The sequence below is a fragment of the Melospiza melodia genome, chromosome 4 (genome assembly GCF_035770615.1).
Source record: "Melospiza melodia melodia isolate bMelMel2 chromosome 4, bMelMel2.pri, whole genome shotgun sequence".
Classification (NCBI taxonomy): domain Eukaryota; kingdom Metazoa; phylum Chordata; class Aves; order Passeriformes; family Passerellidae; genus Melospiza; species Melospiza melodia.
Window position 1 is genome coordinate 71,853,371 of NC_086197.1, and position 138,258 is coordinate 71,991,628.

The following is a 138,258-nucleotide window of genomic DNA, read 5'->3' on the forward strand; positions in this document are numbered from 1 at the left end:
AGGTATTTTGACATAAATTCTATTAACAAGAAACATTTGTTTCCATCATGTAAACTGTGTTTTCTCTTAAAACTATTCAGGTTTGACAATTATATCCCATACAACTTTGGTCACAGAAATGTGCAAGGTCTTGAAGGCTCTTTAGTATTTACCATACTTTGAAACAGAAAGCTTTTAAAAAGGACCATAAACTGGAGACTTATGGGAGCAAGCTGTATAAAGAACTGCCTGGAGAACATTATTAGTGCAGGGTAAGCCTGACCAGTTCGTCACACCTTCAGCTTGAAGCTTCTACAGCTTTTACACCTATTCACATGTACCAATCAGTGTTCACTGAGCGAGGAAAGTGCAAAGCAAACAGATGTAATACCATTTCTTATGCATGACAATTTTTTAATATCTACAAAAGACTTGAAGAAATAAAATCCTAAAGGTAAGCTCTGAAATCCATAGAAAGGCACCGGTCTTTTTTTTTTTTTTCCACATTTGGCCTTTGTGCTTTCACATCACAGATTAAAAATGTGAATACAGGTGAAACATTATTGAAATCAAAATTCATTAAATAAGAGTTTAAATGCTAGATCACAAACTTTAAAAACAATACCATTAAAAGTGGTTTGCTTCAATTGTGTATTATGTTAAAATGAAACAAATTCACATTTATTTAATGACAAATTTTACTGCATTTCTAACTGAGTATCTATCTTCAAAAATACACTTCTTCATGGTTTTTATCAGACACAGTTTATAATTAAAAGATTAGAACAATTTTTTGGGGTTGAAAAGACACTTAAAATTATTGAGCAAAATATCACAGCCAAGTATTTTAGGTATTTGAAATTGCCTTTTCTGGGTCATGATTCAAAGACTGATACTTGCCAAGAAGGTCAAACAAAGCTAACAACCCTCAAATATGTTTGTTTTATTTTTAAAGCAAGGCTGCAACTGCAAAAATGGATAGAGTTAAGTAGAACAAAAATCTTGAAACAAATTTATTATGAAGTGAGGTATGGTAGTGTTGAAGTGCTACAGTGGATTTGTGCATATTCAAACTTATTTCAGGTCAACTACTCTGAAATTTGAGATCAGCAGACTGTGACTGCTTGTTTCAATCTTTTGTTATATGACCCTTTGCAGATGTCCAATGGCCACAAAGAAGATACATTCAATTAAGCAAAAACTAACATGATCAGATATGAATGAGCATATCTGGCAATTTAGAAGGCAAACTGTAAGTAAAAATGCAAGCATACAACTTATTCATAATAAATACATTTTCAAGCATTTGACATTATCAATATTTTTAAAAGAATTTAAATAATAAATGCAACTATTTTATACATAACTGTACCATTTATTATACACACAAGTATATCAGTTCCCTTTGTTTACAAAGGCTGGTTACAGATATATGGAATGTTACAGTACCATCTTGCATAAAATTTTAGTACAATTCGTACTTCAAAAAAGGGTGCAAAACACCAGCCTAATAAATCTGACTGAATTGAAATATTTTTAATTACATCATTAACACATACACAACAAGCTGTACATAAGCCCACTTTTCAATCACCACTTCAAGATACTGTAGCAAGTACATTAGATTATAAATGATTCCAACTAGTCAATTAAATTTATTAAAGGTTTGCACTGCTACTCACTCTGGAACCTTTGAGATAAAGCCTGTATTCACGACTTACTGAGCTCTTGTTAGTACAGTTAAGAGGCAGTCAGCACTGGTTGCCAAAGTACTAGTCACAAGAGATTTCCTCAGAGAAACTTCACCCAGGAGCAAACATTTTTGGATATTCCCTTCAAGAATAAAAAAGAAGTTTTATGGGGTCAAGACTCTCCATTCTGTACCTTGGCTGCTGGTGGATGCATGAAGTCCTTAAAGGGAACCAGTGCCTCCTTCAAAGCAGAGCACACTTCTGAGGATGAGCAGGTGATACATTCTACTAAAGTCGGGTACAAGGCAATAACTTGTGCCCATGTGCTAGAATCAACTGCAGGGAAGAAAGAACAGATTGAGTCACTTACCACTGTCCAAATACTGACAACAGATTTTTTCCAATACCTTCTAGGAAATGGCAGATTCACAGCGTGTCTAAACATAGGTACTTAATGCTGTACTATGGCATCCACGCAGGGCACTCGGACATGGACCAGGATTTCTGCAGGAAAATGTTTGTTTTTTCAGCTGCAGCCAGAGGCCATATGGGATAATAGTAGTAGTGCTACACATCTGTGTTTCTACATATGAGTCCTTCAGTGTGTCTTTGGGATGAAGAACTGACAAATTTAAGATAATACTTCAATCTGTAATACACGTGTTTTCTGCCTGCTTTTCTCAGCTATTGACAGAAAATTGAACTGGATGCAGATTTCACTTTTGGAAAATTGTCAGCAGTGAGACTTTCTATTGACTTCAGATAATTTCAGAATACAAGAGCTATAGAAAGCAAAAGTAAAAAACACTGGACAAAGACAAAAAATATCCATGGTAAAGTTTTGTTCGTCCAACAAGTAAAATTAAACATTGTAGCGTGATTCTTATTATAATGTCACTTCCTTGGTTATTTCTGTTTTAGGTCTGCTTTCAAAAGAGAACAAACCCCAATTCAGACATTAATAATTACCTTAAATAAATAAAATTATTAAAAGATAGATGTGAGAGTGAAGTGATTCTGAAATTTGTCCAGCAGTTCTCTTTCTAAGAAAGTGTGGGAGGTTTGGCAAGCACTACTGCATATGGACAAGGGGAAGAATGTCTCTCATTGCAGGAAGAGAGATGTGGGGAACAGTCCAGCTGATTCAGCTTCTCTGCTTCTCTAAGAGGAAGACCCACCAGAGCAGCACTTCAGTGCTTCAGGGTTAGCCAAAAGGCTTTCTGCATCCTGGCACAGTTCTACCTGCACACTTTGGCCATGAAACCTTGGAAACCACATCATCATAACTCAGTGATTATCCAAATGAGGCACTGACTCTTTCTAGAAACCCACCTGCCTGTGTTTTTCTGGAAAGGCTGGTTTGTTTGTTTGTTTGTTTGTTTGGGAATTATAAAGGTTGGTTTTTTTCTGTTCCTCCTAATATCAAAAGCAGGGAGGTAGAGGGAAATGTTGTATACACAATTCTGACAGAATCTGAGAGTCCAATACGATGGACTTAACCAAGACTCATGATTAAGTTTCCTTCCAAGAACTCTACACAAATACCTGCAGCTTACAGGAGGAACAGGATAGCTAATTATAAATGAACTCCTTCATTAGATTCAGCCCTTTAAATAAATCTCTGAAACATTTACTCAGGCATCCATGACCTAAGCTCAGTCCAGGGGACAGAAAATAATAGTGCAGGAAGAGAGGGAAAAGCAAGACCATGAGTGTAAGTATCTACCAGCCTGTCCATGCATTTAACTTGTATACCCCTTTAACTGCAGAGTGCACCCATGTGTACATGATCCATAACAACCTAAAAAGGTATCATGAGAAGGAAAAAAGGATCTATCCAGGCTTCATATTTTTAAGAATTCCATTAATATTTTATGGAACAAGGTTTTTTCTTTGTTTTCAGAAGACACTGAACTTTATCTAATAAAGGACACCATAAATTGACATTTTCTCTTTTATTGAACACATACTTTTATATCCTTATACTTTTAGTCATACTGGAAAAACTTTGTGGGGTTTCTTGCCATCTACCGGTCACCTACATATACAAAGAATTACAGAATACTGACTCTTACAGAGTATACTTTTTGTTCAAATTTCTGTGAACACTACTAAAAGAAATAATAAATCCATCTTTGGGGCAGATATAATGTTACCTTGTTTGGAACAATGTTATTTAACAATAACTTACCATTTTCAGGTTGAGTCTTTTTAAGTGAATCTATGAGAGTACTGACAGCTTTTAAAACAAATATGATTTCTGTTACTTGCTGCCTACAAATGAAAAAAATGCAAACAGTCAACTACTCATTTTTGTTTCAAGAATGTACATTTTATAGAAAAAGTTTCCCATTATCATTGCTGTTGTCTCATCTAGGACAGCTTTAACTTTGATACTGGAAACAGTAACACCATACAAATCTCAATCTGAAAATACTTGTTGGAATCCTGGATGCTGAGAATTTTAAACTTTCTGTGCTTAAAGGCACAGACCCACAAGAGAACACTGCATTTGACCTCAGGCTGTGAAGAAGGCTTCCAGAATTGATTGATAGTACTGGGATTACGGGTATATAGTTGATAAGAAGCATGTAATACCACAGGGTAGAAAATTTAAGAGTTTGGTATTTTAGAATATAGAAATAATATGAAGCAAGATGGAGGTTTTAGGGTGGAGGCAGGTTGTTCTTCTTTACCTTCTTCTTCTTCATGGGTTTGGGTGTAATTGGACAGAAAAGTCTGCATTGTGGGCTTCCAGGGATCAGTTATTGGGTTAAAAGGGAAAATAATCTAGGTGTCAGTTCTTAACTGGATAGTTTAGCTTTAAAAGACCTTGTAACAAGAGATAGTTAGCCATTTTGTGCCTTGCTAATGAAACACTGCTGAACTCATGGTTGTGAGAGTGTTTCACTGACAAGAAATAATAAACACTTGAGTCTGAATGTGAACTACTGTCTCAAGTGCCTTCAATCCAGACCCAGAGAAATCAATACACTCCTATCAAAATACATGATAAGGCTAACAAAGATAATCAATTTCCACACTCATGATCAAAACCTTCAGAAGTGAAGTGAATTTCAAGTAAATTCCCATTTTAAAGAATTTCCTAGTTTTCTGATCTAATTGTTCTATTTCAAGAACAATTACTTGAGTAATGATTCTCAATATTGCTGTCTGGATATTTCATTTTGGCGGAGATTCTACTCACCTTTTAATTCAGAAACTACATATAGCTCTAATGGGAATAAAAGGAAATCAGATTTCAGAAACATAATGCTAGAGATATCAGAAATATTGTTTCAGTGACTGAAACCCGTTTAACAGCACAGAATATGGCCATTGTTACTTGGAGTTTTTTTAAAAAAAACAGGGTACCAGCATTTTTTTTGAGATATCTTCCCCTAAACATTTCCCTGCCTTTTAAATTTCATTCTCTCCTAGCCCCCTCATTTTTTTCATGACTAAGTGATATGTGAATGCAAACTTCTCCTCATAAAGTCCTGGTAATACCTTTATTTTCTAAAGACAATGCCCATACCGTGGAAGAGGACATTTCCCACTCAATCTCTCATCTTCTATGTAGCGATGCAATACATCTTGTGACCTTTTCAAGAGCACAGAAAGTGCCATTCTAGAGATGTAGCCTTCTTGAGGAGTTGTGACTTTATTACTGAATGAAAACTGGAGCAGTGTTTCAAAACACACCTTAGAAAACTCTTCTCTCATTCGAATATCTATTTCGGCTTCTGTCAAAGTAAAATGATGCATTTCAGTTGTGCATTGTGCATGATGCTGCATTTCAATCTGCTTATTACATGCTGAGAAAAGGTTATCACTCTAGTATTAAAAATATTAACAGTGATAAGAACAAATATTAAGAATATATTCTAAGAAAAAAAGACTGTGCAAAAATCACAATAGTTCTGAAGATAAGAGATGAATTATGACACATTCTCAGTAACATATCACATACCTGACATTAATTAAAAATACATTAAATAATTTTAAAACAGCAAACATTCCTACATCATAAATACTCATATTTGGAACGGTACAATTCAAGTATTTTTCTATGTAATGGCTTATGTTCACTTTTTTCATCTTTCCAAAAACCCCTACAAATGTTTTTTCTTAAAGACAGAGAAGGTATCTGGCTAGGTACACCATATAGTTACACTAGGGTCATTTAGGTTTTAAGAACAGGATGTCCGTCTTACAATTGTCTGAAATTATTATTAGAACTGGCACAAAGGAAAATAAACTATGTAGAAAGTAACACAAGTTCAATATGATACTGTCCAAGCTGTAATGAAGCAATTTTTTAAAAATTGCAAGGAAAGCTTGGCAACTTCCACAAAATATAATTTATTTAAGAAGTTGAATATCAAACAGTCTGTACTGAATACATGCCAGGGAACTTCAAGCCTTTATCATAAGCACACTGAACATTTTAATTATTTTCTAGTAGATTTAAACACTGTAATTTTTGTCATTGAGGTACCATACCTGTAAAGGAGGATGACTGAGAATGTATTGAGCCTTTATTGAGCATAGTCATTATCTGACCAACAAATTCCTTAGGAATAAAATTAGCATATGGCAGTATCTCTGTGCTGATAAGCTGCACCACCTAAAATAAATTACATATATTTATACAGGTTTTCTAAATACTGTAAATCTAGTATGAAGAAACAGTTAACAGGAGAGAAAGGCCTAATTAGACTTCACAAAATCTTCTATTGCTAGCATTGAAAATTTGCAGATATGTCCTAAAGTGGGGTCTTGCATGGGACATTAAACTTGAAATAAAAACCTTTCCCCTGCCACTTTGGCCAAAGTTTCTGATCAGATTTCAAATGACATTTGAAGTACATTCTTCAAGTCAAATGCATGGTTTTGAAAAGAGAAGATTTAACATTAGGAATCTCTCTCCATCCACCCCACTTCAATATCCTCTCTCTGACATTAACACACATACCCATCCCTGATAATGTGATATCTGCAAAGCAGAACAAGTGTGTTAATTATCTAAACCAGCTTAAGGCAGTACAATTGAACAGAAATGCTCTCTATCCTTGTCTTGGTGCTCCCATTCATGAACAAAATAGGTTTAGATCTCCATAAATTAATGCATTAGATTTGGGGGTTCTGCTCACTGCAAGCAGAACCACTCTCATTTTCATCCATATAAATTTGTGTTCCAGACACCCCTCTGGAAAGATGATGGGTGATGAAACCACAGATACTGCCGTGTCTTCTCTTCTTTTGCTTTGTATCCCTAATCTCTGTTATGCCACATTTTTTGTCCTGGAGTGAAAGGAGAGAAGTCCCTCCTTATTTCAGGTATCATCTTCTCCTAATTTTCTTCAGCCTTATACAACCAAACATACAGCAATCTCTGTGCTGTACAAACTACACATAGCTTCTTCATTTATGCCAAAGCTTCTTTTTGCTGACCACGCCCTCAACACAGAAAGCATTCATTTCAGGTTTAATTCTCAGCTTTCTCTGCGGTCTACAATTACCAGCGTAAATGCTCAGCAATAACATTAATAAATAAGGATACATAATAAGCTAGAGTCAGAAATGCATTTTGGTTTAGCCAGTCTATCCTGTTTTGAAGTTGAGATGACAAGAAATACTTTTTGGCATCCCACTTCCTACTTTTTGCATCACCCTGAAGCAGCTGAATTCTGGACCTATGAATTTCCTGTCTTGTTTTCAAAAATGAAAACAGTATCACAGAAAAAGTAATGAAACAGTAACTTTTCAAGAAATTATTTCAGAACAAAATGCACCTTGTGAATGTCACAAATTTGTTAATCTTAACAGCATTATTTGTTTTAGCCTCCTTACCTCAACATCAATACTCTCATTCTTCTGAAATTCTTGAATTGAGAGATTATCAGGAGGTGTACTAAAAATAAACACACTACGTTACACTTTAAATTTACAACATAAGGAGATAAGTATGGGAAAGTGCATTACATTTACAGTTATTACATGCATCAAGTTGGTACTACTGTATGGTAATGATTAATGATCACAAGGTCAGGTTGGATGGGGGCTTTAAGCAACCTAGTCTTTTCTCTCACGATGACAAAAATACTTTTGAGTTCCAATGGTACATCTTTATTTTTTTTAATTTTACATTTTCTTCTATATTAATGAAACATTTTTCATTAATGGGGTATTACCATGTCCTTTTCCCCTGCTAACAGAAATGATGCATTTGTTCTCATTAAAATGAATTTTATAAAAAGAAAAAGCCATTTTATAAACAATGGTTTTGAAGAAATTTAGAACTTTTCTGACTTCTTCCATTATATATATATATATATATATATGAATTTGTTTTCAGATGAAATGTCCAGAAGTGATTCAACAGACCCTGTGCTGGGTAGTTCAGAGCTAAGCAGAGGCTCACAGGCAAGGCAGCTGCCCAGGATAGGACTGTGGACCTGTGCCAATCTGTCCTCATAAGAGTACTCATCCGGGCCTGTTTCCTCTGTCCCACTGCCAATTTTAATGAAAGTTTAAGAACATTGAAGGTTTTGAAATCTCAAAAATTCAAATCTGATTAGTTTAGCTGACAGACATTTTGTTTTTTTTCTTCCAGTGCCCCTGTATGTTGCTGACAAAGAAGATTTTTCTAAGATAGGCTTTTTCCCCATCTTCTGAATACTCTGCATAACATACTGAAGATCAGTCTTCACATCTACAGCTAAATTTCAGTTTTGACAACTAGGAATGTTTTATGTATGCACCAATGTTTCTGCTTAAAAAATAAATATATCTCTGCTCTTCAAAGAGACTTTATGCAGATAAAGTCTAGATCACTTTATCTATGAAACAGACATGTGTTACATGTATGAATAAAAGAATAAAATATTAAATTATTGTATTTATTACTGGGTTGTGTATTAGGGAGTCAGGAAGTTTGGAATTTTATGTTGAAAACATAGAATAGAATAAAATATTAAGTAGCTGTTCAATCAGTACCTTTTCTAACACACAAAGCTGTTAAGTATGCAAAACCTTTTGATAATAATTTAAGTTATTATAATGCATAGAAATGCAGGTCATGTTGAAATACATGGGAAGATTTCAGACTGACACTTTCCAATTTATGACTCACTCTCTGAGCTGAGGTTTACTTAAAGAGGTATTCAGGCTTTTCTGCCCAGTCATCCATACCTGATCTACCTTACCTACTAAAGATTATGGTACATATTTGTTCATGTAGCAAATTATTCCCAAGTAAATAGATTTTTGTCTGTGTAGATACACCTATTTGGGGGCCAAATGCTTTGCTGTTCTGGCACAACATATCCAAACCATACTGGAGGGTCAGGAGCCAGAAAAGATATGAGTGTGATGCAGCAACTTCCCTCAGAGAGGAAAGAGCTCCCAGCCCCTGCCCACTGAACAGGGAGGGCTTCAGAGCCAAGAGCAAAGACCTAACAAGCCCCCAGAGCCCTGCTGTGCACAGCACTGTGCTCAGAAGCATCTTTTGGGAAAGTATTGATTTAATTCCCTCATGTGAGCATAGACTTCTGCTCTAATAAATTATATATATACACACACACATATTTGGTGAATTTTATTGTATATAATGGCATGACATGCCTCTATGAAAGCCTCTGGGAAAGAAGAACATTATGAAGTAATAAACATACCAGCCTCTTACTGGAAGACAATTTTGTGTAAATTATGTTATATGAAATGTATTAATTTTAAATGTCGTCTTGATTTATGACAAAAATCAAGATTATTGAGTCACCTCAACTGTAGTTTGCTCTAATTTTTTTTTTTTTAAGCTGAAACTTCTGGCTTAGAAAGCACTAATGCTGTGACAGTAACATTTTCCTTTTTCATTTACCTGGGCTCTCCTGGCTATATTTGAAATTTCTTGTTGTACAAAGCTGCAGAGTGAATTTCTGCTGTGCTTTGTACTTTTTAAACATCATTGAGTATCACCTCTCATTTAAGCTCCATAGCTGGCTTGAACTTCTGTTCCTATCCAAAAGACAGAGGTGGGACACTATTTTAAATACAGCTACTCACAGAGCTTTAGGGGTTTAAGGGTTCAAACTACAGTGGCCTCTTGTCTAATCAATGCCAACTCAGTTTCAATGCCAGAAGCAATATTAGACTATCTACATTTATGATTCCTAGGACCACGGTGACTAGAAGAGTTACGAGTTAGATCAGAAAAATGTTTCAAATATTGGTTAAAAATTTAGAACATCAGTGAAATAATCTCATTTTCCTCCCCAATGCTCAGCCAGGTAGAAACTTGGAGAACATACATACAAAAATAAGGCAATGTGCACTGGCATATTTTAATGTAAACTAAAGGAAAAAAACCTAATCAAATCTGTTATGCAGTGTTGCTAGGAAGACTGACTGCATTAAGGCTTTTGTGAGTCTTACAGAGATGTAGATGTTTCATATTTAGAACCATCCTAGCAGTCCTAAATCAGGCTTGGAGAATAAAGATTTGAAGACGAGATACAAAAGGAAGCCATTTACCTAGCTTTGCATATAGCCTGGACAGACAACAGCACAGAACATCTAGAACATTTAATAGTGGAAAATGTGGAGTATGAAAATATATCAAGACTGAAGGAAGAAAAGGAAGGGGCATTTTGTGACATAACATTCCAGTTTCATTGAAACAAAGAGCCTAGGAAAAATTACAGAATGCCAGCATATGAAAGTGGATTTTCAGTTCTAACCATATTCAGGTCTAACTGCATATATCTAACTATTCCTGTCACAAGGGGTGACATGTTAGAGGATGCTAAAAATCCAGATAATGCAGTAATGGGGTTACTCTGTCTCGCTGTCAGCCTCTTGGGGGGTCAACTGAACTTCATTTCCCCAATTCTTTGTGCTTTGAAACCTTTTCAATCCATGCTGGTCTTAGTGAGATTTGTACACTCCTGCACCTAACTTAATAACCTTTCTGTCCTGTGTGACACATTTGCAAGTTGGAAAGCCACCAGAGATGACCTGACTCACAGCTGCAGTAAAGCCATTTGACAGGTTCAGCAGGGTTACTAAAGCCAATTCAAATTTACAAGTCACAAATCTAACTAAAACCACTCTCCTCTTCTCAGCTGTGGCTTGGTTAATTGATTTGGTGTTATGGACAAAAATAAAAGCAGTTCCATAATTTTAAAAAACACAAGTCATTGTTAATATAAATAAATAGGAAACACAACAAAACCAGTTCTATACCACGTAGCTGTCCTTAAATAAAGGATTAATATGGATTGTTGGAAAGTACATTCTCACTGCCTTCCCTTGCAACCTGAAGGATGACATGCATGTCAACTCAGCAATAAATTTTAGCTGTTATTTTCAAAACAGTGAATAGATTCTCTCAAATTACCCGGGAATAAGGCCCCACTATGACTAGTGTATGTTTTCTATTAGAATTACAAAAAAAAAAAAAAAAAAGAAAGCACGCACTAAATTTGAAAATTCTGAATTCAACTTCCTTACAAGTGGAACAACCACAAATTTAAGAGACTAAGTAAAGTAAACTGCATTTATAAACCACTAGAAGACACAATTTAGCAAATTTCAAACCAAAAAGGACAGGTTGCTTTACTTGCCAAGGGTAGTCTCATAGCATCTTGCACAGAGTGCAGAAAGATTTTAGCAGAGGAAATCAGAAGAGAATTACCTCAATGGGGGGAACTTTCACAGCTATCTCTAGAGCCCTCCTTGCATCACAGCGAGAGAGATATGCCTCAGTAGCAATATGGGGAGGAGGAGGAGAACGAGGAGGACGAAGAAAAGGAAAAGTGACTGCTATTACTAATTGCCCTGACTAGTGGCATGAGGAAGATGTATTCCCTTTTCAGCTTTAATGTTTTTTAGGAGCACAAGGCTCAGGCTGATAGAAAGAACAGAAAATCAATCTATCTATCTATCTATCTATCTATCTATCTATCTATCTATCTATCTATCTATCTATCTACCTACCTACCTACCTACCTACCTACCTACCTACCTACCTACCCTAAAGATACCAAGGGACAAGGCCCTAACTGTATGCAGGACAACCATACACTTGGAAGGTAAACTGCTGTTTAGAAAAAGATGAGCATTAGGGAGGTAAAAAAAAAAACAACCCCAGACATTCTGTAGCCACACAAAATACAACTACATAAGCAAAATTAATCTACTCAAAAGAAGCCTGGAAAGCATGATAGTGGCCATTAATTACGCTAACAGGTCAAATTATCTTGCTGTAGCCATGTGGTTCTACAATATACCAGCCTATTTTTAGTACTTTAAATTAATTTAAACTTTAAAGTTTTAAGTGAAAAAAAAGTTTCCTACACTTTCCTAAAGACATCTTTAGTTAGGATGAAAAAATTTTCTCTAAAACACATTTTGTATTTTAAATTATTGTATACACTCTGGTTGCTAAAGAGGCAAAACCAGACTTAAGTCAAGACAGACATCATAAGGCATCATAAATATTAACACAAGTACTATTTTTTCTTCTAACTCCAGACAGTATTTGTCCATACATGATAAATGACAAAAGGTATTAGAATTAACATAAAGAGTAATAGTTTCTAGCAAGCAACACATTAAGATGAAATTTCTACATTTGAAATAATATTCAAGTAAAGTATAAATCGCTCACTGTAAATTAAACATATTTGTTATAGACAAACAGATTTGGCCAAAAAGTCATGTAGATGATCATGGATTATCCTGAATTACACTAAAGAGCTGGAATAATTTTGCTTCCCTGAATTTATGACCAATTAATACCAGGAAGCTGTAGCAGTACTAGTCTTGTTCAGCTAAGAATATGCAAAACAGAAATGTTTAATTTGCTTTGCAAATATCTAGGAAAAATTAAATTACAATAAATAGTAATATGTATTTCCAAAGCAACTTTTAAGTGAACATATGCTCTTCTACAATAACGTGAAAAACCTTCATCTGAATTCTGATCACCCAACAGTGATATAGATTATAGAGTGTTAACTGACGTGGACTGCCTGTCTCAGAATGGAAGCAAGAATACTAACTCCTAACTCACACTGAAAAGAAAACCAAGCAAGATACTGCAAGGATTATTTTACATTAAAGAGGTAGTGAAGCATAAAATAAAAACTTGGATGACTGAAGTGCCTTTTATGCCATCATGGATGACCTTTTCTATTTTAAGGTCCTCCTACTTCATAGAATTTTTTTCAAGGAAATGCAAAAACAATAGGAAGGTTTTTCACCTGATTGCCTTCCTATTGATGGGAATACTATTGATGATATTCCAAACCCATTCATTATTATGCATTTCCACTAGCGACACGTGTGTATCTAAAGTAAATTTTCTTTTTTTTTTTTTTTGTTTGCTTGTTTGTTTTGGGCAAGCTGGTATTTATCCATCATTAGTAAATACAGCTGTGTTTGGTTGCTGACTTTTGTGTGTTTCAAAATTAAACACACAGCATATTAGTGTAAGGCACTGAAGAACCATACTGTTTTCTGTTCAAAAGAAAGATTTATTTGTAACTGAAAATATTTTTCATGTTCCACCTTGTTTTTTATTCTAAAACACCATCAGATATATTTAAACTACTCCTAAAAGATGCTTGTCCACAGATGTTTACAGAAGATGGAAATTCCATACCACTCCTAAGCAATTATCTAAAATATCTAACCTTCCTTAGAGTAAAAGATTCTCTTAGTGTCTAACCTAGAAAATCTTTGCTGTACTGAAACAAGTTTTTACCCATTGCCAAGGGACAAAAAAATTCTTCTCTGAAGCAAGCTTTTATTATATTCTGAAAATTTACAATGTTTTGCTAATGTTGTAGTCTTTTATTTGAACAAATAGATCAAAGGCTGGGCTGGATGGGGATCTGAGCAACCTGGTCTAGTAGAGGGTGTCCTGCCCATGGCAGGCTGTCTGGAACTAGATGATCTTTAAGAGCCTTTCCAACTCAAACCATTCTATGATTCTGTGATTAAACTGTCTGTCTCTGATCATCACTATTTTTCACTTCTGGACTTTCTCAGCCTGCCCATTGTAGACTGAGACTGTGTTTCATTCTTGAGAGGAATCTGCCCATCTTTATAGTCTTAAATATGACTATTTAACTACACTTTTAAAAGAGTATCTTCAATAAAGTGTGGTTAATTATTAAGGTGCAGTCAATTTATGTTAGGTAGAAATAAATATAACTATGAGCTTCTAAGTGAACAGCAGTGTACTAAATAATTTTCAAAAATTCACACTAAGTGGAGTATTTCAAGATGGAACTCAGGACAAATACATATAGTTAATGCTGTTAATTAGAAAAAATACCATTGCAATTTTGTTCAAAGTGAAGAAAGGAACAAATTGTGTACATATCAGCAACTCTATCAAATCTAGAACAAACATCCTTGGAGTTCGTACAGAGCTCCCTGTCCTGTTCAGAAAGACTATGCCATATATTGAGAGTTCAGCTGAGCTCTTTCTTGCTCTTACACTTCACCTTTTGATTGAAGCTTTTTGTATTACTTTCTAAAAATAGAGCTTTTTGAAGTAGGAAGATTGGTTACCTCTTCTCCATCATTCATTAAAATAATTTTCATATATCAAATAGCTCTACTGTCATGTATAGTGAACAAATTACTCATGAATATTTTCCTTTAAAAATAAAAAAAGAAAGTTGTGTTTACCTTTTTGTAAATAAAAAGTCTTCAAAAGTATTTGCTAGCTCTGGCCACATACTGTCAAATTTTCCAGAAGATGCATGCTGCCTTGCAACAGGCAGTCCAATGGAGAGAACTTTGAGAAGAGAGGACACAGCTAGCTTCCACGTGCTTTCAGAAGGACATGAGTACTTCAGACTAAGAGGCATTCTAAGGGTCTGCAAAATGAAAGTCAAAACGAAATTTATAGTTGCTCAGACAAATCTAAGATGACAGCAAGTTTCTGCACAAGATCTTGGAGAACACTGTCATAGATGGCAATACACAATCCCTACCTTTTCTGCTAGTATATGAGATGGCCTTTTACAAATGCAATTCTGAAGATAATTTATCGTATTTATCATATATATGCTGGCTAAAGCACAGGTCTGTAGTCAAGTACAAGGTTAGAAGTCAGAATTGATCCATTATCATTTACACTACAAAATCACATACTAATTTTCTTTTTCTGTATTGCCATCCACCATTTCTGCTAGTCTGCCAAATGGGCTTTCCTAACACATAAGAGACTGCAGGCAGTCTGTTATCACAAATGTATTCTGGAGAATTCAGTCCCTACAAAGCCATCCCAAGTGCTTCCACAGTAAAGAAAAGGAGCCTCATTGCATTTAAATTTTTCCTAGTAAAGTTGAACTTTAAACAGTGGAACATAAACACTGGAAGAAATCTGGTCATTATTGACTGTTAAACCACATGAATTTTGAACGTAAGAACAGTTAGTGAAATTCTAAGATAAAGGCTACAATACAACTCAAATTTAAAGCAGATGAAAGTACAGCAAATTTTAAGTCTTTTAGATAGAAAGTCATTTTCAGTATCTATAAAACAAAGTCATTAATAAATTTTTTTAATTAGGCATATGAACTATTTACACGTATATGCATTCTTTTTAGTATTGTTAGTCAAACTTTAGAACCTGATAGTAAGTTTTTGGTTTTCTTGGAAAACCAATTATTTACTTGACATTTCAAATACATAGTGACTAAATTCAGGTACTGTATGTGAGCCTCCCATGCCTTTAGTGCAGTCTCCGAGCTGAGGAAAGCTAAAGGAGGAAAGACTCACTCTGACTCTCACAAGGGAGTCTATTATAATTAACTCTCTATGGCAAAAAATCATGACAGCTAGACTCTAACCCTAGAAATAAACAAAACTTTTTTTTCTGCTGCTTTTGGTCATATGTGTCCAATCTAATTCCAAAATCAACATGGGCTTTAGAAACATGAAAAATAAATTTAAAAGCATTTTCATATATCACAATAGATCCTATTGTTATCAACTGCAAATGTTATAAAAAAGTGATATTTCTATCAGTTCCACCAACCCCATTAAAACAGAAGTGGAAAACAACTATTTAACTTTGAAACACAAATATTTCATTCAAAACAGATTTCAAATAATATCACCTGGTTTAAACACATTCAGGTTTCTAAATTTTTATACAGGAAAATCCTGATGTCAGCCAAGTCATTGCAAACAAGCCACGTCAGACACATTCTTATTTTCCAGACTTCTGGAAAATATTACTTCCATTATTTACTAAAATTTTTTGCTGAAATTGAATGGTCAAAAAAAAGTGAAGCGTTTGACAATTTCACTTTAAAGGTATATTAGCTACATTTATCATGTATTGTAAGGTGTATATAGGTATATGTAAGGTACATGTATTATTAGGTAACATTTCAGAGATGCATTGACACATGAAGTCACTCAAAGCTAATCAAAAGTAACAGAGCATACATCCCCAAAGTTTTTATGCCAGTCTACAGAAACTGGGCTTTGGTCTTCAATGCCATATTTACTAAGGCACCTACTTACCACACTCAGGTGCATAACACTTTCAAAGATGAACATTTTGGGGCCTAACACGTTTGTTAATTTTTATCATAACATTGAAATACTGATGCTGACATTAACCAGCTAAGAACAGTACAAATAGACTAATAAATAGCCTTTCAGCTTCCAAATAAATTATTCCCTGCTGCTCATCTTCATAAAATACCAATCTGTTTACTACAGCTTGAAGCTTCCCAGGAAGTGTTTGTTGACACTAGCTGAAAATAAAACTTGTGATTTTCAGTATAAGCTCATTAAACTCAGAGCACATGCAGGTCAAACTTTTACCTTAATAATGTTCTGAAGAACCTTCTCTGTTACCACAGCTTTGTGGCAAGCTGTCTTTTGGTATAAGTCCACCACAACTTCCAATGATCTCTCTGCAAATGGTACGTAATTCAATGCCACCCACTCCGCCTAGGAAAAGGAATTAGTAAATTATGTGTGAAAACATATTAATTAAGGAACAGAAAGTGTATGTTTTGCACTGAACTCTCCGTTTAATGCATGCAAGGTTTGCTAAGAATATGGTCCAAGCCACAAAACTGCAAATACAACATAGTCTGGCTATGAAAATGTACTCTACATTGAAGTAAAGTACATTTAAATAGGAGAAATGTTGCAGTCTAAGCAAGACAACTACATTAGAACAATCTTTAAGGAAATTTAACTCACCGGTGCAAATAGTTGTATCTAGTGTGATTCCATTGTGTTGCAGGACAAACAGAATAAGAAGAATTAATACATACATAATAGTTACCTCTTTGATTACACTGAATCAGATGCTCATGCTTAGTGAACAGCAGTGAACACAGATAATAAGAATTACTGAACACGTTCCATTTCTTTACAGCACGTGCAATTCAAAAATCTGAAGCTTGAGGGAATTTTCTCCATTCAAAATTATCATGCCTCTGTGTTTAATTTAGTATCTCTTGTAGGACAAATTATTTTAGATTAATTCATGTACAAATTCAGACACATTTGTCTGGTGTCCAAGCCAGACCTTTCCTACATGAAGGAATATGAAGTACAAAAGCAAAGAAAAATGCAAAGGGAGTAAAAGAAGATAACAAAAGCATTTATGAAAAACTTATTACACAACATGCAGTTAAATTTTTTCAGTTTGAACAAATGCATCTTGCTGGACAACCTATATCTGAAGCTGAATTAGATTAACCAGCCAAGTGAAACGAGTGAGATTTCTAATTAATTACCTGATTATACTTTGCATTTGCAATGTGCTTTGTTTCCAACTGTCCATACTGTGGAGGCTTGCAGGAAAATTCTACAAAGGCCAGTAGTTGGTCAAAGATTGCAGGATACATTATCTGCATACCTTCTGAGCCCACACATATAGCCTTTATCAAAATAAAATAAAAGAAGTTTAATATATATTTTTTGAGTTTTTGCTCTAACACTTTGTGCATCAGTACAAAGAACTCCTACAGAAAACTCCCCATATAAGACTATGCAAGAGTCTTGCTGTATGAAAGATTGTGTGTAGTTCCAATTGTTTAAGGAAATTAAATTTTGTTACTTTACTGAAATAAATAAAGTTGCAAGACACCTGGGCATATATAGTTCAGTAAATACAGCTATCTCATCCAATAAAAGATAACTTTTCTTCACTCTGCTTTGACTTGTCAGTGAAATAAAGCCTTATATAAGTCTTGTATCAGCCACATCTTCTTTAAGTTCTACTTCAACAAACATTTAAATCTCAGAAGTAAATGATAGAAGGCTTCAAAAAGTAGTTGAAAAAGTGTCTTATAGAGAGGAATAGAAACAAAATGAGAATTATATGGTTTGGCATAGCTAAAACTCATAATCTTGCTTTAAAATGGAAAACATTTCAAGAACAGTGTACTTACGCTACCAAAAAACCTCAAACCCCCCTATACTACAGCAGTAAAAGACTAGAAGACAAGTTCTAATGAGAAATAAAAAGAACAAACCAAAGGGTGTAAAATGGGCTCAGCATATGGAAGCCCGAAAAGAGATGCAAAGCTCCCTTCCATTCCCATGTTCTTGAGTTGCAATAGTGTCCTGTCCTTTGTTAGTGGAATAACATTATAAAATATATTTATTAAACTAGTCAGGGTTCAGTCTGAAAAATGTTAGGTTTTTTTCATGCTATTCAAACTGCAAAGTTGTTCCACAACTTCAGGGAAAATCAGAAGTGACCCAAGTTTTTCTGTATCAGCAAAGAACCTGATCTTACACACAAATACAGAGAAAAGTTTTGTTTCAAAGATTGCAAATATTTACTTCTTTAATGCTTTCTGTGTGTACTCCTGAGAGTATCAATTGATTTCAAGAGAGGAAGAAGATACTGTGACCTAAAGCAAAACCATCTGACTCACGGCCTTTGCTTCACATCAGCACTGGCTGGCTGCCCTGCCATGTGAACTGTACTGTGTTTATACAGCCAAGAGGAGCAATCACACAACTTCACAGAACTTACTGATATCCAAAAACACATTAATGTTTTTAGGAACTTCAGTGCTGTTGTGTTAGTAACATAACTACAGGTGGGATAGGAGGTTTGAGGTACCATCTTATGGAAGTCTGTATTTGCAAAGGCTTGTTGTAACTGCCATGATAACCCATGGAAACTGGCAGTGGGGAAGGGGAGATGTCTCACTTTCTCATGTAGAGTTATGGCTTTGGTTACTGTTTAGAAACCTTCAGCTAAAACATCTTGACAAGAACAAGAGTATAATAATGTGCAGTTTTTTCCCATGTTAAAAACTTTGGTAACCCCTTCTTTGAAAAGCCCTAATGCCTGCAGCCTTTGGAAACTAAGATCATCTGGATATGAAGACCAAAAACCAGAAAAATCTGAAATAAATAAATGGACTGATCAAATGGGAAAAACTGGATTTGGGATAGACTGACTTGCTGGAAAAGGGAGGGTAAAGGGGACTGACTGGAAAAGGCTGAAAATGTAGACATGACTGGTTTTAAAACTTCACGTTATTTACACACCCACATACAAAACTGAGATTCAATACCAACTTCTATCCAAGCAAACTGAATTGAAATTTAAACAAAATAATTCACTCCATAGCATTTTCATGGCAGGGGTGGTTGGAACTAGATGATCTTTAAGGTTCCTTCCAAGCCAAGCCTTTTCATGATGCTATTCTTATACCTCTGTTTTCAAAATACATGAATGAATATCTGTTAAAACCATCAGCTAAAGGGATGGCTGCAAGGTAATTTGTCTACCTTGCTTGCATATGTTTGAGATTAATCACCTCACACTAAGCAAAAGAGAAAACAAGACACTGAATTGCTGCTCATTTGTCAGCCACCATGTGTTTCATGAGCTAAATGGGGCAGGATTCTGACAGCAGCCAGGGGGATACATGGCCACATAGTTAAGCAAAGTAACATGAAATCCCAAAGGGAATGAAGTCAGGTCATGTGGACATTTTAATTCTGGCACTTTCCAAGTAAGTTTGTGGGGGCTCTTTTTTTTGGGGGGGGGGGCAGGTTTAAAGTAGTGCTTAATACAAATGCATTATTTAATTCATTATCGACTCTGCTTCTTTTGAATAAATAAGTTTTGTGAATGAGCACTGAATTTTGCAAGGAGATATGCTACAACTGCAAAAAAAAAAAGAAACAAGCAGCATTATTTCATTATTTTCTTTTTTTTGGCTTTCAGAGAAAGAGCACTCTCATTTGTTGTTTATAGATTTACTTGCATGAAGGGTGCTCTTTGAGCATGAGTTCTATAGTAAGAATTTCTTAAGCAGAGATGCAGCATTTTCCTTAAATATCTGATTATTAAGAGTCCAGAACGTAGGTAATCTGCCAGAGAACCTTCTATATTTTATGCTTTGTGTAAACTGTACATTCTCATAATTGCTCTTCTTTCTAGACTGTTCATGGCAGCACCTGGACATCATGTGGGACACTGTTTGTGGGACTGCTCCTCCATCTCCATGTACAGACCTTCAGTATCAACAGTACTTCAATGTTAGATGGCCACATAAATGTCTACAAATACAGCACAACACTTAAGGTACTTCTGCAATCAAGCAAAAGCACATTTCATAAAGATTACACCATTCCTTTCAATGCAGAGCATCTATCTATTTCTATTCTGCAGCAAGAATGGAGATCTGATTGTTGAAATACAACACACTGTGCAATTACAAATAATTTTTAAATCATGTTTAAATCACCCCACTATAGTTCTATAGAGTAGAAGTAGCACACACTGTAGTTTACCTTTCACACACTAGAAGTTGCATCATTACCTTTTGTAAAACATCTAAAGCTGTAAGCACTGCTTCCTGTAAACTTGTCAGAACTGCTTCAGTGTAAGATGGAAGGATGAAAGGGGAAGCATCTGAACTGATTGGAACTGAAACAGCGCCGTGCAAAATGACACCGAGCTTTTGGAGATCATCCATGCTGAAACCAGTTTTGATGTGTTGGTAAAGAGCTGGGAATATTTGAATTAAAGCTGTAAGAAAAGGCTGGCTGGGAATGAAAGTCAATTTATCACAAGTAATTGGAGGCCTTGTACTTTCTGATCCAATCCTATACCAGCTGTTCCAGGCTGCCCACCAAAGATTCAAATCTTCAATCTCATCTGTTATTACAGGAGGTTCAGATCCATTATATCTTCCTATTCTTTCTCCTATGGAGTCAGTTCTCATGAATGATCTGCCAAGACTAGTGGCAGTAGTTGTCCCTACCACCAAAGGTACAGAAACATTGATGGCAGGTGGTGTGTCAGGCTTCTCAGAGTCTCGAACAGGAGAAACAATTTGCAGGATTTCCTGGAAGCTTTTCAGAGCAGCCAAGGAAACTTCATTATTTTTGCTAAGTGCTGCTGACTGGATGTGATCAAGAAGAACATCCCAGGCTTGGGAAAAGTCTCCTATTTAAAAAAAGAGGACAGAAAAAATCAATTTGGAACTTGCTTCCTATTCCCATTCCCACCCACCCTGCCTCTCTAAAAGGCTGCTCATGTACATGTTAGTCCAATACACAGAAATTTCAAGAGATTAGGTGGCCACTTGAATGACTTTTATACCAGTTCAACCATAAGCTGAAAGAATGAATGTGACAGAGAAACATATAAATATGAAGAAGGAAACAATATACCTATGTTCTTGCTAAATTTGCTAGCAAAAACATCACATACCACATCCCATACCAGTAAAATACAATTTATTCATTCAGTATAGTAAGCCAGATTTATTCTTAAATATACCAGATGCCTGTTGATTTCAAGAAGGGTTAAACCCACACAAGGAATTAAGGGTCAAATTAATGCAATTACTCATGCAATGCATTTATAAAAAATTGATTTTAAAATGCTCAAATAATTGTACTGTGGAAAGATTTCATTAGACGCATTTGAGTTTTTCATTAAATTTAGCCTTAACCTTCAATTTTCTATATTACTAATTACAGGGTTTGAATAATTAAAGTAGTTCTAATTTTTTTATTCAGTTTTAACTCAAGTTTAATATAGCCTAAATTCTACCACATTTCTGCAAATGACTGATACACTTACTAGCTATTAATATGTTGATACCTGTATCACAAATGACCAAAATGAAATACAACTTCTATCCAGTTAAAATACATTAACTGCATACTGTAGGATGCTGAAGGTAAAATAATCTAATGAGAACTTTTCTTTATAAGCTATACAGTCTCTATTCCTTTTGCACTTTTTCCTTGTAGAAATTACCAAGCTATTGTAAAATATTACTACATACAGCTGAACAATGAAAATGTTCAATACTCCACTGACTTTACAGGTAAATTCTCTTTGTGTTCTCAAAGTACAGTTAAATTTGACACACTGATACCACAGAAGAGATCCATGCAAGTGTTGCATTCCCTTAGACAGATAAAAGGAAAAGCATGTTCTGACAAGAACAAAGGAAAGACAAAGTATTACTGTTATCAGTCTACTATAATTTAAAGCTATTTAGCACCCAGAATTGGGACTGAATTGTGACTACTGAGATTTAATCTCAAATACCATGATACAGAAGAGGAAATCTGTAGTGACAATTTTTGGCTCTATGAAGCATGAATTAATAACTCCATAATTTTCATAACTTTTGAGGTGACACAACAAAAACCATTTTTGAGCTAAGATTGAGCTAAGCATCTTGCCCAGTACATTAAGTGAAAAGATCATACAAAAGAAGAAAGTTTATCATTGTGTCTTTTAATATCTATAAATTTTACCTAGAGGCTGCAGTAAGTATCTCCTAGTGTTAAATATCCTTGCAACTCCAGCCAGTGTTAATACCCATGTCTCAGCCCACTGTTTCTCAGCTGTATCCCTTGAATGATGAATGAGAATGTTGCCTCCTCCTGATTCAATCTTCTCTTTGTCAGCTGTTGTAGAAGATTCTCGAACCCTATCCAACAGGTGAAATAAAACCTGTAACAGCCAGAAAAAAAAGAGGAAAAATGCAACTTTTCAAATAGCATGGCTGCATTCACAGTAAACCAACAAATTCTTTCATTATCCTTTCTGTCACTATGTCACCCTGAAAATTCCCTTGTTCTAAATAGTCGCCAGAGCAGTCAAGATTAACAATCAGTCAACTGACTTGAGAAAGGCTGGAAATAAGATACTCAAACCTACCAAGAACAGTGTCAGCACCAGGAGAATGCTAAAACCAGTGGATCTCAGATGATTCACAGGTACAACAGGCAGGTTCAAATATAGCCCAAAGTTTCCATAAAGCACAACAAACATGACCATGACTTAGAACACAGCATTCTGATAGATCCAAACCAGAATGCAAAGCAAGGCTCTAGCTAATACCAGATCAGCCCTGTCACATGACCCTCAAATGTCTCCATTTTCACACAAAAGATAAGTCATTCTTGTAGGAAGGACACCATCTTTTTATCAAACTCCTGAGTAAAAAATAAATTATTAGGATATTAAAATTGTATTTTAGAAGAGGCTTTAAAGGCCAGAGAAAGTATAAAAAACATTCCCAAAACCCAAGAGATTAGATTTCTGCCATCTTATGTAATCTTTTAAAAGTCTTAATAAATTATCTAAATGATGTGCTTATTAAATGGTAAATAGTTATTGGTTAATAAAACGTAAATGCTCTTTACAAAACCTTCAGAGGAAGCTTACACATCATACCTTCCATATTACTGTGTGCCACGTGGAATGTTGCAGCAAAGTTCCATGAGCACCAATAGTAGAAAACAACGTCTGCCCAGCGCTCTTTCTAACTGCAGGTCGGGGATCCACACACAGCTCTCCAAGTTTGGCATACAGGCATAACCAAAGACAGTCAAATGGTGATGCAGGATGGAAAGGTCTGTTCAGCAACACCCCCTTTTCTTCTGCCTGTTTCTGCAACACTGCTTCTTCTTTGTTTAGCTCCTTTTCAATTATTTCACCTCTTTGGAAAAAATAATCTGAAATATTCCACTACAAAATAAATAAGACATATGGTGTTGTACAATAAAAAATAGGGTAATGCTTTAATGTTCATGAAAGAAATTGTCTCTTATTTTCACAAAGTATTTTGCAAAGTACATCGAGATATTAATTTCCCTACACTAGTGAAATAAGATCAGCACATAAACTTTGCAAGGTCCAAAAATTACTCTTCTTTCTCAGCTTTTAGGTTCCTGTTATGATGAATGAACTCATCATTTTAATATATTTTTTGTAAAAAATGTATTAAAAATGAGATAATGATGAACATGCTTACAATTGCAATGTTATTTCTTTTAGTAAGGCAGGAATCATGGAGATTAAAGGTAAGACGTGCTCACTCAATTTACCTACAATTCCAAATGACAGCATGGGAGTTCAGTAAGAACCCAAAAAGCTACTTTATGGTTTTCATTTGTATAACTGGCTACAGAAAAGTTTTCATTAAAAAAGAAAAGCAAAAATGAAAGCCTGAAGCAGCATCACTGTAGGTTAATAAAAAACTCACCAGCAAACCAATTGAAGTTAAGCTAATATTTAGCTCTTGATTGTGAAGTCCAAAGCTTCCTGCAACTTCAACAACTATCTGCAGACAAGTACATGGCATGGTAGGAAGGAAGTCGGTCACAACCAGCTGAAGACACTGGAATGCAGTCCGTATTAAGGACTCTCTTAAAAAAACAAAATGAAAACAAAGCACACACACATACTCATTTCACATTTCTTCCACAGCATGGAAATATGTTGAATACAGTACCTCAGGAGACAGCATTATTAAATACAAAAAGAAAAAAATGAAATTAATGTTTTTGAGAAGAATTTGCACCACTTTAAATGGGGTTTTTGAGATATAATTTTAAGTTGAAGCTTAAAACTCTGACGAAGTAGTTTAGTCCATGTTAACTACCTAGGGAGTTGGAAGTTTAGACTTTTAGACTTTCCAGTGGTCCTTAGCTAACTTTACATAGTGAAGTCCACTTCTCTGTTTTAGAGTTCTAAGTCTTGTTAGTTCAAATGTTTTCAAACATTAGAAAAAAGCCACAATGGAAAAATCAAAAAATCCCAAGCTTAATTTAGCCATGATAATCTTCCAAAGAGCAAGCTGTTCTGAAGAGTTTCTCATATCAGCAGTTACAAATTACTTCAAGTATACCAAACAGGTGGGCAAAATTTGTTTTTATTTACTAGGAAAGATGCACACTAATATAATCGTAGTTTTACTTGCTTCAATATATCAGACAAAAACTTTTCAAAGTATATACCCTTAAATAGATCCTTAATAATTACTTTGCCTTCAGAATTTGATTCTGAATACAAACATAAAAATATAGTACAGAAAAGGTTTGCAAGAAGGAGTTCTCAGAAGAGCAAGGCCATTTGCAACTAAAATATTGTTCAGTGAGAGACAAAATGAAGGCATCAAAAGGAGTGGTGCAGTGTAGGTAACACAAATAGGGAAGCTGCATTTAAATTTCACTGCAGGGTTTTTTCAATGTTTAATGTACAACAGAAATAACTTCAAAGCTTTGTAATACAGAAACTTGGTGTCCTTCAGGATATACATCCTGGGAAAAAATTTCAGACTACAGACATGTCAGTTACCTATTCCAAAATCACAAATTAATTTTTTTTATTAATCCTAAATCAAAATCAGATGTGGGTCATTTCCACTGTATTGTAACAGCCAACATGATATAGAAACCAGAGGAATATACAAGAAACTTCACATGGACAGTAATGGTTTAACAAATAGTTCTCTAATATGATGAATACTGCAGAGAAACATCCATCCTACCATGTAAGATCAAAGTATTTACTATTCCTATACTGATGGAAAATAGACTCACACAATACTTTCCCCCATACTCATTAGAGGAGTCTTTAAAGTGAAACAGACCCAAAACTGCTGCAGTTCCCCCTCCAGTACACAGTTTCAGAGGTATGTGACCCTCAAGGACTCTAAGAGAAAAGAGAAGGAGGCAGGAAATCAAAGTATAGTTCCACTACTCATTCTGAAGTACTGAGCTAATGCGAAAGTAACCTGTCTTTCTAAACTTCAAATGCAAGGCTACAAGAACAAATTCAGAACAGTTTTTCCAAATTAAGGTCCCACACTGCTATGTGCTTGAAGAAAGGTTTTCAAGTCTCTCATGCAGGTAGTAACAGTGATACAACTCTTCAAATTGTGGAACTGTCCTTGGTGTTACAGGTGACCACAAAAAGATAACTATAAATAGAAGAAACTTAAGCTCAGTGAGAAATCTTAAGATTGTGTAGGGCTTTATCTATGCTTAAAATAAACAGAGGCTTTCCACTGAAAAAGACTTCACAGACAGGCTTCCTTTTGTTTGGCAGGATATTACTGTACAATCCAGAAGTGACCAAAACATGGTTTTTGGTTATCAAAACAGAATTTTCTGTTTTTATAAAAGCCTGAAAAGCAGTTCTCCAGGAAGGTAAATGGACTCTGTCCTGGAATCCAGGATACTCACTGATCAGAGGGAAGACAGTTGTGAATAAAGTCTTGTGGTCAGTAAGTTAATATTTAAAGTACAATAATAGCATCTGCATCTAGTACTCACAGCTGTAACTTAGGTAAGAAATTAAGTTTTTTTCTCAAGGAAAAGGAGGCATGCTTTTTTTTTTCCCTACTCTACTTAATATGATGGGGACAAACAGTGCTATGTAGGTGAAGTAGATTATTCCATATACTTTGTGGAGGAGACTAAGATATAACACAAGATGTTAGTAACATCTTGAGATATCAGCCAGTGAGATATGGGTTTGAGATTTAATGGGATCTGAAGACTGTCTTGAAAAGGAATTTGTGGTGGTTCTCGTCCATCACTAAAACAGTGAAAATCAAAAGGCATGCAGGAACAGGTTGCACCAAGTGTGGAAACAACAACTACCAAATGAAGCTTAATTACAAAAAAGAGGATGCTCACAACGAAGAATGCCAAAATCCTTGGGAATTTTGGTAGGTACTACTGACAATGCAAACAATACTGGTCCAAGAGCAAAATCCTTCAAGCATTTGAAGGGGCTTTAAGCTTTTATATGACCAGAAGACTAAAGCTAAGGTGAGACAAAAGGAGAGCTATGCCAAGGAGAACTCTACTGACACTAGAATTATGTGATGACCTATCCTGCTGCTAGTCTTGACTAGCACCTAAAAAACCAAGGTGGATTGAGTGTGTGGGTATAATTCTTGGTGCTTACAGTCACAAAGGCAGATGTTCAATTCATTGCTCATTTCAAAAATACTCATTGCAACTTCATCTCTCACTTTGCCTTGTGAGCAGAGAACCAAGTCCACCTCTGCTGGCAACAGAGTCAATTGTCTAAGTCAAGGGATTCGCCCACAGCCAGTAAATAATCTTCCATCCTTCTGCTACCAGCAACCATTTAGGTAGGAAGGCTTCAAGAAAAAGAGAGAGCTATCAGAAGAAAACACACACTAGAGACTACTAGAAGATTTAAGAAGAAAAAGAAACAATAGATTAACTGAGCGAGAGCTGATTCACACAGAAGTATCGGCAAGCATCAGAGAGATGTGTCCACCAGATGGTCAAGATCAAATGAAATGGCACACTGAGTGTATACTGCATGCTGACTACAGGAGAATGTAGAGTGGAATAATATTCTGGTCATTTGGAAGATTAATTCAGTAAAATAAACAGTGCTTCAAGAAGAATTAAAAAGTGTACTTTTGCAGAGTAAATTTTTTCAGAAGCCGAAAATCACATTGAAACTATGATTATTGAAGCAGCTATTAAAGTACAAAAATACAAGCAGAATTTTTTCTACTGTTCTTATCTTACATGAGTTTAAAATTTTATTTCCACCACTTACCCCTGATCACTTTGGATTGCCCCCATGACTCCAAGCACCAATGGCCAGCCAGGTCCTAGGCTGTCACCCTGACTCTGTAAAATCTGTAGCACACACTCCAACTGCTTGATCCTGATATCAGGATGACTAATGTTTGACAGCTCCTTTAGTGGATTCAATAAAAGCAACTGCAGTCTCTAAAAGTAAACAGTAAAGCATATTAAGGATGCTAACATTTAACTGATTCTTAAGTATTTTTATGTATGAGTGAAAACCTCCAGTACAAATTAAAGATTCATTGAATTAACTCAGTAGCTCACTCACTAAATGCTCAAATTCAGACCATAAAGGGTCTTTGCAGAAAATCTACCTTCCTGACTCCTGTTCTCCAGGTTCCTCAGGAAGCAGCTACAGATGCTACTACAGTTGCATAAAAAGTGTCATGCAACTTTATGTTTACTCAGCAGGGCTACACTCAGCTTCCTCAAGAGACCATGGAAAAATATCCAATGACTATCAGTAAAAATATTAGAATATTTTATTAATCATGGATTGAACTGCTATAATTGAGAAGGTTAGGCAAAACACATTTTCTACCTGCCACAGAATCAATCACATATATACTACTAAACATTTTGTAATTGCTTTGCACTCATGGAGGTGACACATAATTTGTACCAAGAAATGGACATAATATGCAAGCATCACTCTTAGTTAGGTATTTGAAAAATGGAAGAGGATAGTTTATTAGAATGCTTGTGGTGGTCCACAATAGTTACATCTGAGTGTTACAGTCAATGACTTTATATACTCAATAGCAAAGCTGCTTTAAGAATGAAGAATGCTTTTAAACCTACTTTACCTGGTTTTGAGATAATGGAGGATCATGTCTGAAAGTCAGTCCTGCTTTAATGAGAGAAGTTAAAGCTTCTGCTCCCCATTCTCTCATTCTGGAGTTGGGATGCTGACAGACCTGAAAACACACCAATGTTTTGTTTAAAGACACTTTTATTTAACCAACATATATAATACATTAAAAACTGGTATTTTAATTATATTACAACGTACATACAATAGTATAAGAATAATACAATAGATCTCTAAATGGTAAAATTTGGCTTGAGAGTAAAAAAAGAAATTTATCTTTTGGATAGACGTACCTTCTGAATAAGGAAGCAATAGGAAGCAGTGAAAGACACAGAAGGAAACATAATGAAAATTATATATATAATTCAAGTAAATAAATTTTCCAAAACGAATAAACTAACTGCTAATTCTGATAATGATTGCTTAAAAAGCACCAAACAACCCTTCAACAAATGCCTACGAGTCTCAGGTTTAACTTAACCTAAAGCTACAAAATTGGAATTTTCACACACTGCTTAACATAATCAAGTGAGGAGCACAACAGCAGCCAACAAAGAGTCTTCTATATTCCCAAATACAAAAAGTAACTACATATTGAAGACAAAATAAACCTCACACTCTCTTTATTTTAAAAACTTGACAAAGCAATAGTGAGCATCTTTAAACTTGAGCTTCAAATGCGTATCTTCATTTCTCTTTTTCTCTAAGTTCTCTAAACCTAACAACTTTTCTAATTGCTTTTTTAGAATATAAAAATTACAAACACTGTCCATATTCATTTCTTAGATAGCTTGTATGAACTGTGCTGTATCTAATACATTACCCTCACACTAATATGGGAAGTGTACAGTTTCACTGACCACTCCATAATCATTCCCATCCCCCTTCCAGCCCTAGCTCTGATGGTGTGAGAACCCAGAGTCAAGTCCAAGGCAGTCTCATAAAGAAGGCTGATGCCTTTTATTGGTGGACCATTCTCCTCTCAACCACTAGCCAAACTGAAAAGGTGAACAATGTAAAAGAGATAGCTTAACATTTAAAAATGTGGACAAGAAATAACCACTCTACCGATTAAATTACATTTAAAAAATTTTATATAAAATAAAAAGAGTAAATTAGAAGTACTTCATGCTCTGATTCTGTCCAGATGACCAGTTCCAGAACCAGGGAACAAGCTATTCCCTCAGGTTGTGTTTAATTTTATCATAGCTGATGTTTCCTCCTTCCTTATTGTACCTCAACAACTTAGGTTTAAAAGGAAATAAAGCAGTACACTATGAAAGAAAATGGAAGACTCTGTATTTCCTACAAAACAGTGGCAGATTATCTGCACTGCATAGGTAACAGACTGAAACAGACTGCTCCCTAGATGAAAACAGTCTCAAGATGTGGATGGTGAACCTTATTGTTTTGCAGGGCAAAAAATAAACAAGAGAAAGAGATGCCTGTGCTTTAAGTCTTTAAATCCAGAAGTATCTATTTTTTTTCTTCTAGATAAAGCAAAATGTGGCTTCCATAAAAAGATATGGCCAATCCTTGATACTGGTTGAAACAATGCACTGGTGCTAAGGAAGTATCTGATACATTCTGAATTATGAGGAAGAAAAGCCTTCTCCTTTACCTACTCTAAAACACACATTTATTACATTTTATTCTCCTATATATTTGTGTGGAGAATTAAAACTACAGTTACATTCAATCATCTGTTTTGGGTTTTCAATTCAAAATGTAAAGTTTTTTCCTTCATAAAGTATATTTTTCATGTTGAAGTTAAAATACTGAAAAAATTGAAACAGGATTGTGACATTTTTATACTTGAACAGTATTCTCTTAAAGAAAGTAATCAGAAGTTAGCTTAAATATTAAGAAAAACAAACAAATAAACAACCCTTTCTTAATAAATCTCCTGGCTTCAATTCTAGGAAGATTCTATCTCAGAATCATCCTAAATATTTGTACTGTGTGAAATAGTAAATTTGTGCTAAATAGTAAATTTGCGCTACCTTAATTAGAACAAATATGTGAAGTATAATTATTTGATCTTTTTAGACACTGCTGTATCAAAAACATATAAAGAGTGACAGCACCATAAAGAAAAAGTTACCAAGACATATTAAAATATTGTAATTTAAATATAATAAATTCACTTTTAAATCCAAACCATAATGCATTCAAGTTGCAACAATAAAGTGCCTGAAGTAAAATATATAATTATAATTCAGATTTTTTTTAATTACACATTAACAACATATTTCCACGAGATTTTCATTAATACAAACTAAATTCCAGTACAAGTGATAAAAGCCATTAGTTACCTCCAGAAGATGACCGGTCAGAGGTCTCCAAAGAATCTCAATCCTGCGCATGTTAACCAGTCCCGTTTCCAGTAATTTCGCAACAGCAAAAAGTGACGGTTCCTTAAAGAAAGGGAATTGGAGCAGGTGACTCTGAGGCAGCTGCCGGAAGGCGTTTGGGGGGGTCGTTTCTAAGGCGCGGTGCCGCAGGGCGGCCACACGGGGGCAGCAGGCTGACGAATCCAGCACGGACGGGCCCTGCGAGCTCGCCCCGCACAGCCCCTCCCTCCCACCGGCCTTGTGACGCGACTGCCCAGCGCAACAGCCTCGCCCCACGCAACTCCTCAAACTACATATATGTGAAAAAATCTGGAATGTTTCATTGCATAATGCCCTAATGATTTATCTTCCATTTGATCTATAAATTCTTTGCAGGAGTATGATAAATTTCCCATTCATTAAACCTATCCGCAAATATTTGTCATAAGCTTCATTCAATTTTACTTTTTTTTAAGATCAACATATAGTCAAAATGACTGTTGCACTGAAATCATTATCTCTTCCCATTTCTGCTGATTTTTTACTCCAATTTTCAACTCCTTTTAAACACAAACTTTGCTTATTAAATTAATTCTTTGTTGCTGTAATAGCAAAATATTATAAAACATGTTCTCTGCCTTAATTATCTCCAGTGTAACAGATTAAGGACAAGCTTAAGCCAACATGATTACTAACTATGGTTTCCCAAGCAAATATGACTTACCAGGTTTTTAAATACCTAACTGTCAGGCTCTCTCTGAAGTACATTGTAAGAGAAAATTGAAATGAAAATGAGCATCTCACAGAACATACTGTGCTACTTAGCATCCCTAACCTCTGAAATTACATGGGCTTTTAAAAGTTTCATCCACCCACAACCTTATTAATGGAAACACATGACATTCCTTAAAAAGCACAGGAACACAGTGAGGATGTTCAGAGAATGTAGTAACTGTATGAACCATTAAAAACAAGACCTCTGGTTCATATTTTGTTTTTTAATCTACAGCCTGAAAGGTATTACTGGTTTTAGTATTAGGAATACTTAATTAAAGAAAAAATGTACAAGTCTTCTGCCTGTTTCATAAAAACATCTAAAAAAATAAACAACTTTTTTATACCTTATTGTTTCCATAGGCCATATCCATGGCTTCCAGGGACAAGGAGCAAAGGGCATTTATTAAGTGATGTAAAGACACATCGTCAAGGTACCTGAAAAATAACTGCTATCAAAACACTGTCAAGTTTGATATACACATATTATTTTAATTACAAGATAAGGTTTCTTACTGTGAGTTTTCAAAAAGCTTTGAAATCATACTGGATATAGATGGCAGGTCAGTCATAACCGCTGTAGTCAGAACCTTGAATAAAAGACAGAAATATGTCTTACAGATTGCAACAGAAAAAAAAAAATTATATATATAATATATAATCATTAACTGCAAAACAAACAATCATGCTTACTGTGCTTGGCCCTTCCACAGCTCTCCCAGGTTTTAATGCACCCCCAACACTAGGCTTCAGTCCCAGAATCCATACAAGATGCTGAAAAATACAAAAGGCTCATTTTTGAGGCAGAGAAGAAAATAGCATTGTACTCAAGCTAGCCACCAAACAGAACTCAAGAGAAATGCTACAGTACTTATTCAAGGCAATTCACAGAACACCATGAGAAGAATGAAAGCTTCTTCTATTGCTCACTGAGCAATCGAAAACCAAATTACAGCAAAACACCAAGGCATAACAGCAAAGCATAAATATTTCCTCACAGGAAATATTACCTGAAGGGTAGCCAGGACAAGTTGCCATGATGTACCAAGAACAGCTCCATGGAAGTGAGCTAGGTTGAGTAATGTCCTCATACACTGGATATTTTTTGATGTCAGCTAAAAAAAAAAACAACAACCAAACAGCCATCCAATTTTTATTATTCATAATGATAGTGTTTCTAGCAAACTTCCAATTTTTACTGAAGTGCTTTAAAATTACATTTTGTTTGCATTACTGAAATATATTTTTTTAGAGAAGTAGTTCAGTATTTCTCCTTCTTCTCTCAGCCTTGTCTTGGTGAAGCTGAATATGAGCACTTGAGTGCAGCATCCAGCTCTGCAGTCCCCAACACTGGAAGGACATTGATCTGTTGGAGGCCCACCAAGATGTTCAGAGGGGTAAAACACCCCTCCTATGAGGAAAGGCTGGGAGAATCAGGATTGTTCAGCCTGGAGAACAGAAGGCTTAGGGATGACCTAATTGCAGCCTTCCAGTACCTGAAAGGAACTTCCAGGAAAAACAGGGCAAGACTATTTACAAGAACATGTAGTGACAGGACAAGAGGGAATGGCTTCAAATTGAAAGAGAACAGGTTTCAGTATCAGGAAAGAAATCTCTACTTTGAGGCTGGTGAGTCACTGGAACAGGTTGCCCAGGGAAGAAGTCAATGCCCCATCCCTGGCAGTGGTCAAGACCAGGCTGGATGGGGCTTTGAGCAAGCTGGTCTAGTGGAAGGTGTCCCTGCACATGGCAAGTGGGTTGGAATGAGATGATCTTTAAGATCCTTTCTATCCCAAACCATCCTGTGACTCTGATTTGATCACTGCCCTCTCCTCCCAGTTTCACATTGTTGTCAGACACAAGTTCAAGTACTCCAGCTTAATTGCATCAACTCCACAAAAATCAGTCTATCTTAAATGAACTTTCACACACAGGCACATAACACAGCTGAGATCTAGAGTTTTCCTAGTGGAATGGATAAGAACTTCAGAGCTAGAAGTCAGAAAAAAACAAGAATAAGAATTCTTTGCAATTAGATAACTTTACTGTCCAGGACTGTTCCAAATGAAAGCCATAGGACAATAGACCAGCTCACCATTATTTGTAAGAATGCTGTGCATCTGTAGCCTGGTTTTGAGAGACACACTGAGATGCAGAAAGTAGTAGTTAAGCAAAGTAAGATCACTTACAAGTTGTACTTACCATAACTGTTCCCTGTGGCTGAAGAGCTAAGGGTTGCCCTACTGCTACAACTTGCTGGTGAGACTCACTTGAGGGACTAATCATTTGAACATTCTGTCCCTGAATGGAATATGCTGGAGGGAAATTGAAAAGAGAAGGAAAAAAACCCCTAAATTTAAAATCCAGTATTTACTTGTAGTAAGAACTACCTTTTGGCAAACAGACTCCACAAAATTTCTTTACAGTGTTAGCTTTAGCATACCTCACTTTGAGACCTTAGGTTATATTTAGATTACAGTGTCATTGCCCTAGAGATTTAAAGATCTTGCAATTACTCCCTGTTTCTAACTATTAGACATTGCTTGTGATACATTTATACATTTTATGTCAAGACTAAAATATTTATGCTTAAGATATGAGCATTAGACTGTCTCAACTCAGTTTTTTATAGTAATTGTGTGTAAATGGCATCATTGTGTGCTACCACTGTACCAGTACACTCAGAAAATGACAGTGCCATTGATGCTGTATCATGACATTTTTTCAATATGGGACTCTAGGACACCCATTTTATAACTCAATTGTAAAAAGAAGAGCAACCTACACAAAATAACTGAGGTTCCCTTCTTTGTTTTTATAGGTATCTGTGTAGTTTAGTCATGTGTTCTTAAGGTCTTAACAGACTTACAATCAAATAATACACTTAGCTGGTACTGGTACACTGGACTGAAGTAAAGGTGCTGGTCCTTGTTCCCAGTGTAAGTTATTTTTGTTTTATATTAGGAGCTCTAATGCTAGATGCATCTATATATTTTTCAGGTAGTTGCTTTTCTTAGTAAGTAGTAATTCACTTTCAAAGTTAGAAACAGAGTACATCCTAAACCAGGATTCATATATTAAATTAAATCATAAATTCATATATTAAGAATTACAACATTCTCTCAAGATGTGGGATGCATCAATTCAGCTTTTTGTAGGCTACAGAGAGCCCAGAACTTAGATCTTCCATTTATGCATAAGCATTACCATCACCAGACAATTGTAGATAAGACTGTAGTACATGACAAATGTAGGATGTTCTAGCCAAAGCTTTAGAATCCAAGTTGCCCAGAGACCTTTTCAGATTTTGAATGCCTTAATTACACATCCTAGCAGATCTTTACAGTGGTAGACAGATCTCAGAATTTGAACTTTTGACATATGTGAATCTTTCAGGAAATTTTAGGTGGATCAGAATGATAGTAAGCAAATGCTGCAAAACTTACCAGTTCTGGAAAGCAGGTGATCTAGGTGCTGTCTGAGGATTCTAACTTACTTTAATATAGCCAAATACTGCAGTTGCATATCTTTGGAACCACATCCCAAAAAAAAATTGGGTTTAGAGGACAATACAAAGAAACAGAATTAAGAAAAATGTATATATTTACATTTGCTGGACAAAGCTGCAGTTGTGCTGTTCAATACAGTAAGGGCATAGTGAGGAGGCAAAGATCCTTTGCAAATGGCAGTGATAAAGGCATCTCTTGATGTTACAAGGCCCAGTCTTCCACAAAGTGCAGCCATGGTCAATTCTGCTTTTAGAATATTTTCAGTGGCAGCTTCATCAGTGCTGAAAGAGTACACATTGTTCAGCAAGAATTAATACAGAACACAGAGGCAAGTAGCTAACCAAAACTGAAAGCCATAAGAACATATACTTTAAAACCAATAACAGTATAAATATTGAAGAACGAGCATAACCAATCAACAAAGTTCTTCAGAACCACTTCCTACAAAATTGAACTTTACTTTTCAGTGACTTGGTAATGATATTATGAGAAGATATTTTAAACTAATTTCAGAAAATGGTGTTTGATTACAAAAGGCCCTTTGAAAGAGTCAATTAATTTACCACAGTCATTTCCTAGTAAAAAGCTTTTCCACTTTAAAGATTAGATAGTACTAACAAGTACCAAGACATTACTTAATCTCTTACTTGCAGTAATCAGGACCTGGAATCACTTCAATATGTTGAAACATGCAAGCAAAGTAAAAAGAAATAAGGATAATTTAAATAGTTTAAATGCAACCCTTTGAAAATGCAGTTAATTGTTCTGTACTGAAATACATTAAAGGTTTATGTTGGACTTCTGTGTCATTTAGCCACTCAGTCTAAGCCACAAACCTGACTGCTCAGATGCCATGAACAGCACTTATGCTCACAACTGTCAATTTGTCTAGTATTAAAAGTCAGTTCAAAATATAGCTTGGAATATCAACTTAGAAAAATCAAGAGAAATGAAAGACCAGATACCTTGCATCAAGTAGAAGGGATAGAGCAGCCAGAAGACCACACCAACAAGCGTTCACCATTTCTTCCCAGACAGCTCTGCTGACTTAAAAGAAATATATAAACTTTTTAATAGCAGAAACACAGTGGTTTCCTTAATAACTTTCAACTGTATCATAAACAAAATGCTTACTAGGGCATTTTTTGAAGTGTGTTTCTGTATGCATGTTTACACAGCCACATATATGTGCACACAGAAACACACACCAGTATTATTCAAACAGCTTGCATTTAAGGTAACATTTCTGAGGTAAAAAAAAAATCACCCGGTAATGCCTCTTCTAAATAGCATTAAAAACCCCATCAAAATCCAATTTACTATGGTATATATAACCATTTTTGATCTTTTTCTGTAAAAATAAACATTCAGAAATGCAAAATTATGGGATAAGAAACTCACTGAAATTTTGCAGTGAAGTAAAAATACTCTCCCGTGGTATCTATAATTCTCCATAACTTTTTTGTTTCTTTTATTTAAGAGGGAAAAAGGTACTGGCCCAGCCAAGGGGCAGCTGCCCAGTCCACGTGCACCTCCCTGTCTGCCCCACAGCGCCACGGAGGGCGCCCCTCTCCCGAGGCAGTGCCCAGGATGATGATCTCTGCTTCCCCCTGGCACCCCCAGTGCCTTGGCTCACACTTCAGCTGTACTGCCTTGGCTTCCTGGGGCACCAAAACTCACTGCTCAAACACAAGTCCTTCTGTACATACAGACACCCCTGTACAGACTCATATGCTCCACAGAGACAATCCTCACTTCACAGCAGTTCTGCTTTTAAAGAAGTCCTTCTCTATATAATGCATTCTTACCACAAATTTCTCCATTAAAACATTCCTTTTATCTTGTTACTAGAAATATATTTTTCTTTCAACGTGGTCATAACTCCATTTCTGTCTCTTGTGACCTTAGATCTTGGTGTTCTGCTTTTGGCTTAACACTAAGTCAAGTATTTTTTTAAATGGAATTGCTGTTCCATTAAAAAAAAAAACCACACTTCACAGAAAGTTTTTATAAATAAATAAGAAGCAATAAATTTAAGCAAAAAGCATGAAATTTTAAAATCTGCTTTCAGTAAAACTGTTGTATTTCACATAGTGTTTGCATTTTCAAATACCTAATTCTTTCTCTGATTGGTCAGAAACAGACTGCAAATCTTGCTCTGAAGATTGTGCTGGTAATGAAGCTGCCTCTGTTGTGGCTTGAATGACAGTTTCTGCCTCTCCCAACTCTCCTTCGATCATGGTAGTGATACCACGGACAAGATCCAGCAAACAGTGAAATGCCACTGACATTGCATAGCCCTCAGGAATTGTAGGTGGCTCAACTTTGTCCAGCATCTCCAAACTAAAAAATTGAAAACATGACAAGTGTGTAGCAATACCACTATTATTGTTTTTAAAAACAATAATAAAAAACAAGATTTCAAATGAATGCTAAGTACAAACAGATCCCAAATACTTCAAGATTTATAGCAACTCAAGAAAAAAACCTTTAAGTCATTAGGTAAAAAGAGTAAATGAATGACTAAATAACAAAGTAACCAAAAGGGGACAAACCCCGAGTATAGATCTCAAAAATATTTCTAAAAATACACTAACACATATAAGCAAGCATAAAGAATAATTCTACTTGTATTATCATTTTACTTAAAGCAACTGCAACAGAACTTATTCAGAAGAATATAAGTATCTAGGAACAACAGAGGAAATACATCAGGAAATCATGACAGTGTGAGCATAGTTATAACAATCTGAGGACAAGCCAGACATTCTATTACCATTATCTTTGAGTCCACGTGACTAGAAAAGCCTGTCCATAGCTAGGTATTACATGGCCAAATACTCATCACCTACATGCACAGGTAAACAATGGAAGTTATTTGTACAAAGAGGATATGTCTACATGATTCACTGCTGTAAAGCATGCAATTAAAACATCACTGTGCTGGAACAGCAGTCTCATTGCCACTTTTCTCCATCCTTTACTTTAAAAGAACTGCTTTTAAAGAACTGCTGAGTTACAAATCCAACAGAAATTGTAGCTGACACAGCAGCATCTATACAAGTAGAGACAATCTGTTACAAAAACTACCTCCTACCCCAACAATCATTATTTTATCATTTTTTTACTCTACAAACTACTTTTAAAAAAGATATATATTCCAGCTAAAATATACCAAAGATACCTTTATACTCTAGTGTCACCACTCCTGAATGCACAAAAATTTTTCCTTCTCCCAATCTTCAGTTATTACTGTGCCACACTTCAGTCATTACCTCTAATTTCCTGAAGATAGCTGCCTCAGATATCTAGGGGAGCAGGAACTACAGCTAAATCAGATGGTCAGCATTTCATTCTCTATATACAAGTAAGTGTGAATATATATATACAAGTCTAATTAAAATTATTAGTGGGTTTTATAGTTACAATATATTTGTGAGGTAGAGGTCACATCCTTTTACTTCTGAAGATAGAAAATGCTAACTAATGAAGAAATTATATGAGTTGTTATTGTTAAACAGCAATGGTTGTGAAAAGTCTTAAATAGTTTGTCTATTCCTCTTAAAAGCATTTAGTTCCTTAAGTAAAGGGGAAGAGAAGGCATAGTGGTCTGTGGAGAAACTTGTGTAAAAGTATGAGATGTGGCCATTATTTGAAAATCTAATGGCAGCAGAAGAGAATTTGTGCTAGAATGTGACACATTACAGCAAGTCATCTCCTTACATACAGGGACTACAGACAAAAGTACAAGTTAGGAGAAAAAAACTGCTGTGAAATGCTTGTGACAACTCTGTAATCTTATACAAAAGAATAAATGCAAAAATTATGCAAAGAAAATCACAGAGTCACTTCAGGTATCCAAAGGTACAACACAAGCAAGTTTAGAGCAAAACAGGAGACTATGATGGTGGCTGCAAGGTTCTTGATCCAGTTAAGAATAGATAGCAAGAAAAAAGAAAAGGAAGAAAGGTGGAAGTTGTAGTAGCTGACCAAATTAAAAATTTGTATTATTTGAGAACAGGCAGGTAAACTAAAACAACATTTATGTCCATTGCTGGAACAAAAAGTCAACACATACACATTAACTATTGAAATCTGAGGATGATTTTTTTTTTCTTCTGCATCTCAAAGGCAGATAAAGGAGTTCCTATCCTAAAAATATTGAGATCCAGGCTATTTGCAGATTTCACTGAATTTTAGTATGCCAAAATTTTATGGTGGTACAAATAACTTCATGTTTGGAAGCACTTGCCCCTCAATGGTCATGACTGACATGAAAAAAAATTGCACCATTTAAAAAGTAACATAGTATTTGCAGCTTTAAACTGAGAACACCATCTCCATTGTACAAATCATGACAAAATAATTTGCCATTCTAAGGAGTATTCAGAATCTAGCCTTGGTATATAGGTCAGTATGTTGTTTGAAATGACAACCAGGATGTTGTGTATCTACCACAACATCCTGCTCAATTAAAACTGTAAATACAGTAAAGCTGGTGTGAGAAAGCTATTTTTCATTCCCACTGATGTCCTGTGTGCTTAATGCCCTTCATGTTTGCCATTACAAAATGCAGCAACAGGTTTTCCAAAATTGTTCTATACTACAGGGAAGCCTAAAAGTGAAGAGTTAGTACAGGTAATATGGTAGGAAAACAAAATCCAACTGATGCTAAAACCATAGGGGACATTACAATGAGAATCCAGGGCATGCAGAAAAAAACAGCAAAAAGACCAGAACACCTCATGGCACCAACAAAGAGAAAATTCCTAATAAACTTCAACACCAGTGAAACAAAAACCTCAATATTCACTAGTAAAAAAAATCCTTACATCATCAAATTCAAAATAACAATACTTGCTACATACATTTTCAAAAAGCTAGAGGTACTCACTATGTAGCTTTGGCACTGCCTTGTACTGTTACATTCAGGATGGGTATCCAAGTGCCTCTGTACTCAAAGGCAGGTAATACAGTTGCACCTCCACCCATTCCCAGCACTCCTGGGTTTGTTTGTGCTGAGCCAGTATTCCCTGATGCATTGCTTCCTGTTCACAAAAACAAAGTGAGAAAATCAACCAATTTGTTGTGATCAACAAACATCCTTTTCTTTTTTCTACATTTAATTTTTGAGACACCAGGATTAATCTGAAGACACCCAGTTCAATAACAAAAATCAACAATAACATAAAAAACTATTTCTGAGCTCCCTCTGCTGTCTAAAACACAATCTTTTGTGCAGTTCATTGATGCCAACTGCCTAATGTCCAGTCAGAATGTAATGTTTCTGTGAAAGGTACAGAAACATTAATAACATTCTGGGAATGAATCAAACTTACACAGTCTTGATGAAACAATGTATTGTTTTAGTGAAGAGTTAGACAGATACTTGAAAGTTAAGGATTATTTACAAAGTTGTATCAAGAACTCAGTAGCTAGAAAGTTTAATCATTTTAATAACAAGCTTCCAAGATTTCAGAAATGCAAAAACCACAAGAAGAAAATCTAAGAGAATGGCAACATTTGAATCTGTTCCATGCCAAGGGAAAATAAAACAAACCCCATCAGGGAGGAGGTGACAATGTGCCAACCAACAGCTAGGAAGGGACAAATTTTGATTCCAGCTGAGGAAGCCAAAAAAAAGTAGCTAAAAGAACAAGGAAGTCTGTATATATACACTTCCTTCATAGAGAAGGACATTTCTACTTACTAAGAATAGGTCCCACGAGTTCAGATTCTCTCTGAAGAGACAATGGGGACAGAGAGCAGAGTCCCCAGGATGGCAACTCACAGGGTAACTCACTGCCATTTTGGTGGGCTTGCTTTTAATATGTGAACAGCAAGCTACTAATTTAGGCAGCAAACTCCTAACTTAGACAATATGAATACAGAGAAGCTTATGTACACAGTAACACTTAACAGACTGAAACAAAAACATCATGCTGCTAAACACATAACGAAACACCACCACTAACACAGTTACACTGGTGTCATTTTCTGTGATTCCACTGTGTAGTCACACATATGTAATTATTTTTTTTATTAATCTAACTCATTAAAGTGGGTGGTAAACATTGCCCAGTATAGTAAAATTGACACAGAACTTCAGCAGATGCAGCTTCCAACTCCTATGAAACAGGTAGCCTGTTGCAAGACTGAGGCTAGAAAATCAAGTGTATAAGGAGTGCAAATGTCCAAAGCCAGGTTGGATAAGGCTTTGAGCAACCTAGTCTGTTGGAAGGTATCCCTGCCCATGGACAGGGGACTGGAACTAGATAACCTTGAAGGTCTCTTTCAACACAAGCCATTCTACAATTCCAAAACACAGCCTTCTATGAGAGGACTGTTGTTATAATCAAGAGACTCAGTTTGAGAATTACATTGCATTGATCTGCTCTTTGCATGTCAAATATGGCCACAGGAGGAAAAAAGGTAGAAAAAGAAATGAATGAGGAAGTGACATGAGAAGCATTCAGACAGAAAGAAGTAGTGAAAAGGAACAGAGAAAACAAACTGAAATAATTATCCAGAGAAATAGCAACAGCACTAGAGGCATGACCCTACTGCACTGCTGTTTCACTTGAGGCAAAATTCAGATTTTCAGAATGAGTATTACAGAATGGCTTCTCATATGTGCATGTTACATGGTGAAAAGTGTTCCTCTGATTTACTTTAAGACAATTAAGCTAACCTAGAAATAATACTAATAGAAATACTCTATCAGCTGCTGTATAGACAGCTACTGAACAATAGACACTGACACAAATTTTCTCATGCTATCACTGCTCCCTCCAGCATGGGATTCCAATTTCATGAGTGAACACTGAAAGGTGTGAGTCTAAACCTAAACTTTTCCAGTAGTAGTAGTAGATATGATAGACAATAATTACATTTATTATCTGGTTTTTATCTCTTTTAAGAAGGCATATCAAAAGACACCCTGACGAAATTTTTTTATGTTGCTTGTGGATGAGGACTGCTTCCAAAACTACAAGAAGAAGCAGAGAGCCTTAACTTGGGACATAAACACTTGCAAGGGCATTAACAGGATAATAATTTCTTCTTATTAAAATACAAATATACCTAGTGAAATGCCAAAAGCCTGACTGCAAGAAAAGACAATCAAGTCTTTTCAACATGTGTATGATTACAGCTTACAAAAAAGACAGAGATCATTTGTAAAATACACATCTTTCATGGTGCCTTCCTGGCTCCTTCAACTCCAGTTCTGGCCTTGCACATCCAGAAGAATTAGTGATTGCCTCCCACACACACCTTCTTACTACTTAAATTGTGCACTGCCATAAATGACATCCCCACACAAGGAGACTGAAAGCAGACACATTTTTTATAGTCAGAAATTAGAAATAACTCCTTCGGAATCTCCCTCTGAGAAGTTGTGAAACAAGGAGCTGGGTCACTGCAGAAACACGAATCAAGGCAGGAGCACTGCTCTGCTGACTGGGGTCTCTGCCTTCCCCACAAACCCCCCAGGTAGACAAAATCCTCTGTTGTACCAGAGCTGAAAACACTAGTTCATCTCAAGCTAGCTTTTCACAAAAATAAACACAGAAATACAGAGCTGTACCAGAGCTGAATCAAAACAGAATTCATTATTACAAGAAAATGATGGGAAAATAAAGTGACAATAAAGATTTACCAGTTTGGTTCGGCGTTGCTGATGTGTTCCCTGTGCTTGGTACAAGAAATAGAGACTGGATAAAGGATCCCAGTGCATTCACAATATCACGGAAAACTTTAGTGGAATGTTGCTTCATATCATATGACTGACAAAAAGACCTAGAAGGTATTTTATAAAACAGAAAGTATTTGACAAATCAGGGACTAAAAGAATATTTTAACAGCAACTTCACCTCCACATACACTCCAAACTGCAGACTAAAATCACATTTTAACAGCAAATATTTAAGTAAACAGTAATATTTAATTTTGGTAAATGCTCCTTTGACACTGCTAAGACACAGACATACTCAAATATGTCTGTGTAATTCAGCCCTTCCTGGATAATAAGCATTGCCTAATGCATTACACAAAATTATCATGAAAAGCTTATTGCATTTAAGATTCTATACATTTGCAATGTTCTAGGAAGCATTTTCCATTAGAGAAAAATAATAAAAATATATCTTAAACTTTGTGTAAAAGCAAAAGCCAATATATTTAATACCTTAATAGCTGAGGCTGCACACAAAGCCTGTGAATAGATTCTACTGCAACAGCTCGTAGCCACTGTGGTTTGTCTGCATCCAGAAATTTAACCAGCAATGACAGAAAGATTTCACACTCTGTTACCTAAAATATATAAATTTATAATAATTAATAAAAATAAAAAGCTCCTACAAAATATTTTCTCAAAAAAACTTCCATCTCAGGAATCCTATCACAGGAAGTTTTGTATAGAACCTAAAAAAAAATCCCTGAAATGAGTATTTACTCAGAATTATATATAACTATAACATTTTTGACAAGCTAAAATCACATATGCAATTGTACTGAAGGAGCTAAACTCCTCACAGACATTGCAATAAAGGTCATACATTTGCTACAGTAGACAAATGAAAAATATCTTTTTTAGCAAATACCCAAAACTCAGGACATAAGAACAACTGAACATGTGTTTTTATCCACATTCTGTCAACAGCTTTAGCAACTCAAGTCAAAAGCCTCTTAGAAAGAATTAACAAGGCACAGTAATCATCATTATCTAAAGGGAGGCAGAAGAATCGAAAGGTCCCCAGAACCTGAAAGGCAGTTAAATAGAGAAAAGACGACAAGTAATCCACTATGAAATTCATACAAGTCCATGTTTAACAAAAATGTACGTTCAGAAGGTACAGTTTACATGTAAACATAAATAAATGTAAGAGGAAAAGAGTATTTTGCCTTTATTTTCCTCAGTAGACATCAACAGTTCCCAAGAACTAATCAATACTGATCACAGCACTGGCATATACATAGAAAAATAGAACTGCATGAAGAAAATTTGAGCATATTCTTACCAGCAAGCTGTAAAACTGTTTAATCAAAACAGAAACTACTCTCAGCAAACGCATACAGATGGGAAAGTATGGTTTTTCCACTGGTGCTGGGGAAGATGAGGTGGTGGAACCTTGCCTGAATTTGATATTTGGGGAGAAGAGCTTTATAACAAGAGGGCATACCCTCTCTTTAAGAAGAAAACTGAATTCCTGATGCTGAAAAAGAAAATAGAAAAAGTTATATGCAGATATTCCTTAATTGCTACCAGCAGCGCTGATTATGTATCTTATTTACATTTGTAGTTATGATCAAGCAGTCTGAAATCATGCAAATCTTGGTACAAATTACAATCAGGAAATGAAAAGGCAGAACTGCAGACACCATTGTAAAGCTACCAAAACCCATGAAATTACAATGGTCAGGTTCATGCCATGCACCCTTCTTGTATTTTGCAGGTTGAAATAGGCTGCTAATATATCACTTACAAATAGATAAATTTCTTTAATCTACCTATTTTCAGCTAGTAAAACACATTACTGCAGGATCATGGTACATTTATATGCAATAGATAAATGCAATTCACAGTCTTGATTCTTACTTTACAAGTGGGGTAAGGTTAATGTTTTTGTGGAAATAATTCCACAAATTTAGTTACAGAGCTGTCATAAATCAGGGAAGATAAGAAAATGCATTTTCAGAGGAGATACAAACAGCAAAACCTAAAGTGAAACAGAGTAAAACAAGCAGCACTACAAAATGAATAAACATAAATAAAGTGTTTGGAATAGAAAAACATTCATAAAGCACAGGGAATTTTTCCATTAAACCCACCCATATGTAAAAGCTACAAGTCCTTCATGAAAACAATATTCTTGTTAAATTAAAGAGGATTTAACGAAGTGTAGATTTTACTACCTATGTGAGTAAAAGTCTTCCTGTTTTCTGTCCAAGAACTACTTACTTGCAAAAACACTTGTGGAAAGTCATTGAGGACCGACTCCAGAAGTTCAAGGCCAAATGTCCGTGTCATTTCTGTCATACCCACGAGCCAGTAGGGAGCATCAGCATTAACTAACTGACACAGATCCTTAGAAAGAAACACAGCAACATTAACATTCTCTGCACAGTCCTGTACCAAGAAAGTTTCCTGAGCTCATAATGAAATCTACATGCTCTCCTCTTCTGCAGGTAATTTTCTGATTTCAACATATTTTTTCTTTAAATACTTTTTTAACATAAATTAGAAAGCATAGAAAAGACATTTCAAACTTTGCTGGTATCCTTGCAGCATGTGTGTTCATTCCTACCCTCAAAAATATCCCAAGACCAGTGATTTTGCTAAGTCAAGAAGATTTTTATTGCTGTGATGAATGCAACTACTCCTTTTCATTACACACTTGCCTTCAATGTCCAATACCAACCACAAGAAACAGGACTGAACTACAGTTGCAGCATTTTGCTTTGTATTGGGCCTGGCTGAGAGGGAGTTAATTTTCTCCACAGCAGCCCCTACAGTGCTGAGCTTTGCATTGGTAGCTAGAAAGGTGCTGCTAACACACCACTGCTTTGGCTACATCTGAATAGCAATGGCACAGCCTCAGTGCTGCCTCTCAAGATTTCCCCCCGCTACCACTAAGGGGCTGAACAAGATCCTGTGAGAAGACAAAAAATGTCACCTGAAATTAACCAAAGTGATATTTCATACCTTAGTTATAGAACCTAAGAAATGGGAGAGGAAGGGAGGCATTCATTACAATGTTTGCCTTTGGGAGCAACCATCATGTACTCTGAAGCTCTGCTTCCCAGGAAGTGGCTGAACTTTGCTTGCTGATGCACTTTGCTCACACACATGCAAACTTTTGCTTTTGCTTTAGTAAACTACCTTATCTCAACCTATGAATTGTTTTCCATCTTATTTTCTCTGCCCATCCAGCTGGGACAGGGAGTGGTAGAGTAGCTTGGTGGGCATTTGAGAGTCCAGCCAGGATAAACCCACCACAGGCTCAGAGAAATAAGAATCTTTAATTTAAGGCAGACGTGTATGCTTAGCTATTACTTAAGATTTATAGTAGAACATTTTCTAAGACCACCTAGAATCATTTTTCCATCATTCCCCTGTGACAGAGCATATCATCACCAATTAGAATAAATAGCATAAGAAAGCCCAAGGCTCTGGTTAAGGACATTGTCAATATGCAAATTTGCAAAAACAGCAAATTCTTGAAATTTTTTAAAGATATGTCAAAGTACCCAATCTTAACCGCAAATACATAAATATATGCTTCCCAACTACCTGAAAAAGCATATATGCATCCTTAGCACATGGCTTCAGTGTACTGACAGATCTTCTGTTACTATTCCCTTGAACTGCAGCTGGCTGGTCAACAACATCTGTGCAAAAAAAACAAACAAACAAAACAAAACAAAACAAAGTTTTGTGAACAAAGGAGCTGTTAAAAACCAACTATGCATTAAGTGTTCCTACAGGAATATCCTATAACAATGGCCAGGCAATTCTTCTCCAACTTATCATGTCTATAGAAACAAACATTAGATTGACTACCAAAGATCATCAATACCAAGCACTGCCTTCCAATACTCTCTTCAAAACTACTACTGCCATATATCTCCCACTCAGTAATCTATGGTACCTACACCATAAATGATGTCCTCATCTCAAATCCCTTTACAGTACTAACCTGAAGATCAGTTCTCACAGCTTGAAAAAAAAAATCCAAGTTTTATATATTGCTGCACTGAATTGGACTGACAAATTGGTGAAAGATTTCATCTCCTTTAAATACAAGTAAGTGTATAAAAGACAGTTAAAATTAATGATGCCTGTGACTTTTTTATAGCATCTGTAGACATTTTATTACTTTGTTATCTGAAAGAGAAACATCTGATATGTGTCAAAACAGCAGGTAAATAACAGCAAGCTGAGTAAGCAGCATGCCCACCTTTGTAACGCTCATCTTCAGCAACCACTCTCTCAAACACGACAGTCACCACCTGCCGCACTGTAGCTGCTGCAGTGTTATTTGTGATATTATCTTTTGTGAAGTGCAATCGAAAGCAAAGTACAATAGCCTGAAAGGGAAAAAAAAAACAACAGAAAAAACATAATGTTACAACAAGACATTTCATCTTTTAACTAAGAGTCAAGAAGGTTGATGGATTGAGGAATGCTTTTTGCTACAGTTTGTCAAAAGGTTGTCCAAAAAAAAAAAAAGAGAAAAAAAAATGTATTTGAAGAACCAGAATACATTTTATGGATTACTCTAGCCAAAAAACTCTTTAGTAATCCTCCTCAAAGGCAATCAAAAAGTGGTATTTAACTGAACACATTACAATGTACCAATAAAATTGCTGTCATCATACAGAGAATACACAGTAATCATCACACAGAACAACTTGTATGAATATTATGTCAAAAGAACATTAGGACTGTAAGGTTAATCACAGAAAGGTCAGTCAAATCCAAAGCTAAAATGTCATTCCTCCTCCCACACTGAATCACAACACTTTCATAATCTTGTTGCCTTGACTGCTACTATTCCTAAGATGTGCAGTTCAACGTGTCATTGTGCTGGCAATGACCTGAATACCTTTTCCCACTGGATTTTCTTATTACCTCCAACTCATAGCTTAATACTTACCTGTTTTATAATGAATTTTGAAAATTAAGATCTGCATACGTAGTGAAACCTGTGTTGCTTGTTCTTCTGTCCATATACTGGCACTTTCAAGAACCTCAACCCTGCCCTGCCATAGTACTACATTCTGTGAGCCATACAAGATTCAGAATTTTCTTTTGCCTCTTCTTCATGTCTATGATTTGTAGACCTCACTCTGATGGTATCACCACATTAGTTTAAAATCTTACAGCAACTTGACTGAAACATGAATGTGCAATAAATGTCCAGCTGTAACAAATTTTGTACAATGTAATCTAGAAGAGCAACTTACAAAGCAGTTTCACAATTCACTGATGGTAAACAATGTTGCATCTTCAAAGAGAAGTATCTTATAATTTATATTAAATGGACCGAGGCCTTATTTTTTGTCCTAGTGGAAACATAATATCCAAAACGTTTCATATTTAAAACTATGACCCTAAGTTAGTAAAAGAAGAGCAATAACTGGACTGTTTTCAAGAGATTTAAGGCAGAGTGGAAAGCAGCTTCTTTTAACATTTTCTTTGTTACTGAGAGTGTACACTGTGCTATGTGCTCTGATTCAAATTCAAAACTACAACATATTTAACACGTGAGAAGAATAGGCATTAGCTCAGTGTTTTTATTTCAAATTTCAATCAAGTCCAAAATGCATTATTGTGGAGGAATTACAAAACACATGGAAAAGGAAGCTAAAAGAAATCCTGTTTTCAGAGTCTAGCCATAAAGACAATAGGGACACAACAGAATCAAGAAAGTCCCCTCCTTGTTCATTGTTTTCACATGCTTCATATGTGAAAATTCTCCATCTTTCCCCTTGGATATTTCAAATTCAATAGCTGATACCACAAATTCTTACCTTGGACAGTGCTTCATCATGCACAACTGTATTGGTTGTTAAAAGTACAAGAACTGTTTGGAGCAATTTAAGTTCTTCAAGACTGTTCTCCATCAATTGCCAAAGCATATTGATAATGTTTCCAGCCGCAGCCTACAAAGAAATATTTTTTGTCACCTATTACAATATTCATGTACTGGTATATCATATACATATGTAAGAATATCACTGTCATAAAGACATATCACAACTGAATGTGCCTATTTGTCTATACCATAGCACTAAATTGAGAATTCATTATAAAGCCAATTTCATTGTCATAAGCTTCCCAAAGTCACTTTGAAGAAGTGACAACAGAAATGTCTTAATATGTAGTACAAATTAAAACCTGTACTTAATTTTTTACTTGGAAATATGGAAGACACAGTAAAAATATATTTTACCCTCAGAATTCACTAATGTAAAATTAGTGTAATTTTACATTATGCAAGCACAACTGAAGGTGTATTTTAACAGCATTATTTTCATCAGCTTCCTAACACACTATCATGACATTTACTGCTGCAGAAAATGTGCATCCATTTTATGTTATTGTTAAAAATAAAATGTAACAAAAGCACAATAATGTTATTGCACAGAGTATATTTGTGGATGCACAAGGTTCATTACATGTTCAGTTACTGCAGTAGAACAATGTGAACTAAATGAGCTGGTTTCAATTTTCATGGATTTCCTTCTAGAGGTTACTAATATTGCCTCACCTTTTTATTTAGTAATGTAAAAGGTTTCCTTTTAAATTACTGAAAAATAGATATAAGTAGAATATTTTGTGGACTATGTTCATTATAATATAAAGAGCCTCCTAAAACAATTCATTCACCTTCCGTTTGAGGTCTATATTTTTCACTCTGAAATATTTCTGGCTTTGTATAAAGATCGATCTTACCTCTGAAACAACTTCATGAGACATGAGCCTCTGTATGGCTGCTAGACACAGCTGAGTGATCTTTGGTTCTTTTGTTCCACAGCCCATCAGAAAAGGCTGAACCACCTCTGAACTGTTCTCTTTCAATGCTTTCAAAGAGAAATATGGAAGCAGTCAATGCTTAATACTTTGAAAAGTACAATGCAAAAGCTGTTAACCACACCTATTAATAAAAGCAATCTCTAGTTTCAGAAATTTGGGATTTACACATGGACCACAGGGAAAAGCCAAGTGAAGACAGACACTAGACTGACACAGCTCACTTCCACAATTACCCTGGCCAAGACTCAAATTCCAAGCACCTTCTCCCTTATACAGTCAAGTGACTTTCCAAATCTAAAACATTCATTTAAGACCCCATGCGGTTAGCAAGAAGGTGCAAGGTTCTGCCAACCCCAGAGCTTTCCCTGGCCTTGCCCCAGGAACCAGGCTCAGGCTGGTAGCACTGTCCTTCTGCTCTGCTTCACCTCAGCACCTAATGCAGGAGCAACCCAGTCTGGCACAGAGCAACATCCCACAGCACAGGGCAGGAAGGGGAAGGGCAAACCATCACTGACAAAACAGGAAGAGAGAGGCTAGACTGCATCCCGGGTACATTCACCTGGCTGTGAATTTGTCAAATGCTGTTTTAGTGATAAAGGGTAGCTTCTTAAAATGGACTTTTGCCAGGAGAAAACTAGTTCCCATAAACTTCTCTCTTTTCTTTTGGTTTGGTGTTTTGTTTTGTTTTTTGTTAAGGAGAAAAAGCTTCACAATGAATACAACATTCTACACTGCATATAAAACAGGTCTTTTTTCCATAAAAGTAATTCAAGAAATCTGACATAATAAAATTTTAGAATATGAAAATACCAAAAATATGAAAGGAAAGCATGGCTCTGACTGATGAGGGGTTTTCCATCTGCAGGTATGTTTGCTGATTCATGAAAACTTCTAAGATTTTAGCCGCTCATCACCATTTCAGATACTAAAAATTTCCTCACAGTTGAAAGTTCAATGTCTGTTCTTACACTGAATGTCATACACTGTGTTTTAGTCTATGTGTAATAAAAGAAATGTATGCATGAAAAGTTTCACACGCTTTTCAGAGGACAGCAGTTACCACAAACAAAAAATACATTCTCACATAAAAATGCAAACATGATCTATACTACTAAGCATCACTACAACTAATTTGGAAAAAAAATGAAACAAGTTAAAACTACAAAAAAATACTTCAGTGATATTCTCCAACTGAAACACTGGCTCATAAGTTTCTACAAAAAGGATAGGCTATTATAAATTATGGATGCAAATTTTCTATAAGATAATAGTTCTGACAGGATGATATCAACACACAGTTTCATCAGCCTCTTCAGAGCCAGTGCAGGCTCTATGTCCAGTTGACGTTTCTGAACTATCACTAAATTCTAACCAAGCAGAACAAAGCAAGCAAAAAGATACCACAAAACATTTATCCTTAATATGAAACTTGAGATACAGTTCTGAATGGTTAAAATGGCATGAATTAATATATAACAAGACAAAGAACTAATTTAGTCTTTTACAATACATTCTTCTATAATCCATTAAAAGCAACAATCTCACAACACCATCTATATAAGTATTTTTGGTTAATGAATCTGAAAAATCAATGTTTTGTAGATCTCCTTTGTTACCTATCTGGTTTTATAGCAACCAGGCAGAGTTGTTCCCCATTCAGAGGATCTGGAGCTAAATGCTGATGACCCCTTCCAACTCAGAATATTCTGTAATCATGTGTTTCTGTGGCTGTATTAGCTTCAGTCTTAAAATGCACAATAAATTTCTCATTGCCAGGTCTGCCTCCATTTTGCTACCAATTTACAGCAGAATATATTAAAAAGAAATCTACCTTACTGAACCATAACAAATGAGAAGGTTTTGCGAAGTATAACTTACCTGTTCATTTCATCAGCAAGATTACAATTCTGATTTTTTAGAAGAACTCCTAAACCATAAGTTTTTGCACATCTCAAAGCCACATGGAAATAATTTCTCAAATTTATCTCCTGTGATAAAAGGCTTTCTCCTCATCTGGAATTTTTCAAATTCTTATAAATAAATAATAAAGTATGTACACACTGACAAGAATGAAGACTTTGAAACAGCTCAACTTAACTTTGCAAAGAGAAAGAGAGAAGTTAGATCAATGACCTCAAAGTTCTGGCAGGTTAAACATATCCCACCAAAAATAACAAAGATTTTAAGATTTTAATAAAGATTTTAAGCCTGCCTCTATTTTCCTAAAAATTATAATCCTACACAATGAAATGCTTCAAGAAAGCACCAGATCAGCTTATTCAAAACAATCTGATACATTTGTTCTTATCTATGTTAGTGAAATGACAGTTTACATCAAGATATTAAAAAAATCATATCCTGATCAAAATATTTATTTGTATTACTAGAATGTCTTGTAGATGCTCCTAAATAATCTAGCAGTCAACATGTATCCACTGATTCCACAATTACATTGTAGCATTTTGCAGCTTTATTATTACAAAGTGATATACATAATTTTTCTTCAGAACACTTTAAATATTAGATAGACAATCTCTTGACACTACCTTATGTATAAGATTAGCTTTTAATACCTCAAAAAACACAAAAGTCCATAAAGAATTGAGTCTGTTTAGTGACATTATGCTTTAACTGTGGAATATTAGGATAATGTTCAGGCAAAGTACATTTTCCCAGTACAAAACTGTGGAACAGAGGAAGCAAAAGTTATTATCCTATTAGCAAAGATTAACTAATCAAAATAACTTGTAGGACCTGCTGTTTCCTCAAACCTCTTAACAACAAATCTGTACAGGTTTTTTGAATGAAATAAATACTAAGTATATTCCAGTTTGAACTTTCCAAGAGTAAATAATTTTTAAAATTTTACCAACTAAGAGAAAGTGTTCCCTCAAAAAGATGAAAGCAAAGACTGCCCATCCATGACTAAATTTAAAGATCTTTCCTATCTCTTCCCTTTGAAAACTAAAAAACAGAGAACTTTGCAGGATTAGAAACTAGCTTTCTAAAATAAAAACTTCTTTATGCAGTAATATGTTGACAGCTTCCAAAATGGCTAAATACTGCCTTCCCTTTTTCATTTGTGTATTTTGACATAGCTGACATTACCTGGCAAACTTTTCCCACTTATGTCAGCATACATGACAGCAGTAAAAACAAAGAAGATAAACAAATAAAAAAGAGGCATTAAAGTGAAATAATGAGGAGAGGGTCTGTTAATACAAATAATCCTAGAAAATGCCTCTTTAACAATACCTGATTGACATATCTCAAAAGTAGATATGGTTTTGCAGCTATTTCACTGGACTTGCCAAACAATCTGACATTTCAAGGATTTTGACTACTTCTGGGGTAGACACTCAATTATTGATGCAGGGACATTCAAAACTGGCCAAGGGCTTTACCAGCAACTGACAAGAAGCCAACTTTATAAAGCTGAAGAGAGTCAGGAGATGTTGTTTAAGCACTTACAAATCTGCATCTCACAAGATACGTCCCATCTCTTAAGGCATTGGAACATCATAAATTGAATTATCTTGTCTCAGATAAAGACAGACTTTTGCCTGCCAGTTACAAGTCCCAAAGGCTGGACTAATACACAGATGTGGATCATACTGCAGAACTCCACATAGAGCACTCAAACACAACAGCTAAAACACTGAGAATGTAGGGCCTGAGTATTTCATGGTACTTTTCTAAGTGGATGATTACTTTTGTAGAGCATCAACTGAAAATGGAGCCCTTCCTCAGCATCCTAATAGCACTAACAAGAAACAAGTAGTGTTAAAAAATTTCTACACTGGATTTTTTGCTAGGTGCCCAAAAGTAAAGCATCAACAATACAGCACACACTTAAAGACAAGAAGCATTATTAGACATATCCAAGACATCTTTTTAACATTTTGATCTGTAACTCAGCTTTATTCTTCCTACTGCACAGCAAATAATTACCTGCCAAAATATCTGTGTTTCGTGCAGCTATTGTTTTCACTTTTATTATTCCTGATTCAGCAGCCTGGAAGAAAAGAAAACAAGTAGTTTAGATGCTATATCATACATCAATATCTGTAAAGAAATAAAAAATATTGTAGATAAATAAAAAGGTATAGTCTCAGACAAAGAAATGCATTTGCAGTGGTTTCTGCCAGCAGAGTTAATGCAGAAGTGAAATTTTTGTAGTTGCTGGAATTCCTTTCTAGAATTCCACAGGAAGGGTTATATTCAGAACTTTTAGAAATCATGATTCTCATTGTATTACTTTCCAGCCTTATGAATGAAAAAAAAAATCACTAGTAAGTATAAACACTGTTACAGTCTCTAGACAATTTCAAATTACAAGTATAAAAATGAAACCCATCTTGCCCCTGGATTTTGGCTCCCAAACGTCCTATACAAATGATCCCATGGCAATGCCGCAAAGGTGACTTTCTAACAACACTTTCTGCTCTTCCCAGCATGCCACACAGAGCACAGCACCAGCTCCTCTTTCCCTTTGCCCCAGGTATGACTTGGCAGAGCAGCAGCACCATCCTCTTGCTCTCCCACTCCTCCAGCAGGGCCAGGGCTGCCCAGCCCAGCCAGGGCATCACACACGGCCCAAGGGAACAGCAACTCCCTCTCCAGAGCCCACAAACACTCCCCTGCAGAAACCACTCAAGCCGTGCTCTCCAACAGAAATCGAGCCAAACTGGAAACAACACTGAAGCTTTGCATTTCAAGACCATGACTTCTGAAAGCTTTGTGTACAAAATAAAAGAGATATATTATACATTGTGCTTTTCCAGTTTTTAAATTTCATTAATACACTATAAGACTCCGGAAAGAATTAAACAAATCAAAATAAATGCAACGGGTTTTCCCAAATGGCTGGATGCAAATTGCTGGAAAATACTGTTCTGCAAATTTGAAAGCACATTTCCCCTTTATTTTAGCTTTGTATTTCTGTGCACTTTCAACACTACACATTACTATTTTTCCTCTGATACTACTATTTAAAGATGTGTGCTGTCACCTCATAAATCAGATTAGAGAAGCAAAGAAACTGTCATCGGAAATATGAAAATGATAGTACATGAAATTTTACCATGTGTTAATATTCTCTCTCCATCAAAACATTATTCTAACAAGGTTTCACAGAAAGTCAGGTTAAGGTGACTGTATAAATTCACAATTAAATATTTAAATTAAGAGTTGACATACATATTTCTCAAAATAGCTAAATGAGAAATGCAAAGCTGAGGGGTTTTCGTTTGGTTGTTTTTTAAAAAAATTTGATTTCCCAAAACAATACAGGAAGACTAAACACTGCCTGGAGTGTTCTGGAGATTTATTTAGATTTTTCTGAACACAGTTTTCTACTTCAAAAATGAAGTCAATAATATTCACAGTGCCTGATTAACAATACAACATGCTCAAATGAACACAAAGCAACATGAACATATACATTTTGCATAACTAAAATAAGGCATGTCAAATGCAGCTCTTATTTATTTTAATGATATTAACTTAATGTGTTGAACTTCTTGTCATAACACTTTATTTCTATTAATTAATATGAAGGATTTGTCACAGTCCAACTTCAGTCATCTTTAAATGAAAACTAATCACAATTACTAATGGCAATTGATTTCTGTCTTGCCAGGAGTGACAAACTCATTCTGATTCCAAGAAATATTAAGTCTGCTCATAGCAGTGGCATTCACAAACACCATGCACTTCGCACAAAAATTTTCCAACATAATGGCTCTCAGTTTTTTCCATGCTGGCTTTATATAAAATACTATATATTAAAAAAAAAAAAAAGTAAAACAAAACAACTGCTGAATATAAGCATTCTTCTCCATGAGATACAGAAATTTGTATGATCATCTGCATGATGCTATGGTTTCTATTCCGAATCTCAGTTAAAAATATTTACAGTTAAAAACTAATTACACCACATGTACCCTACAAAATACTCTATTATATGTGTAAAAGAGACAACATATTAACACTATAAAAATATACCTCAGTTGATCACAAATAGCCAATAGAAAACATGATAACTACAAACAGTTCTAATCTGTATACATTAATGTAAAAGTGTGCTGGGATTGCATCAGTTTAAGTGGCAAATTAAAAGATATATTCCTAGCTTTTTAAGTTTACAAATTTACATCAATTACTATAGCAGTTTGCAGGACACTGTCACATGAGAACAGGATCTTATAAAGCACTAACCAAGGAGAGAGCATTATATTGTGTGTATTTATGGATACAAATATGATAATTTACTTTCACATAAATATAAGACACAATGTTTTTAAATCAATACCAATTTTAGCTGTAACATTACCAGCTTCCCTTAGCACCACAACTCATAGCAGCCTAACAAGCAAGTCAGTTCTCTCTTTATTTTGAACAGAAGAAAATATACATGGAATTCCTGAAACTTAACAAAGCTTAAATGTATTTAAAACCTTCAGCCAATTAGATTTCCAACTCTGCTGCTTTAATAATTGTGAAATGAATGATATAAAATGTCTCAAACACACACATGCCATTATTGAGTTTTGCTTCATGTTTCTCCTGAAGCAACTGCAGCATCCAGTCTGGGAAGGTGAAATATTGAAGAAGAAGAGAAACTGACTCTCAGGGATAGCACATATTCAAGTCAGTCTCTTCCAGCACTTTGATCTGGCTTTAATCAAACAGTCAATAACCCCCAGTAAAATTCAACAAGACCCTCTACACTCAAACACTTGCCCCATCATCTTTCTGCTTCCATGGAAATTACCAAGTATTTGCTAATTACATGGAAATCACCCTTCACAGAAATCAAAGTAAGGCAAAGAGACAACCTATGTACCAAAAAAAAATAAATTAAAAAGATCAGGAGAGTGCAGTTTCAAGCAGACTGAAAAGGAGTCTGTGCATAACATCTATGTTCTGGCCTCAAAGTTCCTCTCTGAATGTACAATCTGAAAACAACATTCACAGCTGCCTTACAGACAGAGGTTCTCTGCATGTGAGAGACCACAATGTGGAGATGCATAGAGACTTCCAAACACAGCTTCAGGAGCTTCTCAGATCCAAAACTCTTACTCTCCTAACAGCCTTCTCAGTCTTCAGTTGAAACAGGGAAAACTTTCAGCCTTCCTGTCACAGGTATGCTGTGAGCATCTTCCCAATTTTTGGAAACTTTTACTTTGTTTAAGATCTAAAGCACTTATTGGGTAAGAGAGGCAGATAATATCCACTCAGGCAATCAGTAAGGAAAGATTTAACACATCCTCAAGCAAAACCAACATTTGCCAACATCCAGGTAACAATCATGAGCCAAATTTTTCCACATTACATATATTTAAAGATCTGTAACTCATAAATCACATATGAAGGTATTAGGATAACTGGGATATTCAATTCTACATGAATTCAACATGACATAAAGGCAAGCCATCCACACCATGAGTGGTAAGTGGATCTAGAAAGCAGCAGTTCTTCAAATCTGTCTTCTGGGACATTGTGGAAGCTCCTAAATCCAGCTGCAGTAGGCAATCTACATTAACTAAAGATACCACTTGAGCTAACTCCATGATCACCATATCATTACCCTGCAGCCCAAGAACAGGACTTGTCTTGGCAGTACTAAGAATAATAGCATGGCATATGCTTGAACATTTAACATTAATAGAGGTACATCTTGGACCTCTACTGCAATGCACACAGACAGGCAAGTAAAGGAGCAGAGGCATCAGCTGGGATGTGATCTGACAGTACATCAGGTGCTCTGCAGTAATCCCTATGGACTTGTCATTCATTACTCTGGGGGAAACATGAAAGCGCTACCCTTCTTTTACTGAAAAATAATAACATAGTTAACAACTTTTCATAAGGGAAAGATGACCCAAAATTTGAATCTAAAGTGAGAAAAAGTAATTGTTGTCTCTGCCATAGCAATCGTTTCATTAAAAGTTTCAAATGATTTTTAAAAGAAGTTTAAAAAGGATAAACATGCTAATGTTCAAAGGAATTTGTATCTAACAATTAGGAACAAAGTCAACACTTTTTTGACTTTATTAACCAAAAAGATATATATTCCCATAAGGATATTTAATGCAACAATCAAACATGTACTAATTCATACTAAGGATTGATCTAACATCAAGAATCTTTTTGTATGAATTTCTAAATGTGACAGCATTGTTACCAAAAGTTAATAAAACCGAGAATTTTCACTGCTAGTGCTTTCGAATGACCATTTGTGTTTTCATTGTACATTGGAGCAAATTGCTATCTCCAGAGACACTAAAATTGTTTTAACATTTGAAGTTCTTGATTTCTCTATTCTCAAAAGAAAAGCATTCAGAAAGAATGATTTTTATTGGTATTTACATTACATTGTTTGCCAACCTTTTATTAAGACTGGATGAGAGTAATATGTTATCTATAGTCACTGGCATATCTCTTACATGAAATAAAAAGAGCAATTTTTTTCTATCCATGACTGTCTGCCTTTCCAACTGGGACACTAACCTTATATCCAACAGTTTAAATAAGAGGTCCTCCTGTCCAAAGTAGAGTTTCACTTCATTGTTATTCTGGCTTGCTGTGCAAAAGCACATTCTGGACCATTACTATACAGCTAAGCTATTGCTTAAAAAGAACACACAAAAAACTCCTCACTAAATCAGTCTCATGAAAGCACTCAAGTGTACCACATTTGTGTGAAAAAGCCCTGTACTTGCCTCCTGTATTTTTATCTTCCTCCCCCTGAGTACAACCCCTACTTTGACCCTTCTCTTTTATGTATACTCATTTTACATGTAATTTAAACTGGCAAAATGCCAGTCTTGATCTGACATTGCTGTGCACTCACAGGGGTTTATTACACTGAACAGTTTATCATTTTGTTACGATATTATCATAAATTCGGAAAACAAAAAGCTTTAACAGATTTTATCATACACTTTCTTCTCCAGCTGAAGATTTAAGATATTGCAGTTTATATTTTTTCAAAAACACACAACCTTGTTCATTCCAGCTTTAGTGCAACTATATTAGTTGCTCTCATATTCAGAGTGCTCATTCACACTTAACAGGAATGACTACTCCTCTGGCCCATTAATCTTCTGAAACTGTCAGTTTGCAGTACCAGTAGCCAATTCAGAATGCTGAAGGTTAACCATCAGTAATGCCAGGAGAATTGCCAGAGTTATCTGAAGTCTTCAGAGCTGCTGCCTCTGGAGCTGCCTCACTTGACGTGAACATAGAGATATTCAAATACAAATACATACTACCACAAGTTTTCATTTGACAGTCAAAATACTACACCTCAGCTGGAAAGAGCATCACATACAAATTAACAGATCCAATCACAAGGCACAACATAAAACAACTCATTACCAAACTGCACTAATGTAGACAGAAAGGCAAAAAAGCTAACACCTGAAAGAGAAGAAACACAAGTCACATAGCAACGAATTTCTAAGTTCTTCTTCTCTCTTCAACAGAGAGAGCAAGGATGTACCTCATATGTTGTACTGTATTCTGTATAAATTATATGGATACCTAAATAGTATGTATAATACATTATACATGGTATCTCTCAGGATAAGGATATCTCTTAAGATACCCCTACACTACATAGGTACCTAATGTATATACCACCTTATATACATGCATATATCTAATGCATATAATACATGAGATACCTGTGTAGCATCGGGATGTTCTGAGAGAGCCCATGTCCAGCATTAAGAGATTTCTGAGTGATCCATTCAAGTACCACACAACTGAATTTAAACCACTGAAACAGAGCACTTGCACTTGAAACGTAGTTACATACTTTTGACACAACAATTATCATTCTATGTTAAAAACAAAACAACACCCTGTTTCAGAGCTTCAGGAGACATACACTTGAAGTTCAAACTAATGTTGCCTTCAGCTTCTCAAGCACAACAGACAGGACCAGGCAACTTTTGAGGATTTGCCACAAGCACTATATTCAGTCAGCAATGTCCATTTGCCAGACACCTGGTAAAGGGAAACAACAGTTCACAGTTTAGGCACTAGTTGAGAACTGGAGTCACCAAGGATTTCCAACTTCTGCTGCAAGTTTCCTGCATAATATTCAAAAAGCCATGGGAGGCAGATGAGAATTAAATCAGAGATTAGGATGCACAAATTTAAATATTTAGACTCCTGTTACAATGGAGATTGTCTCTCCTGAATGCCCCTTAATTCTTAAAGCCTCTCCTTGAGCTAATTCAGCTGACCCACTAGCAGGGGCTCAATGCAGAGGTCTAAGCTCAGGCCTCTGTATCCAAGACAACTACACGCAGACACCAGAAAACCCAAGCTCTTCTGGACCAGAGGCTGGAAGTCAAGGAGGAAACATTATTGAATCTCAAGTGGCAATGGAGAACACCCAGTGTGTAGGTGTTCTGCACAATCAATGAAGCTCAGACACCCAACATCAGGCAACTTCATCCTGCACTGAAAAGTGTAACTTGGAAAGCAGAAAGACAGACCAATATAGTGAAAATTTTACCAATTTTCTTCATTCATTACATTTCAAGCCATTACATGATGAAGAAACTTGACCTGTGTGCCTTATGTGAATCACTTCAGAACATGTGACATTTCTATTCACAGACTAAAATGATCACATGAAACTTATGATTTACAATTGACCACGAAGCTTAGAACACATCTGAATAGATGTTTTCCCCTGTAAGACTTTACTTTTAAAAACATAATTTTGAAAAAATACTACTGTATAAAGGTCAATATTAAACAAAAATCACTGCAAAATTAATGGACTCCAAACATGAAGCTAGCGGATGCAGCAAATGGTAAAGATCAGAAATGATAAAAAAAAAATAAAAGAGATATTAGGGATTACTGGTTTCAAGTTACCAGCTCAGCTATGGGCTGGCAACTCAAGAATGCTACAGAGTAATCTCCAGTCACATGCACAAAACACATGCTTTAGTGCAAGCTGCCTAAGTATGACAACAGACATTTTACAGAGCATTGTTTCTCTATTTTGAAAAAACTCTTAAAACACAGTTAAGTGAATACCCATTGAAAAAACTAACAAACAAACAAAATCCTCTAGTTTTCATCCTTTTAATATTGTGAAGACCTGAAAATAAACCTGGAAAGTTCAGTGTAGGTTGAATTCCCTGTGGGCTATAGTGTCAGAATTAATTAAACCATTTTATTCAAAAAATAAAGCAGGAAACCCAAAAACTTGGTTACTCCCACAGAAAATGGTTTATGTCTTCTTTCCTAGGATCATTTGGCTCATCCTTTTAACACTAAAGTAGCAGAGCAAAATGAATGCGGAGCACTCAGAAACTATTCAATGCTAGAAGTACATCAAATGACTCAGATGCTCATATCACAAGACAGCTCAGCATGTAATTTCTTTCTTAGCCTTCTGCAGTATGTCTACTGCCCTATATTCAACAAAATTTCTGAAATATTATTACCATTACAGAACAAACAGCTAACAAATATTCACACGTTTTAACTGTTCCTTCCAGTTGCATTAGGAGTCCTAATGATCACTTTGACATTATACACTAAATTAACTGATCTGTATCTTTTTAATGAGTGTTTACCTTTTGCAATACATCCTCATGTTTAGTTTCACACAGCTACCCAATGACATCAGAGGTTCTCTAAAAAGAACAAGCTTCCCAATTACATTAGCTTTAAAATGTGTTTGGCATATCATTCCTAAACAAGAATGATGTAACCCAGGGGACTGAACTGTCATGTATGTCACTCAATGCAAACAAGACTGGACTCTAAAGCAAGAAATGTAGAATAATGCTCGTCTTCACACACACAGCATGCAGCCTCTCAGTAAGGGCAAATCCTATCTCTTGCCTCAGGCTAGTCCACACCACATCTACTGTAATTGAATAATTTAAAGTTTGCTTTGTCCAGAAGTCACTCAAATCCTCCCTTTTTAACTTTTACCCTAGCTTTATAAGGCTACTTGCCTGCAAGAAGAGTTACTTATAAAAGAAGAAAAAATAAGTCTGCAAAATTGGATTCTATTCTTTTCCCAGATACAGCAAATTACAATACAGTTTCAAAAAGATGTCTATGTGCCAAAGGTGCACAACTCAACAAGTAGCTAAGTAAAAGCAATACTGCTCCTTCAAACAAGGACTGGGTAAAGAAACAGCACAGTGAGGCTACCAAAAGCTTTCTTCCAAGAGACTCGAGAGAGCACTTCTACTGATCAAAATATTCAAAGCTAACTCTGTGATGCTCTTCCAGTGGAGGCAAGTCAAATACAACCTCTTTCCCAGCCCCATTACAGCAACAAACACCCTAAAACATACGGGCACCTGCAACCCATTACACAACAGCCAAGAAAAGGGCATGCCCTGGCCCAGGCCAAGCTGACCCTGCAGTAGTCCCTGTCTGCCCCAACACTGCCAGCCCTCTGCCTTCCCCTCTCCTACCAGCAGAGATGTGCCTGAAACTGTGCAGGGAGCTGGATAAGAGTTACTTTTGTTTGTTTGTTTGTTTTTGGTGGTATTTTTCTAAACTCACTTTGCTTTTACTCCTATTTAAAAGTCAAGAAAAGACCTGAGACAACACAGACAATACAAGCCACAAGCCTACAAGAAAGTTGCGACTGCTTGATTGGATCTGTGTAAACAACAAGGATTTACATAAAACTGGAATTCAGGCTGCAAGAAACTTTTGGGTATACTTATTTCTCATTTTAACTCCATTACTTCTGCCAATTATAAGTATTTTCCCCTTGCATTTCTAAGTTTTTTAATGCAGTAGAATTATCTAACCAAATCAGATGCAGTTTACCGAGCAGTATTTTCATTCTGTAATAAGAAACAGCAGGTAAATCTATTTAGGACAGTAAACCATCTTCAATTTGGTGATAAGAGAAAATTCTTACTCCAGTTCACCAAGGAGAGGACGACAGGCTTTCCCCAAATGCAGAACACAATACCAAAACTCCAGTCACTAGCAGGTCAAAACAGTTTATAAAGCTCTGTGTGTGCAGCATGCAATTCAGTGCAGCATAAGCAGCACTGCAATACTCTCTAGGACAGAGCAAATCTCAGAGCCCACTGTATTAAAAATTATGTGTTAAAGATCAAGTAGTATTGTTTTCTAGGAGAAACACCAGATTATTTGAGATAACATCAACAGGACTGATGCCTCTACCAAAGACTGTTTCATCCTCTGCAATTTCAAGCTCCAAAAGACAGTGCTTTATTTACATTTTCCCTGAGAGCTTCTATCCCATCCATGGCTGGCACCTACTTTTCTAATTGGGCAACAGAAATACATCATGAAAATACAAACATATTTTCCAGCAATGTCATTATTTGCATGTCTGCCAGTATAAACAGGTTTGGCATATCAGAGACATAGTCACCATATCCCTTCTTGGTCATAGTGTATAGCATTCATGCCTAGTACACTTCTATAGTCACTGCTGATCTGAGGAAGTATCAAACATAAAATACATCCAGCAACAAAGAGAAACGAGCTTCAACTGTAATAGGAACTGGTATTCTCCACACCCTTTAGAAAAATAAGTCTGTTATGTTATTTAAACCCCAAACTTTGTCAGCAATACAATTTCAGGTTCTTTCTGCAGCTCCCATTTTTAAAGCCTTAAATGGCATAACCTAGGAAAATCCTACTGTGGTATATTTGTTAATATAGAGCACAGACAACATATGGATACTTTGGAGCCAACATCCTGTTATTTCTCAGTTAAAAGCTCTAACTAAGGGGAAGGAAGTTGGCCATATTTGTGTCCAAGTTTAACAATGGGAGAAACTCACTAATTTCAACGTTTCTTAACAGATTATTGAAGTCAGCAAAAACCTCAGACTCTACAGCTGTAAGTTACTGGACTTACAACTACACAATTTTCACATGAACATGACCTACTAAGAAAACCTTAAAGACTCAGAGTAACAGAAAAAATGAAATTAAAGTCCTCAAAACATTGAAGAGTTCAAGTTCCATTTTCAATAAGGTTTCATTAAGAACTCACTTCTACTTCCTAACTGAGGCTAAGATCTAGATCCTATGGTTGGTTGTCCCCTTCTCTTCTCCATACAAACCCCTCCCTCATCCTCCTCCTCCAAAAGAACTCCACTAAACTTCTTCAGCTGTGTCATATACATGCCTGTTCAAAGAATCATTTAATATTGTTTTGGTGTCTCAGAACCTAAGAGATTCTGCACAATTTTGTAATAACATATGACTTAGAAAGGTGTTTAGAGAGTGAAAACTAAGCCCCTTTTAATAAAACAGGCTCTATTTTTCTGATCATACAACTGGTCTAAATCCTTAAAGTACTGGTTAAAGAATTTACTCAGGTTAATCATCCGAGCAACAACCAGAACTGAGAAGTACATTACTACTTTTATCACAGCAAACCCATCACCTAAATTCACTTTGTAGAATTTTAACACTATAAATATAAAAATAAAACAACAAAACCAGAACAGACTATTCATTTTAGAAGTGGCTGAAGATAACAACTGTGAGCAAAATCTTTGACTGTGTCAGACACTAGAAAGATGAGGAGAAACAGTTTACCTTTACAAAGTACCTATCAAATCTAACAACCTTGATTTACATCTCATAACTATTAATTTGGGACTAGGAGTTTTTCAATAATTTTATCCCAGTATGGTAAGCGCATTAAGTGACATGAAAGCATACACACCAACTGCAACACAAACTCATAAATTACAATGCATGTGGGAGAGTTTAGTTACACTACAAGTTAAAAAGTGAGCTGGTAAGAATCTGTTTTCAAAAGCCAGTATTTAAACATGGTTTAAAAAAGTGGTGCTGTTTCAAGTCAGTAAGAAGAATACGCCATTCCTCTGATCATTCTAGCCAAATCTAATCATGATCAGACCAAAAGCATGCAATTGAAATATCTCCTTAAGCAGCTGAGATTTGACAAAAAAAGGACATCCATTTCCTTTAAAACTAGAACAAAAAAGGGCTTCCAGAAGTGAGGAAGTAAGATCGTTTCCTGCAACTGTATCATACATCCTACTGTAAGACTGCTTTCACCTCAGACTGTTTGTCTGAGGTGAAAGCACAGAATTCCCAGCAGAAAGTCCCACCTCCTTATAAACACCTTCCCGTACTATTCCAATAAACCTATCCAAATCCCAAACAATTGTGAAAAAGTTTGTTAAGTGCTTTCAATGAAGAAAGCTACACAAATTGCTGTCAATTTAAAGTGAACAACATAAAGGTTGAGCTTACACAAGAATATGATAAACGTGCTGAACAAGTATAAAGTACACACAGTAGTTACTATAATATTCCGCCATGGCAAACTTAATGAGGCATTACTAAAAATACTTAGCTTATGAACGACACTGCCCAAGTCCTTTGGAGATCTCAAGGAAAATAAATGTTAACACAGTGGGGAAACTTGTTCAGAGATGAAACAAGAGTCACACAGTAATACACAGAAGGGAGTGCAAGCAGCACTCCCATCTCCCTTCAAACACACAGAAGTTTCTGTTCTACTGACTGCAGCTCTTTCTTCTTTACATGTGACCACACACAATTCGTCAGGACTGATCGTAACTTTCTCTCATTTTTCTGTGACCACACAAAATTTCACAAACGCACCAGCATTCCTCTGCAAACTAAAATAGTTCACAACATTCTGTGCTACAGTGTGTCACCTCATGTCTTTCAAAACAAGCACAGTCATTAGCTTCAATTCAGCTGTTAAAGTGTATGTTACTTTGTACAACATTAAATATGCTATCATTAATTGGAACTTAAGTCACACAACACCCGCAATGCCTTTCTCAGATGCTTCTGGGTCTGCATCTTAATCTGATCTAATTGTTTAATATTTTTCCTCCCGCTATCTCATAGAAAACTTTTTTAAATGGTAAGCAGCAAACTGCTGATAGGGAAAAAAATTAACTGTATAAAAACAACGGGAAAACATATGGTTAAAAAGTATATTTTAAGTTAGCAAGAAAAATTCGGATTCCTCTTCAATTAAAATAATCCTGTTCACCGAGATTACTGAGGTCTCAGGCTGCACAGCATAAAGTCACGTTTCAAAACCAAAATACACAGTCCTACTGTAATGAGTATATTAAAGAGTTTCTTAAGAAGAGAGGAAAAAACAGTAACCCAAACTTCTGCGTGTCCCAAGCTTCCTCAGCTGTGCCCACACCGCTGGAAAGCCACACAGCCCCAGAACGACGCGGCAGCGATGACGAGCGACCGCCACAGCTGCCACCGGCAGTCACGGGTGTGCAGTGCTGAGGAATAAGGCAGCGGGCCGGGCAGCACAGCCCTCGAGAGAGCGGCAAGGCACAGACCCGAGGGGAGACCTGCGGGGCCCCGGCTCCCCCGGCAGCCGCAGGGCCGGCCGGGGCTGAGCACGGCCCTCCTCGGCCGGAGGGCGCCCGGCGGGCTCCCCGCTCGCTCGGGGCGGACAAGCCCCAGCGCCGAGCCCGCCTCCGGCGAGTTCCGCTCGCTCCGTGGCGCCGACACAGCCGAGCCGAACTTTGTGTTTCTCCCCAGGGCGCCGAGGGGCCGCCCCCGCTTCGCCCGTCGACAGCCGGTCTGTCCGCCAGCCCCGAGGGGCACAGCCCGGCCCACGGCCCCCGCCTCGGCAGCGCACTGACAACAGCAGCCACAGAACACGCGACAGGCACGGCCACATCTGGGCACAGCCACATCTGGGCACAGCCACATCTGGGCACAGCCACATCTGGGCACAGCCCGCGGCCGTGGAGGTCGGAGCTCACCGGGAACGGCACCGGGCTGGGTACCAGAGCAGGGGCTCGCCGGCAGCTCCGCTCCGGCCCGGCCCCGGGGCCATAGAGGCCCCTCCGGAACGGCGTCCGCTGTCCGGCTCAGCCCAGCACGGCCCGGCCTGATTCGGCTCAGCGCCACTCACCTCCTTGACGGGGGGGAATTTTTTCCGGCACTCCAGGCTCAGGCCCCGCAGGTCCCCCTGCATGTTTTCCAGCAGCTTCTTCACGGCTTCGGGGCTGCTGGTCCCGGCCATGGCGCCGCCGGGCCAGCCCCGGGCCGGGCGCTGTTCCGAGCGGGCAGGGGCAGCGCCTCTCGCTCCGCGGCCCCGGCCGACACGTCTGCGCCCCGCACCGGAACCCTCCGGCCCAGCCGCGTCCCCTCCCCGCTCCGCGTCCCCCCCGCTCCCACAATCCCGGGCGCCGGCAGCTTCCGCACACACGGCCGGGGGCGGGGAGAGCGGCGGCCGCCGGCTGGGAGGGAGGAAGGCACGGAGGGAGGGACGGAGGCGGCACCCGGAGCCGTCCTGCCGGGCTGGGCCGGGCGCGGCCCGGGGAGCGGGGCTCTTTCCCCAGGGTCCTTTCCCCGCAGTGTCACTGGGTGGGCGTGAAGGGGCAGGAGAGGCGCTGGGACCTGGGCCGAGGGCGGGGAGCTGCCGTGGGGAGGGGACAAACTGCGGCGTTCGCGAAGGGTCGCTGAGGCAGGAGGCGGCGAAGCTCTCTGGGTTTCAGCTGCCGCCAGCCCCGCCGAGCTGCTGCAGGGATGTAGGGGTCCGTCCCCTCTGGCCAAGTCCGGCTCTTAGGAGCGTTTGATTTGAAAAAGCAAAAAGCGAGGTACACTGATTTTCTTTAGAATCCTGAAGTTCTTGCTTTCTTTCCAATGCGAGTGAGTGTGCTCTGAAACAGATTTCCCGGAGAGTTTGCGGAGTCTCCCTCGCTGGAGATTCAAGAACCGTCCGGATACAATTCTATGCAATGTGCTCTGGGGTGAGATGACCCAAAGCGGTCCTTTCCAGCCTTGCCCGTCGTTCTGTGGTTCTTCAGCAGGAGTGAAGCTTTGTGCCCTCCTCGGCTCCCTGGTCTCCTCCAAGCAAAGCGAGGGCGAACCCTTCGCTGAGAAGCTTTGAGATAAACACAGGCGGGGAAAAAACGAGGGCATGTGAAATGGTTGGGTCCCAGGTATCTTCCATGTCACCAGCAGTGTCCCTCGGAATTCCGTACCAGCAATTTTTAACCCATTTCTAAAGCTGGCTCCTGAACAACTCAAACACGCTCTTCAGTATCTGTTACTCGTAATGCAGGGGAGCTTAGGCCTGATGGTTGCCTGGGAGCTTCCTTCTGGAGGATACCATTCATCATTTACCATAACAATTAACATTTCACAAAGATTTTGGTCTCTGCAATAATAAATTTTCCATATTCTTGGTACTGCAAATGCTGTACTGTGCTGCCTACCCACATGCTATGCAGCATGGTTCTGTTCTCCATCTATAAACTCAGGGAGCTGGGAAACATCCACGAGTTTTGACGTGCTGTAGTTTTCCAACCTGAGAGTCTTGAAAGAAAAATTATGAAGAAGTTAAATGAAGGACAAATTTTAACTGTCATTTGATTGAAAAAAATTTAAGTAACAGCTTTTCTTTAGACTTTCCTGAAAGTCTTCACTCTTACTCAAACAATGTTCTAATATATTGGGGTTTTTGTCTTGTAATGAAAAAGTAAAAATGTTTCATTAATTTGAGCATCCCTACTTGTATGTTGAGTTCATTTACTGGGAGAACCATTGCAAATGATAGAGTAAACAGGCTCCCACTGGCACAGCATTGACTGTACCTGTATACATAAATCTTCAGGGGTGCTTTCTGAAGCAAAGAGTGCAGTCTTGTTTTCTAAGTAATTTGTTATTTTAAGATCTTTATTTTTGTATTGTTTTGAATATACTGGCTGTTAGCTTGGCAGTACTGGATACATGTATGTGAGTTTTTAAAACTGTGTGTAATGCTGCTGCAATTGAATTAGATAGTTAAGCTTTATGTGCCTTCAGACAAGGAATTAGGGTTTCACCCCCTGTGTCCAGTAAAATCAAACATGATTCTATAACACTGTTATACTTTCAAAGTGCATTGATTTGTTTATTCTCAAAAGCTTTGATTTTTCTACACTTACTTTAAAAAAACAAAAAAAAAAAACCAAAAAAAAAAAAAACAGCAACAAAAGAGCAAGACTGTTGTCTTTAGTAGAATGATTTATCAATAAGCATTTTCCTAAGGATTTTGCCATCTTAATGCATCTGTTCTGGGCTTCAGGCCTGATGCAATTCACAGACCAGTCCAAATACCTTAATAAGAAACATGGATGATTAGCTAGGAGAATGAATAATTAATTATTGACTATGCATATCTATTTCTTAGGTAAGCTTTAATGATTTACTTCCTTTTTGTTGTTCGGATTTTTCCACAGATTTACTGTATAGTAAGCCATGGACACATTGATATTCCTTGAATTTAGTTGTCTGCTTGTTTGCACACTTGATATCACTTACAATGATCACACATATCTTTTCAACTACCAGCTTAGACACTCAGTCTGCTCAGCATTGCCAGCCAAATATTGCCAGATTGCTCATGAGTTTGGAAATGCATCTTACACTTTGTAGAATTCTTACAGTTGTAGAACTGAAAACTCCTCTGAATCTGCTGAACACAAGAACTGGGAACATGTGCCTGAATCTCAGACATGTCTCCTAAACAACAAGGTCATCTTTCTCACCGTTTTGATGTATGCTTTTTGTAAATGCAGAGATTTATCAGTTAATCTAAATCAGTGCAGTTAAACTGTTTAAACTAGCCAGGATCCTTTTAAGATACACTGACTTGATTGTGAATGTGACTTCTGCAGTTGCATTTCATTGCAATAGATTCTATTGCATGCAGTCCTAACCCTCAGCAGGAGTGCTTGCCAGTCTTTTGTACACTGAAATACCCTGGTAACAGTTCAAGTCACTTTTGATTCAGAAGGTGGTGCAGTGTTTGTGGGCATCTCTGAGGGCACATTTTTGACCAGCAAGTTAAGAGTGCTAGTTAGCTGTTAGGCTGACTTAATTGGGAATAGTACATTGCCTGCATCTCAGGCTTATCTCTCAGCTTTTAAGCTAACTTTGTATTGCACTGCAATTATTATGTTGTGGTTTGCTTTGTTTTTAAATTATATGTTATTTTGTGATGGGCAGTGGGTGATTGAAATAATTCCCTGTAGCTTTATGGCCCTAATTAGCAACAAAAATGCTCATGAGACTTATTGTGACTCATTAAGTTAGCTCATGTTCATTCCAAATGATGTGCATCAGTCCTTTTAATTGGATTAAACATTGGCTGTATTAATTTCAGGTGTTTAGTCCTAGTTATAGCCCATCCTGGCAGATATATGCAGATGCAGGCTTTGTATATGAGAACAGGGTTCTGTCATCATGCTGTACAGAGGCAAAATTGTCAGATTTCATTCACTGTGGCAATGAATTGGTTTCATTGTTATGGGAAGAGTTGTGATTTTCCTATGAGTTCACTTTACCTACCCTCCTGTATACTTCTGTGAGTGATATGAATCTGTCAGTAGTTACAGTACTCAACTAACTTCAGGATATGAAAAAACAATTGTGGAAAAGTAAAGGTGTTTGCAGATGTCTCTGGTGATTTTTTGTACTGCAGAGTTAAGAATCACAATAGAGAAAATTCTGTCTAAGATTGAGCATAGATACTGATATTAAAGGACAAAGTTAAATTTTAAATTAAAAGACAGTGAGAGATGGATTAATACTAAATATGTCCTGTAGCCTTTTATAAAAGCTATGCATTGTATTGGTCTGTGTAAGCATAAAGAAGGTCTTTACTATGTGAACACTTCAATAGCTCCTTAAATTACAGACCAAAGAAGTAGGCCAAGAGAGCACTTATTGTGACACAAATGGGTTAAAAGAAGTAATAAACTTCCCCCTAGTATATAGTATTCTTCAGGGTTTTTTTGTGGAATAGAAGTTAAGTCCTTGTTCCTTTAGGATGTGGCTGTGCAAAGAAGTTAGATCTACCAGCAGACTGAAAAGTATGTTTTCCAGTGTCAACTGCTCACTGATTTAGCCTGTGTTCCTTTCTGCATAGGCATGAGCTTATGTTTACATGTTGGTACCCGTTTTGTTTGTATGTTTACAGCTAATACACATTTTATTTCATTTAGTCAACTGAAAAAGCAATCCCAGCTGCTCTCTGGGATCATCCTCTTTGCCATTAGCAAACTATTGGTAATGATGTCATGTTTTGTTTAAGGTCACTCACAGCACTGTTAAGCAGCAATGCCCAAGATGTCAGACCTATGATGTGTTCTAGGTACTCAGCAGTGATTTCCTGTTGAGTGCAGAACTCCAGAGCCTACACACAAATCTCTTGACCAGAGGCTTAGATGTTTCCAAGACTCTCATGTAACCAGCCAGCAAAGCTGTTTTTCCAATTTTTTTCTGCTTGAATCTTGTCCAAACAGATTTTCAAAGCAGTGGGGTTTTTGTTGTTGTTGTTCTTTTTTAATTGGCCTTTTGCATGCTGGTAATTGAATCAGCTGAACCTGGTAACACCTTTTGTGAGAAAGAACTGCTGTCCAATGCTTGAATTAATTTATTGCTGTGTTAGAGCTGGCAATGTAACAACAGACCAATAGAGACAGAATAATCGCAAAATTTTATCAACATCTCCCATGCCCTAGGACTTTCCAGCTCACACAGAAAGTATGTGGCTGGCCTGGGAAACAAGCATTACTCTGTGCTTTAAATTGAATTTGTCTTTCATTCCCTTACACAAATAACAGAATTAATATCTGTTCATCTCTGATTTTTCCCTGTATGATGTGTAATGCAGCCCATTCATGATACTTTTTTTTTTTTCTGTCAAGTGTAGAAAAAAGAGAAACGGAGGTGGAGATGCTACTTGATTTACACAGAAAAACCCAACACTGACCATCCTTACTACCTTAACAGTCTGTCTCCTCACACCAGTGCATGGATGTGCTCTTGGAAACCTGCTGGCTAGAGCATAGGAAATTCCAGGTCTGAATACTCACTGTTCCACCTGAGAGCCAAGCCCTGGAGCTACTGAACAGGTCATTAAGTGGGATATAAAACTTGTTCAGCCAGTCTGCAACCTTATTTCCCTTTGACAGCATGGTCATCAGTAGATTCCTATGGCTGTTTATTTCTAAGGGCCTTGCTTCCCTGCTTCAGTCATAACTAACTAAACCATGCCATGATCCAAGAACATTTGATAAACAACTGAATTATAAAATTAGAAGTTAACATGTAGTAAGTATTGATATATTCTTTACCTAACGGCTCTACTCCTGACCCACTCAGCCACACTTTGTCATGGGTGATACAAATGTCTGGTGGGCTTGAATGTCTTAGTTTGTTGGAGGCAAGATCACAGAAAGCCAGAACCAGCCTTACCAACAGTAGAATTTCAAAGAAATTGAGACTTCATTGTCCTGTGATGAGCAGCTGAGGGAGCTGGGGTTCTTTAGCCTGGAGGAGGCTCAGGGGTCACTCACTCTCTACAGCTACCTGAAAGGAGGCTTTAGCCAGGTGGGGGTCAGCCTCTTCTCCCACGCAGCTTGTGACAGGATGACAGGACATAGTCTTAAGCTGTGCCAGGGGAGGTTTAGGTTGGACATCAGGAAGAATTTCTTCACAGAAGGGATGATTAGACATTGCAATGGGCTGCCCAAAGAGGTAATGCAGTCGCTGTCCCTGAAGGTGTTTAGGGAAAGACTGGACAAGGCATTTAATGCCATGATCCAGTTGATATGGTGCTGTTCAATTAGAGGTCTTTTCCAATCTAATTGATTCTGTCATTCTTTTTCCAACCCCTTCGGAACATTTCAAACCTTCCTTTATAAACTAGTTCCTAAAAATTATTAGAAACTCAGTTCCTGACCCTTATAATGTGCTGGAATCACCTCTGGACTGTTTCCTTTCTACTGTTTTACCATTATCTTTCACTAAGAAGTTAAATCCATTGCTAGAAACCAAATTTATTTTTGTTGTATCTCTGCAAGACAAACCACCACTACTGAAGATTGTAATTTCTGGTTGCCTGTTAATGACTTTTATAGTAGTTGGTTTTTTTAACCATAGGCACTGCTCCTTTTTGAAATCCTTTGCCACCTCCTTACTACAGCTGCTTTCTCATTACATTCCTCTTTTCTATTCATGCAGTATAGGCTTGTCCATACTCTTGGCTTGTCTTAGTGTGATTCATCATTTTTACATACACACAGCAGCACTATTTCTTCCTCTCTGATATTACAGAAACAATGTGCATCATAAAAACGAGCTTCCTAAATTACAATTTCTGACTGACAGTGACATAAACGAAAGAGAACTTCAAAGATTACACAGAGGATAACCTAATACTTCCCATATTAAATAGTATTACAGCTGTCTTTGATTTATCTTTTAATCTGTGCTACCTTATCTCAAAAATCTATAAATAGCTAAGGTGAAATTTTCTGAAGACATCTGCTTAGACGTTATTTCCTATACCTAAAATCAATATGTTATTTGTATTTGCTTTTAACAGGTATAGATGACACAGAGTCAGTAATTACTGTCTCTTGTGTTTGCAGACTTTCTTCTCAGGCAAAAGCCACAGTTATACAATACCCAGAGCATAATATGTATTTCAGAATGTTGACAGATGTTGAAAACAAGCATAGCTCATCTGAAGTCTTTCCAGACAGCATTCATTGTGTTCTGGAAAATGCCTTTATGCCTCCAGAGCTGGTTGCAGACCTCTTACCAATTGCACCATATATAGGTTTTAATTTTAATTTTTAAGGAATTACTAATTTTTCAACAGGGGCATGTCTGAATGGGTCCGTGTGTTTTAACAGAAATTGTCATGGAGAGGCAAGGATGCTCTTCCAGAATGGAAAAGAAAGAAGGAAAAGAGAGATGTATGTTTTGGTATAGGCTGTAATGGGGGGGAAAGTGTTACTTGGAGGAAATGATAATAAGTCAAAGGTCTTTTTCATGGTTTAAGCCCAGCTGGAAACTAAGGAGCACTAAGGTGCTCCTCTTCCTCACCCCTCTAATGAGAGAGAAAAAAGAGATCCTGAGCTACGAACAGCTTACTGGAAACAGCAATGAGATAAGAAAATGTACAATATCAGCAACACTATTAATTACAAAAGTATACAAAAAGGAGGGTGATTTACATACAAAAAATGTGTAACTAAGCTACCCAACTTGGTGTTGTGCAGCTCCAAGACAAAGAAAAAAATGTCCCTCCACCCCTCCTTGGGCCCTGTTTCCCCCCAGGCCCAAAACAATGGAAAACAATGGTATAGAAACCCTCTGCTCAGGACAATTGTTACCCCACTTCTCCCTGGAAATAGGAATGCTTGCCCTGTCCCAGGAAACAAGAGCCCTCTCCCTGCCCCTGGTCATGATGTAAGATAATATGGAATAGCACAATGACTTGGCCATGCACACATGGCTCCAGGCTCCTTCCCTCATGTCCTTGGCCAGAACCAGGACAGTCTAACAGAAAGAGTTTGGAGTGGCTTCAGGAGTTTAAGTTGGAAGCCATGGTGAAAGAAGGGAAGGAAAGTCATACCATTTGCTATGCTGAACAAGAGTATGGGTTTTATTCCCCTGTTAATGAATTATAACACTAGTGTGTAAAGGCCTTCCCTCAAACCATGGTGAGCGCTGAGCAAATACATATCTATTCAGGCCTCCACTCAAACTTCTAAGTGATTTTTAATGGGTACAGTTAGGTCTAAAGAGGGAGGAACATTCCTCTCAAAAGAACAGGATGTTTATGGATTCCAAGATCTCAAAGCTGGGGCAGGTGGCTCAGATGACTCAGACTAAGTTTCCATCCGGGAAGGGGAAGGGCCCTTGCACCTCTCAGCTGCCTCCCTCGGCAGCCCAGGGAAGGCATGTAGCCCAAGTTAACAGAACAACTCACCACTTGCCTCTGCTGGTTGTTCTGCCAGTGTCTTCCTTCTTCTTTTTAAAAAGTTGCATAAAAGACTCCCACACTTACCTCTGTTTTCGGATTGTCCTGTTCCAGTTTTGAACCACTAGTTCCTTGAATGTTAACCTACACTCCAAGACTCCCTGCATAGGGTTAAGTCCCCATCATAAGGTGTCCCATACAAATTGAGGCACCTAGGAGTAGTCTTTCTGAGAAAGTAACTCTTCTTCTCCCTATCTGTTAGTGCAAATGTATTTACTCTGGGGTTGTAACTTTTTTTCTATAATGTGTCCCAGGTTACAATCCGAACTTTGAAAAGGTAGGAACTCAAATAGAGTATTTTCACAGGCTCCTTACCGGAGACCCAGAAAGATGAAGCCAATTTCTCATTTCTGTTTAAGTATCCAAGGACTAGTTTTTGTGCCACTGTTTCAGTGCTAAATGCTTGTTCACCGGGGCTACGGAGGATGTCGGGGTGTTTACTGCTTTCCACATGCTGTAGATATGATCTGAATATTTTGCACACTGAATAAAAACATTAAGACCAAGTGCCACCAACTTCTTCAACAACATCTATTCCACAATGACTTCGTAATGGAAATTATTTTGAGGTTGTTGGTAATTTCCTAAACTTTGTGTTGGATGATACTGCGTAACATTCATGTGTTGATGAGAATATTGTGATACTTGAAGTGACAATTAAGTGCCAAGTACTACAATAATTTAGATGCATCTGTATTATCAACTATTTCAGTTACTGCCCTGACAAATAACAAAATTTACCTTTTATTAAACCATATAGACTGATGTGAATTCTTTATCAATAGAGAGTCCTGTATTAACAGTTGCATAATTTGGCCCAGGAGGACTGTTAACACTACCTGGCATATAGCACCTCAGTTCACTCCCTAAATAAATTTGTCACATTTAGACTATTCTGGCTTTCCATGTTATTCCAAGATGTAATTTCAGTACGACAGGTCTCTCTGCTTGCCTCAGGAGAACATGATGCCAGTAAAGCATGCAATCTTGGAACTAGAGAACTGGAACTGTTTTCACAATGTTTACCCCCCAGGGAAAGAGAACTAAAAAAATTTGAAGAGAGCAATTTGCCTGCAGACTAAGAATATGCTTATTCTATCAGATATAGTTTTCCTATTGTTTCACTACATTTATGGTGATTTTGTCAAAGTAAGTAGTACTTAGAAACAATGAAAAACCATACCCTGCAACTGCAACTCTGACATAAAGAAAGCAGCATAATTTTTTTTAAAAACCTAGCGGGTTGGCCAATTAATTTCTTTGCGTGCTGTACAGATTCCTTTCTAAAGATTTCAAATCTCCATAACACAGGGCTAACTTCCTGGGAAACCTAGAAGGGGCTGTGGCCTTCCCATAGCAAGTAGCTATAGGTGCTGCAGATGTTTCCACATCATCTAACTATGGAACATCTGGCAGTTTTCTCATCTCACCAGCTCTAAAGCAAGCTGCAAACTTCACCTCAGTGTGTCAGAAAGGCAGGTGGGACTTCAATTTAGGTGGACAAAGCATGGAGCTATCTGTACCAGAACACGCAGAACACTGAAGCCAACTAGAACAAGAGGTCCTGGGCAGCGTTTCTTTATCTTTCCTTCCCTCCCAGCCTGGCTTTAAATGACATATTGCTGTCACAAAATCCACAGAGTAAGTGGGAATTGCAAGCTGTCTCTGGCTTCCTACTGTTTTGTTTCTGTGACAGTCACATTAACAAAGTTAACTGAATCTTGTAATTTCAGAGTTTATGCTGATACTTACTGACAGCAAACTTTCTGATGAAAAAAAGCATGGTAGATTTTTATCTGATGTGATTCTTAACAGGTGTTAGGGTTCTCTTCTCCATATAAATGATGAGAATAACTTTTGATAAACACTGTAAAGAATAATATACTTTCTGTACTTTAAAGCATGTCCACACTGGAAGAACTGTATCTTACATGTGAATGTGTTTTATAAAATGACTGAATTCCCAGAAACCTTTGAGACACTCAAATAGAGATTAGGAAGCTGATTTTACAAACTGTGTGTTTGTAATCTTGGAAGCTGAATTAACTATAACAACAACAACAAAAGAATCTATGTACTTTTTTTCCTAATTAAATGTTACTTTGATCAATATCCTTTTAAATTCTAGTTGGACGATCCAATTATTAGTAGGTAAGTACATTCCTTCAAATATAATTTTCCATATGTGTTTATTTGCATTTTCAAAGGGAGAATGAAGCTCTGAGTTACCAGATATTAAAGCTCCAATCTACAAACTCCTAAAGTACTCTGGTAAGTCAAATCAGATCCTTTGCTCTGTGTGGTTTTTTCAAACAAGTTTTAGGCTCACATGATATGGACAAATGGGAGCATGAATATAGGGGGGCTCTTTGTATGTGTTATTCAAAGAGCTGATCACTTCTCTAGAATTGCTTCCAAAAGCTTGTATCATTTCCCCCCCACCAACCCCAGAGGTTTGTCTAATCTTAAATATATTCTCTTATTTCCCAGCCATCTCACAATTAGTATATTTGCATTTGATTATTGTTCCAGTATTAATTTCACAAACAAACAACATTGTGACATTATTGTTTTTACAGTCTTATAAATGTTTGAGGGCCAATGACAAGAGAGAAACCTTTTTATGTATACTATCTACTTGAAGTACTAATAATCTTGTTCTATGTTGGTCATTACCAGTTTGTGACTGAGAATATAAGTCTCAGACAAAGACTACCCATGACACAAACACCGTGGGAAGAGAATTTGTAACAAAATGGAACACTAAATAAGGCCTTGAATAGCTTTATTGAAATCTGTATAAATAAACATGCGCATTTCAAATGTAAACCCAAGTGAACTCAAGTGCAGACAAAATTTTAACCTCTGTCATGCAGGAGGTTAGTTTACATTTAAAAAAAAAAACCTCAAAGCAGCTTTAAAATACCAGGATGAAACACCAGTTTAATATCAAGGTATAAAGCAAAGCCATGTCCAACATATCTCATTTATATCCTGGTCAAATGCAATTTTTTAAACTTTTTAATGCTAACATAAATAAATAATTTACCAAAATGTGCACTCACAGAGTGAACTTTTATTTACAATACACAATTTATAACCTATTGTATTTGATTAGTTCAAGTGAAGAACATCATACTTTTTGCTTTTTTCTTTTTTAAATTTTAAACAGTGGGACACAAAGCAATTCTCCAGGTAGTAGATATGTGACATGTGCCCCCACATTTAAGAGCCCCTCTCAAAGGCAGTATTGTATGCAAATCAACAATACATTCTTCCAACTAGATCAAAGGGAAAGCAGCAAATCAAAAAATATTTCAAACAGTCACACTTATTTTGGCATCCTGGACCCCTGAACACAGTTAACTGAAATTCAACTTGGAGTTTGTATGCCTTATATACTGTACAGGTTCTGACTTGAACATGCAAATGCCAATTCTCTTATGAGTTACCTTTTCAGATACACTGTAAGGCTATGGTGAATTCCATCCGGAACACACAAAGAAAATTAACAGCCCTACCTTTAAAGTGATTTTGTCAATTAACAATTTAAAGGCAGGTCATATTGAAAAAATTCTCAACTAAGCCTGATACAGAGTCATTACTATGGATACAGAATACTATTAACTCTGACCTTAATACAGAGTAGTTTGCAAGCTGTCAAACTACAAAACTGGGGAGAGAGAACTTATAGCACAATTTAAATTTTGGACTGTTATCAGATAAAAAATTATGCATGTCTTAGAAGCAAGATAACAGGAATTATGTCTGCAGAGTAGATTCCAACAAGCAACAACGGATACTTACATTTACTTGAAAACCCTTTCTGTTAATGCAGCATGAAATCTAGAACCTGTTCCACAGCAGAAGATAAACATAATATTCTGGATGTTCCACTATGTCACAAAAGGTTAAAACACCTTTTTCAAGCTATTTCTTCTATTCTGACCAAATTAAAAAAAAAAAAGAATAGGGAGAAACAAAAACTTGTTGTTTCAAGAAAACTACTTTAGGTATTTATGACATTTTTACTTGTACTTTGTTGGCAGCCTAAGGAACATGTATATATTCATCCAGAAACTAGACTTGGCAGTAGTATTCTTGCAGTACTAGGAAAGTAAATGTCAGAAGTCCACAGATTTAATATTTTAGTTATTAATTCACATCCAAAACAAAAAAAAACATAATCCATCAGAACAGCAGCAGAAAACTTAAAAGGGGTTTATTTGTGATTTCCTATATATACCTTGTGAATATGAGACCGTAAATGCATTAGAGACAATTTCTGTTTAAGTTTTTATTGTTTCACTTCAAGTACTGCACATGTTAAAATGTAATAAAGATTTACATTCTATTATCTGAAACTCCCCATCTCAGATTTTTATTCTTAATTTGGTGGGCATTTTCACTCTTTCAATCCGTATCCCCAGTAAGAGAGTCTCTTTTATGGCTTCTAGTTCTTCCCATCAGTTAGTGTGCATACAATTTTCATTTTCTATATCATTATCATTTTCATTGCTGTCTTCATCACTTTCTAGTGGGATGCCTGTGGCAGCTGAAGCACCTTGTTTAGTTTCCCGGTCAAGTGGGAAAAAGCCAGTTCCACTGATTGTGTCCTGTCTCTGGTAGAAGAGCACATACGCAGCTTTGGACTGTAAAAGAGGGCAGTACATTATGGTCATGAGGCATCAAACAAAACATTTACAATCCAGGCTACTAACTCTTTTTCTTTGCTTCCAAGTATACAAGGTAAAATTACAAAGAAATGCAGACTGTTTATGTTAGTTATTTTTGCATGTTGTAGCAAAGCATTTTTGGTTTGTACTGTCCTTTGAGAGAACACAAACTACTGCCTACAAATTTAACACAGGTTTCATGGTTTACTCTTCATTTTTCCAGCCCTGACACAAAAACATCAACAGTCTCAAATTTGGAAACATAAAAGATACTTGCCACTATCTGGTCCTCACTTGCAGTGGACACACTACTGTCATCAAAGTAGTACCATTTTCCATCATCCTTATTTTTTGCAAAAGCAGTATCTAGGACAAGAAAGTAAAATGTCTCAGGACTTTGTATATTCATAGATGTAATACAATTGGTTATTATAATGTGTTACTGTCTAACAATATTTAACTAACTAAACCTCATTATCACTATTAAACTTCTTTAACACTTTATTTTTAGCAAAGAGAGTTCAATCACTAACATTTCCCTTCTAAAGACAATGAAAAGGACAGTCAAAATACAATCCCTCAGTAATTTTTTCTCTCTGCTTTCAAGGAGAAGCACAATGAATAGAAGTACAGACAAGCAAGACAAAATCAAATGTAAGAGTACAGCAGCTCTTATGTTTTCTCTTTTCACAATATGCATAGCTAGAAGCATAAAAGAACCTACAATTACCCTTGAAAGAGCTCATTGCATACAGATTTTTGTATTGAAATACTTGTGAAAGCATTTCAAGGTAAAGGAAAAAAAAATTGTCCCTCAACCATTAAAAAGCACCATTGATTCAAAGTGATCAGTACTTCAAAATCAACATAGAAATAAAAGCTGACATCATGAATGATGACACTTGAAATCAACTTACAGTGCCCTCCTCCCATTCCTCCATAGTGGTTGGAAACAGCAATCAAGTTGTAGCGGCAAGGCCCTGCATTGGGATTAATAAGGAACTCTGACATGTCCAAGTCACTGTTAAAAAACAAAACAAACCAAAATAAAGTAAAACAAGCAACAAAACCCAATCAAAATTCAGTCATGTTAACAGCATTTTTAACCACAGTTTGGTGGTCTCAGAGCCCTTTATTTCATATGTCCTAGAAAAATACACCAGACTACTCTGCCAGTGCATCTCTTTCACTCTGTGAGAAATGGAACAGGAATAAGCAATCTTTCATTCTTTTACATTATAATTATTTTGCCAAGTTTACACTCTTAATCCAGAAGCATTTTGTCATTAGTTTACTGGATCCTCTCACGGAAACTGAGAACAAACCCATTTTATATAATTGTTGTATTCAACACATGCCCTAGTCACGATTTTATATTTCTAGCATCAAAATACTTGAATTTCTTACTTTATTGGAAAATCAACCAATGTATCCAACTTGTCCCTCATGTATCTGCTGTAGGAAAAGCGCTTCAGATGAACTACCAGTACGGGGGGCAGTGACCACAAGTCTAACTTCTTAGTAGCTTGCTGATGTTCTTTACAGTTTGGACAATACCTAAAAGGAAAAATCATAAATTTTAAGTAACTGTAGTCCATATGAACGTTAAAACACATTACCAAAGAGAAAGTCACATTCATGGGAGGACCTACATGAGCAAAAACCATACACTCTTCATGTTCTGTTACTAATTCCATAGATATATATCCCTTCCAGCTGACAATGTGCAAGTGTGATCCCAGTGAAGCTCAACATCATTAACACAGAAGCAGCATCCCCCAATATTGGATTCTCATCTCCTACAACCCTGATCAGATCCCTGTATCTTTAGTTAAAAACACAGCATTCTTGTATTTTATGAAAAAGAGATAAAGTGTTCAGAAACTAACCATTAAAAAAAAAAAAGCCAACAACAACAAGAAACTGTGATTCTTTCAAGTTTCAGTTTCCAAATTCATCCATCCACCACCCTATCCCATCTGCCATCTAAAACCAGATCATTACAGTGATTCCTGGAACCTGGAAAAACTCATTACTAGAAATTTCCCTTCTTAGTAGGCAAGCATTAAACAAGCTGTGACTTAGAAATTTCTTTTCCCTGCAATGCATACTTGAACCGTTTGGCAACTAATGCTCAGGGAGGAAGATAGGTAAGAATGAAAGGAAGAAACTCTTCTTTGAAGTAGTCTAGGCATATTCTAGACTTTAGCATCTAACAAGGAAAAATCTAGGGGGAAAAAAAAGAAAAGAGATAAACCCTAATGAAAAGACTGCACAAATGTCTTTAAATAGCAACATCAGATAATGACAAAAAATTAGGAGAACTGTAAGGGCAGGCTGGAATTGAAACTCTGTTTATCTGTTTTCCCAGTTGGCTTAGAATATGTAGAATACAAAGAGTGCTGGACTAAGGATGGTGAACTCTTGTATATTAGACTTGTGATAACCTAACAAATAAAGAAAAATGTGATTAATGACCTCCAGTGAGATGCATCTAGTAGCAGCTGCTTGACTTCTGCTGTTGTATTTAGTAGTTAAAATACTCTGCTTAAAATGTGCTGCCAAAATGGAAGTGCTGACATACCACACCTGAGTTATATGGTATCTCAAACAATCTATCCAGTTTTGTATAATCTAGCAACCCCCCGCCCCAAAAAAAGAGATTTTCTAAGTTAGCTCCCTGCCCTGCACAAATATAGCAGAAACTCTGGTGACAGTGTTGGGAGAGCGTCAAAACTTGTGGGTACCCACAGAAGAAAAATTAGCAGTCTCTTTTTTCAAACTCAATTCTGAGCTTAAAGGTGTTGATGAAAGATTATCTGCTAGAAAATTCCTGGGAAAAAAGGATCTTATGGGAACATACTGTAATTATGAATATTCAGATGTGATTCCAAATTATAATTTGGAAGAACCATGAATAGCATAAAAGTCTCTGCCAAAAACCTAAAGGCTAGAACATGAATTTGAGGGGATTATTGACTACAGACATCCCCCATCCCATAAACCTGCTGTTTACACACATCCCTATTTAGTGTATTGATGCAAAGCAAGTTATGTATTTGCATAAAGAAAATACAGTATGCACCAACCTCTCTCATCTCAGAAAGGAGTATTTGTTTAAACCACTATATTGAATTCATCACAATATTATTCATTCACTGTCCATCAAAGTTCACAGACTAGAACGCTTAAAGTATCAACCCTTCTTCCTAACTGTGAATGCATTAAATGCATTCCTCACAAATAAAACCTTCTTTTGGTAAAAATTTGGTACATGGTAAAAATTTTGGCTAAGTAATGGACCACAACAAAAGGCATTTTGAGAATTTTCAACTATGTTTGAAATAACAAGATTCAAAATGCCATTAGTAAATCAGCTACTGATCTCTATGTTCTGGTGTGGTTTTGATTAATTTTGAGAAATAGACCACAGTACATAATTTTAATTTTTTGTGCTTACCATGGGTCTTCAGCACCTAGTTTTTCCTTTGTTGTGAACAGCTCAATGCAGTCTTTTAATTTCACAAAAGGCTTTTTGGGAGGCTTATATTCCACACTTTCATGTTTTTCAAAATCCTAAAGAGAAGTATTTCTTGAGTTAAGAGAACAAATGAAACAAAACTCATTTTAGTGATGTCGTCTTACTATAAACAGTAACTACAAAGCTCCTACATATGGAAAAACTGATCAGAAACCATTCAAGTAAAAAGTTTCCACAGCTTCAGATTTACTTCCCAGTTCCATAAGCCTCAGATTTGCTAATTACATGGATGCATATATGACGTTTATTTATGACAACATATTTACTAAGAATAAAATGAAAAAAGGATATAGTTGCTGCTTCTTGCGAAGACTTACAATCTCGTATGTCACACACTGCATTTTTTATGTTTAGTTATTTGTGCTGGGAAAGGGAGCAACATAAACAGCCTACCTCTGCTGCACTATCATCAAAGTATCTCTTCTTCAATTCAGGATCCCAATCCAAAGCAAGGAAAGATCTTTCTAAGATTAAAAAAAATTGTTTTCTCTTAATATTATTTCCTGCTTTACATGAAATTGTATTAACTTTGGGCAAACACACTTCAAAATAAATTAAACAATGGTATAATGAATTAATCACAAAAAACTGAAGCATATAAAAATTATGTATTTCAAAAAGCCAACTGCAATAAAAATTTAGTTAATTATACAGAATTTACTATTTAAAAGAAAAATATATCAAACAGCACACAATGAAAATGAAACTTGACAGTCAGAAGAGAGTCTCAGAACCAAATATTGCCCACTCTGTTTCCTGTGACTTACCATCAAGCCTAGGTTGCCTGTCATCAAATCTAATATGCCTGGTATCATCTTTGATGTAGTTTATGTCAGTACTGCCTAAATTATTGAACTGGAATGTAAACAATCGCTTTTTGTGTCCCGTGAGTGGTTGACCTTTGCAAGTATCCTCAGTACACAATCCATTTTCAGAGTCATTGTCACCCCCAACTGAGTCTTCTGATTGGCTGTTTTCATTCTCTGAGGGAAGTTCCTGATCCTGGCTGGATTCATCATCTTGCTCATCTGTTTCCATTTCACCTTAAGCAATTGGAAGAATAAAGAGGAAGAAATGAGACAGAATGACAGTAATTCAAAAACACTAGAGAGTTAACTTCCATATGAAAAATTCAACACCAAATACTAAACAAGTGTAGATATTCCAGTCTTACTTGGAGATCCTTCTTCATGTATTCCATTTGGGCCATTACCATTGATACCATGGTCCTTACAGCAATGCAGGGAACCTTCAGTGTCCTCGCTTTCAGTACATGTTTTTACATATCGGCTAAATGTAACAAATGAAAGCAACAGTTAGAAGCAATGGACTGTTAAACAATTTTCATTGTTCAAACTGGTAATTAAACTGTTTTCACAAGTCCTTGCTACTGTACTGTATTTCTGCACTCCCTTCTGATTTACTCAGATTATCAGTTTTATTGCCAAACGTGTCTAGTGTTACAAGCACATAGGAAAACCTGCTCACATGTGACTGTGTATTTTAGGCAGCTACTTGGTCTGAAACAGCTTGATTCTTAGTCTCACTCTCTGTTTGTCCACTATTCAGTTTTTAAAATTGCTCATTAACCATATTACAGAGAAAGTTACATCAACAGAGAAAGATGCATAAATTTAAATTAGAGGTTATATGATTTTAATTTCTTCTATATAATGACACTAATTCTAGTCTAGTTTCAGAGAGTGTCTACCATGTACTTGTACAACAAAAATTAGTGCATAAACTTGAACAGTAGCAACAGGAAGTATAACCATAGCATAATAACTGGAAAACATTTCCACTTTACCAAGACCTTGCAAACAGCTAAGCATACAAGATAATTATTTAACAATTCAGATTGACTCTCTACTATTTGTCAAACTATTTATCTTCTCAAATACTTTTTGGATGAGGTCATGCTAACAAAAAAATAAAACGAAAACCCACATTAGTGGCTAAAATATTATATTTAATATTCAAATACAAATACAAGAAAGCAAATACAAGTACTCAAATCTAATCAGTATGTTAGAAATGCACATGAATGTACATGCCTACTGACTCCAACTATTAGCATTATTCTTAACAAACTAATTTTTCTTTTAACAATAAACTTACCACATTCTTAGCAGCAGCAGGTTATACAGTTTATCTTCAGTATTGTTTCTAGGCACTGCTATGAGAAAAGGTTGACCAAACAGTAAAGAACCACTATGGCTGTAGCTAGTGTGCCTGCACTTTTCCCTTAAACAAACAGGAATTATGACTTGTTCCGTATCTTCTGTTCTATTGATAGCAATTTCAAATCTAGAAGAAAAACAATCAGAAATACAAACTAAAATGGTCAAGGAAAAAGCTACAAAGGGGAAAAAGAAAAAAAATATCCCCTCCCAGTTTGATCTTTATCTGGTGTCTAGGTTTTAATCTTTTACAAATAACTCAAACTGCAAAGAGACACGATGTGTGTTATCTACACTTACACATAAATGTCATCACGCTCCATAATGCTACTTAGATTTTCATCCATGGCAAATATCCTGTGGAACCTGTGATTGTATATATCAGTAACAATCATCTGAAAAGAAAATGGAGTATACATTGTTAAACCAGGTTAATACACATTAAAATGCTATTTGTTGTGCTTTATTTAAGAGATCACTCCTACCTTATCTGCAGCAACACCAGACAAAGCTGACAATGCTGTGCAAAGATCCAATATATTTCCAATTTTGGGAACAACTACTTTGTACTAAAAAGGAAAATATAATTTAAATTTATTAAGAGAACAAATATACAGATGCCCAAACAACACATGTCCAGCAAGCTTCACATATTTCTTTCATAGTTTTGAAACTTAAGGTTTAAACTATGCAGATCAACTAACATGAGGTGTAAAGTATGTAGATCAACTAACATAAATTTCAAAAGCTGCATAAAATATAGTAATTCTATGCACAACTTAACAAATACACATACACTGCCTACAGATTCTCATTTCACATGCAGAGAGAGAACTTGAATAAAGTCAAAGAAAACATCTCTGTGGCTTCCCTTATGCAGTGCTCCTGAAGTTTGTAATAAAACTCCACACAAAACTCTTATCTGTTATTTGCATAATAAAGATAGGATGAATTAGAAATAAGCTATTATTAACTCTGTAATTAATTGCTAAGCATTGCATGCTATATCCTTAAGTTTTATAATAATTTAGACTTACAAAAACTCTACTAAACTGGTACTCTTCCCAAACTATTAATTCCAGCACAACCATCTCACATGAGTCATGCTCAACTACTTCAGTAGTTTTCAACTACTTTTTGTCCCCTGTGCAACTACTGTGCACCATCCCCTATTTTCACAATTAAATTTTTAGCAGGCTCATCTCCCATCAGTTAATACATCTCCCTTCACCTTCAAATTCCTCAATTCATGCTGCCTTTGAGAACACTCTCTTCTCCCACCTTCCTTCTTATAGTACTGATTTCAGGTGTCAGAGCCTTTTTGAATGACTACATGACTGCCTGGGTTGTATTTTTTTCACTTATCCTCACTTACTGTATAAGGTACAGCTAGAACCACTTAATCGTGACTTGGTTATGATAACCTTATGTACATTTTTTCATGACATTCTAAGGTGTGTAATATCAACCCCTTCCTAAAAAACGGCAAAAGGGATACTCCTCACAAAGAAATCTCATCTGAAATGTTTTGACTATGAGGTGAGAGACTACCCAATACATTTAGTCATGAGGGTTTTTTCCACCACTTATTACAAATATTTGCCTTTTGTGATTAAGAAAACCAAGAAATTAAGTCTTACAGATTAAGTATAGGTATTTTTATAAACATAAAAATTCATCACAGCAGCTATCAAAAAATTGTCAGCATACACTTTAAAGATTAAGAAGCCCTATTAACACAACCATAAAGAAATTACCAATTCTTTCTTGAAACTATACAAGCTATGTACAGTCATCCTCAAGTAGGTATAGTATTCCCCACTTTCCTAAGTGAGACTTCACAACACATACCAGAAAAATGAAGCTTGTTGGATTTGCTTATAAATTTGCACTGTGTAAAGGAACTTGGGTTCACTGTTAATGCCTCATGAATCAAAGTGTTTGTATGTAAACTAAGCTGCTTACCTGCATAGGCTTTGCAAGTGGATCCATTCTAACTAAATAAACTTCCAAAGTGCGTTCTTTTTTCATGGGTAATGGAAGTGTCAAGTAGCAAAAGGGATCAAAGGTTACAGATATTTTAGCACATTCAGGACAAACTAGAGTAGATTTAAAAAGGCCATGAAATATATCTACAATGATGGAATCATTTCTCTTCAAGTGGTTTTCCCAGGCTTCTTCAGCAACCACCTGTAAACAAAGCATGATCTGGGTTATGACAAAGAAGTAGGAAATGAATAGTGAGAATTATTAGTAAAAGTCCTTGACAGAACATTTTCAGTAACCACCTAAACACAGAAATGTCACTCCAAAGGACCCGTAAGGAATGTTACTACCATCAGGTTTGCAGGTTAAAAGATGTATGCTTTTCCTAGGACAGAGATCCTGTCAGTGGTATTACACAGTCTGAGAGTGACTTTCAAGTAGCTTGGGGGAAGACAAAAAGCAGATAAACCTACAAATCCCATCTGAATTAACTCATACTCATAACAAAAGAAGAGTTTCCCTAAAGTAAGAATACTGGAAAGAGACAGAATGCTGTATCCTGCAGGTATAAAAATAAAAGAACAACAGAACAGGAATTGTTTTTTCAACTGAACTCAGAACTGAATTGAACTAGAACGATTATCTTAATGAAGTCTTAAAAAAGAACTTACCATCCTCCCATGTCCCCTCATTATCTTAAAAATAAATAGAAATTTACACAGTTTCTCAAGATGTCAATTTTAAAGCTCTGTCCTATTTTCAGAAAAAGCCCCACATAATCAGTTTCCCAACCTTCCAGTGCATAATCATGTAGAAGCATCTTACAGCATACAACTTTGACTAAACTGAAGATGATCAGCTCCAAAATCCCTACCTTGTCTGGTCTCCCATCTGCATCCTTTAATTGAATATAAGGCTTTTTCCTAATTCTGTTCAAATCCTCATGTAAACCATCCAAGAGAAAAGCCAGTAGCTCTTGACAATCTTGTTGCTGATAACCAGAAAATTGTGGTGCAAATCGTCCCACTTGTGTCTAAAAAAAAATAAATGCAAAACACTCCTGATACCTGAATTGTCAGAAAGAGTATATACTTCTGAGATGCTACTGCAGCATATTGAAAAGGTAAAACTTGTAGTTATAAAAGGTAAGCTTTTCAATGGAGACAGGAAGTCAAAACTAATTCTCAAAGAACAAAGCACAAGGACAGGTGATACCTGCTGAAAAATAACACCCAAGTGTTTTACCAGTTCAATGAATGAACTGCATACTGACAAACAGTATTTGAATTTTTTTTTTTTTGTGTATTTCTCTAAGTTTTATACGCATAAAAGTACAAAACCAAAACTGACATGTACATTCCATGTAATTTCCTTACTGACCTTAAATGCTCTTGGGGTAACATAGCTGTATTTTCCTGACCACATTTGCTTGATAAGCTCAGCATAAGATTTTGCTATTTCACCTCGCATTCCTAAAGGATTGTCAAAATTCAGCTCTTCTTGGTATTTATCATTGAGGAAGTACTCTGTAAGAGGAGGTGTGTTGCTCAGACACTGCAAAAAACAATACAGACTTTTTAGAACAGTGATTTGAATCAGTTCTACACAAAGAATGTTTTAATTTTGTTAATGCAGCCATGAATTGTAATGTCTAGTGCCTGGAAGGAAAAGAGTAAAAACCCTAAACAATCTTCTTCAGAAACAAATAATGGCTTTAATCCAACACTGGCTACAGTTGTCATTACAAGTTACACAAAAATAATATCTATCAAGAGCTTTACCTCAAAATTTATAAAACAGAATAGTCCAAACAACCCACAGCATGACAACATAATTTGTATCAAGATTTAAAACAAACAAAACAAGGTTTCTTGAGACACAAATGGCTTTATGAAACTTGTTGCTGGAGCTTGTAGTAGACGCACAAAGTGGAGAGTGCACACAATCGGAAGAGAGAGGCAACAGGGCTTATTACTTCAAATTATAACATATTCAGAGCAATATCTGAAAAAAGATTACTTTTATTTTGGCAGGCGAGGGAAGGTGAGGATGCTTGACCTTTTCCTTCTCTTTGTTAATATGAGGTTATCGATGCTGTTGCGGACAGCAATCTGTGCTAGAACAACTAGACTTTGAATCAGTGCTGTAGCCCTTGCTATGTTCTTTTAAATCTTGTGATGCAGTTTAGAGCTGAAATTAGTCCAAGGAAAGCAAGGACCTTGGTTAAGATTTACAGACAAACTATACCAGTTTGTCTCTTCTCTCAGCCTTTGGAGACAGCAGGATGTAATCACTGCAGTATGATTTACAATTTCACTTTCGATTTTTGTGTGTTTCTCTTCATTCTCCTTTAAACAAACATTTCCATCACTCAGGAATAATCCCCATGCCATGCCTTAGCATATATTCTTAAGAGCTTTTTCATTAAATATTGTAAGCTTTTCTGCATTCTTTCCTTTATTAAAAGATTTGAGGAAAGGTCAAGTATTTCACCAGTCTCGTATGCCTCTCTGTAAACAAGGGGAAGAGCTCCACATATGCTATTTGCATAAGATATAAGAATTAGCCTGGAAGAATTGCAACTTTATTGAGTAGGGCAAAACCAAAAAATTCCTATGTCTGCCTATCATACCTGTGTAATATTACAAAGCAAAACCAGTCACATGCTGTAGAGAGATGAGTTTCATGCCTATATCAAACTCCTTCCTTTCTCTTCCTCCTCACCTAAAGCTTTCAGGATCTGTCAACACTGCAAAAAAAAATTCCTGGTATTACAGACACTTTTGGACACTCGGGGTTGAAGCAATCTCATTTTTCTCTTGCTATATGGCAAAGAGTTTTTACTTCCAGTAGTGGTGATCCCAGCTCCCCCTACCTCGCTGATGTGCTGTCTTCTGGATTATTTTTGGGGTGGTTTAGGAAATGAAAGCAGTTCAACTGTTCAGTTTAGTGTGCGGAATGTCAAACACAAGGAACTAAATAATGAAAAAATAGTATATTTTTCTACAGGTTTTTGTGTTAGTCAAGCATTATACAATGTCTTGACAATGTAGAGTCCATTAAAAAATAATTCACCAGTTCCTAGTTTTCACCTAATAAACTGATTGTGTCACTTTCTCAGAATATTAATATTTGTAGTACAAATCAGGAAGATTACTACAGATAACTTCTTTTTTTTCCTTTAACAATATTCACATTACAGCATAAGATGACACTAATGGTAGTACTGGAATGCACAAATGTCTATCTCAACACAGCAAGTTCTGAGGTACAGAGCTGATATATTTTTCTAAAATACCAGATACCAAAATTTTTAGAAGAGTAGCTTCTAGAGGAGCTAATAAAGTTGGCCATATATGCATTGATCTTTTCAATAAGTGACAAAGCTAAATTATTACAAACACGTTTCCTCTTTTAAAAGGCCATCGATGGAGAATTATTTAAGATCATTATTAAAGTCAGAAGAAAAAAAAACATCCAGAAGCCAATTTGAAGGGAATCCCACATTCTTATTTTCACATGTCATATGTTGTAGGTTATCAAGGAAGCTTTATGGAAAGTGTCTATTAAAACCAAGACAATCTACTGGATAGTTAAGTTACCAGATTTATGTGTCCTGTTCAACCTAGTGATTTGGGGTTTTCTGTTTGTTTCAAAACACAGACAATAAGTAAACTAAAAGTAGACCAAAATGTGAGGAATAATAGCAGCCAAAATAGGCAAACAAATACAGTAAAACTATAGAAAACTGTCTGTGAACTAAAGAGGTAACAGAATGTCACTTTATTTCAGGTACTACTGTCTCTACAAGTTTTCTTTAACTAACAAAATTTCTGTAAAGCTCTCTGAACCTGAACTGATCATTTGAAAAGATCATGGGAAGTATAGAACAGAAGGCAGAAACTCCAAGAGACAAACCACAGGAGAAAAGGTTAATCTTCAGCATGACAAAGGTTAACATTGCAATCATACTTCCATATTACTTATTAATAACCTGGAAAAAGTTATTAAGATGCACAGGAAAATGAGACAGAAATCATTATTTTTAGTGTTATGTACACATGCATATATATATACACACACACATTTCAATGCTGTAGCCTCACTGGAATACTGTGTACAATAGCAGCCCATGATAATGATTCCAAGTCTACCTGTCCTATGAAACCTTCATAGAAGGGAGAAATATAATAATAAAAATAGTCAAGTCTTCTAAACCTCTGTAGTTTAAGTATGGAATAATTCTGATGTAAGAGTTCGCACAGACCTAACTGATAGAAAAGGAAAAAAAAAGAACGAAGAGGGCCACCAAGACTGTGAGTGGCCTAGAAGCACTTGCCCTGTGAGAAAAGACTGAAGCATCAGGGCTTGTCCAGGCTGCAGAAGAGAATGTTTGAGGGAGGCCCAAGAGCAGCCCTCCAGTATCTCTATGGAAGTTAAGGGGAAGATGGAACCAGGCTCTTCACAGTGGCACATACTAGGAAGAAAAGAAACAATGGGCATCAGTTGAAATATGAGAGGTTAAGAATGTAAGGAAAAAAGTTTTCACTCTGAGAACAGTCAAGTAGTGGAACTAAGAGGCTCTACCTTCTTGGGAGGTTTTCAAGATCCAACTGGATAAAGCCCTGGGCAACCTGCTCTGACCTCAGAGCCAACCTTCCTTTGAGCAGGAGGTTGCACCAGAAACCTCCTGAAGTTCCACAAATCATTCTATAATCCTAAGGGAACAAGGAAATTTCTCCACATCCCATATGGAATATTGCACAAAAATAATGGTAAAAATAAACTTCCAAAACAAAGAAAACATCACTACCTATCATGTCAGTGAACTGGGGAAATGAGGAGACAGTAGAATCATTAATGGACATACTGAAAATTGAACAGTCCTCTAAGTGTCCTGGTTCTTCAGCTTCAGGTGCTACTTACCAAGAATTTTATGCAAATGACACTAAAGTTTCATGTTTCATCTTTCTAACAAAAGACTAAGAGCTGCCAGACTGAAAAGAAGATCCAAGGCACAGGAGAAAAAGTGATTTACTTAACACCTACTTGTGTCTATCCTACTTTTGTCTCTATGCTATCAAACATGGCAAAAAGCACTTAATTAATATGCTCCTTAATCCAAACTCAACATGCCTATGGCAACTGAAACAGAACTATACAAACTTAGGGATTTCAGGTATTGGTGAAATATGCTATCTTTTATGTAGATAAACTCACAGCCATAAGTAACTTCAGAGGGAATATTATTCAGCTTTCTGAAGAAAAAAAACTTCTGAAATATCCATTTCAAAGCTTGTTCAGAAGTCAGGTGTATATAATCACACAAATGGAAAAAACACATCAAAATAAAAATCTTGGAAAAAAATGAATCTTTTTAGTGAAAATATTTTTTTTTTCCGTTCTCATATTTTTTTATCACAAAATGAAAATTCTGTAACTCTCACATTTTCATCGTAAAAGAAAAATAAAAAACCCCAAACATTTCCACAGAGCTCTAATCTATAATATCCCACCAAAAGAGGAAAGTAATGCTTGGGAAACATCCACAGGTGGCAGCACAGCAATGCTTAATGAGACTCATTTTTTCTAATTTATTTTCAGCTTAGAATATAGCTATGTACCTAAGTGAATGCGAATGAAGCATCTGCTTGCCAAATATTTTTTATAATATGGGTTCAAGTAGTCATAATAATATCTATTTCATAAAATCAACACATATTTTGTCTTTCCTGTTTTATTTATGCAAAAATAGATTTGCAAAAGCAGACATTTAGGCCTAATTGGAAAAAAATCAAGCCTTAGGTGTTTACATTGAAATAAAAAAAAATACATGGAATACTCCCTTCAAAACAATCTGAAAAAAATATACAAAGATTCCAATACAACTAAAATAAGAATACCAAAATATTGCTTTTTTTAAATTAAGGAACAGTGGTAAGAGAACAGCACTTGGAAGACAGACAATGATATTTTAACCTTCTTGGCCTTACTGTAATTCAGCTTGCAGCTGTCTGTTATCTCACAGAGGATCTTACCTATCTCTTCATCATCTGTCCTCCAGTTGTCCTGAGCTTCTTAACACTGAAAACCCCTACTTGGAAGGGCAAAGGTCCCCACAATAATCACTTAGAGGGATAAAGGGTCAAGCCTAACCTATAGACTGAAGAACTACTAAAGAACTTGCAACAAAATTTAAGACATTGCCAGGATTTTCACATTTCTACCTAGTGTGTTTACAGGGCAAGAACCTTCACACAAATTTGTCAGACTCAGGAGATGAAGCTGTGTGAAGGAACTGTCCCTCTTTGTCCAGGAACATTGATAACAGCTCTGATGCAAACTTCCTTCACTGTACATGAGACAAGATCAAAGAGAAGCTGTGTGATAAATGCAGCGGTTTTTGAAGCAGAAATGGCTCCTATGTGAACACTCAAGGGCCTCAATGTTCCCTGGAAAGCACAGAGATCTGAGACAAGTGGCAATCAGCTGGAAACTGGATCAACCAAACCCTGCTTTGGTTGAAGGAAGCTACACTGATCACACCCAGCATGAATGGAATGGAAGGGATCGAAGCAAAGCTTTTGGTGCATTAATGGAATCAAAACCATTTCAGAGTCTAGTACTCTACATTAAACTATTGTGTTTAAAGAAAACACATTTATCCTGAAAACCAGTCCTGTGTTAGCACAATTGTGAAGGAATACACCTTAGGAGGATAGGTAAGATAAAGTAGGTGACCAGAGCAGACCAGAGAATCACAGAATAGTGAAGATTAGAAGGTATCTCTGCAGATTCTCTGGTCCAACCCACTTGCTCAAAGACATGTCACCTAGAGCAGGTTGCCTGGGACTTCAGTTAGGTTTTAAGCACCTTTAAGAATGGAGGCTTCACAGTTTCCCTGAGAACCATTTTCTACTTTTTGATAAATCCCATTTTAGAACAAAGTTTCCTATATTTAGGAATTGCATATGCTTCAGTTTGTGCCCATTGCCTCTTTTTCTTTCAGTGGGCACCACTGAGGAGAGTTTGGCTTAGTTTTCTTTACTTTTCTCCACCAGGTACTTCCAAAAAATGGTAAAATCACTCTGGAGTCTTCTCCATGCTGAACAGCCCCAGCTCTCTGTCTCTCCACACAGGTCAGATGCTGCAATCCTTGGTCACCTGTGTGGTCTCTCAGCAGACTTGCTCCCTAAACTCTCTGGGGAGCCCAGAAGTGAACTCGGAACTTGGAGGGTGTCTCTCCAGTGCTGAGTGGAAGGAAAGGATCACCTCTTTCAGCCTCCGGGCAATACTCCTCTTTGTGCAGCCCAGGATGCTGTTGTCTGCCCTGGCCACAGGAACACCCTGCTGGCTTGGGTGGATCCTGGGTGCTTCTCTGCCAAGCTGCCTTCCGTCCAGTCGCTGACCCGCTGCTGCAGTGTGTACTGGCTCCTGGGCTGTTCTCCCCAGGCACAGGGCTCTGCATTGCCTGTGACTGAACTTCATGAGGTTCCAGCCCACTGAAGTCCTTCTGAATGGCAGCACAGCCATATGATACAGCAAATCTTCATTGCAGATTTGTGTGATCTCTCATCTTGCTGAGGGTGTACACCATCACCCAGGTAAATGCCTAGAGCAGCCAAAATTCCCAAGCAGAATTCCCGGTTTTGCCATACACGTATTATTTGAGCCAATCTTTTTTGTTGCTTCCAAGACTAAGACAGATCAAAACATATTCAGAGTGCTCCAGCTATGGGCATAATAATCCAATGTTACTTTGATAAACCACAAAATTAATAGCAAATTAGCAAAGTGAAATGCATGCTTTCTGTGTAACTGAGAAAAGATGAAAGTGGTGGCAAGAGGAAGACTGCAGCCTGTGACACCTCAGTGAAGAACATACACTTTCACTAAAATGCACTTCCATGGATTTCTTAGATGACATTAAACTCTGAATGGTACTTTTACTGAGACATACAGTAGGATGAACTGAAAGATACACTTCCTTGCTAAGAAAGCCACTAAATAATGCATTTGAAAAAACACATCTTCAAGGACATATTAAAGGTACCATGCCAAACTAAAAGCTACACTGCTCAATCAACACCTCATTTTCTTACCTAGAGCACCGTTTTGGTAATCAGCAAACCTGTGTTTATTAATTCACACTACAGTTTCTCAGAATTATTTGAAAACTTAATTCTCTAGATGTAGCTGAAAAGCAATGAAGTCAAAGCTGATTTAATTTCTAATGCAGACCTCAGAATGAAATCTGTTTAACACAATGGGATAATGATGTGATGTGTAACAAATCTGTTATGCTGCACAGGACTCCTAAAGGCAAAAATCCATGCTTCAGATTCTAACTTAAAGGTTACTTTTGAATTACATACATGCAAATCACATATACCAGCTCAATTAAAGTTTGAATGAGTAAATAAAATTGTCCTTATTTAATCAGTATAGCTTGATGAACAAGGTAGAATCATAAAAACACCTTAGCAAGAATATTCTTTGAATTCAAACCTAAAACATTATTCTGGTAGATGCACTAGAGAAAACCACACGCTTTTCTTTCCAACAGCACAATGATGCAATTCAGTAATCATGAGAGGTAATGTGCAGCATTTTTAGTTAGAATGGACACTGCAAAATGTGTGTCCTTCCCCCTTTCAGTTTACCCATCTTTCACATAGCATGCTAAAAAATATTTAATTTCTGCACTGTTCAACTGCTCTTCAAGTATCCTTATGAAAATATTTTTACAAACAAGTTTAGTTTTATGGATGCCTTATATAAGTAAGGATGGAACAAGCATGGAATTACCCTAAATACCACTAACAGGTGAGGGCTGACAGGCTAGAAAGCAATTTTGCATTATATGACCCAGCAATCCTTTTCTGTGGAAATGTGATCCTGCTGTTCATCCCCATGGGAAAGGTATCCAGCTGCAAACTGGGCTGTATTAGCACCTGCAGTCAGAGGCAAAGGGGAGCAAAACTTTCCCCATATTTGGAACTTGTGAGAGTGCTGCAGGAGCACTGTCCTGTTTAGGGCTCCCCAGTGTAAGAAAGAGCAGAGAAAGGACACCAATGTGGTCACGGGATTGAACAACAATATACAAGGAAAGGGCAGAGCTGTACGCATTAGTTCAATCCGAAGAAGACAAAACTAAGGGGAGAGCTTTTGGCTCTCTGCAGCTACCTAACAGGAAGCTACAGAAAACTAAGGCCAAATGATTAACTGATTGTCATCACAAAGAAGGGACAGAAGTATCTACATACACTATGACACTCTGGAACTGTGTGGTTTTTCTTTTGAACAAATTTCAACAACTTCATACAAATGTACCCGAAATTCCTTTTTTTACTCCAACAGGCTAAAAAACGACTGCAACGTTTGGGTTTTCTTTAATTTTATCCAAAGAAATCATAAACATAAGCCAAGAACTCTTGTAATGACCAAGGAGGAAAGGAGGATAACTATGCAGCATGCTTGGTTAAGATCTAATATTTTCATACTCAGCAGAAAATATGTGAACAAGAACTTAAATACACATAACAGTTTTGTGACAGAAGACTGCTCCAACAACAAAAGGCAAACTCGAGAACTAAACATAATAAACAAAACTCCTAGTTCTGACTGTTAATTATTCAGCAACTGCAGCTTCCATTTAAAATTAGAACACTAAGGTTTCTTCATCTTGGTAGAGGAATATCAGATATACCAGAACTCCTCTTGCATTCATAGCAAAGAACAAGCTAACACATTCCTGTAAGGTATCTCATCCATGAAATAGCTATTCTGAGAGGAAAGGTCAAAGGAAAATGTTTACCAAGGTTCCTGTATGTTAACCTGTGCTAAAAGTACATAATGAGTCAGAAATAAAGGCCCAGTAATCTATCAGTCATCTACTTTTTGACACTTTTTTCAGTACTGCAATTGGTACTCAAGTGCATTTCAAAAGGAAAAGGCAGTTTTTGTAACATATAATATGAATGGCAATTGCTACAAAAAGCAAAGAATCCAGCTTCAGGAGTTCAACACTGGTCAAACCTCTTTCTGACATTGACCATTATGAATGCAGCTATGTAAATCAACTTTTAAAGTATACCAATAAAGATGTATTATTTCTTCACTTTTAATCTTATCCTGCTACTTATCAGATCTCTTAGTATCAGTTTTGAAAATGACAAAATGAAACAAGATACTATTTTCAAGTAATAACACTAGCTGATTTTATTTTAAAGTACATACCTGAATTGCTGAATTCATGAAACATGTATTCCCCAAGTTACTGAGGCCACACAGGCCTGGCTGCTCATTGTGTCTTCCTGGCTCTGAATAATCATAATTCTTATAAGCAGTATATGATGGGAGACAATAGTTTGAATTTTTCACACTGCAAGAAAACAAGACATCTTTCACAATGTAAACATGTACTCTGCAGTACTTTAAACCATACAAGTACTTTATAGACCTAAATTATTAAAAATGTTAAACTAACTTCTGCGAACAAGTAAAGATTTAAAACACTTAACTTTAATGTAATAACATTAATGTTAATTTAAATGTCACCAACAACCAAAATCAAACATACTGCAGTAACTGCAATTATTACATCCCTACCCATTTTTTATAGGAGCAGCTTCACAGCTTACTCTATTCTTCATTGTTCTATCATATTTAAAACACTCAGACTTTAGACACCACCAGCAGCAATCAATCATTTACGTTCCTTTTGCATCCTGCTACTGCAAGAGTGAGGTCGGTGGGAATGGGAATGCAGAGTTACAGGTGAAAGCTGAGATTTCCAAGGCCACTGTGGCATAGCTGCCTCACTGCATCAGACAGTCTATTTATAGCTTCCCTGCTAGGACAGCACAATCCAGCATGCAAATGCAGAAAAGCCTTGAGAGGTAAAGGAATGCGCAAAATGCCTTGCAACAACTTCAATATAAATCTATGCTGCATTTGTTTGCAGATCGAAGGAACTGCAGACGACTGAAATAGGTAAAATGATGATATTTAAAACAATTTGTTTCCAGATGAAATACAAAAATATCAAATATAAACCAACCCTCAGAACGGTAAAGTGAGAATATCTGAGAACACTAGAAGGGCAAAGAAATCTTGTAAGGGAATGTTCTGCAATATGTTAGAAAAAACCAAGCAACCACAACCACTTTAACCATTTCAGGCGCTAATCATAATGAAAACTGTGTGACAGCAGCTTTGGCTAAAGTTCAGGAGTATTTCTGCAGCTATTAAGCATCATTCATATTAGAACATGAACAAAAATTTGAAAGTCAGATGCCAAGAAAGAAGGAAAAATATGTAGTGCAAAGAATCAATCCTAATAAAAAACTGAGATTTGTAACTGCAAAAGTCTGGGGATGCAAGTGCCCAAAGGTTACACTCCAGCCATTACTCCTGAACACTAACATGCCCTTTTACTGAATTCCACCCATTTCCTCAGTGCACAATTACTCACTTTTCATAAATAACTATTGTTTTTCAATTAAGTTTTCAAAAATTTCAAACAGACGGGGATGAAAATCTCTCCCTCTTTCAATGGTTTTAGAAATTTGTGTAGTTTATAGCTCCACTGTCCATAAAGCTGCTGTTATCACACTTTTACATCTGGTTATTTCTTTTTAATAGCTGACTTTCCCATTAGTCCTTCCCTTTTCTATAGATATGCATTTTCTCTGCTCTCTGGCTTGCCCCCCAACTAGCTAAGAGGTATTGTTTTCACTGGTCATTGTTGATGGAAAAAACCCTATGAAGTTAGTGCTCACCCACGTATGAGAGATACCCAGGAAAAAATACCTTCAGTCTCCCCGTTGCAGCCCAGTTACTGCAGTGAACTCCAATTCCCTTAGGCTGGTAAGCCTTAGCTCCCCCAGGAATCAAAACCACAAGCTTGCCACTGGTGCTAATGCAACCCTCACAATACAACCAATCCAGCAGTGCACAGCAGTAACAGCAATGCACATGCACAGGGTACACAAGCTTCTACACTTTCAGCCTTGCTTCCTTCCTACTGCTGTCCTGACCTGACTTCCAGATAACACTTTTCATATGCTTAACAAAAAAGAAACCTCTTTGAAATTTAGATGTAGGGGTAATGAACAAATTGAATGTAATTCTTCTAGGGATTTTCACTTTTATTTCCTTCTCTGCAGCTCTCCCTCCTTCACATAATTGACAGCTTTGGAGGGACACTAGAAAGCTAAGGAAATGCAACTGGCTGTAGCTTACTCATGTGAAAGATTTTCTCAAATTAACTGAGTACCATGACGATAATTTAGTTCAAGGTAATTGCAGTACAGATAGATGCAGTGTGCATTTACTCTAAGGGACAAACTGTCAGTTTACTTCTCAAAAGGGAAAGACATTTCGGAGCTCTTTTATCTCCTACACTGGCCCACAGAAATATATTTGAGAGGTTTAGAGATTAAGGTTACCACTCATCCTGTGAGTCAGGTCTATTAATATATTTTTATTTAATGGTTCTATGATATTTTATCAAAACATATCCTACAAAACACTGCCTACTGTTTGCAGGATACTAGGAGATGTGTCTCTACAGCTCCATCAATTTGCAAACTGTTTTGTTGTGGAAAAATTATTTTTATATAAATTACATTGTTGCTTTGCTTTTTATGCTTTTAAGCTGGATGAAAAAGAAATTATTATTAACAGTCAATAATAAGTAGCTAACAATGGAAAGCAAATAAAGACGTAAGGTAAGTCTACATTAATTTAATTCAAACAGAAATATCCTAGAAAAAGTAACTTGTGATAACTGTGTGTCCCCAAGGCTCCAGCTGCTTTTCCTGCAAAACTTTCCTGGGAAATGAAGGAACCATGCAGGGAAAAGCAGAGGGCTAGTATTAGGGTAAGCTAGTCAAGTAAGAGCAGTAACAGAAAGAAAACAATAATAGTTCTTAGAAAAAAAAGCTTCACAAAAGTAAGGCAAGATCTGAAAACATGAAACCATCTTCAGACCCAAGAACGGAGCTCTTGAAAAGGCAAAAATGGTAAAGGAGGTTTCCAAATGAGATTTTACTATCTGTAGATCTACAAATTTTGAATTGCATGTGCTAGATCTGAAATGACTTGTTTGTACCTTCTGTATGTGCCTTTAGACATTAAAGCAGCTTTCAAACAGTGATGACGAACCCAGAGCACTCACTGTACAGTTACAGCTCTGCCAAGCATGGATGTTGAACAGGGAAGACTGGAAAAGCATCACTAGATTTGGAAAAAACCTAATTTGACAGAGAAATGCCATGTACCAACAGGTACATATATAAAGGAATTTGAGTTGCAATAATGGGTACAGAAAATTAGAAGTTGAGAAGATTTACTGAGCTCTGTAATATTTCAACCATTTTAATGCACTGCCAATGTATTTTTGTGACCAGCCCCTTTAAGAAACCTATTATCAGGTTTCATCAGATTTTAGAGATACCTGAAGCAGCAGGAGAGGCCCATGTCACTACATAAAGATTACTATCTTTATTTTTTGCTCATTATCATTGTCTGGAAAGCAAAACATTACCTATTTAAATTGCCTTTGTCATAATATTTGGTTATGTGTCAGGTACAACATGAAGAAACTGCTCCCTGCTCTTCTGAATCCATCAACACATATTATGCCAATCCTCCTGTGTTATTCTTTCAGTAAGATCACCAGTAAAGGCAAAAGAACATTAATGATCAATTATTTGGAATCCTCCATTCCATCAAAAGCAAACTCACATTTACATAAATGAAGGCTTCAGACTGGATAAAATTTGCACAAGCTATTTCTGATATCTAATGTGTAACTACCTTAACACAAAATTAAGTATCTACCAAACTGAGGCTTACTCTTACATAGGACACCTCCTGGATTAGAAAAACATTACAGAAATGTGTACCATACAAAAAAAAAAAAAGAAAATTTCAGACTTTTAACATAACTTGTACTCTGTAGGTGAGCTCTAGTAATTGCAAAAGCAGGCTTGCAATGACTACTATTTATGACCATTAATACACACAACCTGTTTGATTTTTTCTGCCTTATAAATCGTATTTGTCAGCTAAAACTATCTTCAAACCAAATGCTGGTATCTCCTTTAGAGTCACAGCATCTCATGCCCATATGGGGATGCCAACAGGTCCTAGAAAGCTACAAATTTATAATTTTGCTAATGTACTAAGGACAATGTGCAATATAATATAAATAAGGCAGAAGCATCAAGCATGGAAATAAATTCAAGACAAAGTTGACATTAAGTAGTTAACTAAGAAAGTAACAAAGATAGTATTAATTAATGAAAAAGAAGTACCTTCTTAGATAAGGAAATATTTGCAAGAAGAGTGGAACATTCTGAACTCACAATTATATAATAGAACTAAATACAGAAATGTATCTTTCAATTTACTATTTGAAGCCAAAAATTCTTAATGCAAAAGTATGTATTTTAAAGTACAAAGTATATAATGGATATGACTTCATCACTGAACATAGACTGAGATAAGTACTGCTAAAGATTGATCTGTATTACATCTTGTATTAAATTATTAATTTGTGATTTATAAAATATTTTTAAGTCATCATAATTGGATTACTGCATTGTAAGGAAAACCATATACTTCTGCACTGAATATCTGTCTCACATAACATCCAGATGTGCTGTGTTTTGATACAGAAGAGAAAAATTACTGGTGTTTCATAGTACTACAGAGTACATGTACCTATTAACTGATTTACAAATGCTTAAGTTATAGTTAAATCACTCAAAAGGACAAATTCCTTACCAAATCTGAAACTTATATGACTTCCTTCTAAAAATGTAGTTCTGTTGAAAATTATAATTGCAAAATAACAACAAACACACACACCTACAACCCCCAAATTTTTTTCTCAAGTTCTAAAAGCTCACATTTTGGCTCCAAAATAAACCAAGAAATAAAATTAAAATCAGGTAAATCATGTGAACAAACTATCTTTAAGAGTTGCAATATCTGGTAACAAGTTTCGTAAGTGCCTCCTAAAAATAACTATATCACCAGCAAGAAGCTAACATAAAAAAAAGAAGAAAATAAGAAAGCCTTGATGGTTTGATTTAAAATCACAGCTCCCTAAAAAAAAGGCACTGTTAAGTGTCACACTTGGCAATAGCACTGCCTTTTGCCTAAACACTGGGAGAAGAAGAAATTAGTTCTCAGCTGGAGGCTCAGCTCTGATCAAGCAACTTTTTGCACAATCACATATACAAAACTCTTCCTATTTACTACACATTCACACACAGAGTACAACAGACTGCAGTTAATTACACAGATTTCAACTTTCAACAGTGAGAGTTGGGGCTACTCACAATTGGTAGAAGCACAAGTGACACTTCACCCCTTAGGAAAAATCACTTCTGATAAGTGCAGTATTTAACTGGAAGATATTGTATATTTAATGTTCATGTCACCTTTTTAATATTTAACATCTTCAAATGTGATCGCAAAAATCCACGTTTAGAAAAATACTAAGAATTTTAATGAATTGTAAGAGTAAGGTTCTTCAACTTCCCCCAGCTTGCATTTAAGATGAGTACTCTCTGGTTTCAAGCATTTCAAAGATGCTCCATTATCTGTTAAAGTGAAATAATTCCACGTTTTTCTATATTCACCAACTTTTTACAGCTGTGTACATAACAACAATGACAAAAGTACACAAAAAGTTGGCCAATGCATTAGGAAAGCTCTTCCTTTAGAGTTTTATCACATTATTTATTTTAAAAACCTTCTAATTTGGAATATAAAGGGAAAATCATGTAAAAGTGAGAAATCTCTTACTAAACATTTGTTCACTGCAAAAGTCAAGCACACAGTCTGATCTCTCAAACTTCTAGCACTAAGAAAGAGAAGTTAAGCTGCTGGCTACATTACAGCTAACACAATTCAGCTGTCATGATTTGAAATCTAAGAGTAATGGTACATAGGCTGCTCTAATACCTTAGGAGCAATAAACAAGGGAAAACCTGATCATAAGGATAAATACTTTATACCTTTCTCGTTGTCCATTTAAATTCAGGCAGGATAATAACAGCAACAATGTATTTTCTGAATTATAAACTCTAAATGAAATCTATACCTTTACTTACAGTAGCCAAAATTCTTTTTAGTGTCTTCCCTGCTCAAGAGTAAGAGTTACAAACATTTCTAATGTTGTTTCATTTCTTGGTGTCAGCATTACCTATGCTATGAAATAGTAACCAGTAACAATTCACAAGCCAAATACTGCAAAGCAATTCAAAATCCTTAAGAGAGGAGTTATAATACATTGAACTTTGTTTATATTACACTGGGGCAATTCATTAAATAATGTTTTAAGGTATATTGCTTACTTTCTGTTGTTCATGTTGTTATAATTATTTGATAGAGATGGAGAGATCTTTGGTAAAGTTGAAAAATTGGATGCACCTGGGGACCTTTAAAAATATGAAAATGATAAATTAGACAAAAATGCTGAGATATTAAAAACTGTGAAAGAAAGATAACGAATGAAGCAGATAAACAAGCATGGAAAAGAAATACTTTTTTAAAAGTGGGCAAAGCACTAAAAATACCAGGGACATGCAGCCCTCAGAATCTGCCTATTAACACCTGAAATGTTTCACAGTAGTTAAACTTCCATAACTCGTTGAAGAAACAGAGCTATTAAAAACCAAAAGAAAGCACTGGCCACTGTGCAAAAAAAAAAAAAAGTTTTCAGCTTACAGGACAACTGTAGATATTCTGATGTTCTAGAACTTAAAATGTGAAGTTTCTAATGTGGGAGTTTTATTAATTTTTCATTTCAAACTAAATGGATGTTGAGATGAGATACAAAAATGATCAAGATAAAAACTTCACATTAATTTAACAGCAGCATGGAACCATTTAGTTAAAACGGTCTCAGTAATTTTGTTAGAAAATTTCAGGATATTATGCACAACAATGGATTTGTAAAAACCTTTTTTTTTTGCCAAAAAGAGAACTATTATCACTTATCCACATGGTTTAGGACTACTTTAAATACAAGAATAGTGATTATTTTCATCACAAAGACTTCTGAATATAACAAATATAGTATTTACAACTATCCTGCAGCGTATTTTTCTCGAGCAAATCTTACAGGTGCACAAGGAAAAGACAGCATACTCAAAGGAGTTCATGTAACTTCAACTGAATTGGAGTTCTGGCTGTCATTGAAAAGCTTTGAAGTACACATTGCTATATTAAGAGAAGAACTGCATGCTCAGGACTTTTTAAGCACTTTTCAAGAACTAAACTCCATAAGGAAATGAACATTTTTACACTGGGAATTTTCCCAAGTATATCTTCACATTTGTTTTCAACTTTGTTAAACCTTTTCCAAAAGAAAAGTTGCCAGGGAAGGGGAACCTCAATCCGCATCACTCACACCAACTGATGCCAGAGCAAGCAAGAGTTGCTGCCCAGAGCATGGAAAGGGTTTGGAGGTCAGGAGTAATGAACCTGAAGTACAGCACAAAAGAACTCCAGCCACTGCAGCCAGCACCTCAGCTCTGTTGAGGGTCCCGCTTAAATGCCTCCATGCAAAAGCACAAGAGGCAAAACACAAGAGGAGCTGGAGATGTGCATATGCCTGTGAGGGGTGTGATCCTATTGCCATCACTGGCAAACAAATGATGGGATGGCTACTATTCTTGGTGTGTTGGAATTAAAAGACAGACTCTTTAGGAAGGACAGGCAGAGGAACCTCTTGGGAGCTCCTCTCAGGGATCAATGATCCATTATAAGTAAGGAATAAAGGGTGGGCAGGGACAGACAACATTATAGTGGGGGTCTGCTATGGGCCATCCAACCAGGAAGACCGAGGAGGTGATTGGTGACAGCCAACATGCTGTCAACCAAGGGCAAATATTGTCAGACAAATTTGCTGGCCTTCTAAAACCAAATAGACAGGTGGTGAGGGAAGACTGACATCATCAGTCTGGACTTCTGCCAAGCATTAGACACTGTCTCTAAGCTGGGGAGACATAGATTTGATAGATGGACCACTTGATGGATAAGGAACTAGATGGATGGTTGCACTCAAGTTGTGGTCAATGACTCGGTGTCCAAGTGGAAACCAGTGGTGCTCCTCACAAATCAGTACTGGGACCAGTGCTGCTTAGCAGTGACATGGACAGAGGGATTGGTGCACGCTCACCAAGTTTGCTGTTGACACCAAGCTGTGTGGTGTGGTTGGCATGTTGGAGGGAACGGATGCCATCCAGAGCGACCTGGCTTGAGAGATGTGCTGATGCAAATTTCATGACTCTGACAGCAACAAATGCAAGATCCTGCACTTGGGTCAGGGCAATCCCAACCACAAGTACAGGCCGCACAAAGAATGAATCAAGAGCAGCCCTAAAGAGAAAGAACTGGGTGTGCTGGGGGATGAGAAGCCCAACATAACCCAGCAATGTGAGCTCACAGCACAGAAAGCCAACTATATCCTGGGCTACATCAAAAGCAGTGGGACCAGCAGGGTGAGGGAGGTGACTCTCCCCTCTGCTTTGCTCTTGTGACACCCCGTGGAGTGCGGTGCTCAGCTCCGGGACCACGACATAAAGACATGAACTCGCTGCAGTGAGTCCAGGGCAGGGCCACAAGATGATCAGAGGTCTGGAGCACTTCTCCAATGAGGGCAGATTGAGAGAGTTGGGGCTGTTCAGCCTGGGTTGGCTGAGAAGAGAAGGCTCTGGGGAAACTTCAGAGCAGCCTTTCAGTTCCTAAAGGGGGCTACGAAAGCTGGAGAGGGACTTTTTACAAGGGCATGTGGTCATTGGACTAAGGAGGAGTGACTTTAAACTGAAACAGAGTAGGTTTGGATTAGACATTAAGAAGAAATTCTTCTCAGTGAGGGTGGTAAGACTGGAACAGGCAGAGGAACTGGATGGCCCATCCCTGTAAGTATTTGAGGTCAGGTTGGATGGGCTCTGCACAACTCGGTCCATTTGAAGGTGCCCTTGCCCACGGTAGGGAGCAGAAATTAGATCAACTTTTAAGGTCCCTTCCAACTGAAATCATTCTGTGTATCACCATATGAAGAACATGTTAGTTAATTTTTCAAGTATTCTGATCAACATTCACAAAGCTTTCCTGCAATTTCCTTTATTAATCTAAATCCTTCTCTTAGTTGTCTTCAAAGAATATTGTCTTCAAAGAAGTAAAATACAGACTGTCCACAAAAGATACCAAACTGAAGTCAGTTTAATCCCATTTAAATCCAGAACAGTATTTAATTATGACATTCATACATGTATTTATTTTAGAAGAAGCTATTTGATTTGAATAATTTTGAACTGAAATTGAACTTCTCAAAACCAATTTGAAGCTTTTATATAATTTAAACAAAATTCAAATGCAATATAGTTTTAAATTTTAAAACTCAATGTATAATTGCTGTATATAAAAACTGAAAGAAACCAGAGGAAACCAGTTAAGGTCTACTAAATCAGTAAATGGCTTGCTTCTCAAATGCAGGAGAAGAGTAAACTAAATTCTCAACATAGCTACAACAGCAGCAGAAACTAACAGGTAATTTTGAAAAGTAACTTTTTAACGATGTAACAAACAACCCCCCAAAATAATTATTATAATTTAGCATTTTAACAGCAAAAGATAGAAGACAGGTTAACAAAAACCACTTAACTGTAGTATGCCAAACACATGAGATACTCACTTTCCCACATACTTCATTAACACTATGATTAAACTGCACTAGAACTCCCCAACAGGGAGGGACCAACAGCAAGGAGATAAATATGGACATCAGCAAAAACAACTGCAGCTAGAAGTCTTTTTTCCTCTGGAGGCACCCAGACTGAGTGGATCAGGATAAAGGAAGGTAGATAAGACTTTTTTGGATAAGCCATTCACAGGCCCTAGTCCTTACAGGGGACCTGCTGGTGGGACAACATAACAGGGCACAAAAATGCAGGAAAGTTCTGGAATGCAATGAGGGCAACTATCTGATGCAAGTGACTGAGGAGGTAATAAGGAGAGCTTCTCAACTGTATCTGATACTTAAAACCAAGGAGGGAGAACTAGCTGGGAATGTGAAGGCTGGGGCCTTGGCCAAAATGACCTTAAGATGGTGAAATTTGAGATCCTGAGGGAGAGCATGGCAGAAAACAAGACTACAGCCCTGGATTACTGCAGAGCAGACTTTAGACTTTATAGGGATCAGCTTGGACAAGTGTCATGGGATACAGCCCTGGAGAGAAGAGGGGCCCCCAAGAGAGCTGGACGATATTCACAGAATCATTTACACGGGAGAAGACCCCTAAGATCATCAGTTCCCTATGCTCAATAATGGTCCATCCAGAGAAGTAAAAAATTAAGCAAAGGCAGCAGGAAGGTTGAGTGGATGAACAGGGAGCTTCTGACCCAAGATGGATGTGAAGAGAAAGCGTCTCAGTGAAAGCAGTAGTAGATATCTTGCTTGACCAGCCTGATAATAATCTCTTCATAGAAGGATATCTTGGCTATGAGGGGGAAGCAATGGGTGTGGTTTATCTCAACTTCCTCAAGTCTTTGGACAGTGTCTCCTGCAACACCCTCAGAGACAAGCAGATCAAACACGGGTTATGTAAGTGCACAGTGAGATGGACTGAAAACCATTCAATCCTACCCCTGGAGGGGCAGGTGACAAATGGAAAGCAGCTTGGCAGAGAACCACCTGGGGTCCTGCTGGACAAAAAGCTGCACATGAGCCAGCAGTGTGTCCTTGGGCCAACCACCTTGGCCCACTGTGCTACACTGGGAAAAGCACTGTCAGCAGCTCAAAGGGGGGTGATCCTTCTCCTCCACTCAGAATTGGCTGCAGACACCTGTAGTGCTGGGTTCACTTCTGGGCTCCCTAGTACCACAAAGACAGGGATATTCTGGAGCAAGACTCATGAGATACCACAAAGGTGCAGCATTTGACCTATGTGAAGAAGCTGAGAGAGCTGAGACCATGCAGCCTGAAGAAGAGAAGGCTCCAGAACGATCTTACCACTTGCATAAATACCCAATGGGAGAGAACAAAGAAGATGAAGCAAGAACCTTCTCAGTGGTGCCCACCAAAAGGACAAAAGTCTATGAGTATAAAACAAAATAAATAAAATTCCATCTGAACAGGGAATATGCCTGGATATGGTCTTAAGCCATCTGCTACAGCTTCCCATGCTTTGAGTAGGGAAAATATGTGATACTTTCTCAAGAGGTCCTTCCATTACTAAGGGCTCTATTCCTTAAAGCTGTAGCTCTGATTGGGCTAGCATACAATTTTATAGCAAGCTTAGTTAGACTATTCTCTTCTTACAAACCCTAACTAATTCAGCTAATCATGCTTTAGGGAATTTGCAGTAAAAAAGGTTAATATTTTAACATTCATCAATCAAAAAAAAAAAAAAAGTTAAGGATATGCATTTATTAAGAGTTTTTCAATCCTCCATTGCTTTGTATTAATGAACATGTTTGTTAGACTAACTTGAAAATGTCTGTTGAACATCACCAATGTTCGGTGTTTACCCTCAGGAGTTCAGACACATGGTTATCTCAGTTACTAGTTATCAGCAAATGGCAGTCCAGCTCTTGGCTGACAAACAAGCTGACAGCTCCTGCTCATACAATTTAAGACATCACAGTAAGTCCCCAGTTAGCGCGACATACCACAGTTCTTTCCTACAGAAAAGTCAGAAGAAATGCACATCTGTCTGCATACAACTGCTCAAGGAAAAAACTAAACACACTTTTTCCTTTGAAGATTCATGGATATATTTCCCTAAAAAACTTAGATAAATGGGCATTACATTATTTTAAAAAGGACTTCTAAACATCTTTTATCCTTCTGTTCCCTTCTCTTAATAGACATTATGGGGTCCAACCCAGTAAAAGAAAATAATTGAGAAAGGGCCTTTAATGTTTTTCCAAGATAAAAAGGCCTATTAGTTTGAACCAGAAAAAAAATATCTGAAAAAAACTAAGAAAATGTTCATTATAACAAGGAGAAAAAGTGTTAAGCTACGAATGCGTGCCAATTCACCTTTCTGTAGGTCAAAAAATGCCCCAACTACCAACAATATATTCCCTTTCACACATGAGAATTGTTTAAAGTTAACAACAGGCCATCAGTAAATTATACTAAGTAGCCAGCTATTAGATTAGGATTGCCTATTCCACACTGATACCTAAATGAAACAAGTATCAGAATGAAATCCATTACTTTAAAAACACACACAGAGATACAGATTGACAGGTAATTAAACATTCTTAGTTTTTTACTATATAGAAAGCACTTTTAAAGACTAGGATGGATCAGCAGATTTAAAACTTAAAAACAAGTTTTCTAAAAAACCCAGCTACAACACTTTTTTAAAATTAAAAGGAAATAACCTACTGGTTTATAGCTTTTTTTGTATGCTTCCCTGACTTCCTTTTATATTTGCATATGAACAGGTATATAACAGAACTCTTAAGAGAAAATTAAGAGAAACCCTGTCCTGGCTATTCAGTCGGTAACCCATGGAATGTCAAAACTTGAGTTCCTCACTTCTCCTCATCTAAAGTTTTAAAATCACAGATTGGCTGAAAGGTTTTAAGTTATGCACAGTTTTTCCCGAACATAAGTAACTTGATTTTGTAGTACGGGTCTTCAAGTAACTTGAACTACAATTTCAGATTTTTAAATATTTATTTATTTTTTAGTTTAAAACAGCATCTTGACAATAATAAACCATTCAAACAGGATTAGCTGGAAAAAAAAGTCTGCATAGAGATCTCAAATCTTCATTAAATACTGGGATCAGCAGCAACTAAGCTACAAAAACAACTGTATATTTGTACATTTGTATAAATTTGTCATGGGTATGACACTGAGAGACAGCCACTCATAGACATGTTAGTGTAACTAAATTTTCTCCAAAAATAATCATTACTGCTAAGTAATACCTCTTTTGGGAGCAGGTGATGTTTAAGACATTCCAGAATAAACAGGAAGTTTCATAGAAGTCAACCTCCCAGAGCCAAAAACATCCCAGTAGCTGATATGAACAACCTCTCAGAAAGCAAAAAATCCAGCTATTCCTAAACCTGACTAACCCTGTGAACATTTGAAGAATGTACACCATCATTCAGACTCTTTCAGACTAAAAAACCCAAGCCTCACAAATATTTTAAACAGCATTAAAATATGACATGATAGCAAATATCATTAAATCATGCAGGGTTTTTACAGTGGATATTGCAATTACTTCCAAAATAAAGTAAATTCAGAAGTTAGAAGAACAGTACACATAAAACAAATGCAAACACTGGTAAGCTTGAACACAGTGCAGAACTTAAGTTGTATAGCATGGTCTCTGCTCCTACATGAAAAGGATCTCAAAATCACTCTTCTAATTTCAGAAGAAGAGACAATTACGATGATAATTAATCTTTTTTTCTTGTACGAATTCAAGAAAAATTCTGTTACTCTCAAGAAAAACAGAATTATCATTTTCAAGTGTTCCTTCCTGTACTGAACTGAGGTCCCAACCTGGCCACTTTCAAAGTAAGTAAGTTCTTTTCTTGCATAAGAAAAGATGCTCACAGTTAACATACTTCTCATGAAAAACTGACAGCAATCATCCTTTGTAGTAGGAGGAATACAGAAAAATTGCCAAAAGAAGCAATATAAAAATTGCTGTTAGGATTCTGAGAGAAAGAGGCAGGGAAACCATGCAGAAGATCTTTCCATCTTACTGTTTCTCATTTTCAGTCGTCACAACAAAGATTCTGCTGTCATTCTGACAGACCTCAAAAGGCTGGAAAACTGAGCAAACAGGAACTTCCTGAAGTCCAGTCAAGGGAAATGCAAAGGCCTGCACCTGGGGAGGAACAATGCCAGGAACCAATACACCGGGAAGAAGTGGGTGTGTGGGCAGGTGACAAATGGAAAGCAGCTTGGCAGGGAACCACCTGGGGTCCTCCTGGACAAAAAGCTGCACATGAGCCAGCAGTGTGTCCTTGGGCCAACCACCTTGGCCCACTGTGCTACACTGGGAAAAGCACAGCCAGCAGCTCAAGGGAGGTGATCCTTCTCCACTCAGAACTGGCTACAGACACCTGGAGTGCTGGGCTCCCCAACACCAGAGAGACAGATCTATCCTGGACCAAGTCCAGTGAGACACCACAAAGGTGATCAAGCATCTGACCTCTATGGAAAGGCTGAAAGCTGGGACAGTTCAGCCTGGAAAAGAGAAGGTTCCACAGCAATTTTATCAACCTGTATAAATAACTAGTGTGAGGGAATGAAGAAGATGGAGGAAGAGACAATAGGTATAAAATTGAAGCACTGGCAATTCTTTGTAAATATAAGGACTTTCAAAATAGGAGTTACCAAACAGTGGAACAGGTTTTCCAGGAAGGCAGTAGAGCCTCCATCCTTGGACATGCTCAGAACCTATGTGGCTAAAATCCCAAGCAATCTGCTCTAGGTGATCTGTCTTTGAGCAAATGTTTTGGACCAGAGAATCTGCAGAGATGCCTTCCAACATCAACTATTCTGTGAATCTGTAGAAAAGCTTAGCTCATGTTCTGAAATGATCCTGATTTTTTAAGCTTTAGCATCCTTCGTGCTTTTCAGTATCCTATATTTTGACATTTCTAAATATGGCCTTTTATACCTTGACATCAGAATTTGTTTACAATTTGTACTCTTCAAAAAGAAGCACTACAAAGAGGTAATTTCAGCACTGAGCCAGCGTGTGACCAATGACAGGGCTGTAGGAAGGTATGTGGATATATGCTGTCTTGACAAACTAATACTTCTAATGGATCTCACACAGAAAAACTGCAAAGTGAGTTTAATATTTCTATCCCTTTAAACATTTATTAGGTTGTTCATGAAGTTTTAAACAGATGTAAAAACCTGTCCTATTACCTGTCCTGGCCTGTTCATAGGGGCTATTTGAATTCACAAAATTTTGCAAACTTTCCATTATTACAGTGTATTTGAATATCAAATTCCCAACTTTCTGATAGATGCCAGATCTCAAAACCATACCAACCTCACAGTAATACTATTCATCCTCATTTGCTGGTTTACTTACAACCTTCTCTGACAACAGCATTCTGAATTAGCATTTCACTTGTCCCCAGATCAAACATTTTTCAGGAGATATTCTTTAATTTATATACTGCTCCTGAATGCTTTCCATAAAATGAAAAAGAAGTTTGGCAGAAGAAAAGCAGATACCATCACCGGAATATCTTCCAACCAAAACTTTCAAAACAATCCATGACATTGAGTTATGTAAGGTCTTTTAACCTTTCAAAGATGCATCTAAAATTTGACTAAGAATTTAAATTTCTACTAGATGTTTTTTGAGGTCAGAGATGAAACTTCAAGTTTTTAGCATCCCATTCTTTCTATTGCTTCATGTTCTTTAAAGCCTTATGTTACAACACCTTGATAAGCAAGATTATACTATTAATACTAATCTTAAATTGAACTCAGACTTCATTAAACAGCTTAATAGAAAATAGTGTTCCAAATATAACTGCTTGAGATAAAACACCAAAGATAAAGAAACAGCGTCCTTCAAATGATAAGCAATGATACTATAAAAATGCTTTAGAGCAGTGACTTTTAACTACATGGATACATAATCTCAAAAGGAATAAAGAGAACTTAAAAGAACTTAAACTTTTTATGAAAGATACGATGAAGAACCAGCTAACAAAGCCAAGAAACACAGTTAACTATTTGTAAGCCTGACATCATATTAATTAAATGGTTCCAACTGTTCTTCAAAATCAGAGAAAATTATTTAGATACTAGAAATAACATAAAAAATAGTTAAATGAATAAAACCACACAAGTCTTTCTATTCACTTGCCATTATGAAGGTGCTGTTCATAACAGCAGTAGGAAAAATAGAAAATAAAACCAACATCATTCTGCATTAATTGATGACAGCCCAACAAAGAATAAAAGCCACATGTTAGTAACATAGGCTGCAATTCAAATAAACTTGGTGGGTAAATATGTTCTGGAGACAAAAGGAACAAGCTGTCCATGAAAATATTTATGTGTAAGGAAAATACTGATAAAATCTGTGTTGACCTAACAGATACACTGTGCTTTGAGACAGAAATCTAAATAAACTATGCTGAGTTTTACAGTTTTCTACCATGGATTTTTTTTCCATTTTTCAGCAGGATAATGTATTGGTTGAAATCAAAAAAGTTAAGCAGTGTATATGCAGGAATTCATTATTATGCTATGTTCTACAAAGCACGACACAGCAAATGTATTCAGGTGTACTTTCAATTAAATATCTGAAGGCTGATTTTCAAAATAAAATGCCACTTTTAAAAACTTTTTTTTCATAAAGCAAAATAATAGTCAAACTAATCATGTGACTGGAATTCATAACTTACTTCGGAGTTGAAGGACCTCTTGGCCATGTTCCATCCTCATTCTTCTGTTCTATCACCAGGACCTACCACAAAAAGCGTAGTAAGAAAATGGAAATAAAAATATCAGTAGATTGCTTTCTGTTCCATCTTTTTAATGGATTTGCTGACATGTGATCGAGAAAAGACTGACATTTAAGGTGCTATTCACTGACATTCAAGAATATGCCATTACACTCTGTATTTCATCCACTGCACTGGTCCTTCCTCTCTACTTTTTTCACTCATCATCTTAATTTGGGCAAGTCACTTAACAGTTCTATTCCTCTACAATCCATGGATGGCAAGCCACTTATCTCTCAAAGAGATAATGACCTGCAATGTTTAAGTAGCACCTGTGAATCTACAGAAACCACATGTCTATACAACAGCCCTGTTGAGGAAGGGGTAATTCCTGAAGGAATTCTGCCTTACACAGATGGATAAGAAAAAACCCAAAACACCCAAACAAAACTATTTTCTGCCTCAATAGCCTTAAAACCATATACCTGTATGGTTACTCCTGTATATTTTACCAAAGCATTTATCTAATATTATTTTTTCAACAGGACAGTTGGCTAATGAAATTCATTTCATTCTATTTGTTATTGGTACAGAAAGCAGGACAGAACACTCAGTCCCAAACACAGGCATCAGGTGTCATCTGAAATTCCTTTGGATATTTGAGATAGCTCCCCTACGCTGGCAGATATGACACAGGACCTACAAACAGCTCATGCCTTTTTCTGGATTGACAGCTGAGATAGCTGGATCCTTTGAAATGGCAACTAGACTCCAATGCTTAAACTGAATCCAACTCCCCACTTCCAATGCAACTAATTCTGCACAACCGTACACTGATGTTTCAGGACACTAATTAAACTGCCATGCTGTGCCTGTATGCATCTACACTGTAACATAAATTCAGTTAAGTACTAATGCTCAAAACCTTGTGCATAACCCACTGGGAAGGTATAGTCACATTTTCAGTCTGAACACACTTGAGCATGAGACTGAAAACAAGCCTTCTATCATGACCAGCTTTCTATCAGGAACAGACTAGTCTGCTGTCCTTGGTCATTGATGCTGAAAGACTGATTTTGCCATACTTCCTGGACTTACTCAGAGCTTACTAAATAGAAAGTAGATTTAGACGGAAGAGTTCAATGGAATCCCTAGAGGTGTACTTCAGAAATCAATGGATAAATTCAAAGCATTACTCTACTCAATTGTGCACACTCTTATAACTATTAGGTTAGACAGACTGTAATAGTCAGAGTAACTATTATTAGATTAGGAAACTCAGTAAGAAAAATGTCAGCAAGTGGAACTGACCGAACACATATGGCCTACCACGACATTTCGCATTTTCAGAAACTATAGGTAAACTCTGTTTTAAACAGTATTAATTTTGCTCAAAGCACAGATGTCACCTAGAGATCTTGTCATGGCTTTATTAGACTCTGATTGCTTCATAGTTAATGTTTCACTGGGATAGAGATAATTTGCAAGTTACATCTTTGATGTGACTCTTTTATGGGAGATGTGATCTCTTCCAGTAAGACTTCTGCATTGTTAAAATTACCTGTGTGAGGGTTTAAGTGCATGCAGCATGAAGCTACAGGACACAATAGTTCAAGCAGCAATTTTGGTGCACTGATTACCTACCACCCATGCCATTAAAAAACCTGAAAGCCTAAATACTGCGGGTAAGTAGGTAATAGTCAAATATTTCAAAGCAAAAGGAAATACTTTAATATAATCTCGCCTAAAGTTGCTGCCATCAAATTGCATCCATCCGCATTTGTAATGTGACTGCACGAACTACAGCTGTTGAAAAAACATTCAACTCTATTTGAGGACTAAAGAATCAGTGTAATAATCTGAAAAATTATTCTATCAATGCAATTGCACAATCTGTTTACATTTCTATTTTGTAGTTTAACATTCAAATGCTTGTTCTTTGCATTCATCTGGAAAGGTAAAAAAGTTATCTTGTGAGGAATTCCTCTGTAAAGGATGATTTTGAAGTGATGACATTGTCTCATGTTAAAGCAGGTTTACAAACCTCTGTTGTTCTTAGCAAAGTATTTCCACATTTTTTTGTTATTTTGTTTGTGAAATCCAGACAGTGGAATCTGAGTAGAAGACATTATTCTTTTAGAATACCTAAAAAGTTATTTAAATTTTGGGTTTCATTATAGGAACATATCCAAGATTCCACGAATAATTATTTACTTCAGATTTTACCAAATTCATGTCAGCAATTTCATGATATTTGGTAAACATAAAGTTTAAAATTTAGACATATATTAAAATTTTTAATTCATCAGAAGAGTTAAATCCTCTCTTTCATCTCTCTTTTCAATCTTTAATCCTGAAAACACACACAAAGACTACTTTAATTTCAACAAATTTGTTCACAAAATCTTCTATCCCTAACATAATCTACTGGAAAGTGATTTTCATTAAAAAAAAGCAAAAATCATTCAGTACAGCTACATTTTTATGAGCAAAAAGACAAATCTATCCAAGAAAAGAAATAATATTTCACTGTACCTGTCCCTGGTATAAACCAGCATCCTGTATGGTACTGTCTGGTTTATTCAGTGGTTCAAAAGTATTACTCATGTACTTGTTCCACAATCTGGTCTCTTTTTCACCTGGAATATTGAAGATTTTTCTTATCTCCTTTTCAATTGTGTCTGTTTTGTGAAGGAAAGAAAACAAATTTAACATTTCAATACGCAAACAGTATATAGTCAAATAAAGCATCAGAATTCATCTCCTCATATTCAGAATATGAATGAAATTGTATAAATTGCCATGCAACAACATCATTTTGTAGGACAAGCAGGAAGTTGCTAGCTAGCTTCCCTTCAAAATGGAAACAGTCAGATGACTGAATCCCTTAGCAATGCAGACCAATTAAAGAGAAGCTGATAAGTAACAGACGACAGGAGCCATCTACTAATTTCTGAGCATGATAATCAAAGAGTGTGGGGAGGTAGCAAATTATCAGAAGTGAGACTGATGGCAAAACCAAGTGCAGGAAGTCATTCTGTTCCTTAAATCAACCTTTTTTGGGTTTTATGCTTCTACCCATATCTGAGTGCAATTTGCACTAACAGCAGCCTATAATATGTGTGCGAAGTTTAATCCACATGTCCACAGAAAAAAAATGACTGCTCTGTAAAACTGAAGCACAAAAATTTATTGTAAAAGGAAGGTGAAAGATTTTATATCCCTGAAAGATTCAAAGAAGAAAGGTCTACCAGATCCTAATTTACCTAACAGAAATATAACCAGTGTTACATAATTTTAAGGCAGCATAGCTTATTGACAACAGAAATTTAAGTGAAGTTTTTAATTAACACTATTCTTCTTACATAGAAGTAGTTTACTAAAGATTTGGGTTTTTACACTACTATGTACAATGCTGTATCATAGCAATCCCACTTAGCTGCTTTTTTAAATTGGTAGATTCACAAAGGTCCATGGAAGCTATGTCTCATAACAGCTAACACAGAACACAAAACAGGAGCCAAAAAACATACACTATATCCCTGATGATCACTGAAAAGTACAATTATAAAAATGGGCCCTGTAAGCTCTTTGAAAGACATTCCTCCAAAGTCTAAGGAGGAAACACTAGCACTAGTGTCAGCTTCTCTTGCTCCCTTTTACTCAAGATTTTTTTCTCTTCCACTAGGTTAAACAGGAAAAGCCAAACTGAGACCCAAAACTTAAAAGTACCTTGCAAATGTCCAGACATTGGCTTGTGAAATGTATGACAGCAGGCCAATATAATATTTGTAGATATTGTAGGCAACTGAATACAGTTTGTTTCTATACTACTTATCACACATTTCAGTCTGAAAGAAAGTGTTAGACTGGATCATCTGTTTTTGTAACAGAGATTATATATAGGCAAGGTAGGTGACATCAACAAAGCAACAGACTTATTTGATTTGTTGGGTTTCAAAAAAAAAATCAACTACTGTCTGAATCAATTCTAAACCAATGAATTCAAATAATTATATCTGAAAATAAGTATAAAACTAGTCAGCAACAATCTTGTAAAAAAAGTAGAAAATCTAGATTTTTCAGTGGCTTTCACTAAAAGAAAAAATTACAAAATATAATTTTTCATTCTATTAATACCATGGCAATTAATTATCTGAGCATTGCAGGTTGTTTTCTTCACAAGCACTAAGCTAACATTTATTAAGTTCCAGCTTTGCTAACAGAACTATTACAACACAGGAAGAATGAATCCCATTGCACGACTACACATTATGTCCAAGACTCTGGGAAGAGCATGTTCCACTTGACTACTATGCCAATTTTGAGACTGTGAAAATAAGATTCTTTTATGTACTTCCATGAACATATGACCAATGCTAACTTTATAATCCTTCCTCCCATCCCCACCAACTATTACTGGAGTGCTGGCTTATGAAGTAAAGTTGAAGTGCCTGTTCCAGCATAAATGAAAACTGATCATATATTGTCTGAATCACATTGTGTATGGGGTTCTCCCCTAGTAGAATCATAGACTCATTCAAGTTGGAAATGACATGCAAGATGAGAGTCCAACCTTTCACCAAACACCAGCATATCAACTAAATCACAGCACTAAGTGTCACACGCAACCAGTTCTAAAACACTTCCAGGGATGGTGACTCCAACACGTCCCTGGGGAGTTTTAGTTATATACATCCAATGTATGACATGATCAGTACTAGCATGCTGTCTAAAAGGGACAGGAAGAACTGCCATTTAAAGATGCCTCTCACTCCATCAGCTGTATACCCACAATGTGAAAAAGTTCCATTTGAGAGTTAATAGTTATAGCTCCCATACAGATAATAGCCTACACTGTTAAATATCATACAGCTTATTCATAAAAACAACTGCATGCTTGAAGTACTATTTTGAAAGACTACCTGGAACAGTCTTGATGAGATGCTGAAAAACTTCAGGGAATCCTAATACAAACACATCCTGGCTCCTAAAGCTAGTGCAATCTCAAATGCTGGCTACAGGAAACTCTCAGATGTTAGGCTAATGTTGTCAGTCTGAGCTGACTTTGTACTAATTTATTGACACAGCTTAGCTTCTATTTGAGTGGAAAAGCAAAGATATTCCAGGAATAATAACAAGTATCTGAAGACTGATAGGTAAGTATTAGACTTAGGATATTTCTCTGAATTTTTTTAAATTAAGAAAGGTCTTGCACTTATTTTTTGAGCGCAGTAAATAATATAATCAACAATGCTGGACAGAAAAATTAAAACTTCTTGAAAAGACCATATTACCCTGGGTCTACTTAGTTCCTTGGGGCTGTTACTGACTGTTTTGTACTACAAGTCTTCTGCAACTATAATAGAAATGCATCTCTTACTGGAATATACAAGAACGAGCAAAAAATAATCAAGATTCTGAAAGATCCCTCTTGCATATTATTTATTGATATAATAAGTACTTCTACTGTGTATTTGATGAATTCTAGAACTACCTTAAATATACTCAAGGTAATAAACAGGGAGGAAAAAACCCCACAATCTTAGAAATGGATAAGAGGGATCAGTAACTACTTCACTCTTAAAGTGGGCTGTATTTTTCTAGCTCTTCTTCTAAGGTACAAACTCTTCTGGATGCCTTGCTAGGATGGCTCTGCTTTGTACTCTGCACAAGAAGCTTCAGCTTCAGGAAGGGCATGTTTTTAAAGGCTTCCAGGAGCATATCATGCACATTTCAGGAAAGCAAACAAGGCCAGGGTCTGGAAAGGGATTGCCAGTGAATTCTGACTGCTTCTCATTACCTTTTACAACAATTTATTAATAATTTTAATTCTCTCTTTGCTAAGAAAAAATTAAATTACTTCAAGTAACTGTCATTCCAAAATGCCCTGCTTCTGATCAGAGAAAGAAAATTCATCCAACACCTATAATTTCAGTGATACAATAAATTCAGTATAGCTGCAAAATAGCTTGCATTTGGTCCTATGGGAAGGACAATGTTAAATTGCCTATTTCAAGATTCTGGTTTCCTCAGAAGATAACAAAGTATAACCTCCCAAATCAAAACAAATCTCAAAAAGCCAAATGAACAACAAACCTTGTTTTAAGAAGAATTTTCAAAACTTTGAAGTTTTTATTCTAGTACAAGACATGATTTGTTTTCTAACTTGAAATACTGAATTTAACAAAGTAAAATAACTACTTCTAAAGCAAGTAATCTGCAAAGAATTAAAGGCTGGTAAGTATAAGTCATGTGAAGAGAAGCAAAAGCTAAAAAACATACACCGCTGTCAACAAATGTAAACAAAGTGATGGCTGGACACACATGCCAAGGGTATAAAGTACAATTCTGCATGAAGTACAAAACTGCACAAATACAGACAACTGAAAGACTCTTATCTCAGATACACATGCACAAACACACCAAAAAATGAGAAGCAATATCTTTGAAAATGTTCTCATTGTTATTTTCAAAGTCAAATATCTTATCAAAATACTGTTTCAAACAATGACAGAATGCTAAATGAGCAGTCAAAATAAATACAAATAAAGGTAAATTAAAGGTGTAATCAACAATTCAATTACTGTAAAAGATTGTGCCTGGCCTGCCACTTCACAACATGAAGAACACTGCCTTTGTAGGTCATCTTTAGGCATTAATTTATTAATTACATTCTATCTTGTGTTTTGTAATATATGTTTCTCTTTGTATATATGATTAGAATGTGTTGGTTAATGAAACACATAAAAAATACATTTCTTACACATCAAAAGCCAAGAAAAAGTACTATGAAATCCAATAAACAACATCACACTATTCACTTTCTTAAAAGCTCAAAACTCTAAGTTAATACAGATGCTTAGATAATAAAACATGCAATTTTATTGTTACAGTTGTATTAAACCCCCTCAACATTCCAATTTTTTAACTTTTAACTTTGACCCAAACAAAACTACTCCCATTGTTTTTAATGGTCAAAATAGCTATCTATCATTTTATCTAGACATTTATTCAGAACTTGCTACCACATACAAGTACCAATCACATATTTTTAGAAAATAATTTGGCATACCTATTGTATCAGCTTTACTAAATCTTCGTGTGACAACGTTGTTCATATTTCCATTTTCACACAGTTTTAATTCTGTTAGATATACCTCTACTTTGCAGTGCTTTACAAACATACCCTGTTCAACGACCTGAAAAACAGAATGAGATCACATATCAGTCTAATATGTTCTCCTATACACACACCAAGATATTTTTGAGAACTGTTCAAGAAACTGAAGTTCATGTAATATAAGACACTTAATAAATGCAAAAAATAAAATGAGACCTAAAATTCTCCTATAGCTTTTCAGAAATACAGTAAACTAGAAAGTACATTTTTCCACAATGATGACTATCTTACCTGTGTATAACATGGTGACTTTCAAAGTGTAGAAAGTAGAAATCACAAATATGCAACCTTAATCCAAAGATACGTGACCAAAAGGTAGAAACACCCAAAAGGTACTTTTATTTCCAAATACATTCATTGTATATCCTTTCCTCAGAACATCAAGAACTAGTTTTCACAGTTAAAGAGTACTTATCAAAAATATAATACACACTAATAAAATCTGGATATCACATTTTTAAACAAAACCTACAAATATTTCACTTACATTCCGATAATGAATATATTTATTTGGAATTTTAACTACTCATTACAGTTGTTTATTCTATGTTCATTTTTTAAACAGATTATGGAATAGTTAAATATACAGGATTTGTTTTTTAATAAAAGTAAAATGTAGAAAAAAATATTCAGGGTTCACCTCTTAAATGTTTTTCCTTTTGATCTTCCAAAGTGTAACTGCATAGTCATGTAGACTGCTCCAAAAATAACCATCAGCCTGATATGTGATCCATCTGACAAATACGGTTAAAATAAAGCCACCAGCTAACTGCTAGGAGAGATCTGCTATCTGCTGTACAAATATAACTTACATGTATGTGCCATAGGAAAAGAACGAAGAAATTAGTGAATTATTTCATTTCTTGCTGTAGCTTCAATTACTGTCAAACATGGCATTTAAGCAAAAATGCATCTTAATTTGAGCAGCTTAATAGTTTGCAGCTACTAGAGTCACAACAAAATAGTGGCAGTAAACAAAACTACACAGTGTGACTAACACACTTGTGAGAATAAAAACCAACACTCTAGTGGTAGTACAACTTATTACAAGAAGTCTTACTATTATTTGATGTAGACTGAATACAAAATTTTATCAATTTCAAATTTGGATCCACATTTCCAAAATAGCTGATGTAACACAGGGGATGATATAAAGTACAATAATACCAAGTTTATTAGATAAAAAAAAAGGCACCTCATAATGGCAGACAGGAAAAATAACAATGAATGACAAAAGCATCAGAAACAAAAATGCTGAACTGGAATATGCTTTGCAGAGGATAACTGCTGTTCATACTGGCAGAAAATAACAAAGCTATGCCAGTTTACCTGGCCACTCATTATACTCCATGTATTTTTCCAGTTAGCTACTCTGAAGTGGAATGGAAGTTACTCTAATTTCACTGCTCTCTCATTCCATTTTCCTCCCAAACTGAAAAAATTAGACTTTTTACTTTACCATGATGATGGAAGAGTATGCAGTTTACTGAAACCCATCCTTAGAAGAAACAATACCAAGTTGATAACAGATATATTTTTAAAGAAGGAGAGTTATTCTAATGGATTTCAGCTCTAACAGAACTAGACAAAATGACAGACATTTCAGGGATGTCTCTTTAAAACAAGACCAAAAACCAAACAACTATTTTATCATATCAGAGAAAATATAAAACCCTTTAACAAACTTCTGTTACTGACCAAATTAATTTTGAAGACCCAGAACTTCTTCTACAGCTATATCTACCATTTATTTCAAGAGTGGACTTTAAGTAAGCAGCCAGCATGCATGCAGTTAGACCATACTTACATCGTAAGAAGGAAACAAAAGTTGTATTGCACCAGAAATCATAAAACTAAATTCTAAGCCTAATATTTTTTTAGCAATTTAAAAAGAATTAAAATCAAGATCCCTGTAACTGAAAAAATGCACCCCAGCAGCCAATGCAAAAAGAATAAATATACCAAAATATATTTTAAAAACTAAGTAATTCAGTCCAGTGAGGATGCAATTGAAACCAATAATTCGAAAATCTTAAGAAATAACACAAACAAAAGAAGATTGTATGATCAGCAAACTGGTGAAATGTCCTCTCACCTTTAATAATAAGGGTATTATGAGATTGGAGCAAATAAAAAAATTTAAAGATGCTAATTTTTCAGTATCTCACATTGATGGAGGGCCACACCATCCACCATACCATGGCCTACTACTTGTGTTGAGGTAAGCCTTTTGCTTAAAGAAATAACTCCCTTGGCAAGCAGCTGAGCAGAGTGTTTATCAGCAATTACTCCACCAATGTTAACATTATTAGAGCTAGCCTTTTCACTAACACAGTCAATACAGTTTTAGAGTTATTTACCTAATTACAAAACCATTTGCATTAACAGCCATACAAGCTTCTAAAGCAAGATCTTGAGATATTAAGCCAACTTACTTCCAGAAAAAGAAAGTATTATGTCCTTTGTATCCCCCTGCCTCAATATTACACATTTAAACCTCAAAAGTTTGAATAAAAATTAGATATCACTAAGCAACTAAAGCTGGAGTTCTTTATATGATTATCATAGGCCAGGACTTAAAAGTCTCCTAATAAATTCCTGTGCAACTCCTGTGTATTTGCAGGAGTACATGTGAATCATACTAATCCCAGCAGGCAGTTAAAGAGTACCTTGCGTGCAATTGGCTCTTGACCTTCCATCAGTGTGTACCAGCTCACTAGCCTATTCCAGCCTTCAGTTGGCAAAAGGATGTAGTCCAGCTCATCAATGAGATGTTCCTTGAGAGACTGAGAATCACCATCTATAAGAGAAAGATTATTTTCATTTGAATACTGTAATTCTGTACTTGAGTTTTTAATGTAACATTTTTCACAAACAGCAGACAAAGTATTTTGAGTCACAATTATGTTACCAGTATTATGGTGTTCAAAGCAGGTCTTCTAAAACCATGCAGGCAAACTATCCAGTTTATGCTTAGCACACCTATTACAGGTGATATTCTTTATTGTATGAGTGACAACTTTATATTCCCATGCAATTATAAGCACCTAGTTTGTTATCATACACCACCCTAGCTTTCAGAGAAAGCAATTCATTTCTCCCACTCACTTCACACATATTCCCACATCATCATGGATACTTCCACAGCTGAAAACAAGAATGAGTAGTTAACTGTAGCTTCAAGACAAAGTCTGAAGTAATTCTAAGTCAGACTAGGAAAGTAGCATAGTACAACGTCCTATTTCAAGGATCCTATGTGCTCTGTTAAGTCACTATAAAATTCCTAGCAGAGAAGGGGAGATGCTGCACTTGAGTGAAGCACAACTTGGAGTCTCTTAAGGTAAGCAGCATGCTTTTATCTTTCATTCAATCCTTACTACTAGCAGCTATCTTGTAGGTCTAAGAGGTGATTCCAGATGTGAGCTACTGTGAGCTTCAAACATTCAGGGCAGCTGTCCCTCTGTCTGGAAGCATCACATTGCAGCTGGGAGCATAGTGAGGGGAGAAATCCACAAGCACTTCTTCAGGTCTACATAACTCTTCACAAGATTAACACTGTATTTCTGCACTGATCTTATATGCTGAGAAGGCATAATTTGGATTCTATTATCTCCTACAAATACCAACATTTCTTCTAATATAATTTTTTTTAGAACCATCACATAGATACCCTGATTCTGACAATTCAGTCCCTCACACACAGCGCTGTTTTCTATGATGAACAATCAGCTACTCTAAATACCTACTTCCTTGTGCCCGCTTTGGCGATGCATCTCTTCCTTTGAACATGACACGTGCATTACATCATATTCGACCTTTTTTGCACATGTTGAGATTAACTGAAATCTCTACCTGTTACTGTTCATTGCTCTCACTTCATCCAAATGTTCTGGAAACAAGGGAGAAGCATTTAAATAATATAAGCACAACATACTGCTTCAGTTTCCTGGAATTAATCTTTTGTGAATTCAATTACAGTTTTCCTTATCATTGCACTACACTGCAGAATATCTGAGAAAGTATGTCCCTTTTAGATTATTTTATTCTTTATATCAGATGCACATTTTTAAAGAGAGGAGCATGAGAGCAACTAGAGCATAGTAAGTGCCAAAGACAAGATTAAAATCCAAGCATTTTCAGGGCCAGTTTATGCTACATCTAAAACCTAGTACAGAAGATTGTTGCTTTGCAGAGGGTGAAAGAGAAAACTATTATTTGCTGGGCATTAATGCCCTTAATTTTAAAACTACCTTTACACAGGAACAGTAGATGTCACAAGGTAACTGGATGCATGGAATCACTGCCAATGTGGAGCCACAGTTACAACCATGAATGAGCAACAAGTGAGTTCACAACCCCTGATGTTGTTTATTTTGAAAAGGGCACTGGTAGCATCAAAACAACAGGTTTTCAGAAGCTTTTAGGAAAATGGCTAACATGACTTCTAGTTTGGACCACTAATCCTACATTAGACTTTATAACAACAGTAATTTTAAGCTGAACAGGTATGCAGATGAAGTTATAAACGGTACAGATGAACTAACAGTCTTTGACACAACTAGAAATCACCTATTTTTGAAGGGAAAGACACAAAAGAGAGAACAAGCTGATGCTACCTCAGTGAGGATAAAAAGATGTTGCTACATCTGATGTCAATTGAGATGTATCACCTGAACATCCCTGCCTCACAGCAAGATTTACTACAAGAATGTACAAAACATCTAAATCCTCACATTTCAGAAAACAAAACACAACACTCACCTGGAGCAAAAACACCTTAAAGTTTCTGGATGGGAGAGAAGATATAGATGTGTATGACAATACAGCACCTTCTACAAAGGCACTGGTCAGTGTCAGACATACTCATTCACACTGACAATTAGTAGAACATGGTACAACAAGTTTTATAAAAGGTGCAATCATCTATAACATTCAATTTGTAAAATAATGAGATACTAATTACAGAAGTTCTGAATTAAGAAAGTCAAGAGTTCTTAATGAACCATGTGAAGTTGGCAAAACTGGTATTACTCTACGTGAACAAGCACGTAGAGTTATTACATTACCTGTAACTGCAAAGAAGTAAACCAATTATCTGCTCAATTTTGCATCTACTAGATTAAATATTAACATCTTTAATGGACATTAAATACAGAATTTGATGTGAAAATTAAAATACGTGGAAAAGTATTCTGAGATCTGTGTTCACAAATTTGGGTACAGTTCAGCAGAAGTCAGTCGGACCTGAGTAATCACAGCAGTGACAGAGTTCAACATCCTTACAAGACCATAAAGAAAATGGGAAATTATCCTCTATCATTTCACACAACTTAAGTCACTGAACTGAATAACAGCAGTTCTTCACTTGTTCCGGAACTCAAGTAAGGGTTTGGGCCTTATTTACAGAAGTAAGTTTTAGAGTTCAACTTAAAAATCTTATTTAAAATCAAGACATTTGGTTAAGCTACCAAAAAAAGGGAAATCATAGCAAACTCAACCCATCTTTCTGTCAACCTGACTAATTTTCAGTTCTCAAAACAGCCCAAAATCTCATCATAAACTAGGAATTTCTACATTGTTACATATTTTGTTACCATTACAAAGAATTCCAATAACTGTATATATAAAATTGTGATTTCTTAGGGAAATCTATTCCAGTTCCCTTGTCATGGTCAGAAAAGAAACCAAAATTTTTACCTTTATGTATGCTGAGGTTCATTTACATTGCCAACTTCAAAAGATGAACTACCTGTGACAATTTCACACTTAATGTACTACAGGCTTATTTCACAGTGAGAGGCAGTTACCTTTGAGAAGTCCAGAGTTATCAATAGGACCAGGGTACACATTCTGATCTCCCATCTGGTATTTGTCCCAGCTGTCAAAACCAACATATTTTTTCCACTGTTTGAACCAGCGACTATCCACTAGATACCTTAAAAGGAAGAAGACATACATATTAATTACTGGCATTCTACTACTTCCTACCTCATTCATGATAATGCACCAGCATTCACCAGCCTTGTGAAACAACAATTCTTTTCTCTCTGTTCTGCTCACCATTATCAGCATCTGCTCCCAGTGAGGACTTTAACTGGGGTCAATCAAAGATCGCACTGAAAGTGCCAGGTATAGTTTTGCAAGACTGCCAATAACCCGTACCAAAGGCTGAAAAATGGCAAGTTGAAAAAAAAACAAACTATTTTCCTTTTCAGCACGAATGACTGTCACCTATAATTCCTCTTCTTGATTTTCAAATTCAGGAGATTTAAATTAAATCTCTATAATTAGACAGCCCGTTAAAAAAGTGAGAGAGAACTTTCAGTAAAGAATTGTCTACTGATGGAGTTTTATTTATAACATTCAAGTGCAACTTAAAAAACTTCAGGACTCTGATGCCTTGCCAAGAACCAGAGAGTGTGTTTTCTTCCTCTGAGTTAACATCAACACAAACAGCAAATGCCCTGCTTTTGACAGAGGACTAGATGTTCCTCCTACAAATTATTATCAACATCACACTTCATATAAAGAGATTATATCTCAAATCTCAGCTCTACAGTATTTTTATCTAGATTAAACTGTTGTCACAGTCTGGCTTCTACAAAGTCCAGTGATACTTACATTTTATACTTTTTTGTCCAGATTTCTTCAAGATCAAGATACCAAATTTTATCAGTGATACTCAAATTTGTATTTATTTTTTTAAGCTACCATATGCATTATTTCTCCTTCCCAAAAGCATTCATAATCTGTCTTTCTGTTCCAAATCTTTTGCTACTATGGTAGGATGAAACTGAATTTGATTCATCTGACATGCCCTTGCCTTTATACACTACGTTTTCATTCCCATGAACATACTTAAGGCCAAGAGCATCCTCCCTTTCTCTTCTGCTGTGGCCATCCAGCTCTATTCCATAAGAGCTGTAAACTGTGTGTGGTTATGAACAGTCACCACCAAACCTGCCAGCCTTGTCCCATTGGTCTCTGCTTTCTTGACCTAAATTTGAATGAGCTATCAGTCTGAAGAAGCAAAGATATAATTTTACACAGAAGAGAAACTATCATACAGGCAAACTGCCTTTAATTAATGCTTAAGAAATTAGTGGTCCTGGAGAATCATTTTACTTTTCAAATGTTCTGTGTTAAAATGTCTTATCACACCCCAGTAACAGAGTGATTAATACACATTTTCGATACTAAAATTTAACAATGTGAGAAAGCTTGGGGTCCACTGTTCTAGATTTTAAATATTCAACCTTATCTATTTCAACACTTCATCATCTTTCTTCTTCTATATCCAATTAATTTTGCCATCAACCAAAATTTGCTGTGCAGCATCTCTTTAGGGTCCTCCTTAACAGAGATGTTGTGACATTGTTGTTTCCTAACACAAAGTGCAAAAAAATCTTTCATCATTTCCCTTCACGTTTAGGAATTCTGCATTTAGCAATCTTTTCAGACTCAATTAAGAGCTTAATATTTCTTGTATAAAGAAAGCTGAAAGGCCACTTATAAACCATGCAACTCTGTAGGTATGATAAGAACTAAACAGTACAGTCAAGTTCCTTTATCACAAAGTAGAGGTAACATGCATTACAGGGAAAAGTTCAGTAAATTTATTTTGCCAAGAAAAAAAAAAAAGCACGTAGATATTTCAAAAAATGCTAGCAGACACTATAGATGTGGATTCTTACAGCAAATTACTGGCTACAGGCATGTATGTGCATGTTACATGTATATCTACATTTTACACATATTAGGTGTTTTAATGAACATTCTGCTACTTTTGCTTTAATAGGAATCTGGTACAAGTGAGAAAAGCTATTTTGAGTTACTGCTGAACACAGACACAGTAGCTGTAATCTTCTCCCTTATCCTGGTTTAAGAATGGTACTCCCCAGTTTAGCACTCTGAATTAAAAAACCCAAAACCATAAACTGCTCCCCTTCCCTCATCCCACAAAAAGCAGAGATTGCAGGATGAAATAATAACAATTTACTGGAAACTTAAATGAGATAAGAAAAAGAAACAGTAACAACATTAATAACAGAACTGTAAAAAGAGGGTGATTTACAAGGAAAATGCTCATCCTGGGGGACAATGAACAGTGGTGGATGGGTTTCCCCTGCTGCCATGCCTTTCCTCATGCTGAAGCCACACCTCTCTTCTCCCAAGCAGGAGCCCTTGACTCCCACCCCTGGGGGTGGTAGAGCATAATAACCTGGACATGCCCAGGGCTGGGCTCCAGGCTCCATTCCCTCACCATGAAAAATTAACTCTATCCTGGCCAAAACCAGAACACCCCATTACAAGAACTTGCCCTTAATCAAGACGTGAAATACTACTTTTCCAGTAAGATTAGAAAAAGCAGAAATTTGCATTCAAATGCCATACACTACCCTCATTTTATGCAAGAAGGATATGCCACATTAAAGATTATGCTGGGGAAGGGGGAAAAAAACCAAAGAGCACAATTACACCATGCTCAGTTTAAGGCAAATCAATCAACCTGCTAAAGCACTTCTGTAGCTAAAATCCAGACTTCTTAGCATTAATGGGAAAAGTAAGAATCAGAGATTTATAACTTACAGCTTTTGGCTCTAAAAACACATTCAATATAGCATTCTCATCAAGATCAACAAGACTACTCATCTGCACAAGAGAAGGGAAACCACTAGAAGGCAACTTTTGATCAACTTATCTTTTCATCAGCGTTTTAATATCCATGACACAATCAACCACCTGAAAACTAAGTATTACCCATGAGGGACATCCAGTAATTTAAGAGGAAGCTCAAGTAATGAGAACTAAATCTGCTAAATCCTCATTTGTTAAATGGTATTTGATCCCTTTTTAAGGAAAAAATATTAAAAGCTTGGGGTAAGCACTTGGACCAGATATATTACCCTGTAATGTGTGTTGTCCCAGACACAAAAATAGAATACCATGCATTGCTAAAATACAGACAAAAATATATGTATATTAAGCTTGGTATAATGTTTTGCCTTTATTTTTGTTACTATTACCTAATGCAGCAAGGAGTTCCAAATGAGTCTAATGCTGCAGTAGTTTTTTGAACTGTGGACCTGACCAAGAAGGATACCCCAGAATTCTCCGTCAAAGTTAAAATGTGTGGTTTATCTGTTTTTTAGAATTGTGATTAAGAAATGCTTGCTATCTGATGGAACCAAGATTTCAGGAAACACAAATTTTGCTCTCTGGCATGTCATCAGTTTAGCTAGTGAGCAGGATAACCAACCCATCTTCTGAGGTAAAAGAAATCTGGAGGATTTGAATAAAGATTAAACTCAAGAACAGTCTCAAATTTCTAGATATTCTGCTTTGGGGGGCAAACCTTAAAAACTAAGACAACTGCACAGCCAAATGAACTGGTTAACTCTAAACCAGCAGATACCTGACATTTACAGGTATTTCAAATAAATCAGTAATTGTTTGAAGAAAATAGTACAATCAAGTCACTTAGAGCCAACGGGTCGATAACACAGAACACTGGAATAGACCCAAACCTTTACCTAAAAGTAAGCAAAAACTTGCATATACCACTTGCTGAAAATTACACTCAAATATTGAATTTTCAGTATTAACAATACTGCAAGTATCTGTACAGTTTGTTTAACGATCTTTTTCTTGGTTATATTATGTATATTTAAATTTTTCTTTGAGCAAGTAGAATCAAAAATCTACAGAACATGAGAATATGTTCTCAGTTCCAGTCTGGCCTACTTCATTACCCAGTATTTACTTCTGAGTAGAGCTCCAGATTGCTTTATATCTGCTCTCTTCTGTAAAATGTTTCTTGCCTGTCTGAAGTGGATAATCATACACAAGGGACAATTTACACTCCAGAGCCCTCTGGAATACCAGATAGTGGAATAAAACATGAGGAAATGGAAGGAAGCTGCAAAGGGGAAGTTCGTACTCCACATCACGAAAGGCCTGAGAGGGTGGCTGGTCACTGGAACAGGCTCCCGAGGGAAGTGGTCACAGCACCAAGCGGGTCAGTTCAAGGCTCACCTGGAAAACTCTCTCAGCCATATGGTTTAGCTTTAGGCAGCCCTGCAAAGAGCAGGAAGTGGGATTCAAAGTCCCTTCTGGGTCCCTTCAATTTGGGCTATTTGGCCTTGGCCAGTGGTCAGTCCATCTGGAGCCGGCTGGCACTGCTCTGTGAGGCACAGGGGAAGCTTCTGGCAGCTTCTCCTGAAAGCCACCCCTGGAGCAGCCCTGCTACCAACACTGGCCATGCAAACCCAATAGAACTGGGTCACCCAATTAAACTTACCAGAAAACACCACATCCTTATGTATGACCAAATGATCAACTGTAGAGACTCGAGGCAGCCCAAAACAGGATTACTTACAGTCTTTGCACATTAATTTACAAGTACAAAAATGTGAAGCTATTACAACACTTGAAATAGACCTTTATTTCTTAAATAAAAACTCAACAAATAATAAAAATCAATTTTAAGCTAATGGAAGTTTTAAAATTTTGCAGCAGCATGACTACATGGACATTGTTCACTGAACAAAAGAAAGTACTAGCAGGAAACTTGCTAACTAGAATTTCTAAAATTCTCCCATGGTTTGAAACTTTGAATGTAATTCAAGTTCACAGGTGACTTACTGCATATTTTGACTTAATAAACCTAATTAACATAATAGCAACATTACACATGTACAACAGCTTTCATTCTTTACCTCAACATCCAAGTTGATAGAAAAATATCTGAACAGTATGACTAGGATCTTGGTATTTCCCACTGCTGTCAAAAGCTTCTGAATTCTTGTGACCATTATATATAGACAGAATTAAACAACATGTAACCTAGATTTATTTATAATGACTGATACTTCAGTGTTTTGAATCCAAAATTAAACCAGAAAACTTTAATATGCAATAAAGACATTTCACAGAGAGACACTCATTCTGCACTGTGTACTGCTGGGACATCATCTCTTCTGAACAAAAGCTATTTCACTTTTAACAGTAAAACTGTGCAAATTGTCCAGAGAGATAGGTGAAGATTTTTTTTTACTCTCCTCACTGTGCATGAGTACAGATTAAGCAATACAGAGGACAAAGTGGAACAACTGTTTTGCAGAAAGCAAATTAGGACTCCTGCTTAAAGGCACAACATCTGATTTTTCTTCTTGCACAACTGCAACTATAAAAATAAGAATATAAGAAATGGTTTGTATCTGTATTTCTACTTGATTAAAGTGAGAAAAATTGCTTGACCAAATACATTCAAAATTAAGAGATGCCTTTAAATTAAATTTTCTTCCAGAATTAACAAGTTTTTAAAGTTCAAAATGGTGATAATTATTCTACTCTATCAGACAAACCATACCATCTTTTTATTCAAAATGTAGGTAAATCCACAAGAAAAAAGTGCAGGGGTCAAAGACAAAAAAAGATATAGTTTACCTCCCATTTTTAAGAAATCCGTCCAAGTATCCCAGATCCCTCTTCAGAAATAAGTGTTTAGCTCAACAAAATGCACCAAGATTTCCAATCAGCAAATAAAATTCTCACTACAGCTCATGATATGCCCCACTGCCTAATGTGCTGCAGCAGCCTAAGAGGCACATTCTTCATCCATAGACCGAAAGAGGCCTCCTCAACCAAGAGGCTGACCAAAAAGTACCTTTCAGCCAAAATTAGGGGAGTGCAATTCTATGTTAAAATTTCAGTGTGAACATTATATTAAGAACAATATAAGTGTTTTGTATACCTTTAAAATTTTTCCATTTAAGTAAAGACTTTTCATTAAAAAATAATCTAACAAATCAATTCTCAGGCAGAAGCCTGGAACAAACATGATTTTAACACGTTCTCACCTCACCTAATCAATTTACAGAAGAAAAATACATCTACTCATCTCCACTGTAAGCATTGTCCAGAAAAATTAAAATCTTTGTAAACCACTAGTCACATACAACACCAATCCTTATGCAGTGAGAGAAACCTAACACCAAACTTCAACCACAAGGTTTAAAAGTCAAAATCAGCAACGTAAACCTCATTTGAAAATAAAACCCCATCCAAATCTTAATCTATCCTTCGGACCCTGACATAGTGTTCCTTGTTTCTCATTTTATGAAGTTATCAAAATAATTTAGAATGTAATTGTAAATATTATTGAAGTGCAGGTCCGTAACATTTCATCATGCCCTCAGTGAAATCCAGTAAAACCTTCCATTAACATTCAGTCCAGGCTCTGTTCATGCACAAGGCAATGATGGAGGATGCAATGTGGAGAACACTGAGAGGACAGCACTGAGAAAAAGGCACACGGCCTGACTCCTGGGGATGTCCTGTGCAGGGCTGAGCTGGACTTGATCATCTTTGTGGGTCCCTTCCAGCTCAGCATGTGCTTTGAAGTCCACAGTGTAAAATGCTATTAAAGCAAAGCACTTCAGCATCAAGGCTATCATCAATGATGGCACAGGATTATTACGCACAGCTACAGATGTAGCCCTGTTCATCAAGCTTCAGGAGTTTTTACTGCAGCCAGAATTAAAATGCTTTTATGTTCAGTGGGGAAATTCACTTCTGGAGGAAAAAATCCCTTAAGGTTGAACTTGTCATATCTACTGATCACTCACTGGGAAGGATTTTTACCCCACTTGTTTTTACTTACTCTCTTCAGCGACCAAGTATTACAATTGGAAAGGCAATGAAATTCCCACAGGTTAAGAAAAGAATATTTTTTTCACCATCCAAGAAATGTACTGCCTGGATAACAACAGTACACTACATAGACTCAGCAGAATTTCAGAAGTGATGTGTATCAGACACATCTGAAAACTAAAAATACTTTACTTCTGAGGTTTTACTAATTTGCTTGCCTTAAAAACCAAGAAGAGATTAAGAATCTTTCTCATCACTCTTGTGAAGTGATGACTGCCACCAAAATTCACTGGCTAACAGAGCTCAAAATCAGCATCTTCCTTCTGGCCTAAATCTGACTAGCTTCAGTTTACATAGTGTCTTAAATCTTTATCTGCTTGTCTAAAAATTCTTATCCTAGAAGACATCTTCCTCTTATGTAACTATTTCACGACTCAAAATTCAAGCAAAACAGACAAAGGTTCTCCAAGCTCTTCTCTGAAAGACAAGGCTTCTGCTTTCCCTATTAGATTTTGAGATGCCTGAACTCATTCTAAATGAACACCTTCTGTCACATGTGGACACAAGAACTGGACAGTAGAATGGTTTCACTATTATATTCTATATACAGTATATATTTGTAATGCTACTTGGTATTCCATATTCAAACATCCAATGATTGCATTTGTTCCCTTAGCCACTAAATAAACTCCATGTGATAGTTTTTGTCCACTGTAACTGCATAATTCTTATCCAAGTAACTTCTATATTCTCATCAGCTCACAAATTGTTATGGCAAGCAATAGATGAAAGAAAGAACAGTAGGGAAACTCTGGAAGGAAGAGAGAGAAAAAGTAGTGAAACTGATTGCTGAGCTGTTAGCTATTTTTAAGTCACTATTATGCACTTTTAGTAAAACATTCATTGGCAGGTGATACCTTAAGATGAGAAAGGTGGTTAAATATCCCAGACCATGGAGGGACAATATGTGCAAGAGTGTGAAAGCATTTGTAATGTCATCTCCAAGCTACTGTGACATTTCTGACTAAGCCACAAAAGAACAGGAACTACAGGGAAGTAAGGGCAGAAGGTGGTTTTAAAGGTAAACCCAAGAAATCACACTTCAACATGGGGAAAAAATTACAGAGAAATCAGTCACGAAGTCACATACAAAAACTGACAGTCCTCCCCTCTATGACAAAATTGTTCCAAGATCAGTAACTTTCGGTACTGAAAATTGTACTTCCATGATATTGTAAAAACAGAAAAACTGGGCAAGGTTCTCAAGAGTATCACTGCAGCTACAAAGACATTAAATTGCATCATCAGACCAGTTGGTCACACTAATTATACTGTGCCTAAAATCTGATGAACATCAACAGCTCTTCAATTTGAGAGTAGAAGGCACTGAGTGAGTTCAGATTTGCCTGCAGCTGTAACAACCAATAATTTTTGTGATTCTAAATGAGAGGGTAAAATCTCCTCATACAATAAATTCTCCTCACTTGTCAAGCACCAGTAGAATTTCAGAATACTGAGATGTAATTGTATCGGATGCTAAAACTGTGAGACATTCAAAGAAATGCAGCATTTTCTCTTTTCCTATAGAGATAAGAACCACAGAACCAGAAGATCCTTTGGACAATACTGCAAGAAGTAAAACTTCTATTAATTCAGGTTCAGTGGAACAAAAGTGTAGTTTTTATACTGACCTTACTAACAAAAGTAGACAACATGACTCAAAAGAACTGATAAACAAAGGAAGTTCATTCTTGGAAAAATCTCATTTTTATTTAATGTATGTTTGGAAAATTAGGATAAATGGAGAAACAGAAGAATCCTCAATCTCTCAGAGTTTAATAATTTATTAACTGGTCATAAAGAATGCAAAAAAAGACCACTGGGACAAACTAGCCCAAAATCTTGTCCCTGCAGCTGAAGCAGTTAAAAGACACTAACCTTGTCTGTCCAATGAAGCAATACAGCCTCATGCATGCAATTCCCAAGCAACTCTTAAAAAAATCTAATGGAACAAACTCTACAGCTTACTAAACCACCTGTTCAACCAGTTTCCAGTTCTAGCAATTCTTCTTCCAATACCCAACTCTAAAAATGCTGCGTTTCAAGTCAATTTTATTTCTTTCTCTCTGCAGTGTACATGATGAACAAAGAAATTCATCAGCCACTTCATAGATGCTTTTAAGATTTGCCTCTCTTTGCTCTATTCTTTAGTTGCTTTTTTCTTAGAGAAAACCCCCAAAGCTTTATACTTTCCATATGTAGCTTAGTGTTCTCTCCATTCTAAATTCTGAAGAGCATGGAAAAGACTTTTGATGTACAAGCCAGTATTTTTAAAAGGACTGCATTTGAGTGTTTGAAAGCTCACACAGAACAGGTTGGTATGGCACTCCTGAAATTTTTTTCAGCAGTATTTACTACTGAATCAATGCAATTTTGAATCATGGCTTACAGCACCTTAAGTTGTTTCCTTACTGATGTCCCAAAAGACCTAAAAGCCATTTACAAAATACCTCTACAAAGCACTAGGACTAAACGTACCCTTCAATTTGTGAAGATAGCTGCACAGTCAAAACATAAATCCTATGAATGCATGAGCATACACATTTATGTAGCTCCATTTAACAGCTCACGAGTAAAACTTAATGGGACTTTGCTGTAGCTTATTCAGTTTTAAAACACTTGACTTATATCAGTATCAGCCACAGCTAGATATATTCTCACAGAACATTTAGAAGCTTTTCCCACATAACTGATTCTTCTGTATTAAAATATCGAGCGTACTAAAAAAAGTAAACAGCACAGTAAACTTACTGTTTCGGTCCCGCCGTCAACTAGTCATAAAAGCACAATCACTTTGAACAACATTAACTGCCTGAAACATTGTTTTAGTAACTGGGAATTACCCAACAGAACCATAAAAAAATTGTCTTGAAAGACATCTATCCTGAGCACGCTTTTACTACTGCTGGTCATTTTCAACACTACCATGTGAAATAATTTTCTTTTTCTAGTTTCTTACACTTTTCCAGTTTCAAGAGCGGTCTGTTCGTATGCCAAAACGGAACATATACTCAGCAGTATTTGAATAATGCATCAGAATGTATGCTTCTGACACATGCTGCAGTATCAACACTGTTAAATATAGTCTTTTATAGAACTGGAACAGTGAGTGATGACAGCTGAAATGAGGTGGGCTAGTTCTACTTCTGTGTATTCATAGTTAATTTTCTGTAAGTTAATGCTTCAGCCTTTGTCTTTGGGTGACAGTTTCACACAGGAAGAGATGAAGAGGTTGAGTCGTGGAAAAAGTGTCAGTTCCTTATTTTTTCCCCTCCTAAAAAAAGGTCCCATTTCCTAGCCTCATAGCACTACAACTATAAAACCTCAATTACCAAATACACGCCAAAAAGAGGTGCTTATTAAAACGTGGATTATTCTGTTGACAATTTGTATGACATACTAAGGAATATTTTACGACTGACCAGAAAAACATAATTATCAAACGTGTCATAAGGGTCCGTTCGCACCTTCAGGGACTCTTTCTTAGGAAACCAACACGTTTATAGTCACAATAAAATTTAAACTCAAGGCTTGTCACAGCCACGGACGGGTCTCAGGGCACCTAGGCCAGAGTACAGATATCAATTCTGATAACGCGAAGGTGACGCCGGGGCCATTTCAGCCCGGAAAATGGAAGAAACGCCTGCCAGCAGAGCTCTTCTCCCCCACCTCAACACTCCTCGCTCAGCCAAAACAAGCCGGTGCGGGCTCCGGGCTCCATCCGCCCCGGCAGCCGCGCCGCTCGCTCCGTGCCCTCCCCTCAGGGCGCTGACCTCGCTGCCTCCCCGCCGCCGCCCGGGCCAGGCCGAGGCCCCGCCGCGCCCAGGCGGCCGCTCCCCGCCGGGCAGCAGCTGCGGGAACCGAGCGGCGGGCAGCGCGCGGTGCAGCCCTGCCTCCCTGCCCGTGTCACCCGCCTCCGCCTGCGCGGCAGCGGGAGAGACGTCGAGCCGCCCCCGGGAGCGGGCGGTGGGGGGGCGAGGGGAAGGAGGTCGGTCCCTCCGGCAGCCAAGCGGCCCCGGGGGCGGGAGGACGCCGCCCGCGCCGGTACACCCGAGCCCCCCCGCTCCTCCCTCACCAGGTGTCGCCCTTGCGGAGGGCGGTTTTGAGCAGCGCCGCGACGTCCGTGCGCTGGGTCTCCAGATCCGCCGCGCCTCCCTCCGCCATCTTCTCCGCCCGGCAGCGGCAGCGGCGGCAGGGGCAGGAGCGCGCCGCGCTGCATGCTGGGAGTGACGCCTGCAGGGGGTGGCCGCGGCCCCGCCCTTCCCACAAGCCGCGGGGCGGGGGCCGGAGCGGGGCCGGGCGGGGCAGCGCCCCCTCGCGGCCGGGAGGTCCCGTCCCCGGTCCCGTTCCGTCCCGTTCCGCCCCCACCGCGGGGAGGGACGGGCCGGCGACATTTCCCTCAGTGCCTTAATTGGAGAGCGTGCGTAATTAGAGCCCTTACGCCTCGCTGCCGGATGAGTGGTTTGGATCACCATAATTGCTATGATGATACCCTCTGTGTTGTTGTGCAAATACCGTGGCGGGTTCAGACAGTCGGTGTGACTCGCATTACCTTTTGCAGACCTTCGCAGAAGCAAGCGGATGATTTGTTGAGTCTGTTTCAGTCGCTCTTGCCTAAACCTTGTACAAACAGTGCAACCTGTTGCTTGGCATGTCACACACACAAAGAAAAGAAAAAAAAAAAAAAAAGAAGGCCACATATCCACTTATTACATTACATAACCAGGTTTCTCTTTGTCTTCACGTCTGTACAGAGATTTCAAAGAATCAGAATGGTTTGGGAATTTAGGGCTGGGGTGCTGGTTGCAAACACTTGAAAACAAGAGTTTGTTCTTGTGGATCTAGCTGGTGTAAGTGTTGTTATGAATAAGAAGCTTGACTAGGCCAATATTCAAGCAGCAATCAGTTTATTATTTAATATGGTAAAGTATGAGCAATACAGTGCTGGGTACAGTGGGGGAAGTTTTCCCTCCAACTGCACACCGATAATTGATGGTTACAGGTATTTATAGGGGTACTCATCACCTTTTTCAGCAGTTTCTATTTCCAATTTTT

At 36.8% G+C, this 138,258-nt stretch overlaps 2 protein-coding genes across 7 annotated transcripts; both read right to left on the reverse strand.

Moving 5' to 3' along the window:
- Positions 1-367: 367 nt before the first annotated feature.
- On the reverse strand, positions 368-66,670 carry MON2 (MON2 homolog, regulator of endosome-to-Golgi trafficking). 3 transcript variants are annotated; one of them, XM_063155151.1, is made up of 35 exons: positions 66,520-66,670; positions 53,517-53,580; positions 49,485-49,612; positions 48,560-48,691; positions 46,984-47,113; positions 46,317-46,414; positions 44,985-45,110; positions 44,044-44,238; positions 43,212-43,336; positions 42,684-42,823; positions 39,918-40,071; positions 37,137-37,366; positions 35,989-36,070; positions 35,123-35,304; positions 33,717-33,829; positions 32,525-32,629; positions 32,208-32,288; positions 32,031-32,104; positions 31,862-31,952; positions 30,723-30,824; positions 28,403-28,513; positions 27,562-27,737; positions 24,215-24,377; positions 23,404-23,697; positions 22,479-22,677; positions 20,519-21,147; positions 17,462-17,605; positions 16,920-16,937; positions 16,533-16,661; positions 14,376-14,566; positions 7,527-7,587; positions 6,177-6,300; positions 5,209-5,416; positions 3,862-3,944; positions 368-2,006 (listed from the first exon to the last, which is right to left on the reverse strand). In XM_063155151.1, the coding sequence occupies exons 1-35, from the start codon at positions 66,628-66,630 to the stop codon at positions 1,843-1,845; spliced, it is 5,157 nt and encodes a 1,718-aa protein (XP_063011221.1). In that variant the 5' UTR covers positions 66,631-66,670; the 3' UTR covers positions 368-1,842. The 3 variants fall into 3 exon arrangements, with proteins under 3 accessions (XP_063011221.1, XP_063011222.1, XP_063011223.1); XM_063155152.1 differs by lacking the exon at positions 16,920-16,937; XM_063155153.1 differs by lacking the exon at positions 368-2,006 and having other exon boundaries at positions 5,181-5,416.
- Positions 66,671-77,201: 10,531 nt separating this feature from the next.
- On the reverse strand, positions 77,202-137,411 carry USP15 (ubiquitin specific peptidase 15). Of its 4 annotated transcripts, XM_063155154.1 has the most exons (22): positions 137,279-137,411; positions 126,297-126,424; positions 123,159-123,289; positions 120,382-120,508; positions 115,842-115,987; positions 113,268-113,329; positions 103,193-103,276; positions 97,056-97,200; positions 88,197-88,370; positions 87,691-87,849; positions 86,796-87,020; positions 85,316-85,399; positions 85,131-85,225; positions 84,769-84,957; positions 83,825-83,940; positions 83,418-83,693; positions 83,044-83,114; positions 82,570-82,685; positions 80,517-80,666; positions 80,027-80,130; positions 79,387-79,475; positions 77,202-79,085 (listed from the first exon to the last, which is right to left on the reverse strand). In XM_063155154.1, exons 1-22 carry the CDS (start codon positions 137,365-137,367, stop codon positions 78,900-78,902), a joined length of 2,946 nt encoding a protein of 981 aa, XP_063011224.1. In that variant the 5' UTR covers positions 137,368-137,411; the 3' UTR covers positions 77,202-78,899. The 4 variants fall into 4 exon arrangements, 3 of the variants coding, with proteins under 3 accessions (XP_063011224.1, XP_063011225.1, XP_063011226.1); XM_063155155.1 differs by lacking the exon at positions 103,193-103,276; XM_063155156.1 differs by lacking the exons at positions 123,159-123,289; positions 126,297-126,424; positions 137,279-137,411 and adding an exon at positions 121,130-121,265.
- Between the last annotated feature and the right edge of the window lie 847 nt (positions 137,412-138,258).

What these genes read in the sequence shown, in the direction of transcription:
- MON2 (XM_063155151.1), bottom strand. Translation starts at nt 66,630, where the DNA reads ATGGCCGGGACCAGCAGCCCCGAAGCCGTGAAGAAGCTGCTGGAAAAC. An exon ending in TTCCACAAGTGTTTTTGCAA is followed by an intron (nt 44,239 to 44,984) that starts GTAAGTAGTTCT and finishes TTTCTTTTTCAG; the next exon opens with CATCAGGAATTCAGTTTTCT. An exon ending in AACAGTTTTACAGCTTGCTG is followed by an intron (nt 43,337 to 44,043) that starts GTAAGAATATGC and finishes TATATATTTTAG; the next exon opens with GTAACAGAGTGTGAAATCTT.
- USP15 (XM_063155154.1), bottom strand. Translation starts at nt 137,367, where the DNA reads ATGGCGGAGGGAGGCGCGGCGGATCTGGAGACCCAGCGCACGGACGTC. An exon ending in CTGGTGTTGCTGCAGATAAG is followed by an intron (nt 85,226 to 85,315) that starts GTAGGAGTGATC and finishes TTTTCTTTTCAG; the next exon opens with ATGATTGTTACTGATATATA. An exon ending in TTGGTTGATTTTCCAATAAA is followed by an intron (nt 80,131 to 80,516) that starts GTAAGAAATTCA and finishes GTTTTTTAACAG; the next exon opens with TGACTTGGACATGTCAGAGT.